The following is a 125,147-nucleotide window of genomic DNA, read 5'->3' on the forward strand; positions in this document are numbered from 1 at the left end:
ATGAGTTTGTGTCAGGCGCTCCGCTGTAAGTGTTATGGGGGAGGTATGGAATGGGGGAGGGGTATTGTTGTGACAGGAAGGTGAGATCTCGTTTTCTCGGCAGGTGAGCGCACTTCTCTGTACATTGCTGTAAATGTCGGGAATTGCTCCTCCATACAAAAGTGCTCGGTGTGCCGGGGTGAAAACCGCCCGCTGACCGCCCATTACCGGCCACAGAACAATGCGTCGCACGGCCGGGTACGTGGCGGCTCCGGACTTGCCGGCTTTCGATTTTCCGTGCAATTACTTCTATTTCCATTAATAGGAGCGCTGGAGTTGGGTTGTTTGTCCGGCAGTAGGGGGCAGAATGGCGGTTGTTGGCGCACCTGAAGCCGCTTGGTGAACAAAAGCGACAAGGTCAGCGACTGAACCCAACAATGTCGAGCATGGCTGCCTCCATAGACACGGCGGAGGAGGGAATGTAGGACAGGAAGTGTGGTGTTGGCAGGATCACCGGGTTGAAGTCAAAAGGAACAAAATGAACGCGGTCTCCACATTTAAAGGAACTGCAGTCTGCTCACATCATTTGTAATAAAGACATCTTTGCCATTCTGAAGCTTCCCTCCAACCACTTTGCATATTGTTTTATATATATACTGTCATTCTGTACTTGCCAAATATGCTGCAGAAATCTCCCTCCACTGAGTCCGGCTGCAGCCATTTTAAAGCGGAGCTCCACCCAAAAATGGAACTTCTGCTGATCGGATCCCCCCTCCCCCTCCGGTGTCACTTTTTGCCACATTTCAGGGGGGAGGGGTTAGCAGATACCTGTCTATTTTCTCCCACCTCCGGGCATAGATCACCGCAGGCTCCGCGGTGATCTATGCCATGTCCAGCCCCCCCTCCCCCTGTCTTCTGGGAGACGCACAGGTCCCAGAAGACAGCAGGGACCGGTGAGGTCTCGCAGAGCGTCTCACGCATTGCGCAGCAGGGAAACGGGCTGTGACGCCGCAAGGCTTCACTTTCTGATCCCCTTACTGAAGGTGGCGGCGCCTCCAGCCGAGGGACAGATGGGGTGAGGACATCGCGGGGCGCCCTGGACAGGTAAGTGTCAATGGTTTCAAAACGGGAAGTGTCCCCCAAATACGGGGTTTTCTAGGCAGCAAAAAATGTAATATTATTAAAAAATGACTTTGATGACGACCATAACATAATGACGGTGACAGTTTAAAATATGAGCTCCGGTACAAAGATATAAAAAATCAATACAAAAGATGCAAATACAATGCTACACAGTCAATAATGCTGATTAGTACACGAAGGCTGACGCGTTTCGACCCAGCAGAGGTGTGCAGCATCTTTCTTTCCTCCCTGTAGGTGTTTTTCCCCTTTTACAGTGTCCGTGTTTTAAAAATCAACAGCTGCAGTATTTGTAACTTCACGTCACTTCCTGGATATACACACACACCCACTTCCAGCTCTGCAGCTCTCATTGGCCCTCTTATGACTTCCCCCCCCCCCTCTTCCTTCCTGGCAAAAGCTGTGCGTGATGTCATAAGCCTCGGCTAATGACCAGACAGGAAGTGGGCTGTATAAGGGATTTACTGAGAGAGAGCTGTGCATGATCCAACAACAAGGGCAGAAGATTTCATTAAAGGGCCGGTAAACTGCAAGACATTGTTTTGTTTTTGTGTTTATTTTTTTTACAAAAACAAAACACTTATTTAATGTAAAATATATATAAGTTGAAAATAGTGTGTGCACAAGTGTGTGTGTGTGGGGGGGGGGGGGTGGTGCATGGCAAACCAATCACCATCTGTCTTCTTATTGTTCCATTAGACTTTAAAAGTAAATGCTAGAAGCTGATTGGCTGATAAATCCCCCTCTGCGTTCTCATTGGTTTTCTCAGCAGTCGCAGTGGTGGGGTTCTCGTTGACCTGTCGCTTTGGTCTCTGCTGGCGGCACAGCTCGGAGCTCCCAGTCTTTTCACCCCTTCTCTGTATAATGGGTGGAGCCAATCACTGCGCACAGCAGACACTCCTCCCACCTTCTCATTTGGTTGACAGTTGCTCTGTTCAGGGGCTCATTTATATGTGCGGGGGGGGGGGGTTGGTTATCAGTTTTGCTGCACCCCATCCCACCCCCCGCTTTTGGGTAGGTGTTGCGGCATTTTAAGGGTTAATTGAGGCTGTGAAAAGGCAACAGATTTCCTCCTCACCGCCTCACAAACACTGAAAAGCTACCAGAGTGTGGATCCCTTTTTCATAGGAGCGACAGTCCTTGCCATGCGTCTGAGCAAGCCCTTAAAGTGGAGTTCCACCCCCAAAAAATTTGTTCATGAATGTGCATGAAGAATAAAAAAATAAAAAAAAACTGTCGGAACACAATAGTCTCTTCTATGTATTGAATCAACTTCCTGTTACATCACTTCCTTCAGACGGCGGCGGCACCACTTTAGTACCTTCCCCCAATGCAGAGGGGAGATAATGGATTGGACTCTGCAAGGCAGGATAGATAAAAAATCCAAAAAATTGCGTGTGTTTTTTTTTTTTTTTTTTTTTTTTTATATTATTTAAATCAGATTTTTATTTATTTTTTTTATACCTTTTTTTAATAAAATGGTTTTGGAGTAAATATCTATCTAAAGTTTTCTATTTTAGGATACATTAATAATTTAGTTTATTCAGCGTGAAATGGAGCTTAGTTATGTAGCATGAGGCTGTATATTCTGCAGTATTTGCATATTTTGGTAAACTTATTCAATGAATCCAAGCTGAGATGACATGCACCGCATTGATGTCACAGTAAACATGAGATAAAACAGGAAAAGTTCAGGAATATTCCTCTCTGTACACTACAAACTGTATGATTGAATCGGTTCCGATATCGCTGTTTTACCAACCTGACAGCTTTATTATTCTAAATAGGAAACCTTCACTTTGTTTCCAAATATTAAAGATTCCAATAAGTCCCTTACATTTAAAGATCACCTGTCTCATCAGATCCATCATGGCAGCGCCCTCTTAGCGGGCATCCACATAGATATAACGTAATAACAGCCAGATACAGTCTACCCCAATGTGGCGGCCCCTCCGGCTGTTGTGAAAACTACAAGTCCCATGAGGCATTGCAAGGCTGACAGTTACAAGGCTTGACTCCCTCAGGCAGAGGCATGATGGGACTTGTAGTTTGACACCCCCCTGATCTAAGGTCAGCCGGGTGCCAGGCAGTCCTCATCCGCCTAAGCCAGTTGGGTGTTCAAACTTTTTCCAGTCAAGGCCCCCCTATAGGAGTGTGCACAGTGCCGAGGCACCCCAGTCTGAGGTCTGTCACACCAGGAGGTGCGTCCGGGCATGCACACTTTTTTTATTTTTTCCTTTTTTTTTTTTTTCCTTTTTTCCTTTTTTTTTTTGCATGCTCCCCCATATTGCGTTTTTTAACATACACACACAGTTGCTGGATGCACGGGGGGGTTTTCACCATGAATGGCACCCACACACAGGACTGCAAAAAGCAACACGTTTTTTACCCCGATGCTCCTCCCTGCCGGCAAAACGGAAAGCTTTTGCGGGACACCCGACGTGTCCTTAGCAACCAGTGACGTCATCGGTTGGTAGGATGTGGGCGGGCAGCTCTCACAGCTTTCTGTTTGGCTGGCAATATTACACATAGAAGCAGTGTTAATTTATTCGAATAAAACGACTAAAACATTTTAGTCGACTAAATTAATACTATTTTAGTTGACTAAAATACAACTAAAACAGGGCCCTCCTCTACTTTTTTTTATTTTTTTTTGTATTGTACTGTAATTGTGTTGTCCCCCCCTATACGTTGTAAAGCGCTGCGTAAACTGACGCTATATAAATCGTGTATAATAATAATAAAACAATTGAAATGGCTAAAATACAACTAAAACTAAAAGCCATTTTAGTCAAGACTATGACTACAACTAAATTACAATTGCTGAAATGTACTGGAGATTTTAGTTGATTAAAACAAAAACGCATTGAAAATGCATCAAAAACGCACCCATGTTGTGTTTTGTGATGCGGTTTTTGAGTCACCTGATCCTATGAAAAAACAAGCCGTAAACACGGCAAAATTGCGGTAAAATCTATCATGTTTATCAGCAGCCCGTTATCGGTGCCTTTTTCTTTTTTTATTGCCATAACCGCGTCTTTTTTTTTTTTTTTATGCCAATACTTCAATACTTTTTTCCGGCCGATAGATCTGTGCAGCCCTTATGTCGGAGCTTAGACAGGCGGATGGTGTAATGAGCCCACCCACATGACAGTGTTTGGGTTCAGTGATTGGCTGCTGAGTGCTGTCCCATCCTCTGTACCCAGAAGCCCTGTTGTGGTTGGTTTGGCCTCCAGCATTGCGGGGCGGGGGGGGGGGGGGGGCTCAGGAGATGTGAGTGTGTCGGGGTAAGTACTGATTGACAAGTGACCCCCCCCCCCCCCCCCAAACCTCCCTTAGAACACCGGTCGTCCATCACATCGCTGTATGGACTGCACGCCACCCTCCCCCATATGCCCTCCATGTTCGTCGTCCACCTTTTTCAGCGCCTGTTGCCATGTAATTGAATTTCTTTTTTTGCCCCCGTCTGGTTGCAGGTTTCCATGGCAACAGTGAGCTCACTAATTCGATGCGGCAGTGATCTCCAGCGTGCTTTCTCCCGCTCCGTGACGTTGGGGAGAAGGTCATTTAAGTAGCGGCCACAGAACTAAGCCGCTAATGTGGGATTGGTCGTTAAATTGCCAGTGGAAAGTTCAGGGGGATAAAAGTTGGAAGGATCAAGTTAATTAAAAAATAAAAATGGAATTCCGATGCAACCAATCACATGCTTTTCTGGCCTTTGCGTAATGTTTTTATTTTTTATTACAAATATTAAATATCAGTTTGATCTAAAACAGACGCAGACTCCAGTAATTATAATAATTCATGTATTTAGGCGTCACTCACACGGGTGCACCGCTCTGTGCTAATGGGCATCTCCAGCCACCCGCCGTACACAGGTAACCTCCGCAAATCCACGAGCGGCGACACAGATCTCCACACCCGTCCTGGAGTGACATTCATCAGGATCCGGTATACAGATCAGTTCCCAGTCTACATCCTGATCCGCGCATCGGGTGTATACTGCGGGGTGCACAGGGAGATCCGCCCATCGGGTGTATACTCCGGGGTGCACAGGGAGATCCGTGCATCGGGTGTATACTGCGGGGTGCACAGGGAGATCCGCCCATCGGGTGTATACTCCGGGGTGCACAGGGAGATCCGTGCATCGGGTGTATACTCCGGGGTGCACAGGGAGATCCGCCCATCGGGTGTATACTCCGGGGTGCACAGGGAGATCCGGGCATCGGGTGTATACTCCGGGGTGCACAGGGAGATCCGAGCATCGGGTGTATACTCCGGGGTGCACAGGGAGATCCGTGCATCGGGTGTATACTCCGGGGTGCACAGGGAGATCCTTGCATCGGGTGTATACTCCGGGGTGCACAGGGAGATCCTTGCATCGGGTGTATACTCCGGGGTGCACAGGGAGATCCGGGCATCGGGTGTATACTGCGGGGTGCACAGGGAGATCCGCCCATCGGGTGTATCTCCGGGGTGCACAGGGAGATCCGTGCATCGGGTGTATACTCCGGGGGGTGCACAGGGAGATCCTTGCATCGGGTGTATACTCCGGGGTGCACAGGGAGATCCGTGCATCGGGTGTATACTGCGGGGTGCACAGGGAGATCCGCCCATCGGGTGTATACTCCGGGGTGCACAGGGAGATCCGTGCATCGGGTGTATACTCCGGGGTGCACAGGGAGATCCTTGCATCGGGTGTATACTCCGGGGTGCACAGGGAGATCCTTGCATCGGGTGTATACTCCGGGGTGCACAGGGAGATCCGGGCATCGGGTGTATACTGCGGGGTGCACAGGGAGATCCGCCCATCGGGTGTATACTCCGGGGTGCACAGGGAGATCCGTGCATCGGGTGTATACTCCGGGGTGCACAGGGAGATCCTTGCATCGGGTGTATACTCCGGGGTGCACAGGGAGATCCTTGCATCGGGTGTATACTCCGGGGTGCACAGGGAGATCCGGGCATCGGGTGTATACTCCGGGGTGCACAGGGAGATCCGGGCATCGGGTGTATACTCCGGGGTGCACAGGGAGATCCGGGCATCGGGTGTATACTCCGGGGGGTGCACAGGGAGATCCTTGCATCGGGTGTATACTCCGGGGTGCACAGGGAGATCCTTGCATCGGGTGTATACTCCGGGGTGCACAGGGAGATCCGGGCATCGGGTGTATACTCCGGGGTGCACAGGGAGATCCGTGCATCGGGTGTATACTGCGGGGTGCACAGGGAGATCCGCCCATCGGGTGTATACTCCGGGGTGCACAGGGAGATCCGTGCATCGGGTGTATACTCCGGGGTGCACAGGGAGATCCGTGCATCGGGTGTATACTCCGGGGTGCACAGGGAGATCCTTGCATCGGGTGTATACTCCATGCATCTGGTGTATACTCCAGGGTGCACAGGGAGATCCTTGCATCGGGTGTATAATCCGGGGTGCACAGGGAGATCCGCCCATCGGGTGTATACTCCGGGGTGCACAGGGAGATCCTTGCATCGGGTGTATACTCCGGGGTGCACAGGGAGATCCGTGCATCGGGTGTATAATCCGGGGTGCACAGGGAGATCCGTGCATCGGGTGTATACTCCGGGGGGTGCACAGAGAGATCCGCCCATCGGGTGTATACTCCGGGGTGCACAGGGAGAGCCGAGCATCGGGTGTATACTCCGGGGTGCACAGGGAGATCCGTGCATAGGGTGTATACTCCGGGGGGTGCACAGGGAGATCCGCCCATTGGGTGTATACTCCGGGGTGCACAGGGAGATCCGCCCATCGGGTGTATACTCCGGGGTGCACAGGGAGATCCGTGCATCGGGTGTATACTCCGGGGTGCACAGGGAGATCCGTGCATCGGGTGTATACTCCGGGGTGCACAGGGAGATCCGTGCATCGGGTGTATAATCCGGGGTGCACAGGGAGATCCGTGCATCGGGTGTATACTCCGGGGGGTGCACAGGGAGATCCGCCCATCGGGTGTATACTCCGGGGTGCACAGGGAGATCCTTGCATCGGGTGTATACTCCGGGGTGCACAGGGAGATCCGGGCATCGGGTGTATACTCCGGGGTGCACAGGGAGATCCGTGCATCGGGTGTATACTCCGGGGTGCACAGGGAGATCCTTGCATCGGGTGTATACTCCGGGGTGCACAGGGAGATCCGCGCATCGGGTGTATACTCCGGGGGGTGCACAGGGAGATCCGCCCATCGGGTGTATACTCCGGGGTGCACAGGGAGAGCCGAGCATCGGGTGTATACTCCGGGGTGCACAGGGAGATCCGTGCATCGGGTGTATACTCCGGGGGGTGCACAGGGAGATCCGGGCATCGGGTGTATACTCCGGGGTGCACAGGGAGATCCGTGCATCGGGTGTATACTCCGGGGGGTGCACAGGGAGATCCGTGCATCGGGTGTATACTCCGGGGGGTGCACAGGGAGATCCGTGCATCGGATGTATACTCCGGGGTGCACAGGGAGATCCGTGCATCGGGTGTATACTCCGGGGTGCACAGGGAGATCCGTGCATCGGGTGTATACTCCGGGTGCACAGGGAGATCCGTGCATCGGGTGTATACTCCGGGGTGCACAGGGAGATCCGTGCATCGGGTGTATACTCCGGGGTGCACAGGGAGATCCGCCCATCGGGTGTATACTCCGGGGTGCACAGGGAGATCCGCCCATCGGGTGTATACTCCGGGGTGCACAGGGAGATCCGCCCATCGGGTGTATACTCCGGGGTGCACAGGGAGATCCGAGCATCGGGTGTATACTCCGGGGTGCACAGGGAGATCAGAGCATCGGGTGTATACTCCGGGGAGCACAGGGAGATCCGCGCATCGGGTGTATAATCCGGGGTGCACAGGGAGATCCGGGCATCGGGTGTATACTCCGGGGGGGTGCACAGGGAGATCCGTGCATCGGATGTATACTCCGGGGGGTGCACAGGGAGATCCGAGCATCGGGTGTATACTCCGGGGTGCACAGGGAGATCCGGGCATCGGGTGTATACTCCGGGGGGTGCACAGGGAGATCCGGGCATCGGGTGTATACTCCGGGGGGGTGCACAGGGAGATCCGTGCATCGGATGTATACTCCGGGGGGTGCACAGGGAGATCCGAGCATCGGGTGTATACTCCGGGGGGTGCACAGGGAGATCCTTGCATCGGGTGTATACTCCGGGGTGCACAGGGAGATCCGTGCATCGGGTGTATACTCCGGGGGGTGCACAGGGAGATCCGCCCATCGGGTGTATACTCCGGGGGGTGCACAGGGAGATCCGAGCATCGGGTGTATACTCCGGGGTGCACAGGGAGATCCGTGCATCGGGTGTATACTTCGGGGGGTGCACAGGGAGATCCGCGCATCGGGTGTATACTCCGGGGGGTGCACAGGGAGATCCGTGCATCGGGTGTATACTCCGGGGGGTGCACAGGGAGATCCGCGCATCGGGTGTATACTCCGGGGGGTGCACAGGGAGATCCGAGCATCGGGTGTATACTCCGGGGTGCACAGGGAGATCCGCCCATCGGGTGTATACTCCGGGGTGCACAGGGAGATCCGCCCATCGGGTGTATACTCCGGGGTGCACAGGGAGATCCGCGCATCGGGTGTATAATCCGGGGTGCACAGGGAGATCCGTGCATCGGGTGTATACTCCGGGGGGTGCACAGGGAGATCCGAGCATCGGGTGTATACTCCGGGGTGCACAGGGAGATCCGAGCATCGGGTGTATACTCCGGGGTGCACAGGGAGATCCGCGCATCGGGTGTATACTCCGGGGTGCACAGGGAGATCCGCGCATCGGGTGTATACTCCGGGGTGCACAGGGAGATCCGCCCATCGGGCGTATACTCCGGGGTGCACAGGGAGATCCGAGCATCGGGTGTATACTCCGGGGTGCACAGGGAGATCAGAGCATCGGGTGTATACTCCGGGGGGGGGAACAGGGAGATCTGAGCATCGGGTGTATAATCCGGGGTGCACAGGGAGATCCATGCATCGGGTGTATACTCCGGGGTGCACAGGGAGATCCGAGCATGGGGTGTATACTCCGGGGGGTGCACAGGGAGATCCGAGCATCGGGTGTATACTCCGGGGGGTGCACAGGGAGATCCGAGCATCGGGTGTATACTCCGGGGGGTGCACAGGGAGATCCTTGCATCGGGTGTATACTCCGGGGTGCACAGGGAGATCCGTGCATCGGGTGTATACTCCGGGGGGTGCACAGGGAGATCCGAGCATCGGGTGTATACTCCGGGGGGTGCACAGGGAGATCCGCGCATCGGGTGTATACTCCGGGGGGTGCACAGGGAGATCCGAGCATCGGGTGTATACTCCGGGGGGTGCACAGGGAGATCCGAGCATCGGGTGTATACTCCGGGGGGTGCACAGGGAGATCCGAGCATCGGGTGTATACTCCGGGGTGCACAGGGAGATCCGTGCATCGGGTGTATACTCCGGGGTACACAGGGAGATCCGTGCATCGGGTGTATACTCCGGGGGGTGCACAGGGAGATCCTTGCATCGGGTGTATACTCCGGGGTGCACAGGGAGATCCGTGCATCGGGTGTATACTCCGGGGTGCACAGGGAGATCCGAGCATCGGGTGTATACTCCGGGGTACACAGGGAGATCCGTGCATCGGGTGTATACTCCGGGGTGCACAGGGAGATCCGCGCATCGGGTGTATACTCCGGGGTGCACAGGGAGATCCGCGCATCGGGTGTATAATCCGGGGGGTGCACAGGGAGCTGTGTTGGTCCGTACAGCCCGTCTCCTGTCATTGATTTGAACTGCCTGTGTGAACACCTGGGCAGCTGAAGTCGGCCCTTTGCACGGGAGTCCCGGTATAGATCGGTATTCCTGAGTGAATGGGGCCTAGATGTATTTTTACAGGCAACTGCCTAAAATACTTAAATGTGTTTTGGATATTGGCCTCCTGTAGAGCAGAACTCAGACTGGGAGAGGGAGGGTCAGGCCTGTATATTATGGTCCGTCTCCTTCTCGGAGTTGCTTACAGAAGATGAGAATAGAAGGAGGCACCCTTGTCAGTGTTATTCCTCTTTACCCTCCTCATTCAGCAGGCTGTGATTGGCTGGTGACCAAGCTGTATTGCTTAGCTGCATTAGTGAAAAGTGAGGTGGGCTGGCGGGAATGTCCCGCTCACAAGTACAGAACTGAACAGTATTTGGTGTAGGAAAAAAATTGTGTTTTTAAAATAATAAACGTCCTTCTTACTTGCTTTTTGTAATGGTTCTGGTCTCCCCCAATCGGCGCTGGGAGAACTGAGCAATCCGCTTTATCAGCTAAGGATGGGCTCAGCGGTGTTCGCAATTCCACATGCCCGCCAGGAAGCTGACACTGCGCAGCGCTAATCGCAGGCAGTGAGACATTTCCCGATCCGCGGCTTCACAGATATGGAATTATCTCACTACCTGCGACTGGCGCTGCGCAGTGTCAGCTTCCTGGCGGGCATGTGGAGTTGCGAACACTCCTGAGCCCATCCTTGTTCTCAGCCTTAGGCTGACTAGAGGCAGAAGGATTTCTCAGCCAACCTGATAAAGATCTAGTTAACCAACAAGGTGTGGATGACAGTAACATTTTTTGCTGAAAATGGTAACAGCTGTCAAAAAAAACCTAAAACATTCCCCAGAAAATCGCCTGACGTTCCAGTTGTTAATGATATGCGACATTGAAGATCTGATACAGATGTCACAGTCCTCTATCCAACACATCTGTGCAACCACGCCCTCCATTACTACGACCCATAATATCCCCGCTTACCAACCCCCTGCAGAGAATAATCTTCCATCGGCGGGTCTAAATAAAAGCATGTGAACCCTTTCCATCCTCTCTGTACATTTATCATTTCCATCATTCTATGAAGAGAGCAACAGACACGGCAGAAAACCCCCAAAAAGCCAAAGGAGGAACCCATCATACCTCTAGAAACTCTCGAAAGACATAGAAGATGGCGATTCCAGTAGAAGATGGTCATCTCCAAACTTTATAAACAAAGGGCCAGTTTACTGTCCCTTAGACTTAAAGGGGGGGGGCCAGAGTGTGGCCAATGGGAGTAGAAATTTACCTGGCGTCGGTGGGAGGAACGGTGACCCCACCGCTGGCTTCGGTGGGAGGAACGGCGACCCCACCGCTGGCTTCGGTGGGAGGAACGGCGACCCCACCGCTGGCTTCGGTGGGAGGAACGGCGACCCCACCGCTGGCTTCGGTGGGAGGAACGGCGACCCCACCGCTGGCTTCGGTGGGAGGAACGGCGACCCCACCGCTGGCTTCGGTGGGAGGAACGGCGACCCCACCGCTGGCTTCGGTGGGAGGAACGGCGACCCCACCGCTGGCTTCAGTGGGAGGAACGGCGACCCCACCACTGGTTTCAGTGGGAGGAACGGCGACCCCACCACTGGTTTCAGTGGGAGGAACGGCGACCCCACCACTGGTTTCAGTGGGAGGAACGGCGACCCCACCACTGGTTTCAGTGGGAGGAACGGCGACCCCACCACTGATTTCAGTGGGAGGAACGGCGACCCCACCACTGGTTTCAGTGGGAGGAACGGCGACCCCACCACTGGTTTCAGTGGGAGGAACGGCGACCCCACCACTGGTTTCAGTGGGAGGAACGGCGACCCCACCACTGGATTCAGTGTGAGGAATAGTTTGCCATCACCGTTGTCAATTGGAACAGTAGTGCCCCATTGTTGGTGTCACTTGCAGGAAATATGCCCCATAGCTGGTATCAGTGGGAGGAGTGATGCCCCAAGGGCCAAATGAAAAGCAAGCAAAAGGGCCAGTCTGGAGACCACTGCAGGGGACAAACAATTGAAGTGTGATTTTTATCCGTATTTGTTGTGTAACCTGTTAAGAGAGAAGTAGTAAAGGGATTTTCAGAGCTCCCTGAGCAGAGAGCTGTAGACTGTCAGACTGCTCTGCTCCCTTCTGGCTCATTGGCGCGTTGGGCTGTGAAGAGGGTGGGGGGTGGCCAGCTCAGCCTCTCAGTGGCTCACTGAGAGCCCGAGTTGGGTGTCAGTCCAGGTACCTGGCCGATCCAGACTCCGTGGTCGGGATGACGCGGTGCCTGGACTGACATTGGTGGCGTTAGCAGAGAGCGAACCTCAGCCGGCTTTCTGTTGAAAACGGGTCACAGGAGTGCAAAATGAACTGCGATCCATAGAAGTCCCAGCCAAACCAGCTTTCCCCCGTACTTCTCCTTTAAACCCAAAATTTAAATCACACATTTAATCTCTGCGTATCTCTGGGGATGTTTTCAAAACATATCTCTGTGTACACGGCGACTATGCAACATTTCTGTGAATGTTGTCACAACACGTTTCAGGCTCCATTCACACAGAGGAAGAAGAGTTCCCGCTCGCCACTTGTGCGTTTGTCACTCGAAAAGAAGCGAATGCTCTGTCCATGATCGTGCTGCTCAATTATTGAGGCTGAATCGCATCACATTTGGGGTGCCATTAAAGAATGATGGCAGCCAAAAGCATGTTGCAAGTTTTGCAGTGACTGAGAACACGGGCAGAATTGCAGAAGTTCTGCCCCGATCACAAACATTGAAATGTGAACAGAGCCTAATGCCGCGTACACACGACCGGACTTTTCGAGGGACTAGGTCCGACGGTCTTTCTGACGGACTTTCGGCGGAGTTCCGACGGACTTTCCAAATGAACAGACTTGGCCACACACAATCACACCAAAGTCCCACAGATTAGAACGTGATGACGTACAACCGGACTAGAATAAGGAAAGTTCATAGCCAGTAGCCAATAGCTGCCCTAGCGTCGGTTTTTGTCCATCGGACCAGCATTCAATGCGAGCGGATTTCTTGGTCCAGTGGAAAAATTTAAAACGTGTTCTATTTCTAAAGTCCGGCGGATTTTTGGCAAGCAAAGGTCCGATGGAGGCGACACAAGATCGAATTGTCCGACGGACGCGTTTCGTCGGACCTTTGCTGTCAAAAAGTCCAGTCGTGTGTGCGCGGCATTAGGGTTATCTTTGCTTTCTTAATAAAATATGTTCTACAAGATTATGAAGGGTGTCTGTGGGGATTTGTGAGGTTAGGCACTGATGTGTGATCGTGGTCTTATGTCGGGGGGCCTCGCGCTGGGCACCAAATAAATGCCAGTTAATCCCAAATGTGATCAGTAGGGATGAGGTCAGGGCTCTGTGCAGAACACTCAAGTTCTTCCATGCCACACCTTGTCTTTATGGCGTTACCATCCTCCTTACATAGTCATTAATATGAAGTTGTCCCTTCTGCATCCTCCACTCATCTGTGAAGGATTTACACAAGCTTTTGGAGGGTGCCTGTGGGAATTTAGGGAATGAGGTCAGGCACTGATTTTGGATAAAAAGACCTGGTTCACATGCGCCAAGTAAAAACATGGATTAAAGTCAACATTCCAATTCATCCCAAAGGTGTTCATAGGGTTGAGGTCAGGGCCCTGTGCAGGGCACTCAAGCTCCTCCACACCATGTCTGTATGGAGTGGACCCACGTTGTATCTATAACATCCTCCACTCCCCGGGAAGACTTTCCACCAGATTTTGGAGGGTGTCGGTGGGAATTTGTGCCATGTGTGAGGTCAGGTACTGATGGATGAGAAGACCTGGCTCACCGAACAACATTCCAATTAATCTCAAAGATGTTCAGTAGGAATGAGGTCAGGGCTCTGTACAGGACACTGAAGTTCCTCCACACCAAACTGGTCACATCGTGTCTTTATGGAGCTGGCCTTGCTCTTCTGTAAAGGCTTCCCACAAAATTGAAGATTATGGGAAAATTTGTGTCCAATAAGAAAAAGGAACATTTGTAAGGTCAGGTCCTGATGTTGGACTAGAAGACCTGGCTTTACAAACCATCCAAAAAGGTGATCAGTGGGATTGAGGTCAGGGCTCTGTACAGTTCATCCACACCAAACTGGTTACACCATGTCTTTAAGGAGCTGGCTTTGTATATGGGGGGGAGGGGGGTCACGATCTCACAATCATGCTGGAACAGAAAAGTGTCTTCAGTTTAGATAATCAAGCACCCAGTTACCTATACATAATCTTTACTGGATTACAAATACTGCAGTTTAAAGGCTAGCTGAAGAAAGAAGACCAAAGACTTTACTATTCACCATAAAGCACTTCTTACTTTCACTTGTGCACTCTGAAGACTGCAGTGCAACCTAGGGGGAGCCCTTGAGCATATGACATCGTGTCTTTATGGAGCTGGCCCTGCACTTCTGTAAAGGCTTCCCACAAAATTGCAGATTATGGGAAAATTTTATGTCCAATAAGAAAAAGGAACATTTGTAAGGTCAGGTCCTGATGTTGGACTAGAAGACCTGGCTTTACAAACCATCCAAAAGGTGATCAGTAGGGTTGAGGTCAGGGCTCTGTACAGTTCATCCACACCAAACTGGTTACACCATGTCTTTAAGGAGCTGGCTTTGTATATTGGGGGGGGGGGGGGGGGGAGGGGGTCACAATCTCACAATCATGCTGGAACAGAAAAGTGTCTTCACTAAATGGTTACCACAAGGTCGGAGGAGCACAATTGTCTACATTGTCTTTGTATAATGAAGGATTACCATTACCTCTTCACTGGAGACACCTGGACTCTGTTTGAATGGGTGCCTATATACTTATGCCCATGGACGGGTATATACAATACATTTCCATCACATACAGATTTGTTTTTGCAGCACACGGGTTTCTTAGAAGATCATATCGGCGTGTTCTCCCGGCACAGCTTAGCATTTTTCTTCTCTCTGCCGTGATGGAGAAGGCAGAGGAATGACAAGTCCAGGCTGCGTTTGGTAGGAGTGAGAGAAATCGCAGAGGGACAAGCACACACTTGCAGGAATAGAGACACCGTCAGCCTCCCACCCTGCAGCAGATCTGTGTTGGAGCCGCGCTTGGTCGTCAATCACGTGCGCTCGGTATGCCGTCAGATTTCCATAGTCGTGATCGCAGGCTGATACAAAGTCAAGCCTGAACTTGGAAGTAAAATGTGAAATATTTGCATTTCAGAGGGAAATGGGGGGTGGGGGTGGGAAGAGCCGGGTCACGTTTGTGGATAATTAAAGGGCTCAGCGATAAGACGCATTCACTTTGTTTAGGAACATCAGTGGTGAGTCCAGAGGGGATCGTCCGCATGAAAGGACAGCCGTTCCCTCAGAATAGATGACATGGAGGAAGAACAAGGAGCAGAATGCCCAATAAAATGTCAAACAAGTCAGACAATTTCATCTCACTGCATCATATACAACTAAATATCTGGGAGCCCGGAAGTCCAACTTGTGGCTCTTTGGCACTTTGTTCAGCCCATGGGGGTCCTGCAGACACTAATCTGTGTTTCCCCATTTCTCTGTAATAGTCATGACTTCTAGTACGCAACAAGTCCCCAGCCCCCTACAACTCCTGCACCGGGTCGGCAGTCTCCGACCGTCTCCTGCACCGGGTCGGCAGTCTCCGACCGTCTCCTGCACCGGGTCGGCAGTCTCCGACCGTCTCCTGCACCGGGTCGGCAGTCTCCGACCGTCTCCTGCACCGGGTCGGCAGTCTCCGACCGTCTCCTGCACCGGGTCGGCAGTCTCCGACCGTCTCCTGCACCGGGTCGGCAGTCTCCGGCAGTCTCCGACCGTCTCCTGCACCGGGTCGGCAGTCTCCGGCAGTCTCCGACCGTCTCCTGCACCGGGCCGGCAGTCTCCGACCGTCTCCTGCACCGGGCCGGCAGTCTCCGACCGTCTCCTGCACCGGGCCGGCAGTCTCCGACCGTCTCCTGCACCGGGCCGGCAGTCTCCGACCGTCTCCTGCACCGGGCCGGCAGTCTCCGACCGTCTCCTGCACCGGGCCGGCAGTCTCCGACCGTCTCCTGCACCGGGCCGGCAGTCTCCGACCGTCTCCTGCACCGGGCCGGCAGTCTCCGACCGTCTCCTGCACCGGGCCGGCAGTCTCCGACCGTCTCCTGCACCGGGCCGGCAGTCTCCGACCGTCTCCTGCACCGGGCCGGCAGTCTCCGACCGTCTCCTGCACCGGGCCGGCAGTCTCCGACCGTCTCCTGCACCGGGCCGGCAGTCTCCGACCGTCTCCTGCACCGGGTCGGCAGTCTCCGACCGTCTCCTGCACCGGGTCGGCAGTCTCCGACCGTCTCCTGCACCGGGTCGGCAGTCTCCGACCGTCTCCTGCACCGGGTCGGCAGTCTCCGACCGTCTCCTGCACCGGGTAGGCAGTCTCCGACCGTCTCCTGCACCGTGTAGGCAGTCTCCGACCGTCTCCTGCACCGGGTAGGTAGTCTCCGACCGTCTCCTGCACCGGGTAGGTAGTCTGCGACCGTCTCCTGCGCTGGGTAGGTAGTCTCTGACCGTTTCCTGTAGCATGACCATAGGCCAACTATCTCCTGTTGTACGACGGTCATCTCTGACATTGAATATTCCCTGAAGTGTATGTTCAGCCCTTTGGTGATGTCGAGGAATGTACCCGAGGACCCCAATATCAAGAAGGTTGACCACCACTAATCTGCAGCGATCTTAAAAGAAAAGAAAAACCCGCAACACTTGTAGTCTGAACTAGTATAAAATCCGAACATTCTGCCGGTTCTGAAGTTGGTTCACAGCTTTTCTTTATAGCACAAGGCCAGGCCATGTATAGAGACTGCAAGTTCCAGACTTCAGGGATCCGACTCTCAGGCGGGAAGGTTCCTTCACATCAACAAAGCCAACACTCACCATTCAAAGTTCATGGTCTCCACCAAGAACCTACAGCGTGCGACAGCCCTTCTTTATAGCCAAACGCACAGGCTCTGTGCCCGGCAATAAAATCTGGCAGGACCCATTTCTCTGCGTGTTAACACCCCATATAAAACAAATGGCCCTCTAAAGCAATGCACCTCAATGCACATAAAAACTCCATCACTAGTGATCCGTGACACCGGCCTGACATCAGAATGGGGTAGAAAGGGGATTGACCGTGGCATGGTTGTTGGTGGCAGATGGGGTGATCTGAGAATTTCTGGGATTTTCACACACAACTATCTCTCAGGATTACAGAGAATGGTGGGAAAATATCCAGTGAGCGGCAATTGTGTGGAGGAAAATGCCTTGTTGAGATCGGAGGAGAATGGGCAGACTGGTTCCAGATGATAGAAAGACAACAGGAACTCAAATCAAACCCCTTGTTACACCCAAGGTATGCAGAATACCATCTCTGAACACACAACACATCCAACCTTGAAGACCACACCGGGGGCCACTCCTGTCCGCTAAGAACAGGAAACGGAGGCTACAATTGGCACAGGATCACCAATATTGGACAACAGAAAATTAAAAAAAACATTGCCTGGTCTGGCGAGTCTGGATTTCAGCTCCAACATTCAGATGGTGGGGTCAGAATTTGGCGCATGGATCCATCCTGCCTTGTGTCACCGGTTCAGGCTGGTGGTGGGGGTGTTAGTACCAATTAAGGCATGGTTTAATTGCCACGGCCTACCTGAGTATTGTTGCTGACCATGTCCATCCCTTTATGACTACAGTGTCCCCATCTTCTGATGGCTCCTTTCAGTAGGATAATGCACCATGTCACAAAGCTCCAATCATCTCACCACTGGACAATGAGGTCCCTGTCCTCTAATGGCCTCCACACTCACCACATCTCATCCAATAGAGCAACTTTGGGATATGCTGGAACGGGAGATTGGCATCATGGATGTGCAGCCGACAAATCTGCAGCAACTGTGTGATGTCATCATGTCACTATGGAGAAAAATCTGAGGAATGTTTACTACACCTTGTTGTATCTACACCACCAAGAATGAAAGTCTTTTCATGTGACAACACTGAAGAAATGACACTTGTCTACAATGTAAAGTAGTGAGTGTACAGCTTGTATAACAGTGTAAATTTCCTGTCCCCTCAAAATAACTCAACACACAGCCATTAATGTCTAAACCGCTGGCCACAAAAGTCAGTACACCCCTAAGGGGAAAATGTCCAAATTGGGACCAAAGTGTCAATATTTTGTGTGGCCGCCATTATTTTCCAGCACTGCCTTCACTCTTTTGGGCATGGAGGTCACCAGAGCTTCACAGGTCACCACTGGAGTCCTCTTCCCCTCCCCCATGATGACATCACAGAGCTGGTGGATGTTGGAGACCTTCCCCTCCTCCACCTTCCCTCTGAGGATGTCCCACAGATGATCAATAGGGTTTAGGTCTGGAGACATGCTTGGCCAGTCCATCACCTTTACCCTCAGCTTCTTTAGCAAGGCAGTGGTGGTGTTGGAGGTGTGTTTGGGGTGGTTATCATGTTGGAATACTGCCCTGCGGCCCAGTCTCTGAAGGGAGGGGATCATGCTCTGCTTCAGTATGTCACAGTACATGTTGGCATTCATGGTCCCCTCAATGATCTGTAGCCTCCCCAGTGCTGGCAGCACTCATGCAGCCCCAGACCATGACACCCCCACCACCATGCCTGACTGTAGACAAGACACAATCCATCAGAGATAGCAGCAACATTAGAAGTGGCCAAATCAACAGTTTGGTACATTCTGAGGAAAGAACAACGTACTGGTGAGCTCAGCAACATAAAAGGCCTGGATGTCCACGGAAAACAGTGGTGGATAATCGCAGGATCCTCTCTGTGGTAAAGAAAAACACATTCACAACATCCAGACAAGCGAAGGACACTCTCCAGGAGGTGGGCGTGTCATTGTCAAAGTCTGCAAATCCAGAGACAACTTAATGAGAGCAAATACAGAGGGTTCACCACAAGGTGCAAACCATTCATAAGCCTGAAGAATAAAAAAGCCAGATTAGACTTTGCCACAAAAAACATCTAGCAAAACAAAAAAGCCAGACCAGCTCCGGAAAAGCATTCTTTGGATGGACGGATGAAACTAAGATTAATCTGTAGCAAAATGATGGGAAGAAAAAGAAAAGTTGGGAAGGATTGGAACAGCTCAAGATCCAAAGCACAAAACATCATCTGTGGTCACATGGTGGAGCTTGCATTGTGATGGCATGGGCATGCATGGCTCCCAGTGGCACTTGGTCATTGGTGGTTGTTGATGATGTGGCAGAAGCAGCCGGATGAATTCTGCCGTGTTTACAGATATACTGTCAGCCCAGATTCAGCCAATGATTGGACGGCGCTTCACACTATAGATGGACAATGATCCAAAGCACACTGCAAAAGCAACTCAGGAGCTTCTGAAGGAAAAGAAGTGGAATATTCTGCAATGGCCGAGTCAATCACCTGATCTCAACCCAACTGAGCATTTCACTTGCTGAAGGCAAAACTAAAAAGGCAGAAAGAGCCACAAGGAAAGAACAACAACTGAAGACATCTGCAGGTAGAGCCTCGAAAAGCATCAGAAAGGAGGAAAGCCAGTCTTTGGTGATGTCCATGGGCACCAGACTTTGTCATTGCCAGTAAATATTTAAAATTAACATTTTATCATTATTATTATATTAAATTTGTCCAATTACATTTGAGCCCCTGTGGGTTGCAGTTCCTAACATTTGGACTTGGTATTTATGTTCAACCCCTTGAATAAAAGCTAAAAGTCGGCACTTCAAATTCATTTGGATTGTTTTGTTTTCATTTTATTCTGGTGGCACACAGAGCCAAAACTATGAAAATTGTGCCAAATATAGATGGACCCAACTGTATATACATTTGTTACATGCACCATTCTTCTACAGGCAGGTGGTCACAATAGAGGAGGCCACCTCGGTGCTCTGTACTTATATTGTCTGGCTAGTGGAAGGAAGAGCCATGCAGGAAGCTCTCAGGAATGCCGATGGCCACAGAGTTCTTTTTTCTGAGCAGCTTCCAGGCTTTGGGCGAAGAGCCAAGATCTCAGAATATTCCGCTTTCAGGCAAAATATAAAAACCGTCCGTAAGATTGTGCAACTTGCTGGACAAGGCCAAAAATAGCCACGATTTGCTGAAATAAAACTGAGCCCTCAGCTTTGGGGGGTTTGTAGTTCTGAATTTTCCTTCCGACAGCTTTCAGGATTGGTGCTCCCATCTGATAAAGATGGACAGTTTCTCAGATTGTGGCTATAAAGTCATCCCTACCGAGGGCCAGCAGATGAACACTGACATGAAATCCCGAGAGGAGGAGAGGAGGAGAGGACGGGGCCTGCAGCTCTCCTGATCTGAGGGAAGGATCCGTCCGCTTTGCTCAGGGGCAACAGACTGAGCCGCTCATCTAAGGGAGGTCTAGAACCCCCTCTCAGAGAGACTCCCGATTCAGGGCCAGGTGGCAATGTCTCCTGTAAGCTCCCTACTGTACCCCTCATCACCAGAGCCCGGAGGTACACACCGTGTAAGCTCTGCTTTGAATCAGGATTGGCCATTCAGACCTGAGCATTGCACCCTGGGAGGAGGTCAAATGTTCCCTCATACCCAGAAACATAAGTGTGTCGGGGCATTCAAGGGAAACGTTCACGCCAAATGTGAGATTCTCTTTAAAGGTTAATTCCCGGAATCGGCACGTTACACAGACAGCACACACAAAAGCGAGAACACAAAAAAGTGCACAGGGTGTACACATTAGGGGTGCAACGGATCAAAAAACTCAGATCGTTCCTCGGATCAGAGTCACGGATCGGATCATTTTTTGGATCAGCAAATAATTGAATTTGCAAAAACCTGTGAAAATGCCACCATCATATAGTCCCCACTGTAATATACATCTTCCCCCACTGCAATATCCACGTCATCTCCCCCAATGTAATATTGGCAGGGTATTGGCAGGGTAAGTATTGTAGAGTATTGGCAGGGTAAGTATTGCAGAGTATTGGCAGGGTAAGTATTGTAGAGTATTGGCAGGGTAAGTATTGTAGAGTATTGGCAGGGTAAGTATTGCAGAGTATTGGCAGGGTAAGTATTGCAGAGTATTGGCAGGGTATGTATTGCAGAGTATTGGCCGGGTATGTATTGCAGAGTATTGGCCGGGTATGTATTGCAGAGTATTGGCCGGGTATGTATTGCAGAGTATTGGCCGGGTATGTATTGCAGAGTATTGGCCGGGTATGTATTGCAGAGTATTGGCCGGGTATGTATTGCAGAGTATTGGCCGGGTATGTATTGCAGAGTATTGGCCGGGTATGTATTGCAGAGTATTGGCCGGGTATGTATTGCAGAGTATTGGCAGGGTATTGCTGGGATGGCTGTGGCTGCCATCTGATTTCTCCCCTCCACTGTACAGATCAGTGGGGAGAGAGGGGAGAGAGAAGTCGGCATCATCATGACGCCGGTTTGTTTACAGGTGATCGCTCCGTCACGGAGCGATCACATTGTAAATGCCGATGGGTGTACCAAGATGGCAGCCGTTCCGGAACTAGGCCGAAGCTGCAGCCTTTCCTAAGGCTGAGACCGTGGAGTGCTCCGCCTGCCGATCCGAGCGGGGTGACCCTTTCGGATCGCGGATCGGTGCCGACCCGTTGCACTCCTAGTACACATGGACCTCCTCTGAAGAGAAATGACCCTTGCCCTGATCCCCTGGGGTTACAAGGCTTCTGACAGGGACTGGGGTACTCACTGGCCCACCTAGCTGAAACCTGGCAGACCCCCATTTTCTGGGAGAACTGCTGAAACAGCCCAACCCCAAGTACTGGGTGGGGCTCCTCTGAAGACCCCATAAGAAAGGGCGAACTAGACCAGAAGACCAAGACTTTCAAAAAACAGGAGACATTTTTAGGTGAGGCTGCGGCTTCGGCCTAGTCTGCGGTGTCGGCGATGGTCCTGGTGAAAGAAAATCAAAAAAATTGATTTGATGTAAATTTGAATTGATGAAAATTTGAATTGATTTGACCTCTCAACTCGATTCAAATCGATTTTTTTCCCCAGCCCTAGTACATGGTGCAGTGCCCTTGGTGCCAGAAAAAACTCAAAGTGAACGTCTCCACCGTGAGAATTTACTGCCACTCCAGGGGCACATACACCACGGGCTTCTTTTCAGGTTGTGTTAGGTGGAAGGCATGATTGTGAACACACAAGGTTGGATGATTAGTGGGCCACCATGCAGATAATGCTTTGCTTTCCATTAAGGACCATCATTACAGGCAATACCCCCCCACAGAGACCACGATACAATATTTCCCCTTAATATACATGTGTTTGGGGGCCCCTGGGACACAAAGGAGCATGCTTAGTCACACGTGGGGACACTCTCCTCTGAATGTCCCATCTGACCGGTGGAGGAACCGGTCTGTATAGAATGTCATCTTATTATAGGACGGTGACACAACCTCCTATAGGAAACATCGGATTATCATAGCCGACAGATTACCGGACTGAATGTTTGCCGGATGGCGCCGTCTACATAAAAGAATCAATACATAATCAATAATAAATGAAAACATAGAGCGATCAGCCATAACATTCTGACCACTGACACGTCAAGAGAGAACATGGATTATCTGGGTACAATGACATCTGAATGTGGGATATATTAGGCAGTAAGTGAACATGCGGCCCCTGAAGTTGTGTGTTGAAAGCAGAAAGAAAAAAAATAAAAAAAATGGACAAGTGTAAGGAATGAAGGGACTTTGACAAGGACCAAAATGTCTAGATGACTGGGAATAGGCAGGTTGATGGTAGTGTGGGGGGAGGGGGATAATGGGGAGGCTCATCGATGAAGGTGGGGGGGGGGGGGCGGTACTCCTCAATGGAGGTGGGGAAGGGGAAGCTCTGATTGGGTAGGTCCTCTTTGATCGGGGAGGGGGGGGGGGGGGGCGGCTTTCTCAGCTAACCACACCCTCCTACCTGCATGCCTGAGCTAAAGGTAAGATGGATTCCAGAAAGTAAATACTACATGAATAGTCTGCCCTTACTCAAAATGGCCGCAGCTAGAAATGCAAGGGGGTGTTTCTCAGCAGAATAGAGCATGGATGGATGGGGGTTTGCTTTGGATCTTACTGACTATCACCATTACAGGCAATACTCCCATACAGTGAGCCCTATACAATATTTCTCACTATAGTGGCCCTTTAATATACATGTGTTTGGGGGGCCCCTGGGACACAAAGGAGCATACTTAGTCACATGCGGGGTCGCTCTCCTCTGGATTTGCTGTCTGTAGAATGTCACATCTGACAGGTTGGAGGATCTCATTTCTATCTGGAGGAACCGGTCTGTATAGAATGTCATCTTATAATAGGACGGTGACACAACCTCCTATAGGAAACATCGGATTATCATAGCAGAGATTACTAAACTATATTAGTGCCGGATGGAGGTTCAGCTTCAAATATGAAGAACCAATACACATTGATTGCAGGTAAGTGACCCTATTCCTAAAAATTCATATGTAAACGTATATCTGACCAGTTTAGGAAAGATTCTATAAACCAGTCACAGATCCATGCAATTCACAAAAAAGGTACCGACCCCCCCCCCCCCCCCCCCCCGCATATTACCTTCACTAAACAATGTATGGCAGAAATCTCCCTAGATCCAGAGATGGAGGCCGAGGACCTTCTATAAAACGTGGACTTTTCCTGTATACATCAAGTCTGACCCGCTCCAGCCCCATAAGTCTAGGCACTGCCACTTACTGGAAGACCACAGATCGTGTCACAGAACCAAAAACTCCAAGAGAGAAGATCCAAGCTTGACTTTACATGAAAAGGGAAGTCTCACCCTGCCCCCCTCCAGCCTCCTGAGTCCAGGTACTGTCACATAATGAAGGACCATGTCAAAGAACCAACAAGCCCATCTTTACATGACAATGAAAGTCGGACTCGGCCATGTTCCCACCACTTGAGTCTAGGCACTGCTATGGATCATGTCAAAAGGACGAAGAGGAACCCCAGGAGAGGAGCGCCAACTCGACTTTACATGAAAAGGAAAGCCTGACCTTGCCTCAGCTCCAGCCTCCCGAGTCTAGGCGCTACCACTCAACGGAGGACCATGGATCATGTCACAGGACTAAGGAGGACCATGGATCATGTCACAGGACTAAGGAGGACCATGGATCGTGTCACAGGACTAAGGAGGACCATGGATCGTGTCACAGGACTAAGGAGGACCATGGATCATGTCACAGGACTAAGGAGGACCATGGATCGTGTCACGGGACTAAGGAGGACCATGGATCATGTCACAGGACTAAGGAGGACCATGGATCATGTCACAGGACTAAGGAGGACCATGGATCATGTCACAGGACTAAGGAGGACCATGGATCATGTCACAGGACTAAGGAGGACCATGGATCATGTCACAGGACTAAGGAGGACCATGGATCATGTCACAGGACTAAGGAGGACCATGGATCATGTCACAGGACTAAGGAGGACCATGGATCGTGTCACGGGACTAAGGAGGACCATGGATCATGTCACAGGACTAAGGAGGACCATGGATCATGTCACAGGACTAAGGAGGACCATGGATCATGTCACAGGACTAAGGAGGACTCCAGAAGAGAAGAACCAAGATCAACTTTACATGAAAAGAAAAGTCTACCCCTGTCCGCTTCCACCTCCGGAGTCTAGGCGCTGCTACTTAATGGAGGACCATGGATCATGTCAAGGAACCCAGAAGAACTCCAGAAGAGAAGAACCAAGCTGAACGTTTTCATGAACAGGACACACAGAACAAGCTCAGACTGCAGGTCGCCCAGAAGATGAAGCTACCAGCAGATAGTCATTGTTGTCATTGGTGCAGAACATGAAAATGACAGCCATGCAGGAGGAAAACCAAGTTCCATACAGCCACAATTCTTCAAATGAATATCTCCCCCTGCCCTCCAATTGCCTAAAGGGCATCTCCAAACATCCCCCCCCAATGTAACCTCAAACCTGCCCCTTTACAGCATCGCTGTATACCTCCTGTTATTCCTCTGACATCACCAGCCATGGAACATTCATACAGGGAGGTCACTTTCCACTGAAGGCATTTTCTGCAGAGAGAACATGGAGACAAAAAAAATACCGGTGGCTGCCATTTATATTTTATATTCGTGTCAGTTTACCACCTAGAGAACCTACGATTAAAAAAAAAATAATAATAATAATAAAATGGGGTGTGGGCCGAAAGTACGGGAATCAGTTTTTTTTGTAGAATTATACTTGGGAGGATACAGCTTGTCTCCTACTGGCTCTAACAGCCCGTTCACACCTGAACGTTTTGTAGCCCTACGCCTGAAGCTACAAAACGCTGGAGGGGAAAAAATACATTATTCTCAATGGAGATCGTTCACATCTCCACTCCATGTCGCCTGAAGCCGAACGCCTGAAGCTCAAACAAGTTCTGGACCCTTTTTTGTCGCGCGAATCGGGCTGATTTGGACGTTTTCATTCCCATAGAAACTAATGGAAACGCTCGATTCGAGCGACAACGCGCGACAACGAGCGTTTCTACGGGCGTTTTGACGCTGTATCTGCTCAAGAAAAAATAAGCAGATGAAAAATATTTTTCCTATTGGCTGAAAAAAAACGCCCAAGTTAAAAAACGCTCGTTGTCGCGCGTTGTAGTGTGACAAAACGCTCGTTGTAGTGTGACAAAACGCTCGTTGTCGCGCGTTGTAGTGTGACAAAACGCTCGTTGTAGTGTGACAAAACGCTCGTTGTCGCGCGTTGTAGTGTGACAAAACGCTCGTTGTCGCGCGACAAAACGCCGGTAAAAACGTTCAAACACGCTACGCTCAGGTGTGAATGCAGTAAGGCTCCACGCACTTTGGCATAAATCGTTTCTTCTACAGTTTTGTTTTCTGCCTGTAGAAGCTGCTCAATGTTACCCTAGGTGTCCATGCTCGATTACAGACGTATTTTGAGCTCAACATTTGAAGGCAAGAAAAAAAAAAACCTTCTGGTTCGCTTTTCTGATTGGAGCATACCGGCAGAAAAAGAAAACGAGAAACTCGTCTAAACTTTGTAGAAAAAATGCTCTATATGTGCGTTTTTTACTGCCAAGAGAACAGACGTGTTTTTAAGCCCAGTGTGCATGGAGACTTAAATAGATAGTTGGCCGTAGACTGATTTTCTTTCCTGCAACCACGGGTTCCATTCCCCCATCAATGCCGTTTGTGTTGATGGGGGTGTTGGTGGGGGAAGCCCTCCTGTGGGTATTGTATTCTCCCCCGTTGGGGGTGGATTCCCTCCAGCAAGGAGAGAACAGCGATAGCTGCTGTAATAGCCACTAACAATGATCACATGTAAAATATGGCAAGCTGGTTGTACACAAGTTGATTGATCAATCAACTTTGGTACATTCAGCCAACCCGTACACTGTTCAAATCCCGGCTGAACCGCTCGAGATTTGAACTGTCTATGGCTGCCTTGAGAAGTCCACTTGATAGCCGGTCTCCTGCAGGTGGAAGCATGTAACCCAAGCGTAACCTTGAAGTCACCCCTCCATTGGTTCCGATGACCACCTTCTTGGGGAGAGGGAGTAGTTGGATTATTAAGGTGTCATCAAAACGGGAATATAAAGCAAATCTTCCAATGTGGACACTTGGCTGACAACTATCTAAGAAGGAATTTCCCCTCAGTCTGGAGAGAGCCTCTAGGGGTCTACACGCATTGGGTTGAGCATGTTTGACCCCCACAGTCCTATTGTGTTTGACTAGTGTAATTGCTCTGTGCTGCCCCTTGGCCTGCTGCAAGAGGTTGTCTGGGGGGCATTGTTCAGTTGGACTTATGGCCTGGTATGGATTTGTGTGAATATGAACTGTGCCCAAGATTTGGACTCTGAAGCAGAATGGAGCCATTTGTTTCCTTTCATGTAGTAATGACTTAAGTGCTCTCTATCCCAACACAGTGAGTGTGCAGAAAGTGGGCTTGGACATGGTACAGCGTTGGGGCACAAATTGGTCTCTGTTCGGTGTTCACACAGCTTGCTCGGCACCATGTGAGTGTTGCCCATTGGGCAAGGGGAGTCCGGGGGGCGCTGTCCACCGGGCAAGGGGAGTCCGGGGGGGCGCTGTCCACCGGGCAAGGGGAGTCCGGGGGGGCGCTGTCCACCGGGCAAGGGGAGTCCGGGGGGGCGCTGTCCACCGGGCAAGGGGAGTCCGGGGGGGCGCTGTCCACCGGGCAAGGGGAGTCCGGGGGCTCTGTCCACCGGGCAAGGGGAGACCATTGTTCCTGGGCACGGTACAAGAGACAGGAAGTGATCTCCCTGATGGGACGCAGACGGCAATAAAAAAAATTATCTGGCCGGAGTCTAACCATTCCCTTCTCTATCCTAAACTAAAATAAAAATGAGGGACTACATACAAATGTTGCACTGTCCCTGTTTTCAGTGTTGCACATGAAGGGGTCGGAGATGTGCGCACCTCTACTGTATATTAGAGCGTTTGATTTCTCTGAAAGGAATAATTTCCAGATTGCAGGTTAAAGGGGAACGCGATGAATTGGTACACTTTAATTATTCGGAGGAAGTAGGGTTTGCCGCCTGAATACATATTAAAGGTTTATTTTTTCAGTTTTCACTGGAATGTTCTGGTTTGTGGAGCGAAGGAAACCCGACAACGTGACCACTTCCAGCGCGAAGGCTTTTGGGAGAATTCCAGAACCCGGCCAGCTGAAGTGTGCCCATCGAGGACATATCCACTTCAGTACACTTCTATCTAGCTGCGGTTGGTTCTGGCTCTCCTGCATACCGGGTAAATTATTTAACAAAGAGAGCCAACTGTATCGTCAATAACTGGAACCTAATGCCACATCCCTAAATAGAGAGAGAAAAACAAAGGCGATGCCACCTGAGCCTCATAGGTTGGAAACCAGAAAGATGCGTAGAGAAGTATAATAAAAAGTACAATTTTTTTTTTTTTTTTTTTTTTTTTTTTAAGCCTGCATACCCGATGGTTGTCAGAGAGGACGAGGCCACTCCCACAGCTCTACACATGCTATATACAGCCCAGTGATGATGTCACTGCTGCATTTAAAGTGGTTGTAAACCCTTACAAACCACTTTGACCTACAGGTAAGCCTAGATTAAGGCTTACCTGTAGGTCCAAGAAATATCTCCTAAACCTATACGGTTTAGGAGATATTTTCCCGAAGACAGGCACCGCTGTCTACGGCGCATGTGCCGTAGACAGCGGCGCGCAGGCGCACTGAGCGCGGAATTTCCAACAACGGAGCTGCCGCGCGCGTCGGCTCCCGTGCGCATGCGCGGGAGTGACGTCATCGCGGCTCCGCCGAATGACAGCGGCGGAGCTGCGAGACCCCACCGAAAAGATGGATGCGTCGGACTACAGGGGACAGCGGTGACTTCGCTGGCTCCTGTGTCAGGTAAGTGACACATAATGGACTACTATGCGATGCGATGCGATGCGATGCATAGTAGTCCATTATGCTTTACCTTTGCAGGGAATGAAAGAGGAAGTAACACCCATCAGGGTTTACTTCCTCTTTAATATCTACATTTGCTAAGGCATTTTGGTGCACACAGATTGGAGTTCTGGCCTTTTGTTGCAGACGAGGAATATATTTAATGAATTCTGATCGGCTTTAAAGAGAAGATTGCCAGAATTCCGCAACGCAGTGGCTTGCTTTTCCATAGACTCAGATTTATGGTCATTTAGCGGGAACTATAGACGTATAGGGGGCTGGGAATCTCCCAGATGGGGGTGAATGGCGGGTGAAGTCCAAGACGCTTCGCGGTCAGGCTGCGGCTCCTCCCTCGTTTCATGTTCGGATGCGCTGGACTTTTTATTATTCTTTTGGAGGTCACAAAACAACCCGAATCATCCGATTTATAATAGAGAAATTGTTGGTGAATTGTGGTCGATATTTTTTTTTGTCCCCCCTCCCCCTTTTATGTCAAGCGGTCATATTTTTAGCCCTCAGAAGCCGAGTTGGTGAGCTGCTGTCATTTAGCACCTTTCCAGATACAGAGCGCTCCGCCATCAATGGTTTCCCAGCAACAATGACGAAGGCTGTAATTGAGTTTGACTTGCATTGTGTGTTATTTACTGTCATCAGCCGGCTGCTTCCCCCTCCTTTCTTCCTCGGTGTCGGTTGCGGCTCGCGCACACAGTAGTCAGGGGAGTGATATCCAGAGTTGGTTCTCATCCAGACAGCAGGAAGCTGCAATAAAACCGGCGTGTTACCAAGCAAAAAAATAAATAAATAAAGATGGCGGCTGAGCGGCCGTGTTCATATGTGGTGCTACGTGGCTGAGCATTCTCTGGAGAAAACCTTCACCTGTGTCTCATTTCTGAAGCTCCCCTCATACGGGAATGATATTTTATCCCAAATACTTGGCCGAGATGTTGGCCAAAATGAAGTCTGTACACGTGAGGCAGCAGGACGCTTGTTCTGGGTTACGGAGTAAAGCAGGGATCACTAAATGGTGGACTACGACCCGCAAACTCAGTCACAGTCCTACCTAGACCCCACACCACTGGCTGCCCCCTCCCCCACCCCCCAAATCTTCACAGCAGCGCAGGAGGTCCCACATATCTGGATGGAGGACAGGAGCTGCCCCACTTTTTAGGAAAGGCGGGTGATTGGTTGCCAGGACCGCCCCGTGTCCTAGCAACCAATCACCCACTGGTTAACAGAAAAAAGTTGAAAAGTTTCCGTCCTCCATCCAGACCCACCACCTTGCTATGTAAAGTAAGACTGGAAGGGGGGGACTGATGGAAAGAAAGGGACGGTGTGATGGGCTGTATTGTAAAAAGACAGACTGTGATACAAAGGGGGCTTTGATGTAAAAGAGGAGGAGGAGTTTACATTGCTGGTCAGGATGGCTCCTCCTACAAACAGCTAAAAAAAGAGAATTTGGTGTCGTGCTGCTGGCTCTGCCATGTGGGTTCTGGAACTATGATGTCACCATCAAATGGGAGGTCATCTACCATGGCTCCAGGAACCTCTATCATCCTCTGGAGGAACCCCGGTTGGGAATGGCTTGCTGTATGGAGGCTTCTGGGAATTATAGTTTTTTTGCTTGAATTCAAAAATGTTGTGATGTAACAGGACAAGGAAAATAGGCAGAGTCTTCCAATAAGGGGACACTGGATCCATCGGCCACTAAGAGGTTATTTGCTCAAGCTGGCGGGATCTCCTCTCTGTTCATGTTGTGTCTCAAGATAGGAAAATTTCCCCAATGAGGCAAAGACAAAAATATACTTCTCAGAGGTTCTAACCATTCCCTACACCATCCCAAAAAAAACATTTTGGCTTTAGATAGAGACCTCCAGCCTGATTATTGTAATAGGTGGGACCGCGCTGTGATTGGCCGTCGCCTTCTCCATTCTGTGAATAGGGATTCCCGTTAGCGGTGTACCGTTTTATTTTTGTTATAAACAAATGTCTTCGATCTTTCCGCTCGCTGTCGGTGACTCTCTGCAATGCGATATTTTGAATGTGATTTGCAAGAAAAAAAGAAATAGAACCTCTTGTGCTCAGAGAGTAAACGCCTTATCACCAGCAGAAATACGCACATCACACCTTGCCTAACCCGAGGAGCTAAAAATACCCGACAGATAAGACTCCTCTCCGATAAACGCCATCCTCCACCCTTGTGGCTGATTTCTTATGCTTACTTTAGAGATGTCAGTAACACTGGGTGTGTGGTGGGGGTGTTATGGTTGATTGGCGAAACCCCCCCCCCCCCTCCCAAAAACTGTGGTCACTTTTTACCACATGCCTTTATTTTATTCTTCTAAGAATTGTAAGAATGAACATCAGCTAAAGCCTGGAACTCCAACTCTCTCCCTTGTTACACTTTCCCCTTATTTTACACTGAGGCTTTTTTTGTTTTTATTAATTACATTTTAAGAAGAAGAATGTCCCTTACATTGGTGATCAGTGAGAAGAATGTTCCTTACATTGGTGATCAGTGAGAAGAATGTTCCTTACATTGGTGATCAGTGGGAAGAATGTTCCTTACATTGGTGATCAGTGGGGAAGAATGTTCCTTACATTGGTGATCAGTGAGAAGAATGTTCCTTACATTGGTGATCAGTGAGAAGAATGTTCCTTACATTGGTGATCAGTGAGAAGAATGTTCCTTACATTGGTGATCAGTGAGAAGAATGTTCCTTACATTGGTGATCAGTGAGAAGAATGTCCCTTACTTGGTGATCAGTGAGAAGAATGTTCCTTACATTGGTGATCAGTGAGAAGAATGTTCCTTACATTGGTGATCAGTGAGAAGAATGTTCCTTACATTGGTGATCAGTGGGAAGAATGTTCCTTACATTGGTGATCAGTGAGAAGAATGTTCCTTACATTGGTGATCAGTAAGAAGAATGTTCCTTACATTGGTGATCAGTGGGAAGAATGTTCCTTACATTGGTGATCAGTGAGAAGAATGTTCCTTACATTGGTGATCAGTGAGAAGAATGTTCCTTACATTGGTGATCAGTGAGAAGAATGTTCCTTACATTGGTGATCAGTGGGAAGAATGTTCCTTACATTGGTGATCGGTGAGAAGAATGATCCTTACATTGGTGATCAGGTGAGAAGAATGTTCCTTACATTGGGGATCAGTGAGAAGAATGTTCCTTACATTGGTGATCAGTGAGAAGAATGTCCCTTACATTGGTGATCAGTGAGAAGAATGTTCCTTACATTGGTGATCAGTGAGAAGAATGTCCCTTACATTGGTGATCAGTGAGAAGAATGTTCCTTACATTGGTGATCAGTGAGAAGAATGTTCCTTACATTGGTGATCAGTGAGAAGAATGTTCCTTACATTGGGGATCAGTGGGAAGAATGTTCCTTACATTGGTGATCAGTGAGAAGAATGTTCCTTACATTGGTGATCGGTGAGAAGAATGTTCCTTACATTGGTGATCGGTGAGAAGAATGTTCCTTACATTGGTGATCGGTGAGAAGAATGTTCCTTACATTGGTGATCGGTGAGAAGAATGTTCCTTACATTGGTGATCGGTGAGAAGAATGTTCCTTACATTGGTGATCAGTGAGAAGAATGTTCCTTACATTGGTGATCAGTGAGAAGAATGTTCCTTACATTGGTGATCAGTGAGAAGAATGTTCCTTACATTGGTGATCAGTGAGAAGAATGTTCCTTACATTGGTGATCAGTGGGAAGAATGTTCCTTACATTGGTGATCAGTGGGAAGAATGTTCCTTACATTGGTGATCAGTGAGGAGAATGTTCCTTACATTGGTGATCAGGGGGAAGAATGTTCCTTACATTGGTGATCAGTGAGAAGAATGTTCCTTACATTGGTGATCAGTGAGAAGAATGTTCCTTACATTGGTGATCAGGGGGAAGAATGTTCCTTACATTGGTGATCAGTGAGAAGAATGTTCCTTACATTGGTGATCAGTGAGAAGAATGTTCCTTACATTGGTGATCAGTGGGAGGAATGTTCCTTACATTGGTGATCAGTGGGAAGAATGTTCCTTACATTGGTGATCAGTGGGAAGAATGTTCCTTACATTGGTGATCAGTGAGAAGAATGTTCCTTACATTGGTGATCAGTGGGAAGAAAATACCTTTTAACTCGAGCCACACCAGACAGGCAAAGGGAGATCCAAGGGTCCCTATGGAACTCGGTCAAGTAATTGCCAGACCATTGTTCCTAATTTTTACTGACAGTCTACTGACTGGAATGGTACCAGGTGATTGGAGAAAAGCCAATGTAGCACCAATATTTAAAAAAAGTCAAGATACATCCCTGGGAATTACAGACCAGTCAGCCTAACATCAATAGTATGTAAACTCTTGGAGGGGATGATAAGGGACTATATACAAGATTTTAGTCATGAAAATGGTATCATTAGCAGTAATCAGCATGGATTCATGAAGAATCGTTCTTGCCGTAGATGTGGTGTATCTAGATAAAGGAAGGCCCATAGACGTGGTGTATCTGGATAAAGGAAGGCCCGTAGATGTGGTGTATCTAGATAAAGGAAGGCCCGTAGACGTGGTGTATCTAGATAAAGGAAGGTCCGTAGACGTGGTGTATCTGGATAAAGGAAGGCCCGTAGATGTGGTGTATCTAGATAAAGGAAGGCCCGTAGACGTGGTGTATCTAGATAAAGGAAGGCCCGTAGATGTGATGTATCTAGATAAAGGAAGGCCCGTAGACGTGGTGTATCTGGATAAAGGAAGGCCCGTAGACGTGGTGTATCTGGATAAAGGAAGGCCCGTAGACGTGATGTATCTGGATAAAGAAAGGTCCATAGACGTGGTGTATCTGGATAAAGGAAGGCCCGTAGACGTGGTGTATCTAGATAAAGGAAGGCCCGTAGATGTGGTGTATCTAGATAAAGGAAGGCCCGTAGACGTGGTGTATCTAGATAAAGGAAGGCCCGTAGACGTGGTGTATCTAGATAAAGGAAGGCCCGTAGACGTGGTGTATCTAGATAAAGGAAGGCCCGTAGACGTGGTGTATCTAGATAAAGGAAGGCCCATAGACGTGGTGTATCTGGATAAAGGAAGGCCCGTAGACGTGGTGTATCTAGATAAAGGAAGGCCCATAGACGTGGTGTATCTAGATAAAGGAAGGCCCGTAGACGTGGTGTATCTGGATAAAGGAAGGCCCGTAGACGTGGTGTATCTAGATAAAGGAAGGCCCGTAGACGTGGTGTATCTGGATAAAGGAAGGCCCGTAGACGTGGTGTATCTAGATAAAGGAAGGCCCGTAGACGTGGTGTATCTAGATAAAGGAAGGCCCGTAGACGTGGTGTATCTGGATTTTGCAAAGGGACTTGACACTGTTCCACATAAACATTTACTGTATAAAGTAAGGTTGGTTGGCATGGACCATAGGGGTGAGTACATGGATTGAAAACTGTTTACAAGGGCGAGTTCAGAGTGTGGTGATAAATGGGGAGTACTCGGAATGGTCGGGGGTGGGTAGTGGGGTCCCCCAGGGTTCTGTGCTGGGACCAATCCTATTTGATTTGTACATAAAGGATCTGGAGGAGGGGGATGGGGGAAAGAGTTCAATCTCTGTATTTGCGGATGATAATAAGCTAAGCAGGGCAATAACTTCTCCGCAGGATGTGGAAACCTTCCAAGAAGATCTGAACAAATGAATGGGGGGAGGGGCAACTACATGGCAAATGAGGTTCAATGTAGAAAATGTAAAATAATGCATTTGGGTGGGAAAAATCTGAATGCAATCTATAGACTGGGGGAGGGGAACCTCTGGGGGGATGTAGGATGGAGAAGGACCTGGGGGGAGGGGAACCTCTGGGGGGATCTAGGATGGAGAAGGACCTGGGGGTCCTAGTAGATGATGGGCTCAGCAATGCCAAGCTGCTGCTAACAAAGCAAACAGAATATTGGCATTAAAAAGGGATCAACTCCAGAGATAAAAGGATAATTCTCCCCTCTACAAGACTCTGGTCCGGCTGCACCTGGAGTATACTGTCCAGTTCTGGGCTCCAGTCCTCAGGAAGGATGTACTGGAAATGGGGCGACTACAAAGAAGGGCAACAAAGCTAATAAAGGGTCTGGAGGATATTAGATATGAGGAAAGGTTGTGAGCTCTGAACTTATTCTCTCTGGAGAAGAGACGCCTGAGAGGGGATATGATTTCATTATATAAATACCGGACTGGTGATCCCACAATATACAAATACCGGACTGGTGACCCCACGATATATAAATCCCGGACTGGTGACCCCACAATATATAAATCCCGGACTGGTGACCCCACAATATATAAATCCCGGACTGGTGACCCCACAATATATAAATCCCGGACTGGTGACCCCACAATATATAAATCCCGGACTGGTGACCCCACAATATATAAATCCCGGACTGGTGACCCCACAATATATAAATCCCGGACTGGTGACCCCACAATATATAAATCCCGGACTGGTGACCCCACAATAGATAAATACCAGACTGGAGACCCCACAATAGACAAATACCGGACTGGAGACCCCACAATAGACAAATACCGGACTGGAGACCCCACAATAGAGAAATACCGGACTGGAGACCCCACAATAGACAAATACCGGACTGGAGACCCCACAATAGACAAATACCGGACTGGTGACCCCACACTATATAAATACCGGACTGGTGACCCCACAATATATAAATACCGGACTGGTGACCCCACAATATACAAATACCGGACTGGTGACCCCACAATATACAAATACCGGACTGGTGACCCCACAATATATAAATACCGGACTGGTGACCCCACAATATACAAATACCGGACTGGAGACCCCACAATATACAAATACCGGACTGGAGACCCCACAATATACAAATACCGGACTGGAGACCCCACAATATACAAATACCGGACTGGTGACCCCACAATAGACAAATACCGGACTGGTGACCCCACACTATATAAATACCGGACTGGTGACCCCACAATATATAAATACCGGACTGGTGACCCCACAATATACAAATACCGGACTGGTGACCCCACAATATACAAATACCGGACTGGAGACCCCACAATATACAAATACCGGACTGGAGACCCCACAATATACAAATACCGGACTGGTGACCCCACAATATACAAATATCGGACTGGTGACCCCACAATATATAAATATCGGACTGGTGACCCCCCAATATATAAATACTGGACTGGTGACCCCACAATAGGGAGAAAACTTTTTTTGTGGAAGGGAGTTTAATAAGACTCGTGGCCACTCATTAAAATTAGAAGAAAAGAGGTTTAACCTTAAACTACATAGAGGGTTCTTTACTGTAAGAGTGGTTAGAATGCGGAATTCCCTTCCACAGGCCGTGGTCTCAGCACGGAGCATCGATTTTAAAAAACTATATTAGATAAGCACCTGAACGACCACAACATACAGGGATATACAATGGAATGCTGACAAAATCACACACATAGGCTGGACTTGTCTTTTTTCATCCTTGCCTACTATGTCACATTGGTGGTCAGGGGGAAGAATGCTCTTTACAATGGTGGTCGGTGGGAAGTGATGCTGTTCCTTGTAATATGTAGGAACCATCAAATGGGAGGTCAGTAGGCCATGGGTCAGGGAACCCGTGGCGCCCCCTGGAGGATCTCTGGTGTATGTTGATATGGAAGTCTCTCCAGCTCTAAAACCGTCCTCATTTCTGCCAGTCTTTATCCAGTTGATGGAGAAGCCTGAGCCCCTCCCCCACGTTCTTACAATTCGTTTTCTAATTGGGACTTTTTATTGGTCAGTTTTTCTCGATGAGAATTGGACTCGGGATTTGAGTGCTCTGCGTTTGGCCATCCTGCAGGTAAAGCTGAATCCGGACCAGAAATGATTCCTCAATACAAAGTCTTCTCTGCCGGAGATTTCTCTATTCGGCTGGCTTTGTGATTCCCCCACCAGACGGCTTGGCAAGATCTACGGCTTCACTTTTCTGTGTTCCCGTGAAATCCATATCTCTCCGTCAAGATAATTAACGTTCACAATTACAGAAACGTCATAACTCCTCCGTCTGACTCGGCCAATAGGAAATGGGATTGATCCTCGATCGGTATTATACGGCTTCTAATGCCTCCCACCTATTACATTCATGCCCTGGAAAGAGGCGGAGTTTATTTTTAATGCCTTTGCTGTGGTTGGAAATTTTGTTCAGATGTCTTTTTAACCAGCAACAGCCAAGGAACCCCCCCGAAGTCCCCCAACCCCTACCCCCGCCCCTTCCCCGCCCCCCACCGGGCTGACGGGATATTTGAGCATTTCTGTGGCTTTTCAGTAGTGATTTTTGGGCACAGCAAAAGATGAAATGGTGTATTTACAGATTTGCTGGAGTAGCCGGAAAAAGAAGTAAATTAGACTCCTCAAGATTTTGGAGGGTGTCTGTGAGAAATTGTGCCCATTTGTGAGGTCCGGTTCTGATGCTGGAGGAAAAAAACCTGCCTGAAATGTTGGGCTCCAAAAAAAAAAAAAATCCCTTGTTCACAATCTGTGTTCCAGTTCATCCCGAAGCTGATCAGTAGGGATGAAAAGAAGAGTCTTCGCCAAACTATTACCAGACGATTGGAAGAGCACAATGGTCTACTGCGGGGATGAGAATTTAGCGGACCTCCAGCTGTTGCAAAACTACAACTCCCATCATGTCTCTGCCTCTCAGTGTCAGGCTTGTGGCTGTCAGAGTCTCGCTATGCCTCATGGGACTTGTAGTTGTGCAACAGCTGGAGGTCTGCTAATTGCCTTTCTATGATGTAACATTAACAGGACCCTTCAGGTACTAATGTTGGGTTAGAAGGTCCGGAACACAGATTGTGGGCCAATCCATCCCAAAGCTGTTCAGTGCGGTGCTCAAGTTCCTCCACCCATCCCACCGATATGAGTTATCTGGACATGTCCTTGCAAAACCTTGTCATTAATATGGAGTTGTCCCCTCACTCCCATCTTGGCCACTAGTATGGAATTGCGCCCCCCCCCCCCCCCAATCATGGCCATTAATATGGAGTTGTGACCCCCCCAAGCATTCCGAGTACTCCCGATTTATCACCACCCTCTGAACTCGCCCTTGTAGCCAATTTTCACTCCATGTCCTCACCCCTATGGTCCATGCCAACGGACCTTATTTTGTACAGTAAATGTTTATGGGGAACTGTGTCAAATGCTTTTGTAAAATCCAGATACACCACATCTATGGGCCTTCCTTTATCCAGATACACCACATCTACGGGCCTTCCTTTATCCAGATACACCACATCTACGGGCCTTCCTTTATCTAGATACACCACGTCTACGGGCCTTCCTTTATCTAGATACACCACATCTACAGTCCTTCCTTTATCTAGATACACCACGTCTACGGGCCTTCCTTTATCTAGATACACCACGTCTATGGGCCTTCCTTTATACAGATACACCACGTCTACGGGCCTTCCTTTATCTAGATACACCACGTCTATGGGCCTTCCTTTATCTAGATACACCACATCTACAGTCCTTCCTTTATCTAGATACACCACGTCTACGGGCCTTCCTTTATCTAGATACACCACGTCTATGGGCCTTCCTTTATCTAGATACACCACATCTACAGTCCTTCCTTTATCCAGATACACCACATCTACGGGCCTTCCTTTATCTAGATACACCACATCTACGGGCCTTCCTTTATCTAGATACACCACATCTACGGGCCTTCCTTTATACAGATACACCACGTCTACGGGCCTTCCTTTATCTAGATACACCACGTCTATGGGCCTTCCTTTATCTAGATACACCACATCTACAGTCCTTCCTTTATCCAGATACACCACATCTACGGGCCTTCCTTTATCTAGATACACCACATCTACGGGCCTTCCTTTATCTAGATACACCACATCTACGGGCCTTCCTTTATACAGATACACCACGTCTACGGGCCTTCCTTTATCTAGATACACCACATCTACAGTCCTTCCTTTATCTAGATACACCACATCTACGGACCTTCCTTTATCTAGATACACCACATCTACGGGCCTTCCTTTATCTAGATACACCACATCTACAGTCCTTCCTTTATCTAGATACACCACGTCTACGGGCCTTCCTTTATCTAGATACACCACGTCTACGGGCCTTCCTTTATCTAGATACACCACATCTACAGTCCTTCCTTTATCTAGATACACCACATCTACGGACCTTCCTTTATCTAGATACACCACATCTACGGGCCTTCCTTTATCTAGATACACCACGTCTACGGGCCTTCCTTTATCTAGATACACCACGTCTACGGGCCTTCCTTTATCTAGATACACCACATCTACAGTCCTTCCTTTATCTAGATACACCACATCTACGGGCCTTCCTTTATCTAGATACACCCCATCTACGGGCCTTCCTTTATCTAGATACACCACATCTACAGTCCTTCCTTTATCTAGATACACCACATCTACGGGCCTTCCTTTATCTAGATACACCACATCTACAGTCCTTCCTTTATCTAGATACACCACGTCTACGGGCCTTCCTTTATCTAGATACACCACGTCTACGGCCCTTCCTTTATCTAGATACACCACATCTACGGGCCTTCCTTTATCCAGATACACATCTACGGGCCTTCCTTTATCTAGATACACCACATCTACAGTCCTTCCTTTATCTAGATACACCACATCTACGGGCCTTCCTTTATCCAGATACACATCTACGGGCCTTCCTTTATCTAGATACACCACGTCTATGGGCCTTCCTTTATCTAGATACACCACGTCTACGGCCCTTCCTTTATCTAGATACACCACATCTACGGGCCTTCCTTTATCCAGATACACATCTACGGGCCTTCCTTTATCTAGATACACCACATCTACAGTCCTTCCTTTATCTAGATACACCACATCTACGGGCCTTCCTTTATCCAGATACACATCTACGGGCCTTCCTTTATCTAGATACACCACGTCTACGGGCCTTCCTTTATCTAGATACACCACGTCTACGGGCCTTCCTTTATCTAGATACACCACGTCTACGGGCCTTCCTTTATCTAGATACACCACGTCTATGGGCCTTCCTTTATCCAGATACACCACGTCTACGGGCCTTCCTTTATCTAGATACACCACGTCTACGGGCCTTCCTTTATCTACATACACCACGTCTACGGGCCTTCCTTTATCCAGATACACCACATCTATGGGCCTTCCTTTATCCAGATACACCACGTCTACGGGCCTTCCTTTATCTAGATACACCACGTCTACGGGCCTTCCTTTATCTACATACACCACGTCTACGGGCCTTCCTTTATCCAGATACACCACATCTATGGGCCTTCCTTTATCTAGATACACCACATCTACGGGCCTTCCTTTATCCAGATACACCACGTCTACGGGCCTTCCTTTATCTACATACACCACGTCTACGGGCCTTCCTTTATCCAGATACACCACATCTATGGGCCTTCCTTTATCTAGATACACCACGTCTACGGGCCTTCCTTTATCCAGATGACATCTCCCCTCCTCATAGAAGGTTAGTAGATTGGTTTGGCAAGAACGATTCTTCATGGATCCATGCTGATTACTGCTAATGATACCGTTCCCATTACTAAAATCTTGTATACAGTCCCTTATCATCCCCTCCAAGAGTTTACATACTATTGATGTTAGGCTGACTGGTCTGTAATTCCCAGGGGTGGATTTTGGGCCCTTTTTAAATATTGGTGCTACATTGGCTTTTCTCCAATCAGCTGGTACCATTCCAGCCAGTAGACAGTCAGTAAAAATCAGGAACAATGGTCTGGCAATTACTTGCATTGGTCCATAGTTAATGAAGTCATAACTGACCTCGGTTGTATCACCTTTTTGTGTGGTATATGATGTACAGTGAAATGTTTGTTTGTATACTTCTCACAATACAAGTTTAAGATGCATGATTGTGTTGTGGCTTCCAGCCCACTACCATGCAGCAGGAGTGCTAACAATTGACCAGCTACTGAAAGTGGAAGCATGGCGACCTCCATGACGTAGAACGTTTATCTTGATATTATTGATGTGACTAAATCTACACACAGACTTCCTCTAACGTGTGCTTTCTCCCCTCTTCTTTTCAGACGTGCCCCCGGCTGAGCAGGAAAAGTTGTTTGTCCAGAAGCTGCGCCAGTGTTGCGTCCTTTTCGACTTTGTCTCCGACCCCCTGAGTGATCTAAAATGGAAGGAGGTAAAGAGGGCGGCCCTGAGCGAGATGGTAGAATACATCACACACAACCGCAATGTCATCACGGAGCCCATCTACCCGGAGGTGGTGCATGTGGTAAGTCCGGGCGTTGGCCTGATGTGGTCCGGCTCTCCCTATTTCCAGTATTGATGTGATTTCCAGCCTTTCCCTGACCTCATTACATCAGTTATTCAGTCAGACCGGTAGAGGAAGATCCACTTTTCCCGGGTTATTAGCAATTTTAGGAAGCAACAGAGATGCCATATAGGGGGTCAAATAAATAAAAAAGCACCAGCCTGTGAAGAAAGTTTTTTATTACCGGTACCTGTCCTTCAGCCTTTTCCCCAAAAACTTCTCTCTGGAGCAGAACTCCTGCCACCAATCAGATTCTGGGCTTCCTGATATGTGGGAGAGTATGATGCCCCCTACTGGTCACACCTTATGTCTCCATTGTGTGAAGAAGGCCGTATTCTTATTTCTATTATATGATCTCCATAAAGAGGACCTGTCATCTCTTATTTCTATTACATGATCTCCATAAAGAGGACCCGTCATCTCTTATTTCTATTACATGAGATCCATAAAGAGGACCCGTCATCTCTTATTTCTATTACATGATCTCCATAAAGAGGACCCGTCATCTCTTATTTCTATTACATGAGATCCATAAAGAGGACCCGTCATCTCTTATTTCTATTACATGATCTCCATAAAGAGGACCTGTCATCTCTTATTTCTATTACATGATCTCCATAAAGAGGACCTGTCATCTCTTATTTCTATTACATGATCTCCATAAAGAGGACCTGTCATCTCTTATTTCTATTACATGAGACCTCCATAAAGAGGACCCGTCATCTCTTATTTCTATTACATGATCTCCATAAAGAGGACCTGTCATCTCTTATTTCTATTACATGATCTCCATAAAGAGGACCTGTCATCTCTTATTTCTATTACATGAGATCTCCATAAAGAGGACCCGTCATCTCTTATTTCTATTACATGAGATCTCCATAAAGAGGACCCGTCATCTCTTATTTCTATTACATGAGATCTCCATAAAGAGGACCCGTCATCTCTTATTTCTATTACATGAGATCTCCATAAAGAGGACCCGTCATCTCTTATTTCTATTACATGAGATCTCCATAAAAAGGACCTGTCATCTCTTATTTCTATTACATGAGATCTCCATAAAGAGGACCTGTCATCTCTTATTTCTATTACATGAGATCCATAAAGAGGACCTGTCATCTCTTATTTCTATTACATGATCTCCATAAAGAGGACCCGTCATCTCTTATTTCTATTACATGATCTCCATAAAGAGGACCTGTCATCTCTTATTTCTATTACATGAGATCTCCATAAAGAGGACCTGTCATCTCTTATTTCTATTACATGAGATCTCCATAAAGAGGACCTGTCATCTCTTATTTCTATTACATGAGATCCCCATAAAGAGGACCCGTCATCTCTTATTTCTATTACATGATCCCCATAAAGAGGACCTGTCATCTCTTATTTCTATTACATGATCTCCATAAAGAGGACCTGTCATCTCTTATTTCTATTACATGATCTCCATAAAGAGGACCCGTCATCTCTTATTTCTATTACATGATCTCCATAAAGAGGACCCGTCATCTCTTATTTCTATTACATGAGATCTCCATAAAGAGGACCTGTCATCTCTTATTTCTATTACATGATCTCCATAAAGAGGACCCGTCATCTCTTATTTCTATTACATGAGATCTCCATAAAGAGGACCTGTCATCTCTTATTTCTGTTGCATGAGATCCATAAAGAGGACCTGTCATCTCTTATTTCTATTATATGATCTCCATAAAGAGGACCTGTCATCTCTTATTTCTATTACATGAGATCCCCATAAAGAGGACCCGTCATCTCTTATTTCTATTACATGATCTCCATAAAGAGGACCTGTCATCTCTTATTTCTATTACATGATCTCCATAAAGAGGACCCATCATCTCTTATTTCTATTACATGAGATCCCCATAAAGAGGACCCGTCATCTCTTATTTCTGTTGCATGAGATCCATAAAGAGGACCTGTCATCTCTTATTTCTATTACATGATCCCCATAAAGAGGACCCGTCATCTCTTATTTCTATTACATGATCCCCATAAAGAGGACCTGTCATCTCTTATTTCTATTACATGATCTCCATAAAGAGGACCCGTCATCTCTTATTTCTATTACATGAGATCCCCATAAAGAGGACCTGTCATCTCTTATTTCTGTTGCATGAGATCCATAAAGAGGACCTGTCATCTCTTATTTCTATTACATGATCCCCATAAAGAGGACCCGTCATCTCTTATTTCTATTACATGATCCCCATAAAGAGGACCTGTCATCTCTTATTTCTATTACATGATCTCCATAAAGAGGACCCGTCATCTCTTATTTCTATTACATGAGATCCCCATAAAGAGGACCTGTCATCTCTTATTTCTGTTGCATGAGATCCATAAAGAGGACCTGTCATCTCTTATTTCTATTATATGATCTCCATAAAGAGGACCTGTCATCTCTTATTTCTATTACATGAGATCCCCATAAAGAGGACCCGTCATCTCTTATTTCTATTACATGATCCCCATAAAGAGGACCTGTCATCTCTTATTTCTATTATATGATCTCCATAAAGAGGACCTGTCATCTCTTATTTCTATTACATGAGATCCCCATAAAGAGGACCCGTCATCTCTTATTTCTATTACATGATCTCCATAAAGAGGACCTGTCATCTCTTATTTCTATTACATGATCCCCATAAAGAGGACCTGTCATCTCTTATTTCTATTACATGATCTCCATAAAGAGGACCCGTCATCTCTTATCTCTATTACATGAGATCTCCATAAAGAGGACCTGTCATCTCTTATTTCTATTACATGAGATCCCCATAAAGAGGACCTGTCATCTCTTATTTCTATTACATGATCTCCATAAAGAGGACCTGTCATCTCTTATTTCTATTACATGATCTCCATAAAGAGGACCCGTCATCTCTTATTTCTATTACATGAGATCCCCATAAAGAGGACCTGTCATCTCTTATTTCTATTACATGAGATCCCCATAAAGAGGACCTGTCATCTCTTATTTCTATTACATGATCTCCATAAAGAGGACCCGTCATCTCTTATTTCTATTACATGAGATCCCCATAAAGAGGACCTGTCATCTCTTATTTCTATTACATGAGATCCCCATAAAGAGGACCTGTCATCTCTTATTTCTATTACATGAGATCTCCATAAAGAGGACCTGTCATCTCTTATTTCTATTACATGAGATCCCCATAAAGAGGACCTGTCATCTCTTATTTCTATTACATGATCTCCATAAAGAGGACCTGTCATCTCTTATTTCTATTACATGATCTCAATAAAGAGGACCTGTCATCTCTTATTTCTATTACATGATCTCCATAAAGAGGACCCGTCATCTCTTATTTCTATTACATGAGATCTCCATAAAGAGGACCTGTCATCTCTTATTTCTATTACATGATCTCCATAAAGAGGACCTGTCATCTCTTATTTCTATTACATGATCTCCATAAAGAGGACCTGTCATCTCTTATTTCTATTACATGATCTCCATAAAGAGGACCTGTCATCTCTTATTTCTATTACATGAGATCCATAAAGAGGACCTGTCATCTCTTATTTCTATTACATGATCTCCATAAAGAGGACCCGTCATCTCTTATTTCTATTACATGAGATCCATAAAGAGGACCTGTCATCTCTTATTTCTATTACATGATCCCCATAAAGAGGACCCGTCATCTCTTATTTCTATTACATGAGATCCCCATAAAGAGGACCTGTCATCTCTTATTTCTATTACATGATCTCCATAAAGAGGACCTGTCATCTCTTATTTCTATTACATGATCTCCATAAAGAGGACCTGTCATCTCTTATTTCTATTACATGATCCCCATAAAGAGGACCCGTCATCTCTTATTTCTATTACATGAGATCCCCATAAAGAGGACCTGTCATCTCTTATTTCTATTACATGATCTCCATAAAGAGGACCTGTCATCTCTTATTTCTATTACATGATCTCCATAAAGAGGACCCGTCATCTCTTATTTCTATTACATGATCTCCATAAAGAGGACCCGTCATCTCTTATTTCTATTACATGGGATCTCCATAAAGAGGACCTGTCATCTCTTATTTCTATTACATGAGATCTCCATAAAGAGGACCCGTCATCTCTTATTTCTATTACATGATCTCCATAAAGAGGACCTGTCATCTCTTATTTCTATTACATGATCTCCATAAAGAGGACCTGTCATCTCTTATTTCTATTACATGATCTCCATAAAGAGGACCTGTCATCTCTTATTTCTATTACATGATCTCCATAAAGAGGACCCGTCATCTCTTATTTCTATTACATGATCTCCATAAAGAGGACCCGTCATCTCTTATTTCTATTACATGATCTCCATAAAGAGGACCTGTCATCTCTTATTTCTATTACATGATCTCCATAAAGAGGACCCGTCATCTCTTATTTCTATTACATGAGATCTCCATAAAGAGGACCTGTCCTCTCTTATTTCTATTACATGATCTCCATAAAGAGGACCTGTCATCTCTTATTTCTATTACATGAGATCTCCATAAAGAGGACCTGTCATCTCTTATTTCTATTACATGATCTCCATAAAGAGGACCCGTCATCTCTTATTTCTATTACATGAGATCTCCATAAAGAGGACCTGTCCTCTCTTATTTCTATTACATGATCTCCATAAAGAGGACCTGTCATCTCTTATTTCTATTACATGAGATCCCCATAAAGAGGACCTGTCATCTCTTATTTCTATTACATGATCTCCATAAAGAGGACCCGTCATCTCTTATTTCTATTACATGATCTCCATAAAGAGGACCCGTCATCTCTTATTTCTATTACATGATCTCCATAAAGAGGACCCGTCATCTCTTATTTCTATTACATGAGATCTCCATAAAGAGGACCTGTCATCTCTTATTTCTATTACATGATCTCCATAAAGAGGACCCGTCATCTCTTATTTCTATTACATGATCTCCATAAAGAGGACCCGTCATCTCTTATTTCTATTACATGATCCCCATAAAGAGGACCTGTCATCTCTTATTTCTATTACATGAGATCTCCATAAAGAAGACCTGTCATCTCTTATTTCTATTACATGAGATCCCCATAAAGAGGACCCGTCATCTCTTATTTCTATTACATGATCTCCATAAAGAGGACCTGTCATCTCTTATTTCTATTATATGATCTCCATAAAGAGGACCTGTCATCTCTTATTTCTATTACATGAGATCTCCATAAAGAGGACCTGTCATCTCTTATTTCTATTATATGATCTCCATAAAGAGGACCTGTCATCTCTTATTTCTATTACATGATCTCCATAAAGAGGACCTGTCATCTCTTATTTCTATTACATGATCTCCATAAAGAGGACCTGTCATCTCTTATTTCTATTACATGATCTCCATAAAGAGGACCTGTCATCTCTTATTTCTATTACATGAGATCCATAAAGAGGACCTGTCATCTCTTATTTCTATTACATGATCTCCATAAAGAGGACCTGTCATCTCTTATTTCTATTACCGTATATACTCGAGTATAGGCCGACCCGAATATAAGCCGAGGCCCCCAATTTACCCCCAAAAAAACTGGCAAACTTATTGACTCGTGTATAAGCCGAGGGTAAGACATGCCTGTCCATCCCTGTGTGTGTGTCCGTCCATCCCTGTGTGTCCGTCCATCCCTGTGTGTCCGTCCATCCCTGTGTGTCCGTCCATCCATCCCTGTGTGTGTGTGTCTCCATCCATCCATCCATCCCTGTGTGTGTGTGTGTGTGTGTGTGTGTGTGTGTGTGTGTGTGTGTGTGTCCAGCCTACCTGTGTCCTGAGCCTTTGTCCCGAGCCTCCGTCCCGTGCCGAGCCTCCTTGCCTCCGTGCCTCGCCGCCGTGCCTCGCCGCCATGCCTTGCCTCCGGTCCCGTCCCGTCCCGTCCTGTGCCTTGCCTCCGTCCCGTGCCCTCTTCGTTCGTCGGCGGCCATTGTAAAATTCAAAAGCTGCGCCGCCGCCTTCGCCTGTGATAGGCGGAACACTGAATTTCCCAGCAGCCTGTGTTCCGCCTATCACAGACGTCGTATCATCCTCGTCCGTAGTACGAGGATGATACGAAGTCCGTGATAGGCGGAACACAGGCTGCTGGGAAATTCAGTGTTCCGCCTATCACAGGCGAAGGGGGAGCCGGAGGCGCGGCTTTTGAATCAGAATGGCCGCTGTCTGTCTGCTCGACACGCTGATCGAGCGGGCAGACAGCGATGACTCGAGTATAAGCCGAGGGGGGCACTTTCAGCCTCAAAAAAGAGGCTGAAAATCTCGGCTTATACTCGAGTATATACGGTACATGATCCCCATAAAGAGGACCCGTCATCTCTTATTTCTATTACATGGGATCTCCATAAAGAGGACCTGTCATCTCTTATTTCTATTACATGATCTCCATAAAGAGGACCCGTCATCTCTTATTTCTATTACATGAGATCTCCATAAAGAGGACCCGTCATCTCTTATTTCTATTACATGATCTCCATAAAGAGGACCTGTCATCTCTTATTTCTATTACATGATCTCCATAAAGAGGACCTGTCATCTCTTATTTCTATTACATGATCTCCATAAAGAGGACCTGTCATCTCTTATTTCTATTACATGATCTCCATAAAGAGGACCCGTCATCTCTTATTTCTATTACATGATCTCCATAAAGAGGACCCGTCATCTCTTATTTCTATTACATGATCCCCATAAAGAGGACCTGTCATCTCTTATTTCTTTTACATGATCTCCATAAAGAGGACCCGTCATCTCTTATTTCTTTTACATGATCTCCATAAAGAGGACCTGTCATCTCTTATTTCTATTACATGATCTCCATAAAGAGGACCCGTCATCTCTTATTTCTATTACATGATCTCCATAAAGAGGACCCGTCATCTCTTATTTCTATTACATGATCCCCATAAAGAGGACCTGTCATCTCTTATTTCTTTTACATGATCTCCATAAAGAGGACCTGTCATCTCTTATTTCTTTTACATGATCTCCATAAAGAGGACCTGTCATCTCTTATTTCTATTACATGAGATCTCCATAAAGAAGACCTGTCATCTCTTATTTCTATTACATGAGATCCCCATAAAGAGGACCCGTCATCTCTTATTTCTATTACATGATCTCCATAAAGAGGACCTGTCATCTCTTATTTCTATTACATGATCTCCATAAAGAGGACCCGTCATCTCTTATTTCTATTACATGATCTCCATAAAGAGGACCTGTCATCTCTTATTTCTATTACATGATCTCCATAAAGAGGACCCGTCATCTCTTATTTCTATTACATGAGATCTCCATAAAGAGGACCTGTCCTCTCTTATTTCTATTACATGATCTCCATAAAGAGGACCTGTCATCTCTTATTTCTATTACATGATCTCCATAAAGAGGACCCGTCATCTCTTATTTCTATTACATGATCTCCATAAAGAGGACCCATCATCTCTTATTTCTATTACATGATCTCCATAAAGAGGACCTGTCATCTCTTATTTCTATTACATGATCTCCATAAAGAGGACCTGTCGTCTCTTATTTCTATTACATGATCTCCATAAAGAGGACCCGTCATCTCTTATTTCTATTACATGATCTCCATAAAGAGGACCTGTCATCTCTTATTTCTATTACATGATCTCCATAAAGAGGACCTGTCGTCTCTTATTTCTATTACATGAGATCTCCATAAAGAGGACCTGTCATCTCTTATTTCTTTTACATGATCTCCATAAAGAGGACCCGTCATCTCTTATTTCTATTACATGAGATCCATAAAGAGGACCCGTCATCTCTTATTTCTATTACATGATCCCCATAAAGAGGACCTGTCATCTCTTATTTCTTTTACATGATCTCCATAAAGAGGACCTGTCATCTCTTATTTCTATTACATGATCTCCATAAAGAGGACCCGTCATCTCTTATTTCTATTACATGATCCCCATAAAGAGGACCTGTCATCTCTTATTTCTTTTACATGATCTCCATAAAGAGGACCTGTCATCTCTTATTTCTTTTACATGATCTCCATAAAGAGGACCCGTCATCTCTTATTTCTATTACATGAGATCTCCATAAAGAAGACCTGTCATCTCTTATTTCTATTACATGAGATCCCCATAAAGAGGACCCGTCATCTCTTATTTCTATTACATGATCTCCATAAAGAGGACCTGTCATCTCTTATTTCTATTACATGAGATCCCCATAAAGAGGACCCGTCATCTCTTATTTCTATTACATGATCTCCATAAAGAGGACCCGTCATCTCTTATTTCTATTACAAGAGATCCCCATAAAGAGGACCCGTCATCTCTTATTTCTATTACATGAGATCTCCATAAAGAGGACCTGTCATCTCTTATTTCTATTACATGATCTCCATAAAGAGGACCTGTCATCTCTTATTTCTATTACATGATCCCCATAAAGAGGACCTGTCATCTCTTATTTCTATTACATGATCTCCATAAAGAGGACCCGTCATCTCTTATTTCTATTACAAGAGATCCCCATAAAGAGGACCCGTCATCTCTTATTTCTATTACATGAGATCTCCATAAAGAGGACCTGTCATCTCTTATTTCTATTACATGATCTCCATAAAGAGGACCTGTCATCTCTTATTTCTATTACATGATCCCCATAAAGAGGACCCGTCATCTCTTATTTCTATTACATGATCTCCATAAAGAGGACCCGTCATCTCTTATTTCTATTACAAGAGATCCCCATAAAGAGGACCCGTCATCTCTTATTTCTATTACATGAGATCTCCATAAAGAGGACCTGTCATCTCTTATTTCTATTACATGATCTCCATAAAGAGGACCCGTCATCTCTTATTTCTATTACATGAGATCTCCATAAAGAGGACCCGTCATCTCTTATTTCTATTACATGATCTCCATAAAGAGGACCCGTCATCTCTTATTTCTATTACATGGGATCTCCATAAAGAGGACCCGTCATCTCTTATTTCTATTACATGATCTCCATAAAGAGGACCTGTCATCTCTTATTTCTATTATATGATCTCCATAAAGAGGACCTGTCATCTCTTATTTCTATTACATGAGATCTCCATAAAGAGGACCTGTCATCTCTTATTTCTATTATATGATCTCCATAAAGAGGACCTGTCATCTCTTATTTCTATTACATGATCTCCATAAAGAGGACCTGTCATCTCTTATTTCTATTACATGATCTCCATAAAGAGGACCTGTCATCTCTTATTTCTATTACATGATCTCCATAAAGAGGACCTGTCATCTCTTATTTCTATTACATGATCTCCATAAAGAGGACCCGTCATCTCTTATTTCTATTACATGATCTCCATAAAGAGGACCCGTCATCTCTTATTTCTATTACATGATCCCCATAAAGAGGACCTGTCATCTCTTATTTCTATTACATGATCTCCATAAAGAGGACCCGTCATCTCTTATTTCTATTACATGATCCCCATAAAGAGGACCCGTCATCTCTTATTTCTATTACATGAGATCTCCATAAAGAGGACCTGTCATCTCTTATTTCTATTACATGATCTCCATAAAGAGGACCCGTCATCTCTTATTTCTATTACATGATCTCCATAAAGAGGACCCGTCATCTCTTATTTCTATTACATGAGATCCCCATAAAGAGGACCCGTCATCTCTTATTTCTATTACATGATCTCCATAAAGAGGACCCGTCATCTCTTATTTCTATTACATGATCTCCATAAAGAGGACCCGTCATCTCTTATTTCTATTACATGAGATCTCCATAAAGAGGACCCGTCATCTCTTATTTCTATTACATGAGATCTCCATAAAGAGGACCTGTCATCTCTTATTTCTATTACATGATCTCCATAAAGAGGACCCGTCATCTCTTATTTCTATTACATGAGATCTCCATAAAGAGGACCTGTCCTCTCTTATTTCTATTACATGATCTCCATAAAGAGGACCTGTCATCTCTTATTTCTATTACATGAGATCCCCATAAAGAGGACCTGTCATCTCTTATTTCTATTACATGATCTCCATAAAGAGGACCCGTCATCTCTTATTTCTATTACATGATCTCCATAAAGAGGACCCGTCATCTCTTATTTCTATTACATGAGATCTCCATAAAGAGGACCTGTCATCTCTTATTTCTATTACATGATCTCCATAAAGAGGACCCGTCATCTCTTATTTCTATTACATGATCTCCATAAAGAGGACCCGTCATCTCTTATTTCTATTACATGATCCCCATAAAGAGGACCTGTCATCTCTTATTTCTATTACATGAGATCTCCATAAAGAAGACCTGTCATCTCTTATTTCTATTACATGAGATCCCCATAAAGAGGACCCGTCATCTCTTATTTCTATTACATGATCTCCATAAAGAGGACCTGTCATCTCTTATTTCTATTACATGAGATCTCCATAAAGAGGACCCGTCATCTCTTATTTCTATTATATGATCTCCATAAAGAGGACCTGTCATCTCTTATTTCTATTACATGAGATCTCCATAAAGAGGACCTGTCATCTCTTATTTCTATTATATGATCTCCATAAAGAGGACCTGTCATCTCTTATTTCTATTACATGAGATCTCCATAAAGAGGACCCGTCATCTCTTATTTCTATTACATGATCCCCATAAAGAGGACCTGTCATCTGTTATTTCTATACATGATCTCCATAAAGAGGACCTGTCATCTCTTATTTCTATACATGATCTCCATAAAGAGGACCTGTCATCTCTTATTTCTATTACATGATCTCCATAAAGAGGACCTGTCATCTCTTATTTCTATTACATGAGATCTCCATAAAGAGGACCCGTCATCTCTTATTTCTATTACATGAGATCCATAAAGAGGACCTGTCATCTCTTATTTCTATTACATGATCTCCATAAAGAGGACCTGTCATCTCTTATTTCTATTACATGAGATCTCCATAAACAGGACCCGTCATCTTTTATTTCTATTACATGAGATCTCCATAAAGAGGACCCGTCATCTCTTATTTCTATTACATGAGATCCCCATAAAGAGGACCCGTCATCTCTTATTTCTATTACATGAGATCCCCATAAAGAGGACCCGTCATCTCTTATTTCTATTACATGATCTCCATAAAGAGGACCCGTCATCTCTTATTTCTATTACATGATCTCCATAAAGAGGACCCGTCATCTCTTATTTCTATTACATGATCTCCATAAAGAGGACCCGTCATCTCTTATTTCTATTACATGATCCCCATAAAGAGGACCTGTCATCTCTTATTTCTATTACATGATCTCCATAAAGAGGACCTGTCATCTCTTATTTCTATTACATGATCTCCATAAAGAGGACCCGTCATCTCTTATTTCTATTACATGATCTCCATAAAGAGGACCTGTCATCTCTTATTTCTATTACATGGGATCTCCATAAAGAGGACCCGTCATCTCTTATTTCTATCACAAGGGATGTTTACATTCCTTGTAATAGGTATAAAAGGGATTATTCTACAGTACAGCGGCAGGTCGGCTCTCTCCCACAATCCCTGTAGCTGTACATCAGCCCTTTAACGGCTGGAGCAGGCCTGCCCACTGCGCGGTCATGAGAACGAGAGACTGAATGGGCATTTGTGAATAGTTTGTGTAAACACACAAATCCCGCTTCTGTCAGGAGAGGAGAGACCGATTTGTCTGTCTGTTCCTTCTTTCTGGGAACAATGATCTGGCTTCTCCTCACATTCCCCCCACAGTAAGAAACACACCCAGGGAACACATTTAACCCCTTGATCGCCTAGTGTTATACCTTTCCCTGCCAGTGACCTTCATACAGTAATCAATGCATTTTTATAGCACTGATTGCTGTATAAATGTCAGTGGTCCAAAAAATGTGTCAAAAGTGTCTGATCTGTCCGCTGCAATGTCGCAGTCTCGATTTTCAAAATCACTGATCGCCACCGTTACTAGTAAAAAAAAAAATATAAATACCATAAATCTATCCCCTGTTTTGTGGACGCTATAACTTTTGCTTGAGTTGGCCCTTTGCAGCTATAAAAGCTTCACCTCTTCTGGGACGGCCGTCCACAAGGTTTAGGAGGGTGTCTATGGGGAAGTTTAACCATTTTTCCAGAAGAGCATTTGTGAGGCCAGGCACTGATGTTGGATGAAAAGGCCTGGCTCGCAGTCTCCGCTCCAATTCATCCCAAAGATGTTCAGGTTGAGGACAGGACTCTGTGCAGGCCAGTCAAGTTCCTCCTCCACACCAAGCTCGCTCATCCATGTCTTTATGGACCTTGCTTTGTGCTCTGGTGGGCAGTCATGTTGGAACAGGAAGAGGCCGTCCCCAAACTCCTCCCACAAAGTTGGGAGCATGAAATTGTCTAAAATGTCTTGGTATGCTGACACCTTAAGAGTTCCCTTCACTGGAACTAAGGGGCCAAACCAACCCCTGAAAAACAAGCCCACACCATAATTCTCCCTCCACCCCCACACCATAACCCCCCCCCTCCTCCACCCCCACACCATAATCCCCCCCCCCCCCCCCCCATCCACCAAATGGTTTGAACCAGGGCACAAAGCAAGGTCCATAAAGACATGGATGAGCGAGTTTGGGGTGGAGCCAAACCTTTTTATTTCTCTATAAATTAGGGAAGGGTTCTAAGCTCTGTCAGGTTTTTATTGGTATGGAGTGGGTATGTTGAGCTCAGGATCTCAAAGTTGGAATCCTGATATGGGGGGGAGTTTGTCTCATCTCTTGTAGGGGGGATTCTCTCATTCGGATCTCTGGAGAACTGAGGCCGATGTTCAGCTCTGGTCTCTGGAAGACTGGAGGAGGCGAATGAAGGAAAGCCGAGAAATCTGCATTGGTTCTGGAAAAGGTTAAATGAAGACACATGAAACGCGTAAAGTGGAAGACACTTGCCTGATCCAGCACTGTAGATCTCTTGGTGTCTGCACATCCTCCTGCACTTGTATTTCCACTTGTCTGTGATCCGGAGCCCTTCCTAAAAAAAAAAAAATACAAATTCAGTTGCTCTGGGTCACATGCGATTGCTGCAGCCTGATGATTGGCTGCTCATAAACCTAGCACTGCGTTCTGGGAGGAGCCTGATAGTCACATGCTCCCACGTACTTTGAAGTCCCTGAATGGCAGTCGAGTAAATGGAAGGTAAGTACAAGGACTAGTACGGTATAAAAATATTTGTTACCCCTTGGAGCTGGCGCCAGCCGGCCCTCTAAGGGGTTCAGAATGTTGGGAGGGTGGGGCTTATGGTCATGTGGTTAATCTATTTAGTGTTCTTTATTCCATCACATGATCAGACCGCAAATAGCGAGCAAGGCGCTTTCTGTTAGCCACCATTTAATGTGCCAGGGCGCTCTTGGCACAGCTGTATTTTGCGTTATCGCATTCAAATATGCGGCCGCAAGGTGCCAAGACCCGCCTGCCAAGAGGCCACGTGTTTTCCGTGCCCTCAGCGCCAAGAGGTTAGGGATTCAGCGCTGCCTATTTTCTAAAAAAAAAAAATTCAATCAATATAAACAAGATATATAGATCATATGATACAATATAACATATAGTGCAAGTGGGCGTGTCCACACACTACCAAACCGTTCAATCCATTTCACTCCAGACGTCATCCAATCAGGTTCATCAAAATAAAGTGCTCTGCGATGGAATTCCTCCAGACCCTCGTAGCCCCCCAATGTACGCCCGGCACTCACCAAGTTATTATTATACAGGATTTATATGGTGCCGGCAGTTTGTGCGGCACTTTACAACACGAGGGCAGACAGGACATTATCAATACAGGAGGGATTGGGAGGGCCCTGATCCTGAGAGCTTACAATCTAGAAGATGTGACCTCTTGTGTCACCAAGCAAGGTGAAAGTGCTCCGGTTGGATTCCTGTGAGCTCAGCCTCCAGCTTACAAAGGTCTTCTGGAATGCCTCTTATAGCCCAAGAAAAGGTGCCGCAAATGTTGCTATAAAGGGAGGGGGAGGCTTTTAAAGTGTATACTGTATTTATTGGCTTAACACTTTTTCACCATGAAAATCGGTTGTAAATAGTGTGTGCCTGTTATACGCCAATACTTCAATTTTTGCTGCCTTAGAGGGTACAGGGAGGGGGCGGGACGAGCGCTGTCAGATTACATACAGTGAGAATCTCCTGTTTACTTGGCGGCCTCTGTAATAGGAAGTTCCGTCTCCTGGGCCGCCATTGGACCACTGTTCTGTTTATCATGAAGATTCTCACTGTATGCAATCTGTCGTCGCTCATCCTGCCCCCTCCCTGTCCCCTCTAGGCTGCAGATGGGCATTGATGAGGCTGCTGCATCGATGGCATTGATGAGGCTGCTGCATTGATGAGGCTGCTGCATCGATGGCATTGATGAGGCTGCTGCATCGATGGCATTGATGAGGCTGCTGCATCGATGAGGCTGCTGCATCGATGGCATTGATGAGGCTGCTGCATCGATGGCATTGATGAGGCTGCTGCATCGATGGCATTGATGAGGCTGCTGCATCGATGGCATTGATGAGGCTGCTGCATCGATGGCATTGATGAGGCTGCTGCATCGATGGCATTGATGAGGCTGCTGCATCGATGGCATTGATGAGGCTGCTGCATCGATGGCATTGATGAGGCTGCTGCATCGATGGCATTGATGAGGCTGCTGCATCGATGGCATTGATGAGGCTGCTGCATCGATGGCATTGGGGAGGCTGCTGCATCGATGGCATTGGGGAGGCTGCTGCATCGATGGCAATGGGGAGGCTGTAGATAGGCACTGATCCTTATTTTGCTTCAAAGTTCCTTATTTAGAATTTTATTTTTTTCCTGAAACCTCCCTCTTAAAATGAATGTGTGTGTGTTATACGCTGATAAATACGGTAATAAGAGTAGATCAAGGTATTGCACTTGCATACAAACATCATAAACCATCTGTTTAAAACTGAAGTGTCGCATTCACCAATGTGCGTTCCAAGCTGTGACTTTGGCGTCACCCAGAAGTCCCTTCCTATGTGTTTCGTCATCAATCTGCAACGTCTTCTGGTGCCCTGATATGCTTGTACATTCTGGGTTGTGAGCTTGGCTTTGTGTTGGCAATGACTTCTGCCTCCCCATTTACCGCAGATGTGTATCCTGCTTCTCACAGAATGCAGAAGTGCCACGTTCAGGGAGAAGTACTATACATGTATGCGGGGGTAGAGGCCTGAGCATGACCCCCTAGTACAACCATCAACTTATATTGGTATTGCTACACAGTATGGGAGCCAGAGAATGCTGGGTATTTTATGTATCCATCACATGGGTGTTGCTAAGCGTCTGTGTACATGAGGGCCGATGGGCTCCAGAGTTGGACCTACTGCTCTCAGTAACAGAATTGCTAAGACTCCTCTCCTTCCTGCAGTGCAAATGTCACAATCTCCCACATACCTGCCCCTGTAGAGCAGTAGATTGAGCACCAGTTGCCCACTTCTCAGGTACTCTGTATGCCCTGATATGCCCATGTGTGCTGGGTGAAGAGCCTGAGCTCTCTGTGGGCATCTAGTAAGGCTATCAGTCATAATAAAGGGGCTTGGCAGGAAATCTTCCATCCAGGAAGTACTCTTAAGTTAGAGAACCCAAGTTGCCCCCGACCTGACGCAGAGCCCCCAGAAGTTGTGTGCCAACAGTCCCAGAAATCTGAAATATAGAGGCCTTCAGATTGGCAATTAGTATTTTAGGTTGGAGGGATCTGATAGAACTCCTCGGCCAATAATAAAGCAGCTCTGTAATCAGATCAGATTGTGGTTGGGATTGGACGGGTTTTATCTTTCACTCGCTTTTTATTTATTTTAATAAATCCCGTCTGTTTAGTTTGCAGTGAACATGTTCCGGACGTTACCCCCCTCCTCCAACCCCACCGGAGCCGAGTTTGATCCGGAGGAAGACGAGCCGACGTTAGAAGCCGCGTGGCCACACCTACAGGTATGTACTTCCACCTGATTTATTATCACGCTTCCGGCTGCTCTGGTTTGGATCTTTCAGACACATCATAAAGTAGAACTTTAGTCAGAAAATTCAAAGAGAAATTTGGGGTTTTCTGTGTGTTTTTTTTTTTTATTATACTTCCCTAGGTGGATGCTGCATCTGTCCCCCGGGACCTTTAGCGTGGAGAACCGAGTGATTGACCACAGCCAGTCGCTCAGTTCTCAAAGCTCCCTGAGCAGAGAGCTGACGATTGTCGGTCACAGCTCTCTGCTTTGCTGGGTTATTGGGGGGGGGGGGGGGGGGGTGGCCAGCTGAGGCTCTCATCGGCTCTCTGAGAGGCTGAGCCAGGTGTCTGATCCCAACTCCACGATGACGCCCGACCCTGGACCGACTTCTGTGACCTCAGCGGAGAGCAGACTTCAGACCACGCTCTGCTGAAAATGGGTCACATGAGTGCAAAATGAACTGCATTCCTGTGATCCATAGAAGTCGCAGCCAAACGAGCTTTCCCCCGTACTTCTCCTTTAAGTCCTGATAGATGACACCGGGGCCGGCGTTCTGTCAAAATCCTCCAATCACATCACTTCTGGTGACTCTCCAGCAGTGCCAGAAAATGAAGAGCAACTGAGCATGTGCAGAGCGGGGTGAGACAGTGTAATGCTGGAATATAAACAGTATAGGCAATTTATGTTTAATGTATTACCTCTCCAGAAGGGGCCGCTGTTCTGTCCAAAGAGCCAACTCGTCCATATCTCCGATTGTCATTTCCGGGACTCTTCAACCAGCTGTCATGGCAGATTTAGATGAGTTGCCCGTTTTCACAGAACACCGGCGCCGCATGCTCTGCGGTTCACGGCGAGCTGCCTGTCTTCCCGCAACACCGGGTAAGGAGGACAAAGTTGACATGGCCTTAGAGGCGGCCATGTTGGTTATTAGCGGGCGGACTAACAACGTTTAGTCATATTGTGTACCATGGTGTATACACTGCCGGTCTTCTCTGAAAACGGGTAACTCATTGAAATCTGCAATTAAAGCTGCTAGAGCAGTGATGGGGAACCTCGGCACCCCCAGATGTTTTGGCACAACATTTCCCATGATGCTCCACAACAATGCAGAGTGTAGGAGCATCATGGGAAATGTAGTTTCAAAACATTTGGGGTGCCGAGGTTCCCCATCACTTTGCTAGAGAGTCACCGGAAGTGATGTAATTGGAGATTTTGATGAGTTGGCTCTCTTGACAGAACAGCGGCCCCTTTTGCAGGTATAGAGATGTAACACATTAAACATAATTTTCTATACTGTTTATGATCCAGCGATACGCGGTCTCACCCCACTCTGCACCCACAGCCCGCCCTGCAATAGTGAGGCAGAGTCTGACAATTACTTTCTCCCCCAGCGCTTAGCAGATCATCAATTACAGCCTCCGATGATCTGCGCATGCGCCGTGTTGGCATCATGCCAGCTGATCAACATGTAAGCTGGAGTGATGTTGCCTACTGCACATGCACGGACCCATCGGAGGCATTTTTTGTCAGAGGGCTTTTCTCGATAGGGCACCGGCACCCACCGATGACACAGGCAGAACAATCGGCCTATGTAAACAAGGCAGATCGCCGTTCTGTCAGTAAGTAAGGCATTGATCCTGTGTTTCTGCTAAGCAGGAACGTGGCCTTCCCCTAATCAAAGCACCTCCCCTGCAGTGAGTAAGTACAACCTAGGCACCCATTTAACCATTCCAATTCCCCTAAATGTTAACCCCTTCCCGGGCCAGTGTCAGTACAGTGATAGTGTATGTTTTTGTCACTGGTCCCCACAAAGTGTCAGATTGTCCACCGCAATATTGCAGTCCTGCTGGTTTTTTTTTTTTTTTTTTTTTTTTTTTTTAATACCAAGAATATGTAGCAGAATACATATATTGGAAAAAATTCATGAAGAAATTAGATTATTAAAAAAATAAATAAAAAAAAACCACAGAGGGGATCAAATACCACCAAAAGAGAGCTCTATTTGTGGGGGAAAAAAGGACACAAATTTTATTTTATATAATTATACAACTTCACACAACCGCAAAATTGTCAGCTAAAGTAACGCGGTGCCTTATCGCAAAAATCAGCCTGGTCATGGTAAATCTTCCAGTAGTGGTAACAGCATTTAAAAAAAAAAGCGGGTGTAAACGACGAGGCCCTGGAAACGTCACTACTACTAGAAACTACAGAGAGGAAAACTCAGGGAGTTCATATCCAGATGGAATAACAGCACCACCTAGTGGCACAAACGCTGCACAGGCCAAGCTGGCCATAAACTGAGCAAACGTGCAGGAAACTGCCAGCGGAACGGCGGCTGCGTCCGGTCAGACCGCCTGTCAGAATAGGAACGGCGTCTGCGTCCGGTCAGCCCGCCTGTCAGAATAGGAACGGCATCTGCGTCCGGTCAGACCGCCTGTCAGAATAGGAACGGCGGCTGCGTCCGGTCAGACCGCCTGTCAGAATAGGAACGGCGGCTGCGTCCGGTCAGACCGCCTGTCAGAATAGGAACGGCAGCTGTGTCCGGTCAGACCGCCTGTCAGCATAGGAACAGCGTCTGCGTCCGGTCAGACCGCCTGTCGGAATAGGAACGGCGTCTGCGTCCGGTCAGACCGCCTGTCGGAATGGGAACGGCGTCTGCGTCCTGTCAGACCGCCTGTCAGCATAGGAACGGCGGCTGCGTCCGGTCAGACCGCCTGTCAGAATAGGAACGGCGGCTGCGTCCGGTCAGACCGCCTGTCAGAATAGGAACGGCGTCTGCGTCCGGTCAGACCGCCTGTCAGAATAGGAACGGCGGCTGCGTCCGGTCAGACCGCCTGTCAGAATAGGAACGGCAGCTGTGTCCGGTCAGACCGCCTGTCAGCATAGGAGCAGCGTCTGCATCCGGTCAGACCGCCTGTCGGAATAGGAACGGCGTCTGCGTCCGGTCAGACCGCCTGTCGGAATGGGAACGGCGTCTGCGTCCTGTCAGACCGCCTGTCAGCATAGGAACGGCGGCTGCGTCCGGTCAGACCGCCTGTCAGCATAGGAACGGCGGCTGCGTCCGGTCAGACCGCCTGTCAGCATAGGAACGGCGGCTGCGTCCGGTCAGACCGCCTGTCAGCATAGGAACGGCGTCTGCGTCCGGTCAGACCGCCTGTCAGCATAGGAACAGCGTCTGCGTCCGGTCAGACCGCCTGTCAGCATAGGAACAGCGTCTGCGTCCGGTCAGACCGCCTGTCAGCATAGGAACGGCGGCTGCGTCCGGTCAGACCGCCTGTCGGGCCCAACACTCACTACTTTACATTGTAGACACGTGTAATTTAGTGTTGTCGCATGAAAAGATTTACACAAATGTGAGGAGTGTACTTACTTTTGTTATCTACTGTGTGTTTTAGTGTCATGTGGCGCCCCCTGTCTGCTGTGATGAGATGTCTGGATTGTATTTCACCTCCAGCCTGTGCTGCAGTGTGATTGGAGCACACAGAAAACAATCGATATTAGTGGTGTAATCTGTAGCGTCCCTCCTGTATCTTTTCTATCTGAGGACGATGGCCCCTCCCATAGATAGGGATTCGGATGCGGCCGTCTCCTTATCGCTAGCGGTGATTGAGGTTCTTCCAGTGTAGGAAGCCGCCGGTCGGCGCACTTTGTGTGACCCGGCCCCTATGATTCTGTCATTTCGGCGTTTCCTGGACTGACGTTTTGTATTTGGTGTCTTTGCAGCTTGTATACGAGTTTTTCCTGCGATTTTTGGAGTCTCCGGATTTCCAGCCGAACGTAGCGAAGAAATACATCGATCAGAAGTTTGTTCTTCAGGTACGTCTGGGGGAGTTTTCCTCTGGTAATAGCTGGTGGTGGCGTTATGACGTGTTGTAATCCTGTGATTTTTCTCCCCTCCCCCCTCCTCAGTTGTTGGAACTCTTCGACAGTGAAGACCCCAGAGAGCGAGATTTCCTGAAGACGACTCTGCACCGAATCTACGGCAAATTTTTAGGCCTTCGCGCTTACATAAGGAAGCAAATCAATAATATATTTTATAGGTAGGTGATCGGCTGAGTGTCTGTGCTGTGTGATCACATCCATCCGGACTCCATGTCAGGAATTTTCCTCCTGGAGGACGCAGGATTGTCCCGTCGGATGTAACATTGTATCTCCTGATATAGAAGATTCCATTCAATCATTCGATCGGCTCCCTGATCCCCTTCTGATCACAGCTCCTCCTAGTTTCTGTAGCACAGATGGCGCTTGCTCTGCTCTATGGATGGCTGGGAGTATACGGACGCCGCCGGTCTGTATACACCACACTACACTCCAATCCCCCTAAATAGGGGAGGATGGGATCCCCTTCTGTATTTTTTCAGTGGATCGGATTTGGACCCGGAGGGAGGTGGGTGTAAACGGACACAAGTCATTTACTCCCACCTATCCATTGGGATGCATGGACCATCCTAACGGGTCCACCTGGAAAACCGATGGCCCGTGTGAAAGGAAAATTCCATCAATGGGATGTATGGGACTTGTGTACCCGTCCTTCCGAATTCCAGCCCTCATTCTCATCATAAGCACTGAGGAGAGGAGTCCTGGTAAGAGGAGTACAAAAGAGCTGCCATTTATTCTGCTTATATTTTACCTTCTCTCTTCACCATATATCCATGATATATGGGGCGGTAGGGGGATGATGATGTATGGGGCGGTAGGGGGATGATGTATGGGGCGGTAGGGGGATGATGTATGGGGCGGTAGGGGGATGATGTATGGGGCGGTAGGGGGATGATGTATGGGGCGGTAGGGGGATGATGTATGGGGCGGTAGGGGGATGATGATGTATGGGGCGGTAGGGGGATGATGTATGGGGTGGTAGGGGGATGATGTATGGGGTGGTAGGGGGATGATGTATGGGGTGGTAGGGGGATGATGATGATGATGATGTATTGGGTGGTAGGGGGATGATGATGTATGGGGTGGTAGGGGGATGATGTATGGGGCGGTAGGGGGATGATGATGTATGGGGCGGTAGGGGGAATGATGATGTATGGGGCGGTAGGGGGAATGATGATGTATGGGGCGGTAGGGGGATGATGATGTATGGGGCGGTAGGGGGATGATGATGTATGGGGCGGTAGGGGGAATGATGATGTATGGGGCGGTAGGGGGAATGATGATGTATGGGGCGGTAGGGGGAATGATGATGTATGGGGCGGTAGGGGGAATGATGATGTATGGGGCGGTAGGGGGATGATGATGTATGGGGCGGTAGGGGGATGATGATGTATGGGGCGGTAGGGGGATGATGATGTATGGGGCGGTAGGGGGATGATGATGTATGGGGCGGTAGGGGGATGATGACGTATGGGGCGGTAGGGGGATGATGATGTATGGGGCGGTAGGGGGATGATGATGTATGGGGCGGTAGGGGGATGATGATGTATGGGGCGGTAGGGGGATGATGATGTATGGGGCGGTAGGGGGATGATGATGTATGGGGCGGTAGGGGGATGATGATGTATGGGGCGGTAGGGGGATGATGATGTATGGGGCGGTAGGGGGAATGATGATGTATGGGGCGGTAGGGGGATGATGATGTATGGGGCGGTAGGGGGATGATGATGTATGGGGCGGTAGGGGGAATGATGATGTATGGGGCGGTAGGGGGAATGATGATGTATGGGGCGGTAGGGGGAATGATGATGTATGGGGCGGTAGGGGGAATGATGATGTATGGGGCGGTAGGGGGAATGATGATGTATGGGGCGGTAGGGGGAATGATGATGTATGGGGCGGTAGGGGGATGATGATGTATGGGGCGGTAGGGGGATGATGATGTATGGGGCGGTAGGGGGATGATGATGTATGGGGCGGTAGGGGGATGATGATGTATGGGGCGGTAGGGGGATGATGATGTATGGGGCGGTAGGGGGATGATGACGTATGGGGCGACTGCAGACATGATACAAGAGATGGTCGCAGAGTGAGAACATGATGCAATGCATTTTTCCTGACCTTTCTTGGACTAAAGGTGCCAATAACATGACATAGTACAGGAGACGGTCAGGGACTGCAGGCATGGTACAGGGGACGGTCAGGGACTGCAGGCATGGTACAGGAGACGGTCAGGGACTGCAGACATGGTACAGGGGACGGTCAGGGACTGCAGGCATGGTACAGGGGACGGTCAGGGACTGCAGGCATGGTACAGGGGACGGTCAGGGACTGCAGGCATGGTACAGGGGACGGTCAGGGACTGCAGGCATGGTACAGGGGACGGTCAGGGACTGCAGGCATGGTACAGGGGACGGTCAGGGACTGCAGGCATGGTACAGGGGACGGTCAGGGACTGCAGGCATGGTACAGGGGACGGTCAGGGACTGCAGGCATGGTACAGGGGACGGTCAGGGACTGCAGGCATGGTACAGGGGACGGTCAGGGACTGCAGGCATGGTACAGGGGACGGTCAGGGACTGCAGGCATGGTACAGGGGACGGTCAGGGACTGCAGGCATGGTACAGGGGACGGTCAGGGACTGCAGGCATGGTACAGGGGACGGTCAGGGACTGCAGGCATGGTACAGGGGACGGTCAGGGACTGCAGGCATGGTACAGGGGACGGTCAGGGACTGCAGGCATGGTACAGGAGATCAATGCAGCCTCAGCAGTGCCCATCATTCAGCCGGCCTTCGTGTGTCGGACAGGATCAGGACAGGGCAGTGTTAGCAAGGCAAAGCAGAGAATATTGCTGTATCTATGGAGGAGAGCTGTCGGCACACTGTGTTAAGGAGCGGCTTGTCGGTATGATCAGTGGGAGGAGCTTTATCGGTGTGTAGAGCCGTGGGTGTTAAGAGGGCAGAACTTGTTGTTTTGAGATGCTGTTAGAAACAGTGAGTCGCTGTAATGACATATTCGGCGACCCAGCGCAGTTTGCTATGGAAGTGACGTTCCATCGCTGCCATCTTGCTCCACCCCACACTCGTCCACAGTAATAAGGGGGAAAGCGGCCATCTTGTTACACCCAACGGAGTTTTGTATTTTACACATATTTATAACAGTAAAGTGAGTTTCTATAGTGAAATGCAGGACTTAGAATTCTGTCTGATTGGTTAGATATTGAATTTTAAAAGCAGAGAACTTCTGTCTGATTACTAAACCTGTGAGATGAGCAGAGTTGCCGCTGCTTTTAAAATTCAACATCTAACCAGTCAGACGGCGTGGTAAGTCCTGTATTTCACTATATAAACGCAGTTTACTGTTATAAATACGTGAAAAATGCAAAACTCCAGTGGGTGTAGCAAGATGTCCGCTTTCCTCCTCTGTATCCTTACTGTGGACGAGTGTGGGGTGTAGCAAGATGGTGGCGACTGAACGTCACTTCCGTAGCAAACGGGTTGGGTGATGCTGTGTGTCTGAGGACATCTTGTGGCAGATGTGGGTACTGCGGCTCACCGATACAGATTGAAGGCGACTATTAAACCTTTTTTTTATTATTTTTTTTATAACCAGACACACCACTTCTGTCTTTTTTTTTTTTTTTTTTTTTTATGTTTTTAATAAAAATGTTCAGTAAGCTCCTTCCCTCCCCCACACAGCCGAGCTTTCTGCCTGTTCTGGGAAGAATGCCGGACTTATGATCTCTCTTCTCATTTTTACCAACTTGGGCGGGGAAGTACGATGCGGGTTGTATCTCTGCACCTGGCGGGTGAGGGGCAGTACAGATTGGAGATGGAATACAGGTATGGAGGCCGTATACACTGCACTTATCCCTGGGGGGGCCCCGGCTTGGAAATATCAGAAATATCGGACAGAACGTTGGTCTGAGTGCGACACGTTCTAATAAGACGATCGTCTTCTCTGGTCATCTCTGTATTATAGGGAGGGATAAGGCTGCAATGTGCACCCTTCTGAAAATGCTGACTGCCTGGCTGCTGCGTCCAGCCTGTGTATGTATGGAGTGTGGATCACTCTTCTGTAAACTCCTCCGTGTCTCCATCTCACCGGGTACATCTACCAGACAGAAGCCAGGTGCAGTCATCAGCCCCGGTGTAATGAGGATGAAGGCGAGGGGAAATTGTATTATTAAAGGCTTTATCATAGCAAATTTCCTCATAAGAAACAATGGAAACTCAGAGGATTCGTTCCACAATCGTTTATAGGTCCTTCAGTTTATAGTCCATATAAAAAGATTCTAGCAATGTGATTGGTTGTGTAGCCATAAAATGTCCGTCCACACATGGAATCCTCCACAAGGGGATTAGAAACAAAATCCGGCAGGAGCGACAGAGTATAAAAAAGAAGAGGAGGGAGCCTCTAAGTGTAGCGATCCGCTGCTAAATGTCGTACCTTCACTAAATGTAACCATATTGCTACACTTAGAGGCGCCCTCCTCTCTTCTCTTCTATACTCAGTTGTGATGTTACTCGTATATCAAGACAACATTTATTTAAGAATTTTGCTTGATTTGCAAAACGCTCTCAAACCAAGTTACTCTCAAACCGAGGATTTACTGTATACCTATAGGAGGGGGCGAGCACCGCCAGATTAGGCAGAGCCGGGGTCTCCTGTGTACTCGGCTCGCAGTCACGCCTGGTCCCGCCTCCTGAGCGGCTCCTGGCATGTCACATGTCCCGGATTGTGAGCCGGGTACACAGGAGATGAATGGGCAAAGTTACATTGTCTCTCTAAACATTGAAGTTTGGGCTGCGCTGACGGGCACTGATCGGCCTGCGCTGACGGGCTGCATTGACGGGCACTGATTGGGCTGCATTGACGGGCACTGATTGGGCTGCATTGACGGGCACTGACCTTTTTTATTTTGATTCAAAGTCCGTTATTTAAAATTGTAGTTTTTTTTTTTCCTGGCACATCCCTCTTTAAATTTAGGGTGCGTTCTACTCCGATAAATACGGTATTTGCAGGAAACTGTGTCCCACCCATGGTCCGTGGTTGGTGGGTGCCAGACTCCTCCTCCTCCTTACATATTTTTTTTGTAAATGTCGTCATGTTGATGGGGGGGGGGGTGTAGGGAAGGTAAAATATAAGCAGATTAAACGTAAGGGATAACTAAAAGTTAGTTTTTAATAAAAAATAACAAACATATCATACTTCCCTCCTCTGCGCAGTTGGCCCCGATCCTCCTCTTCTGGGGTCCCTCAGTGGCGCTCCTGGCCCCTCCTCTTCTCGAGTGCCCCATTGGAGAGCCGCTCTCCCTCGGTGGCACTCGTGTGGGCGCGCTCCCGTGTCACAGACTTCAGGACTCGACCCCACCCCTCACGTCATTGGATTTGATTGACAGCAGCGGGGAGCCAATGGCTGCGCTGCTATCAATCTTATCCAATCAGGACCCGAGACAGCGGCTGGAACTGCTGTGGAAAGAACACGTTCATGTAAGAAAAGGGGGGGGAGGGGCTGCGCTATAGAAGGTTTATCCCTTCCATGCGTTAACCAGTTGCCACCATCGATGTCCAGCAATTATAACACTGAAAATAACGCTGAACAGCCTCCTGACCCTTTTCTTCTTCTGATAATGTTTTATTATTTTTTTTAGGTTTATTTATGAAACGGAACATCACAACGGCATAGCGGAGCTCCTGGAAATCCTGGGAAGGTTGGTACCTCCGTTATCTCCTCCGTCCTCATCCACACACAGAGCAATCCTCCGACAAAGATTCCCGCACTTTACATCTTCAAATCGTTTTCCTGTGTGACATGACGATCGGGGGAGGGGGGGGGTGAAGCTGCTTCTTTTGTACATGTGCAGAGAAATCTCCACCCGCTCCTGTGGGGAGCAATCTGTCTCTTTCTGATACACATAGTAGATCTTCTCTCCATAGGGATGAATGGAGGTTATATGTCAACTTGGCCCCCCCCCCCCCCCCCTGCACGAATCGCCGTCATTGTACGTCGGGCGCGTACACGGCGATTTGTGGGGGCGTGCGCTCATGCACGAGCGAGGGGAGCCCACCAGCGGGTCTGGTGGACTCGATGTCTGCCAGCCACCGCGCAATCGCTCCAGGGACGGGCAGATCAGTGTAAACAAGCAGATCCCCGTTCTGTCAGGGGAGGAGAGCTAGTGATTAGGAACAGCGATCTCTCTCCTCCTCCAGTCAGTCCCCCTCCCCCCATGCTGATGGCCAATCTCATTTCTTGACGCCAGGACATTACAAGTACCCCTCCCCCCTCAAATGACCCCTTTTGGAAAGTAGACAGTCCAAGGTATTTAGTAAGAGGCAGTGGTCTGGTCAGGAAGGGGGGTAAAATCTGAAGCGGTTAATATTATAGATTTTTATTTTATTTTTTTGGTGCCATTTTTCGAAGAATTCAGTGACAGGTTCCCTTTAACAAGTAAAGCCTGCAGATCCCCTTGGAGGTGTGACAGGTGATTGGTGCACATTGGTTCTGCGGGGCTCCCCCCCCCCCCCAATCAGCGGCACGTCCCGCACAATGCAGCACAGACCGAGCATTGCTCTACAGGATCCGCCCCCTCTCCGCCAGGCCATCCAATCCAATGAATGGAATAATAATAGCAGCCAATGGCAGAGGGGGCAGCGCACACTATATAAAAGCGCTGGCAGCCTCTTCTCACTCACATCCCTCCAGGTCTGGGGAGTTGCTGTTTCGGGAAAGCTGCTTAAGAGTCTTTTTCTGTTCCCTCCAGTAAAACACATCTGGTGAGTACATCACCAAAAGGGGAGCAGGGTGCACCCTCCATGTATTAGTCTGCATGGAGGGGGGAGCAGGGTGCACCCTCGATGTATTAGTCTGCATGGAGGGGGGAGCAGGGTGCACCCTCCATGTATTAATCTGCATGGAGGGGGAGGGGAGCAGGGTGCACCCTCCATGTATTAGTCTGCATGGAGGGGGAGGGTATACTGTATACAGGGGGGTGTGGACTTTTTTTTTATTTCCACTGTAATGGCACTTCAGTAGGTGATGGGTAAATTGCGCAATTCTCTTTATCATCTATGGTCTGCCCTCCCCCCGTAGTAATGATCTGGATGGGGTGAGGAGGAGAGTTTTATATATAAGACTTGGGGGGGAAGAATATTTCTATTACAAGTCTGGAGGAGGTCCTCCGATGATTCTGATCCTCTCTCTGATTTTCTGTCTTTTCAGTATAATTAATGGCTTTGCCTTACCATTAAAAGAAGAGCACAAGATCTTCCTGCTGAAGGTGTTATTACCGTTACACAAAGTCAAGTCCCTCAGTGTCTACCATCCGCAGGTAAGTACTTCCCTTCGTGTCTCTAAATGTCGGGGGAGGGGCTTCACTCACAACTTTCCCCTTTCTAGGATTCCTGTAAGAGGATCGGCCCGCCTTAAAGGGATAGTTCACATATCCGTAATTATTATACAGGATTTATATGGCGCCAACAATTTACTCAGCGCTCTACAATATAAAAAGGAGACAATACAGATATAGTACAATAAAATACAAGAGGATGAAGAGGGCCCTGCTCAGAAGAGCTTACAATCTAATAAATGACGGCAGGCCACACGCTGATTTCTTCACTCAGAATACTTTTAGGGGACGCGGGGTCCACTTCACAGCTCTCTGAGCTCCAATCAAAGCTCCTGTCACCAAATAAAATGGTTACCTTACAGTCCTGTTCACACCTTCCTTGTGCTTTGCTTCACTTCAATAATAATCCCCCCCCCCCCCCCCCACGGCGCTTTCTTGTCGCTTTATCTCCAAAGCCTCCATAGAAGTCTATAACAACGCTCACTTGAAGCACCTGCAGCTTCTGAAAAGCTTTAATTCAGCTTTATCTTAGCTTTGGAGGTATTACAGGTATGAGATCTCATCACACACGCAGTATCTGCCACGATTATTAACCACTTCAGCCCCCAGAAGGTTTTACCCCCCCCCCCCCCTTTAATGACCAGGCCATTTTTTGCAACACAGCACTGCACCACTTTAACTGACAATTGTACACAAACAAAATTGTCGTCCTTCTCTCCCCACAAACAGAGATTTCTTTTGTTGGTATTTGATCACCTCTGCGGTTTTTATTTTTTGCGCTATAAACAAAAGAAAGCGACAATTGTGATTTTATTTTTTTTTTTTCTGCTATAATACAAATCCAAAAAATAAACGGACAAATGTATTCATCGGTTTAACCTTTTCTGCACCGCCCCACACATATATATTGCTCCTGCGCAAAATCGCGTACCTGTACGTGATTTCGTACACTAGGTTTGGGGGGGGGGGGGGGGGCGCGTGCGTTCCCTGCGACCTGCTCCTGCTGTGATTGGACACAACGAGAGCGAATCGGCAGGCCCGATATTCACCCCCCACCCCGCGATCCTTCTCTGGAGAGGCAGACCGCCGTTCTGAGAGAGGGGAAAAAAATCGAGATATTGTGTTTCTGCTAAGCAGATTGCGGTCTCCTCCCCCACACTTGGTTACTCCCAGGGACACATTTAACCCTTTGATCACCCCTGTTAACCCCTTCCTTGCCAGTGTCATCAATACGGTGACTGTGCATGTTTTTAGCACTGATCACTGTATTCGTATCACTCCTCCCCAAAAAAGTGTCGGGTGTTTGATTTCTCCTCCGCAATGTCGCACTCCTGCTAAAAAATTGATGATCGCCGCCATTGATATTAAAAAAAAAAAAATGAAATTAATAAAAAAAATTCCAGTATATATCCCATAGTTGGTAGGTGCTGTAACTTTTCTGAGAATCAATATACGCTCATTGGGATTTTTTTTTTTACCCAAAATATGTAGCAGAACACATATTGGCCTAAATTGATTAGTTTTTTTTTTTTCGAACTTATTGGATGTTTTATAGCAGCAAGTAAAAAAACATTTTTATTTTTTTTTTTCAAAATTGTTGCTTTTTTTTTGTTTATAGCGCAAAAAATAAACTCCGAGGCGATCAAATGCCACCAAAAGAAAGTTCTGTTTGTGGGGAAAAAAAGAACATAAATTGTATTTGAGTACAGTGCCGTGCAATTATCAGTTAAAGTATTGCAGTGCCGTATCGCAAAAAACGACCTGGTCATGGGGGGGGGTAAATTTTCCGGGGCTGAAGTGGTTAAAAAATAACGAACTTGATACTCGCTGGCTCCTTAATGGGTTTTGAACAGCGCAGCCCAGATCCTCCTTGGTTCCCTCTGTGGCGCTTCTGCCCCCCCCCCTCCCCCCTGCCGAGTGCCGCCACAGCATGTAGCTTCCTACGGGGGCACCGGAACCTCAGCTGTGTGTGTCCATTCAGACACAGAGCCCCCGACCCCTCTGTCTCCTCATTGGCTAACTGAGAGCAGCAGGAGCTAATGGCGCCACTACTGTGTCTCAGCCAATCAGGAGGGAGAGTCCCAGATAGTCGAGGCACAAGTGCAAATTGCTGGATAGAGATGAGGCTCAGGTAAGTGTTATGGGGGAGGGGCACACAAAAGGCTTTTTATCTTAATGCATAAAATGCACCTTCTGCCAAAAACACAGATAGAAGCGGTGGGCATTTTATTGTGTGTTAACGTCAAAGCAAAGTAGAGATGAGCCCTTATTGTGCCATCGGCAGGGCACAGCCACAGTCCCCAACCTTTCTGGGACCAGTTTCTGGACAGGTTCACAAGGGGGGGGCAATATTCATATAGTCTGTACTCAGCCCCCTTTCATACCACAGTCCCCCATTTATATCAATGTCCATAGCCCCCTTTACAGTGCCGTCCCCCTTTTTTTAAAGTAGTCCCACAGTGTCCTCAGCCCCCTTTACATTACAGTGCCCCTAGCAATCAGTTTCTTCTATCAGTGTGCCCCTTGCAGTCATGCCCCCCCCCCCCCCATTCCCTTATATCGCAGGACCCCATTCCAATCTCTACCTCCCCTACACAACTCAAGTGGCCGCACAGCAGGAGGTGAGCGGAGAACGCAGTCTGTGATGGTCCTGTCCGGACCGCAATCACCCCGAGCCTCCTGCCACGCGGCTTGGTCATCAACAGGCCATGGACTGGCACTGGTCACAGCCCCCGTGGTTGGGGACCCCTGGTGTGCAGCGTGTTTCCTCTGTAAGAACCGCCCCCCTCTCTGATGCATTTCACCTCATTGTTCTCTACAACTAAGTCTATTGTGGTGGAAAGCGCCAGGAGAGCCGTTTCCCATGGCGGGAACATGATGTCCAATGTCCGTGGTACAATAAAGTTTTTGGCGCTCGTTCGCTCTTCCTGTGCTCCATGTTTGGATTGCTGAAGCGCGAAATACGAAGTATTTTGGTGTCTGCGATGGCGGAAGAGGTGAGTAGTAAGTGGGTGGGCTTTACAGATACCGCTACTCTCCCCTGAATGGGCAACGGCAGAGGGCCCCTTTATTGTGTATCTAGAGCCCATATTGTCAGTTAGTTTTATTTTCTTGAGTGTTCCTGTTCTGAAGTGACAGGAAACCCCTCAACCAGCCGTCTATAGCAGAGGAAGCCTTCCCAACGCGTTCTGGTGACACATCTTGGATTTGTCATTCCTGTCCTGATAACGATAATCCACAACTAACGGAGGGGGGAGGGGGAATCTTCCCAGCGGAGGGCGAGTCGGTGTAGGGTGACCCTATAAATGGTTTCAACTATTGGTTAAAAAAAGAGCAGAATTATTGTAAGATTGATGTGTTCTGACCACAAATGTATCTCCATTGTGATCAGATTTCTGTTCCATTGTCACTATTAATGCCGATTTGTTTGTTTTCTTCCAGCTGGCGTATTGTGTAGTTCAGTTTTTAGAGAAGGACAGCACCCTGACCGAGCCGGTAAGATGATCATAATATGTCATTCTCCCCCCTGACCACCAATGTAAGGAACATTCTCCCCCCTGACCACCAATGTAAGGAACATTCTTCTCACTGATCACCAATGTAAGGAACGTTCTTCTCACTGATCACCAATGTAAGGAACATTCTTCTCACTGATCACCAATGTAAGGAACATTCTTCTCACTGATCACCAATGTAAGGAACATTCTTCCCACTGATCACCAATGTAAGGAACATTCTTCCCACCGATCACCAATGTAAGGAACATTCTTCTCACTGATCACCAATGTAAGGAACATTCTTCCCACTGATCACCAATGTCACCAATGTAAGGAACATTCTCCCCCCTGACCCCCCAATGTATGGAACATTCTTTCCCACTGATCACCAATGTAAGGTCACCAATGTAAGGAACATTCTCCCCACTGACCCCCAATGTAAGGAACATTCTTCCCACTGATCACCAATGTAAGGAACATTCTTCTCACTGATCACCAATGTAAGGAACATTCTTCCCACTGATCACCAATGTAAGGAACATTCTTCCCACCGATCACCAATGTAAGGAACATTCTTCTCACTGATCACCAATGTAAGGAACATTCTTCCTCACTGATCACCAATGTAAGGAACATTCTTCTCACTGATCACCAATGTAAGGATCATTCTTCTCACTGATCACCAATGTAAGGAACATTCTTCTCACTGATCACCAATGTAAGGAGCATTCTTCTCCACTGATCACCAATGTAAGGAACATTCTTCCCACTGATCACCAATGTAAGGAACATTCTTCTCACTGATCACCAATGTAAGGAACATTCTTCCCACTGATCACCAATGTAAGGAACATTCTTCTCACTGATCACCAATGTAAGGAACATTCTTCTCACTGATCACCAATGTAAGGAACATTCTTCTCACTGATCACCAATGTAAGGAACATTCTTCTCACTGATCACCAATGTAAGGAACATTCTTCTCACTGATCACCAATGTAAGGAACATTCTTCTCACTGATCACCAATGTAAGGAACATTCTTCCTCCACTGATCACCAATGTAAGGAACATTCTTCTCACTGATCACCAATGTAAGGAACATTCTTCCCACTGATCACCAATGTAAGGAACATTCTTCCCACTGATCACCAATGTAAGGAACATTCTTCTCACTGATCACCAATGTAAGGATCATTCTTCTCACTGATCACCAATGTAAGGAACATTCTTCTCACTGATCACCAATGTAAGGAACATTCTTCCCACTGATCACCAATGTAAGGATCATTCTTCCCACTGATCACCAATGTAAGGAACATTCTTCTCACTGATCACCAATGTAAGGAACATTCTTCTCACTGATCACCAATGTAAGGAACATTCTTCTCACCGATCACCAATGTAAGGAACATTCTTCTCACTGATCACCAATGTAAGGAACATTCTTCCCACTGATCACCAATGTAAGGAACATTCTTCTCACTGATCACCAATGTAAGGAACATTCTTCTCACTGATCACCAATGTAAGGAACATTCTTCCCACCGATCACCAATGTAAGGAACATTCTTCCCACTGATCACCAATGTAAGGATCATTCTTCTCACTGATCACCAATGTAAGGAACATTCTTCTCACTGATCACCAATGTAAGGAACATTCTTCTCACTGATCACCAATGTAAGGAACATTCTTCTCACTGATCACCAATGTAAGGAACATTCTTCTCACTGATCACCAATGTAAGGAACATTCTTCCCACTGATCACCAATGTAAGGAACATTCTTCTCACTGATCACCAATGTAAGGAACATTCTTCTCACTGATCACCAATGTAAGGAACATTCTTCTCACTGATCACCAATGTAAGGAACATTCTTCTCACTGATCACCAATGTAAGGAACATTCTTCTCACTGATCACCAATGTAAGGAACATTCTTCCCACTGATCACCAATGTAAGGAACATTCTTCCCACTGATCACCAATGTAAGGAACATTCTTCTCACTGATCACCAATGTAAGGAACACTCTTCTCACTGATCACCAATGTAAGGAACATTCTTCTCACTGATCACCAATGTAAGGAACATTCTTCTCACTGATCACCAATGTAAGGAACATTCTTCCCACTGATCACCAATGTAAGGAACATTCTTCTCACTGATCACCAATGTAAGGAACATTCTTCTCACTGATCACCAATATAAGGAACATTCTTCTCACTGATCACCAATGTAAGGAACATTCTTCTCACTGATCACCAATGTAAGGAACATTCTTCCCACTGATCACCAATGTAAGGAACATTCTTCTCACTGATCACCAATGTAAGGAACATTCTTCTCACTGATCACCAATTCGTCTCTCTAACCACCTTAGATTGGAGGAGATCTGTTTCATAGAAAGCACAGACAGTCCTTCTTTCAGATGCTGATCATAGGGGGTTCCAGTGTTTTCCTCTCATTTGGGGTCTGTGTTCTCTCGCAGGTGGTGATGGCTCTGTTGAAGTATTGGCCGAAGACTCACAGTCCTAAGGAAGTCATGTTTTTAAATGAACTAGAGGAAATTTTAGACGTCATAGAACCTTCGGAATTTGTGAAAGTCATGGAGCCGCTCTTCCGGCAGCTCGCCAAATGTGTGTCCAGCCCGCATTTCCAGGTACGTCGCCATTCCTGATATCTTCACAGCATTTCTCCCTCCCTTGCAGTATAAGGGGTGCAGCGCGGTCTGCGTTTTGCCATGTGGATTTTTAATGTTTTAAGGTGAAAATCTCAGATCTGAGATAAACACTCACCCCCCCCCCCCCCCCCCACAAAATGTCAGCTATTTGCACTTTTGATCTCACTTATGCTAATTGACAATAACTCTGAGTTACTACCCCACACTCACCATTGTGTACCCCGAATAGTACATACCAGTGTGCCTCCTTTTTTCAAATGCAGCATCTGCTCCCATTACTCATGCAGTATTGGGGGGGGGGGGGGGGGGGTCGCTCTGCACAAAAAATAAATGCTGACTCCTTGATCTCCATCCTGCTTTTTGCAGACACTACGATTGTGTGCCCCCTAGTGGCTGCCCCGGGCCATTAAAATTGCACTCAAGAGCGGTACATTCCTTCCTCTAGGTGCACAGTTTAAAAAGCCCAGAACACTCCCCAGGGGGCCCACAGTTGTAGCATCCAGCCATTCCTGCAATTGTCAGGATGGGGGTGGGGGGGATTGGGGGGCCAGCAGTACGTTTAATTGGGAGCCGCTTCAGCATTGGAAAAGGGGGAGCTCCGGTATGTACTGCTCAGGGGATATAAAGTTCCACGGAGGGATTTTTGGATAATGTTTTCTTGTTACATTCTCTGTTTTTTAACACTGTTACAGTATCAAGAAGAAGCACAATGCCGTCTCCAGGCTGAGGGCCAACTCTTTATTTATTTTTGGATTGGTCCCCCCTCCCCCCACAGAGGAAAGAGTAAGTTTGCCCACTTACAGAGAAATGAAGGTTCTATTATTGTTATCAGAGGTGTATTTTATATGATAGAGACAGAATATCAACCAAAAACCCAGACAGAAACACACAATACAAATGGAATGGACTACAAGACCATCAGCAAGAAGCTTGGTGAGAGGAGACGAGTGCCGGAGAGATTATTCACAAATGGAGGAAATACAAAATAACCATCAATTGTCCTCAGTCTGGAGCTCCATGGAAGATTTCTCCTCATGGGGTGAGGATGGTCATGAGAAAAGTGAGGGATCCGCCCAGAACTACATGGGAGGAGCTTGTGAAGGATCTCAAGGCAGTTGGGACCACAGTCACCAAACACACCATTGGTGACACAATACACCACCATGGATTGAAATCCTGCAGCACCCGCAAGGTCCCCCTCCTCAGGAAGACACATGTACAGGTCCCCCTCCTCAGGAAGACACATGTACAGGTCCCCTCCTCAGGAAGACACATGTACAGGTCCCCCTCCTCAGGAAGACACATGTACAGGTCCCCCTCCTCAGGAAGACACATGTACAGGTCCCCCTCCTCAGGAAGACACATGTACAGGTCCCCCTCCTCAGGAAGACACATGGACAGGTCCTCCTCCTCAGGAAGACACGTGTACAGGTCCCCCTCCTCAGGAAAGACACATGTACAGGTCCCCCCTCCTCAGGAAGAGACATGTACAGGTCCCCCTCCTCAGGAAGACACATGTACAGGTCCCCCTCCTCAGGAAGACACATGTACAGGTCCCCCTCCTCAGGAAGACACATGGACAGGTCCCCCTCCTCAAGAAGACACATGTACAGGTCCCCCTCCCTCAGGAAGACACATGTACAGGTCCCCCCTCCTCAGGAAGACACATGGACAGGTCCCCCTCCTCGGGAAGACACATGTACAGGTCCCCCTCCTCAGGAAGACACATGTACAGGTCCCCCTCCTCAGGAAGACAGATGTACAGGTCCCCCTCCTCAGGAAGACACATGTACAGGTCCCCCTCCTCAGGAAGACACATGACAGGTCCCCCTCCTCAGGAAGACACATGGACAGGTCCCCCTCCTCAGGAAGACACGTGTACAGGTCCCCCTCCTCAGGAAGACACGTGTACAGGTCCCCCCTCCTCAGGAAGACACATGTACAGGTCCCCCTCCTCAGGAAGACACATGTACAGGTCCCCCTCCTCAGGAAGACACATGTACAGGTCCCCCTCCTCAGGAAGACACATGGACAGGTCCTCCTCCTCAAGAAGACACATGTACAGGTCCCCCTCCTCAGGAAGACACATGTACAGGTCCCCCTCCTCAGGAAGACACATGGACAGGTCCCCCTCCTCGGGAAGACACATGTACAGGTCCCCCTCCTCAGGAAGACACATGTACAGGTCCCCCTCCTCGGGAAGACACATGGACAGTCCCCCTCCTCGGGAAGACACATGTACAGGTCCCCCTCCTCAGGAAGACACATGTACAGGTCCTCCTCCTCAGGAAGACACATGGACAGGTCCCCCTGAATTTTGCCAATGAAAATCTAAATGATTCAGAGAAGGATTGGGGAGAAAGTTCTGTGGTCAGATGAGACCAAAATTCATCCCTTTGGTATTAACTCGACTCGCTGTGTGTGGAGGAAGAAAAATGGTGACTATGACCGTAAGAACACCATCCCTACAGTCACACACGGAGGTGGGAACATGAACACCATCCCTACAGTCACACACGGAGTTGGGAACATGAACACCATCCCTACAGTCACACACGGAGGGGGAACATGAACACCATCCCTACAGTCACACACGGAGGTGGGAACATGAACACCATCCCTACAGTCACACACGGAGGTGGGAACATGAACACCATCCCTACAGTCACACACGGAGGTGGGGACTATGAACACCATCCCTACAGTCACACACGGAGGTGGGAACATGAACACCATCCCTACAGTCACACACGGAGTTGGGAACATGAACACCATCCCTACAGTCACACACGGAGGGGGAACATGAACACCATCCCTACAGTCACACACGGAGGGGGAACATGAACACCATCCCTACAGTCACACACGGAGGTGGGAACATGAACACCATCCCTACAGTCACACACGGAGGTTGGGAACATGAACACCCATCCCTACAGTCACACACAGAGGGGGAACATGAACACCATCCCTACAGTCACACACGGAGGTGGGAACATGAACACCATCCCTACAGTCACACACGGAGGGGGGAACATGATGATTTGGGGCTGTTTCTCTGATAAAGGTCCAGGCTAACTTTGCCACATTAAGGGGCCAATGGATGGGGCCATGTATTGTAAAATCTTGGAGGAGAACCTTCTTCCCTCAGCCAGAACACTGAAGATGGGTCATGGATGGGTCTTCTAGCATGGCAATGATCCAAAACATACCACCAAGGCAACAAAGGAGTGGCTCAAGAAATACACATTACGGTCATGGAGTGTCCTAGCCAGTCTCCAGACCTTAATCCTATAGAAAATTTATGGAGGAGCTGAAATTTCGAGTTGCCAAGTGACAGCCAAGAAACCTTTAAAATATTAGTCCAACCTAAAACTAAAATTCCTGCTTCTAAAAAAAAAAAAATCCGTATACATACCTTTTTTGAAACCGATCTGACCCGATCTCCTGTGGTGGAAGCTCTGCAGAGGACACAGCCGACAACGTCTGTGAAATGAATGGGAAGTGACGTCACCCAGAGACCTACTATGGGGCTCCCTTTGTCAGACGCGTCCTCTGCACCCTCCTCTTCAGAGAAGCCGGGGCTGACAGCTCAGCGTGGGATCGGGTCAGAGCGGCTAAAGAATAGGTAGGTATTCTGATTTTTTTTTTTCTTCACAGGGCTAGGTAGGTTAATGCTCGATCGCGGGTGTCTGTAGATGCAGGGATTTTAGTTTTAGGCTGGACTTCTACTTTAAGGATTTAGAGAAGATCTGTAGAGAAGAGAAGAGAAAATCCCTCCTGAGATGTGTGGAAACCTCATCACCACCTACAAGAAACGTCTGACCTCTGTGATCACCAACAAGGGTTTCTCCACCAACTACTAAGGGGATCAAATACTTATTTTACTCACTGAACTCCATTTATAACATTTGTATTGTGTGTTTTTTCTGGATTTTTGGTTGATATTCTGTCTCCATCATATAAAATACACCTCTGATAACAATTATAGACCCTTCATTTCTATGTAATTGGGCAAAACCTACACAATCTTCAAGAGAGACGATCGTTATTTTCCCCTCTGTAGATGGTTGAGGGTTTTCACTTTCATCTAGTGTGTTACGTTTGGGACAACTCGGCACAAAAAGTTATCAGATACTATAGGTGGCCAACTTGCATTGAGCATTAAAAGTAGGGTGGTAATAGCCCCCAGAACTGTCTAGCAGTGCCTTTCACATAGCTGTTTGTCTATAGATGGGTATGGTGTATGACCTGGGGGTATAGTAGTGGGGGTGAATTGGGGTGTCGGTAGGTATGATCTGGTGGTATAGTAGTGGGCATGGATTGGGTTGTCTGTAGGTAGGTATGATGTATGACCTGGTGGTATAGTAGTGGGGGGTGGATTGGGGTGGCCTATAGGTAGGTATGGTGTATGACCCGGTGGTGTAGTATTGGTGTTTGGATTGGGGTGTCTATAGGTAGGTATGGTGTATGACCCGGTGGTATAGTAGTGGGGGTGGATTGGGGTGTCTATAGGTAGGTGTGGTATAGTAGTGGGGGTGAATTGGGTTGACTGTAGGTAGGTATGATGTATGACCTGGTGGTATAGTAATGGGGGGTGAATTGGGGTGTCTATAGGTAGGTATGGTGTATGACCTGGTGGGTATAGTATTGGGGGTGGATTGGAGTGTCTAGGTAGGTATTGTGTAGGACCCGGTGGTGTAGTATTGGTGTTTGGATTGGGGTGTCTATAGGTAGGTATGGTGTATGACTCGGTGGGTATAATATTGGGGTGTCTATAGGTAGGTATGGTGTATGACTCGGTGGGTATAATATTGGGGTGTCTATAGGTAGGTATGGTGTATGACTCGGTGGGTATAATATTGGGGTGTCTATAGGTAGGTATGGTGTATGACCTGGTGGGTATAATATTGGGGTGTCTATAGGTAGGTATGGTGTATGACCTGGTGTGTATAATATTGGGGTGTCTATAGGTAGGTATGGTGTATGACCTGGTGGGTATAATATTGGGGTGTCTATAGGTAGGTATGGTGTATGACTCGGTGGGTATAATATTGGGGTGTCTATAGGTAGGTATGGTGTATGACTCGGTGGGTATAATATTGGGGTGTCTATAGGTAGGTATGGTGTAAAGGTGATGTTGCAATAGTTGGGGGTAGATTGGGGGAGTTCCTCTGTAATGTAACCCGCACTCACCCCCTTCATGTTTGTTTTGTTATTTCCCCCCTTTTACCTGTAGAGGAAATGAAGGTGAATATTCGGGGGGTTTTAACGCTCCTGTGTTGTTTCAGGTGGCGGAACGAGCGTTATATTATTGGAATAACGAATACATCATGAGCCTCATCAGTGATAACGCAGCTAAAATCCTCCCCATTATGTTCCCGTCGTTGTACCGCAACTCCAAGACACATTGGAACAAGTAAGAGGAGCGTTTCCTGGATGAAGGTCTATGAACGTTCGGGGTCATGGTTCAGTTGGTTGGTGGTCACATTCATAGCCGGGTCCTCCAGGTGGCTTCCACAGTTCCTTGTCGGGTGACCCGCAGTGCTTTTAGAATCCTTTGTCACCTATTTCATGATTGTTTGTAGATCTAGTAAAACAAAGATACAGAAGCTCCTCCCCCTTTTCTCATCTTCATAACACAAGGGAGAGATGCTCTGCAGAGCTCGGTGATTACATTGCTTGGGATCTCAGGGCAGCATTGTCCTCACTGCAGAACGTTGGGGGCACTCTGGATTTCTGGCAGGATTGTCTGGGATTCTTCTATAATTATTGTTAAGAGACGAAATTGAAACCTTGTGAAATATCTTGCAGGTGTTTTTGTTTTTTATGTTGTGCCGTACATGCATGTATATATCAGGCCCTACAATGTGCCACGTGTCCAGGGAAGCCCCCTCTGGGCCGTCTCTGATTAGCGTGTCGGTGGGCTTTTTTTTGCACAGTATACAAGTCTATGGGGGAGCAAAGCCAGCCTGATGGTCAGATGTGCCGATCAATGAATTCTGACCCATACCATCCCCCAAATCCCACCCACACAGACCCCTATAGAGGCATAAGCCCCGCCTCTGTGAGGACAAGCCTTCCCAGTCCCCTGACAACCAGATCATAAATAATACTTTAAGGGGGAAGTTCACCTTTTCACAAAAAATGTAAAAGGAAACCAGTGCCTTGAAAAAGTATTCATACCCCCTGACATTCCCCACATTTTGTTACAACCAAAACCATAAATGTATTTTATTGGGATTTTATGTGATGGACCAACAAAGTGTCACATAATTGTGAAGTGGAAGGAAAATGATAAATGATACAAATAAATCTGTGAAAAGTGTGGGGGAGGGGCATTTGTATGGCGCCCCCCGGAGGCAATACTTTGTAGAACCCCCTTTCTCTACAAGTCTTTTTGGGGGTGTCTCTACCAGCTTTGCCCATCTAGAGAGGACATTTCTGCCCATTCTTCTTCTGTGTAAAATATCTCAAGCTCTGTCAGATTGGATGGAGAGCGTCTGTGATCAGCAATTTTCAAGTCTGGCCACAGATTCTCAATGGGATTTAGGTCTGGACTGTGACTGGGCCATTCTAACACATGAATATGCTTTGATGTAAACCATTCCATTGTAGCTCTGGCTGGATGTTTCGGGTCGTTGTCCTGCTGGGAGGTGTATATAGTGGAACCAATTGCCTCCAGAAATCACCTAATTAGTAAATAGAGTCCACCTGTGTGTCATTTAATCTCAGTATAAATACAGCTGTTCTGTGAAGCCCTCTGAGGTTTGTTAGAGAACCTTAGTGAACAAACGGCATCATGAAGGCCAAGGAACACACCAGGCAGGTCAGGGATAAAGTTGTAGAGAAGTATAAAGCAGGGTTGGGTTATAATAAAATCTCCCAAGCTTTGACCATCTCACGGAGCTCTGTTCAATCCATCATCGGAAAATGGAAAGAGTATGGGCACAACCGCAAACCTACCAAGACACGGCCGTCCACCTAAACTGACCGGGCCGGGCAAGGAGAGCATTCATCAGAGAAGAGCCAAGAGGTCCATGGTAACTCTGGAGGAGCTGCAGAGATCCACAGCTCAGGGGGGAGAATCTGTCCACAGGACAACTATTAGTCGTCTCTCCACAAATCTGCCCTTTATGGAAGAGTGACAAGAAGAAAGACATTGGAGAAAGAAAGTCATAAGAAGTCCTGTTTGTAGTTTGTGAGAAGCCATGTGGGGGAGGGGGCAGCAAACATGTGGAAGAAGGTGATCTGGTCAGAGGAGACCAAAATTCTACTTTATGGCCTAAAAACAAAACGCTATGTGTGGGGGAAACTAACACTGCCCATCCCCCGAACACACCATCCCCACCGTGAGACATGGTGGTGGCAGCATCATGTGGTGGGGATGGTTTTCTTCAGCAGGGACAGGGAAGCTGGTCAGAGTTGATGGGAAGATGGATGGAGACAAATACAGGACAATCTTAGAAGAAAACCTGTTAGAGTCGGCAGAAGACTTGAGACCGGGGTGGAGGTTCCCCTTCCAGCAGGACAACGACCCGAAACATCCAGCCAGAGCTACAATGGAATGGTTTACATCAAAGCATATTCATGTGTTAGAATGACCCAGTCACAGTCCAGACCTAAATCCCATCGAGAATCTGTGGCAAGACTTGAAAATTGCTGATCACAGACGCTCTCCATCCAATCTGACAGAGCTTGAGATATTTTACACAGAAGAAGAATGGGCAGAAATGTCCTCTCTAGATGTGCAAAGCTGGTAGAGACACCCCCAAAAAGACTTGTAGAGAAAGGGGGTTCTACAAAGTATTGACTCCGGGGGGCGCCATACAAATGCCCCTCCCCCACACTTTTCACATATTTATTTGTATAATTTTCCTTCCACTTCACAATTATGTGACACTTTGTGTTGGTCCATCACATAAAATCCCAATAAAATCCATTTATGTTTTTGGTTGTAAAAAAATGTGGGAAATTTATAGGGGTATGGATAATTTTTCAAGGCGCTGTAATTCCAAATGTGGTTGTATCTCGGCTGCTGTTCTGCTGTCTAACCTTCTAGTCCACTACATGTTCAACAATGTCATCCTTTAGGCCTCATTCACACAGATGTACTACAGAGTACACCCATGGGAGGGCCAAGCTTGCCCACATAGGGATGTACAGGTGTTTCATGCATCCCCATGCAGGCTGTCCCATTCATATCAATTGGGATGCAGCATCTGTACAGACACATGGTCCCGATTGGGTGTGTGGCCCTGAACACCGTGTGAGTTGAGGGACGCGCACCCACACGGCTCTGGGCATAGTGGATGTGTCCCAACTGACACGAATAGGACTGCCTGCATGGGGAAGCATCAAACAGCCGTACTTGTGGGGCGCCCCTGTGGAGCTCCCGTACCATACTTGTGGGACGCCCCCGTACCGTACTTGTGGGACGCCCCCGTACCGTACTTGTGGGACGCCCCCGTACCGTACTTGTGGGACGCCCCCGTACCGCACTTGTGGGACAGCCCCCGTACCGCACTTGTGGGACAGCCCCCGTACCGCACTTGTGGGACGCCCCCGTACCGCACTTGTGGGACGCCCCCGTACCGTACTTGTGGGACGCCCCCGTACCGTACTTGTGGGACAGCCCCCGTACCGTACTTGTGGGACAGCCCCCGTACCGCACTTGTGGGACAGCCCCCGTACCGCACTTGTGGGACAGCCCCCGTACCGCACTTGTGGGACAGCCCCCGTACCGCACTTGTGGGACAGCCCCCGTACCGCACTTGTGGGACAGCCCCCGTACCGCACTTGTGGGACAGCCCCCGTACCGCACTTGTGGGACGCCCCCGTACCGTACTTGTGGGACGCCCCCGTACCGTACTTGTGGGACAGCCCCCGTACCGTACTTGTGGGACAGCCCCCGTACCGCACTTGTGGGACAGCCCCCGTACCGCACTTGTGGGACAGCCCCCGTACCGCACTTGTGGGACAGCCCCCGTACCGCACTTGTGGGACAGCCCCCGTAGCGCACTTGTGGGACAGCCCCCCGTAGCGCACTTGTGGGACAGCCCCCCGTAGCGCACTTGTGGGACAGCCCCCCGTAGCGCACTTGTGGGACAGCCCCCCGTAGCGCACTTGTGGGACAGCCCCCCGTAGCGCACTTGTGGGACAGCCCCCCGTAGCGCACTTGTGGGACAGCCCCCCGTAGCGCACTTGTGGGACAGCCCCCCGTAGCGCACTTGTGGGACAGCCCCCCGTAGCGCACTTGTGGGACAGCCCCCCGTAGCGCACTTGTGGGACAGCCCCCCGTAGCGCACTTGTGGGACAGCCCCCCGTAGCGCACTTGTGGGACAGCCCCCCGTAGCGCACTTGTGGGACAGCCCCCCGTAGCGCACTTGTGGGACAGCCCCCCGTAGCGCACTTGTGGGATTCCTGTGTGAACAAGGCCTTAAAGTCTATCTAAAGGCTGTCTTTGTTTTGGATAGACCAGTGAGCGGATATAAACCCCGGTCAGGATTTTATTGCCCTCTGCCCTCACTGGGGGCGATTCACCTGAATTGTCTTGGTGAGCATTATCACTGAGACTGAAAACAAAGGAAAGTCCAAAGTTTGATCTGTCATCAGAACAAGAATGGAGAGAAATCTTCCAATTCTCCATTTATACTGGAGACAATGAAGAGGGAATGTATATGGAATGGAGGAGCACTGAAGGACGGTGTGGTCAGGACCGGAGCCGGGCTTTTCCTGCACTGAGGACCTCTAGAGATCAGCTGATGTACAACATATCCCTGCAATATGAAGGGCAGAGAGAGATTCCCTCACCGGGTTCTATTGAAAACCTTCTCAAGATTGTGATTTTTATAATCTGACATGAAAGCATTTCTTCTACTCCTCCATCATCTGTTGCAGGCCCCCCCCCCCCCCATCCTGGGGTCCCGGCTCTCCGTAGCTGGAGGGTTACTTGGCCGCTGCCGTCATCCAGGAACTCTGGTCAGGAAGAGACACTAATTGGCTGGCTCTGCCGAAACACATTTCCTGGATAATGACCGGGGGGCCACATCCTCCTCCTGCCGGGCCCAGTGCCAGAGGGAGCCTGGAGGAGTTATTAGGTCACCAAAAACAAGAAAAATCCTTTAGTGGCGGGTTGCTTTTTAGGGGAGGAGGAGGAGTGTGGTCAGAGTTTAGGTCTGTTTTTTGGGGGTCAGAGACTCGCTTAGGGATTCCTTGATCAGGATGACGGCTCCTTTAAGGACCAGTTCACCCCATGTGCCGTCCAGTGTGTTTTTCTGCTTTAAAAAATGTGCATGGATAATACAGAGCACCCGGAAAGTATTCACAGCGCTTCACTTTTTACACATTTTGTTATGTTGCAGCCTTATTACACAATGGATTAAATTCATTATTTTCCTCCAAAATTCTACAAATAATCCCCAATAATGACAAAGTGAGAGAAGTTTGTTTGAAGTCTCTGCAAATTTATTAAGAAGAAAAAAATAAATCCCCTGTATATAAGTATCACAGGCTCCCTCCCCTGTACGTAGGTGTCGCGGGCCCCTCCCCTGTACGTAGGTGTCGCGGGCCCCTCCCCTGTCCGTAGGGGTCGCGGGCCCCTCCCCTGTACGTAGGTGTCGCGGGCCCCTCCCCTGTCCGTAGGGGTCGCGGGCCCCTCCCCTGTACGTAGGTGTCGCGGGCCCCTCCCCTGTCCGTAGGGGTCGCGGGCCCCTCCCCTGTACGTAGGTGTCGCGGGCCCCTCCCCTGTACGTAGGTGTTGCGGGCCCCTCCCCTGTACGTAGGTGTCGCGGGCCCCTCCCCTGTCCGTAGGGGTCGCGGGCCCCCTCCCCTGTCCGTAGGGGTCGCGGGCCCCTCCCCTGTCCGTAGGGGTCGCGGGCCCCTCCCCTGTCCGTAGGGGTCGCGGGCCCCTCCCCTGTCCGTAGGGGTCGCGGGCCCCTCCCCTGTCCGTAGGTGTCGCGGGCCCCTCCCCTGTACGTAGGTGTCGCGGGCCCCTCCCCTGTCCGTAGGGGTCGCGGGCCCCTCCCCTGTCCGTAGGTGTCGCGGGCCCCTCCCCTGTACGTAGGTGTCGCGGGCCCCTCCCCTGTCCGTAGGGGTCGCGGGCCCCTCCCCTGTCCGTAGGGGTCGCGGGCCCCTCCCCTGTCCGTAGGGGTCGCGGGCCCCTCCCCTGTCCGTAGGTGTCGCGGGCCCCTCCCCTGTCCGTAGGTGTCGCGGGCCCCTCCCCTGTACGTAGGGGTCGCGGGCCCCTCCCTGTACGTAGGGGTCGCGGGCCCCTCCCCTGTACGTAGGGGTCGCGGGCCCCTCCCATGTTTTGTGGGGGGGAAAAGTAGAACATGCTGCATTTTTTTCTGCACTGAACAAACGCAGTAATGTCCTTAAGGTAAAAGAAGGGGAAAATGCATCGGAAAACATACAAAACGCACATGAAGACATCTGGACTGCGTTTCTCTGATGTCAATCGCCCTTAAAACAAGCAGCAATGACAGCCGCCACTTTGCCAAATTACAATTTGTACTTCCTACTTCCTCGTTTTTTTGTTTATAATAATTTTTTTTCCTTTCTGATCCTCTTTTCACTGCAAGCCTAATAGAAAGCGTCTGTCTACCTGCAACAAACTTGCTGCAGTCTGTAATAATTTGAAACGCCCACAGTGCTCTGATAGGCAGAGATCATGTGATCTGGCCTGTTTGATCTCACGCTTCTGAGAGCAGCCATTTTTGTTTGACAACAAGGACCCAAAATGTTGTGGTCCGCCTGGAGGGGCCCGGTGGAGGGCAGAGCGTCCGCCCTGGAGGGGGGCCCGGTGGAGAGCAGAGCGTCCGCCCTGGAGGGGGGCCCGGTGGAGAGCAGAGCGTCCGCCCTGGAGGGGGGCCCGGTGGAGGGCAGAGCGTACGCCCTGGAGGGGGGCCCGGTGGAGGGCAGAGCGTCCGCCCTGGAGGGGGGCCCGGTGGAGGGCAGAGCGTCCGCCCTGGAAGGGGGCCCGGTGGAGGCCAGAGCGTCCGCCCTGGAGGGGGGCCCGGTGGAGGGCAGAGCGTCCGCCCTGGAGGGGGGCCCGGTGGAGGGCAGAGCGTCCGCCCTGGAGGGGGGCCCGGTGGAGGGCAGAGCGTCCGCCCTGGAGGGGGGCCCGGTGGAGGGCAGAGCGTCCGCCCTGGAGGGGGGCCCGGTGGAGGGCAGAGCGTCCGCCCTGGAGGGGGGCCCGGTGGAGGGCAGAGCGTCCGCCCTGGAGGGGGGCCCGGTGGAGGGCAGAGCGTCCGCCCTGGAGGGGGGCCCGGTGGAGGGCAGAGCGTCCGCCCTGGAGGGGGGCCCGGTGGAGGGCAGAGCGTCCGCCCTGGAGGGGGGCCCGGTGGAGGGCAGAGCGTCCGCCCTGGAGGGGGGCCCGGTGGAGGGCAGAGCGTCCGCCCTGGAGGGGGGCCCGGTGGAGGGCAGAGCGTCCGCCCTGGAGGGGGGCCCGGTGGAGGGCAGAGCGTCCGCCCTGGAGGGGGGCCCGGTGGAGGGCAGAGCGTCCGCCCTGGAGGGGGGCCCGGTGGAGAGCAGAGCGTCCGCCCTGGAGGGGGGCCCGGTGGAGAGCAGAGCGTCCGCCCTGGAGGGGGGCCCGGTGGAGAGCAGAGCGTCCGCCCTGGAGGGGGGCCCGGTGGAGAGCAGAGCGTCCGCCCTGGAGGGGGGCCCGGTGGAGGGCAGAGCGTCCGCCCTAGAGGGGGGCCCGGTGGAGGGCAGAGCGTCCGCCCTAGAGGGGGGCCCGGTGGAGAGCAGAGCGTCCGCCCTGGAGGGGGGCCCGGTGGAGAGCAGAGCATCCGCCCTGGAGGGGGGCCCGGTGGAGAGCAGAGCGTCCGCCCTGGAGGGGGGCCCGGTGGAGAGCAGAGCGAACGCCCCTGGAGGCCTGGAGGGGGCCCGGTAAACCTACAAACCACAGCCCAAAATTATCCAAGATACATTCATCATAGAGAGGACTGATATTGTTTCCTGGATTACCTCTGGTTGTCATAACACAAGTACTAGAAATGTAATATCCATATTAAAACCCCTTTAAGGCCCCTCGCACACGGGACCACCCAGGTGCAGTGTACAGCCCCGTCTCCTGCAGCCTGTCTAGTTTATGGCGGGTTACAACTGCACTGAGCTAAAAACTGTACTGAGTAATACTCGCGTTTCGGGGCCCTATGCATTCTGGGCCACAGAGAAGACCCGCATTCCACAACACACAGGGCCCTAAACACGGGTACCCCTCAGTACAGCGCTCAGCCCCATCTAGCCGCATATATGCCATAGACTGACGGGCTGCAGGGGCCGGACACTGTACACGGCACCAATGTACAAAGGACACAGAGCGGAGCCCAGACCGGCAGATTTAAATATTAAGGTGATTGGTCGGGGCTTTTGAACTTGCGAGTTGCTTTTTGGCTGTTTTGGGGATTATTTTGCTTTGTGACATCATTAAGGATTTCCTTCCCTCTCTGATGGTCTTACGCGTGTCTCCTCCTCTCCTAGGACTATCCATGGATTGATCTACAATGCGTTGAAGCTGTTTATGGAAATGAACCAAAAACTTTTCGATGACTGCACCCAACAGTTTAAAGCAGAGAAACAAAAGTAAGTGTCGCCTGTTACCTCCCAATCCGCCTCTGTGTGCTCCGAGCACGACTTACCTCCATCGGGGGGGGGGAGACCGGGCCGAGGGATGGGCAGGAGAGGCAGCCGCCTTGGGTGCTCCGAGCACGACTTACCTCCATCGGGGGGGGGGAGAGACCGGGCCGAGGGATGGGCAGGAGAGGCAGCCGCCTTGGGTGCTCCAGCAGGAAGAGGGTGTAACCCATACTGCTGAATATGTTTACAGCTAGGGGCGGGGTTGGGGGTTGGTCTATTCACCTTGAAGCTCCCACCCCCGCACTGTGTAGAGGTTTCACCAACGAGGAGCAATGTATTCTTCACATAGTCACCGAAGTATGAGGCTTTTCCTTTATGGAATGGGGTGGGGGGGGGCGGGGGAAGGAACATTGCCGTCCTTGTCCCGTCCGTTGGGAGGGGGTCACCGTAATTCTTCAGCACACACCAGGCAGCTGTGAAGGGGACTTCTTGGTATCTTTCCTTAAAACCCAAAAATTTAGCGCTATGTTGCAATACATACAAATATGCGAGAAGCATAAATATATATAAAGGGGTTTCAATGATATGTGATGCGTGAACCAATCAAAAAATAGACAGTTCAATATAAATATTATAGTGACCAGTCCGTAAACACTCTCCAAAGTGCAAATCCGATTACAGTCCAGGTGAGAAATGGTTCCAATGAATAGGTGTCAGAACCACAATTTTAAGTGAACTCATTAACCACTTTCAGCCCCCCGGACCATTTTGCTAGCTTAAGACCAGACCACTTTTTGCGATTTGCCACTCCGTCGCTTTAATTGACAATTGCGCGGTCGTGCGACGCGGCTCCCAAACAAAATTTGACGTCCTTTTTTTCCCACAAATAGAGCTTTCTTTTGGTGGTATTTGATCACCCCTGCGGTTTTTATTTTTTGCGCTATAAACAAAAATAGAGCGACAATTTTGAAAAAATCGCATTATTTTTTACTTTTTTGCTATAATAAATATCCCCAAAAAATATATTAAAAAAAATCATTTTTCTCCCTCAGTTTAGGCCGATACGTATTCTTCTACATATTTTTGGTAAAAAAAAAATCACAATAAGCAATTATTGATTGGTTTGTGCAAAAGTTTTAGCGTTTATAAAATAGGGATAGTTTATGGCATTTTTATAAATTTTTTTTTTTTTTTTTTTTTTTACCAGTAATGGCGGCGATCAGCAATTTTTATTGTGACTGTGACATTGCGGCGGACATATCGGACATTTTTGACACATTTTTGGGACCATTATCATTTCTACAGTAATCAGTGCTATACAAATACAGTGATTCTTGTGTAAATGACACTGGCAGTGAAGGGGTTAACCAGTGGGTGGCAGTGTAGGGGTTAAGTGTTCCTAGGGGCGTGTTACTAACTGTGGGGGGGTTGGGCTTTGTTTTAGTGAACACTGATCTCTGCTCCAATCACATGGAGCAGAGATCGGCGTCACTTGTTGCTAGGCAGAACGGGGAGATGCTCTTTACAACGGTATCTCTCCGTTCAGCCGCCCCATGAGACGATCGCGGGTATGCCAGCGGCGATTGACTCCGCGGGACCCGCGACCGGACTCGCGGGAGGGTCCCAACCAGCACGTGAACGCAGGGCGGCATTTAAAACTGTACCTACCTGTACTCCAATATGCCTGCCTGTGCCATTCTGCCGACGTACATCAACGTGCGCCGGTCGGGAAGTGGTTAAGAATGGAGGAAACACCCCCAGCACCACCGGCAGTATGGAGGAGGCTTACCGGAAGATGTAGGCTTATCGGGGCTTACGCCACCAAAGTCACAATAGGCTTATATGTTTAGACCAGCCTGGTAAGGATAACAGGTCCTCTGTCTCCTCTCCAATATCAGTAGCAAGTAGTAAATAATTTCCAGAAACATCAAATGGAAGGCGGAAACTTGGTATCATGTACAGGACCGTCCAAATAAAGAACTAGCATAGCGTGATACCGGAAAAAGATTTTTTGGGGGGTTTAATATAAAAAGTAAAACACTCACATTTCAGGCGTACATGATCAACGTGTAAACATATGTAAGCGATATCTGCAAGGGAGTCCACTGACGCGTTTCGTCTAGAGTCGTCATCTGGGGTGTGGACCCCCTTGTAAAGAAATGGTGACCCCAATTTGCGCATGACGCCGGAGAACTTCCGCCTAGCGTGACTTCCGGTTGAAAATTCTTAATGCCAACAAGGGATTCTGGCGCTTGGTAATCCAATGTCAATAACATAATTGAATTTGCAATTATAAAATGAATAATTAGGTGGATGGATAACACAGAGCTCATCATAAGGTCCGTCTCCAGACAAGACAATGTATATAAAAGTACTTGAAATGTATAGCTGGTCCAATCGCAGATTCTTGCTGAATGGATGGATGGTGGATACGCAGAGTCACAGAAGGCGGCTCCTCTCCAGAGTGACGTCAACTCGCAAACGTAGGCAGAGAATATATAAAAGATAGAAGAGCGCCACTCAGTAAAAATGCTTTTACTCATAGGACAGTATAATACCACTTACATATTAGAGTACACAGGGCTATACGTAAGAGAGCGGCTGCTGTCACAAGCGAGTATCCGAAAGTCCAAGCAACTGTAGTAAGGTCCGCAAGACACTGGGGGGGGAACTCGGCTGTATCTCGCACCCAGGAGAATGCAGAGAGACTCGTGGAGACAGCGTGTGACGTCAGCAGGGGACACAACGCGTTTCAGAGCATGCGCAAAGTTTGTAGGGCACATGCATGCTCCTTTCTCAAGTCTTGGCATAGAGGGGGAGCAACTGCTGATTACTCAGTGGCGCTCTTCTATCTTTACACGAAAATTCTTAAAGCGGGAGTCCGCCGGGAGTTTCGCCATTTTTTTTTTTTTTTTTAAAGCCAGCAGCTACAAATACTGCAGCTGCTGACTTTTAAAATAGTGACACTTACCCGCCCAGCGTGCCCGCGATGTCAGCACCCGAAGCCGATCTCTCGATCGTCTGTCGGGTGCCGCCGCCACCATCTTGCATATGGGAATCAGGAAGTGGAGCCTTTCGGCTTCATTTTCCAGTTCCCTACTGCGCAATAAGGATGGTCCCCGCTGTCTCTGGGATCCGTGTGTTTCCCAGCAGACAGCGGGGGGACCTTCGGAAAGGGGGCGTAGCTTCTGCGGAAAGGGGCATAGCTTCTGCAGAATCTACGCCGGAAGTGGGTGCAGATACCTGTACTGTACAGGTACCTGCACCCCCCTCCCCCCTGAAAGGTGCCAATTGTGGCGCCGGAGGGGGGGGGAGGATTCCAAAGAGCGGAAGGTCCACTTCATTGTGGAGCTCCGCTTTAATGAGTTCACTAAAAATTGTGGTTCTGACACCTATTCCTTGGAACCATTTCTCACCTGGACTGTAATTTGGATTTGCACTTTGGAGAGTGTTTATGGACTGGTCACTATAATATTTATATTGAACTTTCTTTCTATTTTTTGTTTGGTTCACATATGATTGAAACCAGCACTATATTTATTTTTATATATATATATGTATATATTATAATGTATGTATCTGTGTGTGTTTCACGCATATTTGTATGTATTGCAACATAGCGCTACCTTTTTTTGTACTTTTATGCTTTTGTCTACAGCAGTGTTGGCTGCTAAGTTGCAAAATAATTTTTTCACAGTGCAGTATATACACATTTTTTTCTTTTGGTATCATCCCTTGCAGTACTCAGACTGGGCAGGGGTGTTGCATGCGGATGACAAGGAGAAGAGTAGAGAGATGACCTCACCTGTCTTCTGCTGTATCTACAGAGGGAGCCAAGGCTGTCACTCAGGCTGGACATCACTCTTGTCTGCTCTTCTCCATCTGCCTTGCAGTAGGGATGGGGAGATTCGTGGCTTACAGAAGGAAGAAAGCACGGTGGACAGCTGTAGCTGTTAGCATGGCCTCGGCTTTAAGAGCCAGCAAAGGGGCTTTCTGGAAAAAGTGACCCAGGTGGCTCTAGAGATGGGAGAGATCATTTTTATGGGGCTCTCAAAGTGCGCCCCCCACCAAGGATGCCCACGGGAGATACCACGTCCTCTCATACCTTTTGGGGGAGCCAGAGAAGGGCTTCTGATGGAAGTGATCCGGGTGGCTCTAGAGATGGGAGAGATCATTTTTATGGGGCTCTCAAAGTGCGCCCCCCACCAAGGATGCCCACGGGAGATACCACGTCCTCTCATACCTTTTGGGGGAGCCAGAGAAGGGCTTCTGATGGAAGTGATCCGGGTGGCTCTAGAGATGGGAGAGATCTTTTTTTATGGGGCTCTCAAAGCCCAACCAAGGATGCCCACGGGGGGTACCGGGCTATTTCATGACTCTGGGAAATTGCTCATACAGTAAGAGGAACTCCGAGAACATCCATTCCCGCCTGGGAATGGATGTTTTACTACTGATGGTGGTAATTTTTAAAATCCCTCCTGAGATGTGGAAACCTGATCACCACCTACAAGAAACGTCTGACCTCTGTGATCACCAACAAGGGTTTCTCCACCAACTACTAAGGGGGTCAAATACTTATTTTACTCACTGAACTCCATTTATAACATTTGTATTGTGTGATTTCTCTGGATTTTTGGTTGATCTTCTGTCTCTATCATATAAAATACACCTCTGATAACATTTCTATGTAAGTGGGCAAACCTACACCATCTGCAGGGGAATCGATCAGTATTTTCCCCACTGTTTGTGTCCTTCTACTATTTGTAGCTGACTTTCCATTGTTTGGGGGTAGACTGGGGGAGGGGGGGGGGCTCCACTTTAAGGACTAGTAAGCTGCAATTATATGACATTTGTGTTTTTGCATTTAGTGATCTATGTGACCCGATCCCCCTCCCCCTACGATCTCTTCCGGTCAATGGCCGTCCTTCCATCCGCTCACGTCTTGCTTTGTGTTCCAGGGAGAAGCTGAAGCTGAAGGAGAGAGAAGAAGCTTGGGTTAAAATAGAAAACCTCGCCAAATCCAACCCCCAGGTGAGGACTCCCGGACTCCCATAATGCATCTGTGGTTGCTGGACCTGATAATGAAGCCATGTTGGCCAGACTTTGCAAATGTTGGTCTCCCATTGACGATGCTTCAACCCCTCCCCCCCCCTCAGAGCTGCGTGTTTTGATTGGTTGACGGTGCTGCGCTCTCCTCTGTGCCAGCGCTGGGAGCTGCCGGGAGCTGCAGCATTGCCGCGCAGTGAACTCGGGTGTTTGCTTGGCTCCTGTGTGGGGGACAGGCTGGCGCTCTGGCGTAGTCATCGGGCGCTGGAGCCCTCACCCGTCAGACCAGCTCTGTGCCGCCACATTCCGCTCTGTGAGTGAAGCATCCATTCATGTCAGCTGCATGAGTCGGTCCCCCCGGGGGGTCGGGCGCCTAGAGGTACCACCAACGAATGCAGCCGCGTCCCGTTGTCTGTCACCTCTGTAAATAACCCGCATTTTAGTGTTTGCCTGAAAGTGATTGGTCATGTGACCTGTTTTATTTTTTAGCCCCGCCCTGTTCTCTTCATTCTGTTCTGTGACACCCAGAGATCTTTTTATTGGTGTTTGTAAAATGTACAATAAAGATGATTTGACAGTAATGATGATTTTGGTGTATAGTGCAGCCTTGTGTATGATCTGTATGATCCCCATTCCCCCGGGAGCAGACCCCCCCCATATTCATTCCCCGGGAGCAGACCCCCCACCTCACATGACCCCCATATTCATTCACTGGGAGCAGACCCCCCATATTCATTCCCCGGGAGCAGACCCCCCCACCTCACATGACCCCCATATTCATTCCCCGGGAGCAGACCCCCCACCTCACATGACCCCCATATTCATTCCCTGGGAGCAGACCCCCCCCCCCCCCCATATTCATTCCCCGGGAGCAGACAGACCCCCCACCTCACATGACCCCCATATTCATTCACTGGGAGCAGACCCCCCCCATATTCATTCCCGGGAGCAGACAGACCCCCCACCTCACATGACCCCCATATTCATTCACTGGGAGCAGACCCCCCCATATTCATTCCCTGGGAGCAGACCCCCCACCTCACATGACCCCCATATTCATTCCCCGGGAGCAGACCCCCCCACCTCACATGACCCCCATATTCATTCCCCGGGAGCAGACCCCCCACCTCACATGACCCCCATATTCATTCACTGGGAGCAGACCCCCCATATTCATTCCCCGGGAGCAGACCCCCCATATTCATTCCCCGGGAGCAGACCCCCCATATTCATTCCCCCGGGAGCAGACCCCCCATATTCATTCCTCGGGAGCAGACCCCCCACCTCACATGACCCCCATATTCATTCCCTGGGAGCAGACCCCCCCATATTCATTCCCCGGGAGCAGACAGACCCCCCACCTCACATGACCCCCATATTCATTCACTGGGAGCAGACCCCCCCATATTCATTCCCTGGGAGCAGACCCCCCACCTCACATGACCCCCATATTCATTCACCGGCAGCAGACCCCCCACCTTACATGACCCCCCCCATATTCACCGGGAGCAGACCCCCACCTTACATGACCCCCATATTCATTCACCGGGAGCAGACCCAACTCACATGACCCCCCATATTCATTCACCGGGAGCAGACCCAACTCACATGACCCCCCCATATTCATTCACCGGGAGCAGACCCCCCACCTTGCATGACCCCCCCCATATTCACCGGGAGCAGACCCCCACCTCAAATGACCCCCCCCATATTCATTCACCGGGAGCAGACCCCCCACCTTACATGACCCCCCATATTCATTTACTGGGAGCATACCCCCCAACTCACTTGCCCCCCCCCCCCCCCATATTAATTCACCGGGAGCAGACCCCCCCACCTCACATGACCCCCCATATTCATTCCCCGGGAGCTGATCTCACACGACCCCCCCATATTCATTCACCGGGAGCAGACCCCCCACCTCACACGACCCCCCCATATTCATTCACCAGGAGCAGAACCCCACCTCACATGACCCCCCCATATTCATTCCCCGGGAGCTGATCTCACACGACCCCCCCATATTCATTCACCGGGAGCAGACCCCCCACCTCACACGACCCCCCCATATTCATTCACCAGGAGCAGAACCCCACCTCACACGACCCCCCATATTCATTCCCCAGGAGCTGATCTCACACGACCCCCCCCATATTCATTCACCGAGAGCAGACCCAACTCACATGACCCCCCCCCCCATATTCATTCACCAGGAGCAGAACCCCACCTCACATGACCCACCCCCATCTCACATGACACCCCCCCCCCCATATTCACCCGGAACAGACCCCTGGCCTCGTATGACCCCGTATTAATTCACCGGGAGCAGACCCCCACCTCATATGAACCCCCCCCCAATATTCATTCACCGGGAGCAGACTCCCAACCTTGTATGACCCCCATATTCAATCACCGGGAGCAGGCCCACACCTCAGATGACCCCCCCCCCCATATTCATCGGGAGAAGACCTCACATGACCCCATATTCATTCACTGGGAGCAGACCCCCGACCCCATATTCCAGGGATATGCAATTAGCGGACCTCCAGCTGTTCCAAAACTACAAGTCCCATCATTCCTCTGGGTGTCGTGTTTGTGGCTGTCAGTCTTGCTATGCCTCATGGGACTTGTAGTTCTGCAACAGCTGGAGGTCCACTAATCGCATATCCCTGTCATATTCATTCACTGGGAGCAGATCCCCCGACCTCGTATGACCCCCATATTCATTTACCAGGGGCAGACCCCAACCAGTGTACATCTGTATGAGGGCCCCGCTTACCCTGCACAGGTGTTCTGTCCATCGCCGTGTAGACAGGCCCATTAATGTTAGTTGGGACAGACGTAGCGGCACACAGTCACTGCGCCCAATCTGTGCGTTGGTGAGGTGCGTTTGGAGCCGTCCACAGATGTCAGATTGGGAGCAGCGTCTGTGCAACTACTGCCTGCATGGGGATCCACAGAACACCAGTACATACCTGTGTAAATATGGGCCTCACATGGGTGTGCATTGTAACACAGAAAATGTGCTATAGGTGGGATTTTAAAGGCACTGAAACCGAAATCATAATTAAAATGCAAAAAAAGTTATTGTACCAACATTAAAAGCAAGGGGAAGTTGTTAAAACCAATACATTGTATTGTGTGTAGTGTGTGTGTGTGTGTGTGTGTGTGTGTGTGTGATGTGATATATATATATATATATATATATATATATATATATATATATATATATAATATTATGGAGATAGTGTACAAAATCTTGAGAATCCCCATCGGTCAGAGATCATGCGTGAAGAGATGAACCCAAACATGTTTCAACTTATGCAATCTTCTTCAGGATTTTTTTTTATAGCATGAGTAGTGTCTAAAGAAACAAAAACACCAGTCAAGGAATAGGGAGCATAATACACAATATTTATTATTTTTCTTGTGTATTATGCTCCCTATTCCTTGATTGGGGTGTTTGTTTCTTTAGAATCTGCCCATCCTATAAAAAAAAAAAGAAGACTGCGACAGTTGAAACACGCTTGGGTTCATCTCTTCAGCCATGATGTCTGACCAATGGGGATTCTCATGATTTTGTACACAGTGTGTGTGTGTGTGTATGTATGTGTATGTGTGTATATATATATATATATATATATATAGATAGATAGATAGATAGATATAGATATAGATATAGATATAGATATAGAGAGAGAGATAAATATATAGATAGAGATAGATATAGATATAGCTATATAGAGATAGAGAGAGATATAGATAGATAGAGATAGAGATAGATATAGATATATAGAGAGATATAGATATATAGAGATAGAGAGAGATATAGATATATATATATATATGAGATATTTTTTATATTTAGTATGTGTATATGTTATCTATATCTCTCAGGGCTCAAAATTTCAAGTCCTGAGCCACTAGTTAGGTCTTAAAAGCTACCCCACCCAACCTCTACCCCGTCCCGCCCCTAAGTCTACCCCTAAACACGCCCTCGTAAATTATCTCATGAAATTACACTGATTTACAGAATTTAGTTCCAAAAAGAAATATTAACAACTTTAACAATATTAACATAAAGAATATCACTACCCATCAGTGCAGCATACCAATGCTGCTTCATCAGTACCCATTAGTGCAGCTTATCAGTGCCACCTCATTAGTGCCCATCAATGCAGCATATCACTTCTGCCTTATCAGTGCAGCTTAAGAGTGCCGCCTTATCAGTGGCCATCATTGCAGCCCCATCAGTACAGCATATCAGTGCAGCCTATCAGTGCTGCTTATCAGTTTCACCCCATCAGTGGCCATCAGTGCAGCCTTATTGCCCATCAGTGCAGTATATTGCTCTCTTCTCCGCTGAGACACATCTTGTATATGAATAGCCTGTGCTGTCAAATGAAGTCCCGCCTCCTGGACCGGCCTCTCCAATAGACGGCACACTGGTCCAATGCTGGTCCCGGAGGCGAGACTTCATTTGACAACACGGCTATCCATATACAAGATGTGTCTCGGAGGTAGAACCCCGCTTTGCGCAATCCGGCAGTTTCCTGGCTGATCATTTCTGGAAGAAGCGGTGCAGCCTTTTTTACAGCACATCAGAGCGGTTTGGGGGGCCGGGAGCCCCCCACCCCCCCCCCCCCCCCCCTTTGGGGCCGCACAGCTTCTGCCAGAAGCGATCAGCCAGGAGACTGTCAGTCCAGTCTGCCCCTATTCCACACTCGTCCTCCACTAAATTCCACTCACTAAATGTGAGCAGGCAAGTGGAAATTTTGAGGGCTGAGTATATACTGTAGATATATATATTATATAACAATATGTATTGGTTTTAACAACTCCCCCTCTGCTTTTAATAATTGTACAATAAACTTTTTTGCATTTTGATTTATGATTTTGGTCTCCTGGTACCTTTTAAAATCCCATCCATAGCACATTCTCTTTGTTCGGGGATGAGGCACCGGTATTTGGGCATATATGACTCCGGCATCTATTTGGGTGTATGCTGTAGTACGCTTCGTGTGAACGAGGCCCCAAGAGCTGCATCATCTCAGGTTTAGTTAAAGCTTTTTTTCTGTATCGTACATCACGGGACACAGAGCCATATTAGTAACTATATGGGTTATATAGGCCACTTTTAGGTGATGGACACTGGCACACCCTAGACAGGAACTTTTCTCCCTATATAACCCCTCCCCTTACTGGGAGTACCTCAGTTTTTTCACCAGTGTCTAAGGTGGTGGTCACGAGTAAAGATGTGCTGAGCTCCGCTGGAGTAATCCTTGCTGGGGCAAGCAATGCAGGCGGATACATTCAAAGTGTCTCTTTAGGCCAAATTGTATGGTACCCGGGCCTCGTGTCGGAAGAAACGAGGTTTAGCCTGTAACGCTTCTCTCTTTTGAGAGCTGGACCCCGGGATCCAGTGCTTTTGTTTTTTTCAGCCATATAGCTTCCTGGTGGGGTGCTATATGTGTCCAAGGGAGTGGAACCCCCGATAAAAAGGGGCCCGGTCCTTTGAAGGTTTTTTTTAACGGAGCCCGGCGCAAGGGGTGAGGATTGGTTCTGTTTGGTTTACCACAACACCCTGTGGCAATATAAGGTAAGGGAGATTCCTAAAGAATTTTTAAGTTCTTATGGGTTTTTCCTTTAAGTAAATGTCATGCCTAAAGTCTCCACTGGGGTGGCTGGCAAGAGCACATACCTGTTCCATGCTTGTTCAGATCTCGTTCTGTGTCAGTAGAAGCTGCAGGCTTCCTCCAGTCCCCAGCCTCTGGTAAGATATTGGGGGGGGGGGGGGTTCTTCAAAATATATCCCCCCACCAGGGCTTCTCTCTCCAGGAGGCAGATGGAGATGTCAGACCCACTCTAGATCTCAAAGATCTAAACCGATTCCTGAATATCTGCTCTTTCCGCATCTAGCCAATTTGATCAGTTGTCTCCATCCTGCAAGGAGGAGAACTTTTGGCGTCAATCGACATCAAGGATGCATACCTGCATGTGGCTATTTTCCCCACTCATCAGAAGTATCTACGTTCCGTGGTAGAGAAACTCCATTTTCAGTTTGTAGCTGTGCCTTTCGGTCTGGCTACTGCCCCTCGGGTGTTTACAAAGGTTCTGACCAAGTTAAGGGCTCAAGGTATAACAATTGTGGTATACCTAGACAGCCTGCTCTTGATAGACCAGTCGGTAGCCCGCTTAGGCCGAAGCATGGTCACCACAGTCAGCTAACTGGAATACCTAGGTTGGATCCTCAACCTAGAGAAATCTTCTTTAAAAACATTAAGAAGACTAGAGTCTGATCATAGATACAGCCCAGAAAAGGGTGTTTTTACCCCAGGCAAAGATCATTTCCATAAACTAGCTGGTTCAGGTGCTCAAGGTGAAGAAGGTTCCTTCTATTCGCCTTTGCATGAGGTTGTTGGGGAAGATGGTGGCTTCATTCGAAACAATTCCCTATGCTCAGTTTTATTCGAGACTGCTGCAAAAGAGTATCTTATCTGCTTGGAACAAGAAGGTCCAAGCGCTCGATTTTCTAATGCGTCTGTCACCAAAGGTGCGCCAGAGCCTCAGTTGGTGGAGGATATCCAAGAATCTGCAGAAGGGGAAATCCTTCATGCCAGTTACCTGGAAGGTGGTAACAGCAGATGCCAGCCTTTCAGGTTGGGGAGCAGTCCTGAAAGAGGCGACTGTTCAAGGAAAATGGTCCAGTACCGAAAAGGACCTTGCCCATCAATATTCTAGAGATTTGGGCAGCGCGTTTAGCCCTAAGGGGCTGGACGTTCAGGTTGCGGAATTGTCTGGTCCGCAGCAGTGCCTTATATCAATCACCAAGGGGGCACCAGAAGTCATGCAGCCCAGTTAGAGGTAAACCATATCCAAGCCTGGGCAGAAGAGCATGTGCCATGCATATCGGCAATCTTCATTCCAGGGATAGAGAATTGGCAGGCGGACTACTTGAGTCGCCAACAGTTGTTCCCGGGGAAATGGTCCTTCACCCCGACATCTTCCTGGTCATATGCCAAAGATGGGGGGGGTCCCGGATGTGGATCTGTTTGCATCCAGGTTCAACAACAAGGTCGACAACTTTGTGTCAAGAACAAGGGATCCGCTCGTTCGCGGAACGGACGCCTTTAGTGACCCTGTGGGATCGGTTCTCCCTGATTTAGGCATTCCCTCCTATTCTGATGCTACCTCGTCTTCTTTGCAGAATCAAGCAGGAAAATAAGTCAGTGGCTCTTGTGGCCCAGAAGTTCCTGGTATGTAAAGATCGTAAGGATGGCAGTAGGGGACCCATGGACCTTACCACCATGCCCAGACCTGCTATCAGAGGGATCAGTATTCCATCCTACCTTACAAACGCTACATTTAACAGTTTGGCTGTTGAAACCCACATTCTGAAGAATCGTGGGCTTTCAGGTTCAGTGATCTCTACCTTGATTAATGCAAGAAAGCCGGCTTCCAGAATCATTTATTATAGAGTCTGGGGGGGGGGGATATGTTTCCTGGTGTGAATCCAGGGGTTGGCATCCTAGAAAATATGTTATAGGTAGAATTCTTGCCTTTCTGCAAATGGGATTAGAAATTAAGCTGGCCTTGAGTACCTTCAAAGGTCAGGTCTTGGCCTTATTGGTATTGTTCCAACGACCACTTGCTTCACATTCTCTGGTCCATAATTTCATACAGGGGGTAACATGGCTTAATCAGCCGGTTAGGTCACCCTTGAAACCTTCAGACCTGAATCTAGTTTTGTCGGCTTTACAAAAGCAGCCTTTTCAGCTAATACAGCATACTCCTTTGATCCCTTTGACCAGGAAGTTAGTTTTTCTGGTTGCCATATCTTCTGCAAGAAGGGTATCGGAGTTGGCTGCTTTTCCTTGCAAAGAGCCATATTTAATTATTTACAAGGATAGAGCAGTATTGTGTCCTCATCCTAACTTTCTACCGAAGGTAGTGTCAGGTTTTCATCTAAACCAGGATAATATTGTTCTACCTTCATTTTTTCCAGAACCCTGTTCTATGGAAGAAAAGTCGCTACATTCTCTTGATGTAGTGAGAGCAGCCAAGGTCTATTTGAAGGCGACTGCTCAGATTCGAAAAACAGATGTTTTGTTTGTGTTGCTTGAAGGTCCTAGGAAAGGACAGGCAGCATGGAAATCCATTATTTCTAAGTGGATTTGGCAAATAATTGTTCAAGCTTACGGTTTGAAAGGGAAGGTTTTAGCTTTTCAAATCAAAGTGCGCTCCACAGGGCTGTTAGTGCTTCATGGGTGGTGCATCACCAGGCCTCCGTGGCTCAAATCTACAAGGCCGCAACTTGGTCTTCAGTCCATACATTCACCAGATTCTATCAGGTGGCTTTAAAGACGTGAGGATATCGCCTTTTGGCGCAGTGTACTGCAGTATAGGTCCTCAGGTCTGATGGCGCCCTGTTTTTTGTTTGTGTCTCCCTCCCCTCAGATAGCATTGCTCTGGGACATCCCATATAGTTATTACTATGGCTCTGTGTCCCGTGATGTACGATAAAGAAAATAGGATTTTTATAACCGCTTACCTGTAAAATCCTTTTCTTGGAGTACATCACGGGACACAGCGGTCCCTCCCCTCTTTCTGTTATACACGTGTATGGCTTTGCTACAAAAACAGAGGCACTCCCGGTAAGGCGAGGGGTTATATAGGGGGCTAAACCTCCTGTCTAGGGTGTGCCAGTGTCCATCACATAAAGGTGCTATATAACCCACATAGTAATTACTATGGCCGCCCTGTGTCCCGTGATGTACTCCAAGAAAAGGATTTTACACATAAGCTGTTATAAAAATCCAATTTAATATATATATATATATATAATATAGCTTTAGTTACCCTTTAAAAAAAAACCTGTTTAGAATGGGACTTTTAATGATACAAATTAAAATGCATACAAATTTTATTCAGCGAATCTCATTAAAATCGCATAAAAACGAGAGCAGGTGTAACGGTGATCATGATGAAATTTGGGTGCAAGCTTTTCATGTCTAATGCATTTTGAGATATTCTTTTCTAAACCTGGAGCTGAATTTCAGCATGATCCCTATTCTACCCATTCTCTTGTGTTTTAGTTTTTATTAATTAATTTTTTTTTTAATTTAGTTTTGCTGAATAAAAGTTCAGCAGCAAGAAGAGGGCGGGGCAACCCTGCAGCAGGAGGAGGGCGGGGGCAACCCTGCAGGAGGACGGAAGGGGAGGAGGGCGGGGGCAACCCTGCAGGAGGAGGGCGGGGGCAACCCTGCAGGAGGAGGGCGGGGGCAACCCTGCAGGAGGAGGGCGGGGCAACCCTGCAGGAGGACGGAGGGGAGGAGGGCGGGGGCAACCCTGCAGGAGGAGGGCGGGGGCAACCCTGCAGGAGGAGGGCGGGGGCAACCCTGCAGGAGGAGGGCAGGGCAGCTGTTGATATTGTAGGGAGAATAAAAAAAAAAAAAAAAACTTCAGCTTCAAAGACCGGCTCTGGACAAAATGAAAGTATAATTGAAGGAAAAACTTTATTCGTGTTGGATGAAGTGGGGGAAGGATTAGACCCCCTGCTGGGTTCTTATTGCTGTCTGTGTCCCTATTAGGGAGATCCCTCCCTCCCCCCCTTTATTTGTCCTGGTTACCATTATCACTGAGAGTGGAAAAAATACAATTTTGGGTTGTCGCCAGAAACGTAATGGAAGGGAAATCTTCTAATGGGGACACTAGTTCTGGTGACCGGGGGGGGTCCCCAAGAAATTACCATAATTTGCAGGGATTTCCTTTCACTTACTTTTTGGCTGTGGGACAGGAAGTGAAGGGAAATCTCCCCCAATGGACACAGATAGAGAAAAAAAAATCTGGTAGGGGTTATAGTCCTTCTTTTATTCTATCCAAAATGTAAAAAAAATAATTGCCTATAGTTCGTCTTTAATTTTGGAAAGTGCCAGGAAGTGTTGAGCCTCTGTCAGTCTTTTATTGATGTAACTGTGGGAAGAGGGAGTACCAGAGCACCAAACCAGCAGGTTGGAGTCGAGATTAAAATCAAGAAAAAGCTCTACATCTATCCTACGCGTTTCAGCCACTAGAGTGTCCCTTTTATCAGGGCTTGAGGTGTTGGGGGGGAAAACTAAAGGTGGAAAATTCATGTGAGGGGTTAACTGGCACTCTGGTCAGCAGATGGTTATTGCTGGGAGTGTGCTTGGACCCCTGAAATGAGTTGGCGGCACATGCAGGTTTAGCTTTAACAGTCATAATGGAATGAGGGAGGGGAAGGAGAGGAGCAGAAAGGAGTGAACAGAAGAGGAGCTGGGAGGGAAGGAGAGGAGTGGAGCTGGGCGGGGAGGAGTGGAGCTGGGCGGGGCCTGGGTGGAGTGGAGCGGGGCCTGGGCAGAGTGGAGCGAGGCCTGGGCGGAGTGGAGCGGGGGAGCTGGGAGCGAAGGATAGGGGGCAGGGTAAGGAGAGGAGCTGGGGAGGGAAGGAAGGGGAGAAGAGGAGCTGGGAGGGAAGGAAGGGGAGAAGAGGAGCTGGGAGGGAAGGAAGGGGAGAAGAGGAGCTGGGAGGGAAGGAAGGGGAGAAGAGGAGCCGGGAGGGAAGGAAGGGGAGCTGGGAGGGGAAGGAAGGGGAGAAGAGGAGCTGGGAGGGAAGGAAGGGGAGCTGGGAGGGAAGGAAGGGGAGAAGAGGAGCTGGGAGGGAAGGAAGGGTAGAAGAGGAGCTGGGAGGGAAGGAAGGGGAGAAGAGGAGCTGGGAGGGAAGGAAGGGGAGAAGAGGAGCTGGGAGGGAAGGAAGGGGAGAAGAGGAGCTGGGAGGGAAGGAAGGGGAGAAGAGGAGCTGGGAGGGAAGGAAGGGGAGCTGGGAGGGGAAGGAAGGGGAGAAGAGGAGCTGGGAGGGAAGGAAGGGGAGAAGAGGAGCTGGGAGGGAAGGAAGGGGAGAAGAGGAGCTGGGAGGAAGGAAGGGGGAGAAGAGGAGCCGGGAGGGAAGGAAGGGGAGCTGGGAGGGGAAGCAAGGGGAGAAGAGGAGCTGGGAGGGGAAGGAAGGGGAGAAGAGGAGCTGGGAGGGAAGAAAGGGGAGCTGGGAGGGGGAGAAGAGGAGCTGGGAGGGAAGGAAGGGGAGAAGAGGAGCTGGGAGGGGAAGGAAGGGGAGAAGAGGAGCTGGGAGGGGAAGGAAGGGGAGAAGAGGAGCTGGGAGGGGAAGGAAGGGGAGAAGAGGAGCTGGGAGGGGAAGGAAGGGGAGAAGAGGAGCTGGAGGGAAGGAAGGGAGAAGAGGAGCTGGGAGGGAAGGAAGAGGAGCTGGGAGGGAAGGAAGGGGAGAAGAGGGAGCCGGGAGGGAAGGAAGGGGAGCTGGGAGGGGAAGGAAGGGGAGAAGAGGAGCTGGGAGGGGAAGGAAGGGGAGCTGGGAGGGGAAGGAAGGGGAGCTGGGAGGGGAAGGAAGGGGAGCGGGGAGGGGAAGGAAGGGGAGCGGGGAGGGGAAGGAAGGGGAGAAGAGGAGCCGGGAGGGAAGGAAGGGGAGAAGAGGAGCCGGGAGGGAAGGAAGGGGAGAAGAGGAGCCGGAGGGAAGGAAGGGGGAAGAGAGGAGCCGGGAGGGAAGGAAGGAGAGAAGAGGAGTCGGGAGGGAAGGAAGGGGAGAGGACTTTACTGGGAAGGAGAGGAGAAAAGGGGAAAGGGGTGGAGCGGGGAGGGAAGGAGAAGAACCTGGGAGGAAAGGAGTGTAGTGTTTGAGGGAGATGTGACCGCGGTCACCCTGTATTCAGCACACAGATATATTCTCTTTTCTGTTGCTGTTCTTGGAGCTCTGATGGAGAAAAGCCGTATTCCTGCTGTGGGAGATCCTCTTCGTTGGGTCTAGTTCAGGTTTTTTACCCTCTTCATGGTGTGGCGCCCTCTGCCAGCTGAAAATTTCCCCGACTTCCCAGGGTTGTCCAACTAAAATCTCATATAGAAGAGTAGAATGACTTGTGTGCTGCCTCTTCATTAGGGTAGCCGTAATCACCGAGCACCAGAGGCGATCGGCATGTCTGTGATCTCCGAATGACTGTAATATAAATATATAAATATGAACTTCAGTCTGCAAACCATAAAAAATCATTTAGACTCAAAAAAAAAAAAAAAACCTTTAACATGTTTTTGGTTACCGGAATCCGCCGCTGTCACGTGTCGCTATCTGGCGCCTCTTCTGAGAGTCGAGATCGCTGCTCCAGCATTGTAGTCCCCTCCTGGTGACGTCATCCCGCCACCGTCTCCTGTAACCTGAGAAGACACCACCACTGGACATCCAAAGAAGGACCCTCCCCTCCCCCACGAGATGACTTGGGATCACATGACCACGGATTTAGGTAAGTTGAAGAAGATCGTAGGTGGCTTTTTTTTTTCTTTTAAACCCACCTATGGGGGGGGGGGGGGGGGGGGGGCACATTTCTGGGGATCATATTTATCATGACATGTATAGTAATGGCGGGTAGATCAGAGGGGGAAATCCAAGCTTGGCTCATAAAAGCTCAAAGTTCATAAAACATACAAAGAAAATCCCAATAATTATATATGAATGTGGTTGTGTGAGCGTCCCCTCCCCCATACACCCCCCCCCCGCGATCCAGGCTGTAAGTCATATGAAGACGCCATTTTTTTATTGCTACCCTCCTCCTCCTCTTTATATATAAGCACAAGTCATCTGATATTGTAATCACATATAGATGTTTTCCTGCTTCCTTTTGCTGCGAGATATTCGGCTGAAACGCGTCAGTTTTCTCCCAGCATGTGATTATTATTACATGTCGCCTGCATTGCTTTTCATTCACTTCATTCATTTTTCTTCGGCTGACAACTGCAGGATTGTAGTACATTCTGTTTTCTTTTACAAATGCTGTAATGCACTCCTGTATATATCATGTATATACTGTGATATATAATGCATGTAGTGTGTCCTCTCATGCGGTCACGGGTTTATAATGCCCCCCCCCACCTCCTCTTCTCTGGGGTAACCCCGGGATTTTGTCTGTTTCAGTATACCATACACCCCGACACATCCCCTCTGAACAGTCCTGTTGCGATGGAGACAGACGGACCCTTACTTGAAGATGTACAGATGCTTAAAAAGACGGTGCGGGAGGAGGCATCTCAGGTAATCTTACCTTTTACTGTTTTTATGTTTTTCTTTACTTCCTGTTGTGACATTGCAGCAATTTACAAGGTAAGGCAACCATACTTATCGGTGTATAACACACACCTTCATACCAGTGCCCCATCAATGCAGCCTCCCCAGTGCCCCATCAATGCAGCCTCCCCAGTGCCCCATCAAAGCAGCCTCCCCAGTGCCCCATCAAAGCAGCCTCCCCAGTGCCCCATCAAAGCAGCCTCCCCAGTGCCCCATCAATGCAGCCTCCCAGTGCCCCATCAATGCAGCCTCCCCAGTGCCCCATCAATGCAGCCTCCCCAGTGCCCCATCAATGCAGCCTCCCCAGTGCCCCATCAATGCAGCCTCCCCAGTGCCCCATCAATGCAGCCTCGCCAGTGCCCCATCAACGCAGCCTCGCCAGTGCCCCATCAAGGCAGCCTCGCCAGTGCCCCATCAAGGCAGCCTCGCCAGTGCCCCATCAACAGCCTCGCCAGTGCCCCATCAAGGCAGCCTCGCCAGTGCCCCATCAATGCAGCCTCGCCAGTGCCCCATCAATGCAGCCTCGCCGGTGCCCATCAAGGCAGCCTTCGCCAATGCCAATCAATGCCCATCTGCAACCTCACCAATGCTCATCAATGCAGCCTAATCAATGCCCATCTGCAGCCTCACCAATGCTCATCAATGCAGCCTAATCAATGCCCATCTGCAGCCTCACCAATGCTCATCAATGCAGCCTAATCAATGCCCATCTGCAGCCTCACCAATGCTCATCAATGCAGCCTAATCAATGCCCATCTGCAACCTCACCAATGCTCATCAATGCAGCCTAATCAATGCCCATCTGCAGCCTCACCAATGCTCATCAATGCAGCCTAATCAATGCCCATCTGCAGCCTCACCAATGCTCATCAATGCAGCTAATCAATGCCCATCTGCAGCCTCACCAATGCTCATCAATGCAGCCTAATCAATGCCCATCTGCAACCTCACCAATGCTCATCAATGCAGCCTAATCAATGCCCATCTGCAGCCTCACCAATGCTCATCAATGCAGCCTAATCAATGCCCATCTGCAGCCTCACCAATGCTCATCAATGCAGCCTAATCAATGCCCATCTGCAGCCTCACCAATGCTCATCAATGCAGCCTAATCAATGCCCATCTGCAACCTCACCAATGCTCATCAATGCAGCCTAATCAATGCCCATCTGCAGCCTCACCAATGCTCATCAATGCAGCCTAATCAATGCCCATCTGCAGCCTCACCAATGCTCATCAATGCAGCCTAATCAATGCCCATCTGCAGCCTCACCAATGCTCATCAATGCAGCCTAATCAATGCCCATCTGCAACCTCACCATTGCCCATCAATGCAGCCTCAGCAGTTGCCCGTCTGCAGCCTCTCCATCGCAGCCTGATCAGTGCCCATCTACAGCCTCACCATTATACGGAGATTAGATAACACAGAGCGGGGATCTCCCGTTTACTCGGCGGCCCCTATAATATGACGCCCCGCCTCCTGGACCAGCTCCTATGATAGAACACCAGTCCAATGCCGGGACATCTGACGTCCATCATAGTAGATGGTCCAGAAGGCGGGACGTCGTATTATAGGGGGCGCCGGAATCCAGTGGTGCTTGAAAAAGTGTGTATTATACGCTGATAAACACGGTACTTACCGATGTCCTCACAAGATTCACCCGTTCTAAGGCCAAACTGATCTCCGCTCTAGAATCAGATCGTTCATCCAGAAAGGCTTCACCGCTGATCATTACATCCAAATCTATATACAGTGCCTTGCAAAAGTTTTCACCCCCTTGGCATTTTTTGTTTTGTTGCCTCACATCCTGGAATAACACGCATCATTTAATGTACAGAACACGCCCACAACATGGAAGATGTTTTTTTTATTGTGAGGCAAACAAAAACTAGGAGAAAATAACAGAAAAAGTCACTGCAAAACTATTCACCCCCCTAAAGTCAAAACTTTGTAGAGCTGCCTTTTGCGGCTATCACAGCTCCAAGTCACTTTGGATAAGTCTCATGAGTCTGACCACAGATTTTCTATTGGGTTGAGGTCAGGGCTTTGACTAGGCCATTCCAACACATTTACATGTTTCCCATTAAACCACTCAAGTGTTGCTCTAGCAATGTGTTTGGGGTCATTGTCCTGCTGGAAGGTGAACCTCCATCCTAGCCTCAAATCACACACAGAGGGGTACAGGTTTTGCTCAGGAATATCCCTGTATATAGCACCATCCATCTTTCCCTCAACTCTGACCAGTTTCCCAGTCCTGAAAAACATCCCCACAGCATAAGGCTGCCACCACCATGTTTCACGGTGGGGATGGTGTTCTTTGGGTGATGTGTTGGGTTTACGCCAGGCATAGCGTTTTCTTTGATGGCCAAAAAGTCAAATTTTAGTCTCATCAGACCAGATCACCTTCCTCCATACATCAGAGCAGATCACCTTCCTCCATAACATCAGAGCAGATCACCTTCCTCCATACATCAGAGCAGATCACCTTCCTCCATACATCAGAGCAGATCACCTTCCTCCGTACATCAGACCAGATCACCTTCCTCCATACATCAGAGCAGATCACCTTCCTCCATACATCAGAGCAGATCACCTTCCTCCATACATCAGACCAGATCACCTTCCTCCATACATCAGAGCAGATCACCTTCCTCCATACATCAGAGCAGATCACCTTCCTCCGTACATCAGACCAGATCACCTTCCTCCATACATCAGACCAGATCACCTTCTCCATACATCAGACCAGATCACCTTCCTCCATACATCAGAGCAGATCACCTTCCTCCATACATCAGAGCAGATCACCTTCCTCCGTACATCAGAGCAGATCACCTTCCTCCGTACATCAGACCAGATCACCTTCCTCCGTACATCAGACCAGATCACCTTCCTCCATACATCAGACCAGATCACCTTCCTCCATACATCAGACCAGATCACCTTCCTCCATACATCAGAGCAGATCACCTTCCTCCATACATACATCAGAGCAGATCACCTTCCTCCATACATACATCAGAGCAGATCACCTTCCTCCATACATCAGACCAGATCACCTTCCTCCATACATCAGACCAGATCACCTTCCTCCATACATCAGACCAGATCACCTTCCTCCGTACATCAGACCAGATCACCTTCCTCCATACATCAGACCAGATCACCTTCCTCCATACATCAGAGCAGATCACCTTCCTCCATACATCAGAGCAGATCACCTTCCTCCATACATCAGAGCAGATCACCTTCCTCCATACATCAGACCAGATCACCTTCCTCCATACATCAGAGCAGATCACCTTCCTCCATACATCAGAGCAGATCACCTTCCTCCGTACATCAGACCAGATCACCTTCCTCCATACATCAGACCAGATCACCTTCCTCCATACATCAGACCAGATCACCTTCCTCCATACATCAGAGCAGATCACCTTCCTCCATACATCAGAGCAGATCACCTTCCTCCGTACATCAGAGCAGATCACCTTCCTCCGTACATCAGACCAGATCACCTTCCTCCGTACATCAGACCAGATCACCTTCCTCCATACATCAGACCAGATCACCTTCCTCCATACATCAGACCAGATCACCTTCCTCCATACATCAGAGCAGATCACCTTCCTCCATACATCAGAGCAGATCACCTTCCTCCGTACATCAGACCAGATCACCTTCCTCCATACATCAGACCAGATCACCTTCCTCCATACATCAGACCAGATCACCTTCCTCCATACATCAGAGCAGATCACCTTCCTCCATACATCAGAGCAGATCACCTTCCTCCATACATCAGAGCAGATCACCTTCCTCCATACATCAGAGCAGATCACCTTCCTCCATACATCAGACCAGATCACCTTCCTCCATACATCAGACCAGATCACCTCCCTCCGTACATCAGACCAGATCACCTTCCTCCATACATCAGAGCAGATCACCTTCCTCCATACATCAGACCAGATCACCTTCCTCCGTACATCAGACCAGATCACCTTCCTCCATACATCAGAGCAGATCACCTTCCTCCATACATCAGAGCAGATCACCTTCCTCCATACATCAGACCAGATCACCTTCCTCATACATCAGACCAGATCACCTTCCTCCGTACATCAGACCAGATCACCTTCCTCCATACATCAGAGCAGATCACCTTCCTCCATACATCAGAGCAGATCACCTTCCTCCATACATCAGACCAGATCACCTTCCTCCATACATCAGACCAGATCACCTTCCTCCATACATCAGAGCAGATCACCTTCCTCCATACATCAGACCAGATCACCTTCCTCTATACATCAGAGAAGATCACCTTCCTCCATACATCAGACCGGATCACCTTCCTCCATACATCAGACCAGATCACCTTCCTCCATACATCAGACCAGATCACCTTCCTCCATACATCAGAGCAGATCACCTTCCTCCATACATCAGAGCGGATCACCTTCCTCCATACATCAGACCAGATCACCTTCCTCCATACATCAGAGCAGATCACCTTCCTCCATACATCAGACCAGATCACCTTCCTCCATACATCAGACCGGATCACCTTCCTCCATACATCAGAGCAGATCACCTTCCTCCGTACATCAGAGCAGATCACCTTCCTCCGTACATCAGAGCAGATCACCTTCCTCCATACATCAGAGCAGATCACCTTCCTCCATACATCAGACCAGATCACCTTCCTCCATACATCAGAGCAGATCACCTTCCTCCATACATCAGAGCAGATCACCTTCCTCCATACATCAGACCAGATCACCTTCCTCCATACATCAGACCAGATCACCTCCCTCCATACATCAGACCAGATCACCTTCCTCCATACATCAGACCAGATCACCTTCCTCCATACATCAGAGCAGATCACCTTCCTCCATACATCAGAGCAGATCACCTTCCTCCATACATCAGAGCAGATCACCTTCCTCCGTACATCAGAGCAGATCACCTTCCTCCATACATCAGAGCAGATCACCTTCCTCCATACATCAGAGCAGATCACCTTCCTCCATACATCAGAGCAGATCACCTTCCTCCGTACATCAGAGCAGATCACCTTCCTCCGTACATCAGACCAGATCACCTTCCTCCATACATCAGAGCAGATCACCTTCCTCCATACATCAGAGCAGATCACCTTCCTCCATACATCAGAGCAGATCACCTTCCTCCATACATCAGACCAGATCACCTTCCTCCATACATCAGACCAGATCACCTCCCTCCATACATCAGACCAGATCACCTTCCTCCATACATCAGACCAGATCACCTTCCTCCATACATCAGACCAGATCACCTTCCTCCATACATCAGAGCAGATCACCTTCCTCCATACATCAGAGCAGATCACCTTCCTCCATACATCAGAGCAGATCACCTTCCTCCATACATACATCAGAGCAGATCACCTTCCTCCATACATCCATCAGAGCAGATCACCTTCCTCCATACATCAGACCAGATCACCTTCCTCCATACATCAGACCAGATCACCTTCCTCCATACATCAGACCAGATCACCTTCCTCCATACATCAGAGCAGATCACCTTCCTCCAGTACATCAGAGCAGATCACCTTCCTCCGTACATCAGAGCAGATCACCTTCCTCCGTACATCAGAGCAGATCACCTTCCTCCATACATCAGAGCAGATCACCTTCCTCCATACATCAGAGCAGATCACCTTCCTCCATACATCAGAGCAGATCACCTTCCTCCGTACATCAGAGCAGATCACCTTCCTCCGTACATCAGACCAGATCACCTTCCTCCGTACATCAGACCAGATCACCTTCCTCCATACATCAGACCAGATCACCTTCCTCCATACATCAGAGCAGATCACCTTCCTCCATACATCAGACCAGATCACCTTCCTCCATACATCAGACCAGATCACCTCCCTCCGTACATCAGACCAGATCACCTTCCTCCATACATCAGACCAGATCACCTTCCTCCATACATCAGACCAGATCACCTTCCTCCATACATCAGAGCAGATCACCTTCCTCCGTACATCAGAGCAGATCACCTTCCTCCGTACATCAGATCAGATCACCTTCCTCCATACATCAGAGCAGATCACCTTCCTCCGTACATCAGACCAGATCACCTTCCTCCATACATACATCAGAGCAGATCACCTTCCTCCATACATACATCAGAGCAGATCACCTTCACTTTCCACAAGATTTTGGAAGGTGTCTGTGGGAATTCATGCCATTTACGTGAGGTCAGGCACTGATGCTTGGATGTAGACCTGGCTTACCAACAGTGTTCCAGTCCATCACAAAGGTGTTCAGTAGGGATGAGGTCAGGGCTCTGTGCAGGACACTCAAGTTCCTCCACATCAAACTGGCCAAACCATGTCTTTATGGAGCTGGCTCCACTTTGGATATATAACATCCTCCACTGTTCTGGGAAGGCTTTCCGCAAGATTTTTGAAGTTGTCTGCCGGTATTTGGGCCTATTTGTGAATTTAGATGAGAAGACCTGGCTTATCATTGGCTTTCCAATTCATACCAAAGGCGTTGAGTAGGGATGAGGTTAGAGCTCTGTACAGTACACTGGAGCTCCTTCACACTAAACTGCTCATACCATTTCTTTGCTGGCTCTACTCTTCTAAAAAAAAAAAAGGTTTCCGCCAAAATTTGGAGCATGTGTTTGGAAATTTGTGTGTAATCAGCCAAAGGAAAATTTGTGAGGTCAGGTTTTGATGATGGATGAGAAGACCTGGCTTGCATTCCAATTCCTCCTGATGGTGATCAGTAGGGTTGAGGTCAGGGCTCTGTGCAGGACACTTGCATTCCTCCACACCAAACTGGTCACACCATGTCTTTATGGAGCTGGCTTTGTACACGGGGGGGGGGGGGGGGCACAGTAATGTCTTTATGGAGTTGGCTTTGTACATGGGGGGGGGGGGCAGGGCAGTCATGTCTTTATGGAGCTGGCTTTGTACATGGGGGGGCAGTCATGTCTTTATGGAGCTGGCTTTGTACACGGGGGGGGGGGGGGGCACAGTCATGTCTTTATGGAGCTGGCTTTGTACACGGGGGGGGCACAGTCATGTCTTTATGGAGTTGGCTTTGTACACGGGGGGCAGTCATGTCTTTAGGGAGCTGGCTTTGTACACGTGGGGAGGGGGGGGGGGGCAGTCATGTCTTTATGGAGCTGGCTTTGTACACGGGGGGGGGGGGGGCACAGTCATGTCTTTATGGAGCTGGCTTTGTACACGTGGGGGGAGCAGTCATGTCTTTATGGAGCTGGCTTTGTACATGGGGGGGGGCACAGTCATGCTGGAACAGAAAAGGGTCTTCACCAAACTGTTGCCACACGGTTGGAAGAGTCTCTTTGTATGATGGAAGGACTACCAGGACCCTTCACTGGAGGCACCAAAATGGCATCATTGGAAGGGAGGTTCACATACTTTTGGCCATATAATGTATTCACCTAACTTGACTAATCCAACACCGTACTTTCATGAATTATTATCCAAGATAAATCCGCATTAAAGAATGTTTTACCAAAGTGGAGGCCACTTCCAGAGTAATGACCATATTTGGAAAGGCGTTGTCCCGCAGGCCAATGTTATATTGTATGTTTGCTCTAACCTCTTGCTGATCATACAGTGGTGTGAAAAAGTGTTTGCCCCCTTCCTCATTTCCTGTTCCTTTGCATGTTTGTCACACTTAAGTGTTTCGGAACATCAAACCAATTTAAACAATAGTCAAGGACAACACAAGTAAACACAAAATGCAATTTGTAAATGAAGGTGTTTATTATTAAAGGTGAAAAAAAATCCAAACCATCATGGCCCTGTGTGAAAAAGTGATTGCCCCCCTTGTTAAAACATACTATAACTGTGGTTATCCACACCTGAGTTCAATTTCTCTAGCCACACCCAGGCCTGATTATTGCCACACCTGTTCACAATCAAGGCATCACTTAAATAGGAGCTGCTTGACACAGTAAGGTCCACCAGAAGATCCTTAAAAGCTATACATCATGCCGAGACCCAAAGAAATTCAGGAACAATTGAGAAAGAAAGTAATTGAGATCTATCAGTCTGGAAAGGGTTATAAAGCCATTTCCAAAGCTTTGGGAATCCAGCGAACCACAGTGAGAGCCATTATCCACAAATGGCGAAGACATGGAACAGTGGTGAACCTTCCCAGGAGTGGCCGGCCGCCCAAAATTACCCCAAGAGCGCAGCGACGACTCATCCAAGAGGTCACAAAAGACCCCACAACAACGTCCAAGGAACTGCAGGCCTCACTTGCCTCAGTTAAGGTCAGCGTTCATGCCTCCACCATCAGGAAAAGACTGGGCAAAAATGGCCTGCATGGCAGAGTTCCAAGGAGAAAACCACTGCTGAGCAAAAAGAACATCAAAGCTCGTCTCAATTTCTCCACAACACATCTTGATGATCCCCAAGACTTTTGGGACAACATTCTGTGGACCGATGAGACAAAAGTGGAACTCTTTGGAAGGTGTGTGTCCAAGTATATCTGGCGTAGAAGGAACACTGCATTTCATAAAAAGAACATTATACCAACAGTAAAATATGGTGGTGGTAGTGTGATGGTCTGGGGCTGTTTTGCTGCTTCAGGACCTGGAAGACTTGCCGTGATAAAAGGAACTATGAATTCTGCTGTCTACCAAGAGATCCTGAAGGAGAATGTCCGACCATCTGTTCGTGTACTCAAGCTGAAACCAACTTGGGTTCTGCAGCAGGACAATGATCCTAAACACACCAGCAAGTCCACCACCGAATGGCTGAAGAAAAACAAAATGAAGACTTTGGAGTGGCCTAGCCAAAGTCCTGACCTGAATCCTATTGAGATGTTGTGGTATGACCTTAAAAAGGCCGTTCATGCTCGAAAACCCTCTAATGTAACTGAATTAGGACAATTCTGCAAAGATGAGTGGGCCAAAATTCCTCCAGGACGCTGTAAAAGCCTCATTGCACGTTATCGCAAACGCTTGGTTGCAGTTGTTGCTGCTAAGGGTGGCCCAACCAGTTATTAGGTTTAGGGGGCAATCACTTTTTCACACAGGGCCATGATGGTTTGGATTTTTTTTCACCTTTAATAATAAACGCCTTCATTTACAAATTGCATTTTGTGTTTACTTGTGTTGTCCTTGACTATTGTTTAAATTGGTTTGATGTTCCGAAACACTTAAGTGTGACAAACGTGCAAAGGAACAGGAAATGAGGAAGGGGGCAAACACTTTTTCACACCACTGTATATGTACAGCAGACGTGGCGGTGGGGCCTAATAGCCACTTACTACACGTGTCCGTTGTCCTTCACTGCTCTGTGTGGAGAGCGCGCTCACTACGCACTCCCCAACGTCCCCATTTATGATCAGGAACTGGTGGGAGGGGCTCCCAGTCATGTGACATGATCGGGAACGCCACCTTCTTTTGCTCTGCCAGCCCTTTAAGGGAGTTCTGGAGACGGTGGCGAAGGGTATTTGTATTGAAGGGAAGGCCAATAAAACATTTTCTTCATTTCTCTCGCCTGACATTTTTGTGTTTTTCATTTCCAGGCTCTAAAAGATTTAAAGAAGGACCGACCTCTTGTACGACGCAAGTCAGAACTGCCTCAGGACATCTATACCATGAAAGCCTTGGAATCTCATTGCCGAGCTGACGAATTAATAACCCACGACGGCCATTAGACTTTGACAATTCAATCATACTTTGTGGATTTTTTTTCCTCCCTCTTCCCCTCTCCAGAAGCAACGAGTAGAAAGAGGAAAAATAACTTTTTTTTTTTTTTTTTGGTGCCATACCGATCTCTTCAATCGCAGTCCAAGCTTTTCTCACCCCTGTTCTGTAGGCAATAAGTCCCGGCGTTCAGCCTGAGATCTGACGTTCAAACAATGGTAACGAGTCTTCTGCAATCTGTGCAGAGCGATGGGCGACGTCTCACCAAAAATTCACACAGAGCCATGCAAAGGACACTGGTGCTTCGCAACGATCGTTACTTCAATTTACTAACGCGTTTCTTTACTTTGCTCTTTTATATTGTTGACTAGGGGGAACAATTAGAGGCTTTAATTGCATGTGTTGCGTAGACTTTGTTGGTTAATCTTTCCTCCGACAATCCCTGTCTCACTTTTCGTTTATTATTATTACTCCTCAGGTTTTTTTGGGGGGTTTGTTTTGGGCGGGGAAGAGTTCTTGTTCTGTATCTCTTCTTTGTGTATTGAAAAGCCATATTCTTGTTGGTCTTCATCACATCATCCTTTAAGTATTACAAAACCATTTCTAAAAGTGCACTAAAGGACCATTCTACCGCCGTCTGCTGACGCCAGAGCCCCTCTCCCCCGCCGTCTGGTGACGCCAGAGCCGCTCTCCCACCGTCTGCAGAGGCGAGAGCCGCTCTCCCGCCGTCTGGTGACGCCAGAGCCGCTCTCCCGCCGTCTGGTGACGCCAGAGCCCCTCTCCCCCGCCGTCTGGTGACGCCAGAGCCGCTCTCCCGCCGTCTGGTGACGTGAGAGCCGCTCTCCCGCCGTCTGGTGACGCCAGAGCCGCTCTCCCGCCGTCTGGTGACGCCAGAGCCGCTCTCCCGCCGTCTGGTGACGCCAGAGCCCCTCTCCCCGCCGTCTGGTGACGTGAGAGCCGCTCTCCCGCCGTCTGGTGACGCCAGAGCCGCTCTCCCGCCGTCTGGTGACGCCAGAGCCGCTCTCCCGCCGTCTGGTGACGCAAGAGCCGCTCTCTCCCGCCCTCTGGTGAGGCAAGAGCCGCTCTCTCCCGCCCTCTGGTGAGGCAAGAGCCGCTCTCTCCCGCCCTCTGGTGAGGCAAGAGCCGCTCTCTCCCGCCCTCTGGTGAGGCAAGAGCCGCTCTCTCCCGCCCTCTGGTGAGGCAAGAGCCGCTCTCTCCCGCCCTCTGGTGAGGCAAGAGCCGCTCTCTCCCGCCCTCTGGTGAGGCAAGAGCCGCTCTCTCCCGCCCTCTGGTGAGGCAAGAGCCGCTCTCTCCCGCCCTCTGGTGAGGCAAGAGCCGCTCTCTCCCGCCCTCTGGTGATGCAAGAGCCGCTCTCTCCCGCCCTCTGGTGAGGCAAGAGCCGCTCTCTCCCGCCCTCTGGTGAGGCAAGAGCCGCTCTCTCCCGCCCTCTGGTGAGGCAAGAGCCGCTCTCTCCCGCCCTCCGGTGACGCGAGGGGCGCTCTCCCGCCATGTGGTGACGCGAGGGGCGCTCTCTCCCGCCCTCCGGTGACACGAGGGGCGCTCTAATAAAAGAGAATAAAAAAAAAAAAAGAAAATCAAGTTAATATAACAAAAAACTTGTGTTGAAAAATGGAAAAAAAAAAAAAGTTCTGATAAGATTTTGTTTGCTGTTCCTCACCTTTTCCTCACGCTTTGGTTGGAGGGGGCTTTAGATTGTTTTGTTTTTTTCCTTTTCATTTGCTGGTAGTAACCGTAATAAGTATATATACTGTATAAGCTGTCGGCTCTTTATAAATGTGTATATTTTTGGAGGAAGGCTGATTATTTGTGAGGTTTTTTTTTTATATAAAGGGGTTTGCAGAAATAGGCCTCAGAAAATGAGACGTCGATGGCGGCCGTGCGAGGCGGAGTGTTTCCCTACGTTCTAAAGTTCTATTTTAGATTGCGCATTCTCCGATGATCCTGTAAATACGTCTGTTGCTGTTTGATTCTAGATGCCGCTACGATGTCCCCTTTAGGGGGGATTACATGGCGTGTGTAGTCTGGGTTCAAACAGACTGATTTTTTTTTTTTTTTTATTATTATTTTTTTGTAATCTCAGGGCGGCCAGTATTCAAGTTTTTGCAACTATTTCGTTCTCCTGCACAAGAGAGACGCGTTCAACCAGCTCAGATTAGTATTAGTCGACTTGTCAAGGAGGCTTCAATTATCACAAAAATAATCACTTCTTTGTGGTAATGTGTTACAGTTCCTGCAAAAGGCGTTTTTTTTTTTTTTTTTTTTTGTGAAAATGCATTTTATTTTTTTTCGTACTCAAATTTGTTCCCCCTGTAAAAAAACAAAACAAAAAAAAAACAACTCTTTAAAAATTGGAACGACGACGCTTCAAACGAAGAGCAGAGCTAAAGGGCGGCGCTTGTATGTTGTGTATTTGGTGTACCATTGTTTGAACCTCCATCTTTCGCTGTTTAATTTATTTTTATTTTATTTTTTTTATTTTTTTTTCCTTTGTGTACATGGGCAAAACATGACTTGGAAAACAAGAACGCTTCAACACTTTTTTTCTCATTTTACCCGACTCACAAGGCTGTATATCGATGTTTGGTTGACTGTGCAAAACTCATCTATTTTCGTTAAAAAAAAAAAAAGAATAATTTTGTGTTTTTGTTTTTCTTGGTCTTTATTGCAGAAAAACATTCACCAAATAAAGGGAAAAAAAAAACACCATGGGGATTTTTTTTTTTTTTTTTTTTTAATTATTATGTAGTATGTTTTCTCCTGCTAGGCTGTGGTTTATCATATTCCATAACCCCCAATCCTCCATTTATTTTTATTTTTTCTTCAATTGAAATAAAACGTTCTACGGTGTAGATAATACCAAACAAATACGTCAGCAGACTGAAAGAAACCCATGGTGGTGGTGTTTTTTTTTTTTGGTGATTTGTTTTTCCTCAGTAAAGTCGATTGTTCTCACCTTTTCTCAGAAATGTTACCTGTACATCAGGAATGTCATCAGTACTATGACAAGTGTCTTTTTAGCGTGGCTGTAGTATGGCTTCATTTTAATATTGTACATACATTGTACTTTGTTTTATGGTAATAAGTAATAAAACTTTAGACTTCATATTTTGTACAAAATGGTCCTGTGTAACGAATTGCAGTTTTGCGCAGAACGAATAGGCTTCTTTTCTTTTTGAACACGCCGTGCGGTTTAAAGAAAAAACAAAAAAAAATAACCCCCCCCCCAAGTCACCGGTGCTGTGCGTTTTCACACCTCTGGTATCGCCGCGCAACAACTGGATCGTCCCGACCGCCTCTACCGCTCAAGACTTTTTTTTTTTTTTTTTTTTCCTTGTTCATTCTGTATAAAACCAGTTTAAGCACTTAATATTTAATGTGCTGTTGGATAGTTTTCAAAACTATTGGTGTATTATTTGGACTCAATAAAGGACATGACTTTCAATAATGGCCGCTGTGTTCCTGAGAACTGGTAATGTGAGAAATGCGATCATTGTATGTTTTTGTATTGGTGGTGGTTGAGGGGTTATATATATATATATATATGTACGTGTGTGTGTGTGTGTGTGTGTGTATATATATATATATATATATATATATATATATATATATATATATATATACACATATATATACACACACTATATTACCAAAAGTATTGGGACACCTGCCTTTACACATTTGGGATGAATAAGAGTGGAGACTGTGAGCCAGGCCTTCTCATCCAACATCAGTGCCTGACCTCACAAATGCTCTTCTGGAAGAATGGTCAGACATTCCCATAGACACCCTCCTAAACCTTGTGGACGGCCTTCCCAGAAGAGGTGAAGCTGTTATATCTGCAAAGGGCCAACTCAATATTGAACCCTCCGGACTAAGACTGGGATGCCTGTAAAGTTCATGTGTGTGTAAAGGCAGGAGTCCCAATACTTTTGGTAATATAGCATGTGCGTGTATATATATATGTATGTATATGTGTGTGTATATATGTATGTGTGTGTGTATATGTGTGTGTGTGTATGTATATATATAAAGTAGTGAGTGTACAGCTTGTATAACATTGTAAATTTCCTGTCCCCTCAAAATAACTCAACACACAGCCATTAATGTCTAAACCGCTGGCAACAAAAGTCAGTACACCCCTAAGAGAAAATCTCCAAATTGGGCCCAAAGTGTCAATATTTTGTGTGGCCGCCATTATTTTCCAGCACTGCCTTCACCCTCTTGGGCATGGAGGTCAGCAGAGCTTCACAGGTCACCACTGGAGTCCTCTTCCCCTCCCCCATGATGACATCACAGAGCTGGTGGATGTTGGAGACCTTCCCCTCCTCCACCTTCCCTCTGAGGATCCCCCACAGATGACCAATAGGGTTTAGGTCTGGAGACATGCTTGGCCAGTCCATCACCTTCACCCTCAGCTTCTTTAGCAAGGCAGTGGTGGTGTTGGAGGTGTTTGGGGTGGTTATCATGTTGGAATACTGCCCTGCGGTCCAGTCTCTGAAGGGAGGGGATCATGCTCTGCTTCAGTATGTCACAGTACATGTTGGCATTCATGGTCCCTCAATGATCTGTAGCCCCCCAGTGCCGGCAGCACTCATGCAGCCCCAGACCATGACACTCCCCCACCACCATGCCTGACTGTAGACAAGACACACTTGTCTTTGTCCTCCTCACCTGGTTGCCCCCACACACGCCTGACACCATCTGACACCAAATACCTTTATCTTGGTCTCATCAGACCACAGGACATGGTTCCAGTAATCCATCTCCTTAGTCTGCTTGTCTTCAGCAAACTGTTTGTGGTCTTTCTTGTGCATCATCTTTAGAAGAGGCTTCCTTCTGGGATGACAGCCATGCAGACCAATGTGATGCGGTGTGCGGCGTATGGTCTGAGCACTGACAGGCTGACCCCCCCACCCCTACAACCTCTGCAGCAATGCTGGCAGCACTCATACGTCTATTTCCCAAAGACAACCTCTGGATATGACGCTGATCACGTGACCTCAACTTCTCTGGTGGACCATGGCGAGGCCTGTTCTGAGGGGAACCTGTCCTGTTATACCGCTGTATGGTCTTGGCCACCGTGCTGCAGCTCAGTTTCAGGGTCTTGGCAATCTTAAGCCCCATACACACTATCAGTTTTTCTGCTGAGTTTTTCCTTCAGAATTACCAAAACCATATAATATGAGGTCAAACCTTAGGAGTTTCAATTTGTATGCAATCAGGCCGGCCCTTCTACTACATGGTTTTTGGTAAACCTGAAGGAAAAACTCAGCAGAAAAACTGATAGTGTGTATGGGGCTTTATAGCCTAGGCCAGTGATGGTGAACCTTGGCACCCCAGGTGTTTTGGAACTACATTTCCCATGATGCTCGGCTACACTGCAGAGTGCATGAGCATCATGGGAAATGTAGTTCCAAAACATCTGGGGTGCCAAGGTTCACCATCACTGGCCTAGGCCATCTTTATGTAGAGCAACAATTCTTATCTTCAGATCCTCAGAGAGTTCTTTGCCATGAGGCGCCATGTTGTACTTCCAGTGACCAGTATGAGAGAGTGAGAGCGATAACACCAAATTTAACACACCTGCTCCCCATTCACACCTGAGACCTTGTAACACTAACTAGTCACATGACACCGTGGAGGGAAAATGGCTAAATGGCTCTACACAGCGGGGGGGGAAATCGGGCGGGCTCTACACAGCGGGGGGGAAATCGGGCAGGCTCTACACAGCGGGGGGAAATTGGGCGGGCTCTACACAGCGGGGGGGGGAAATTGGGCGGGCTCTACACAGCGGGGGGGAAATTGGGCGGGCTCTACACAGCGGGGGGAAATTGGGCGGGCTCTACACAGCGGGGGGAAATTGGGCGGGCTCTACACAGCGGGGGGAAATTGGGCGGGCTCTACACAGTGGGGGGAAATCGGGCGGGCTCTACACAGCGGGGGGGAAATCGGGCGGGTTCTACACAGAGGGGGAGGAATCGGGTGGGTTCTACACAGAGGGGGAGGAATCGGGTGGGTTCTACACAGCGGGGGGGGGGGGGGGAATGGGCGGGCTCTACGCATTTTTTTTTAATAAAATGCTTTTGGAGTAAAAATCTAACTTTTTTTTTTTTTTTTATAAATTCACCCTGCAGAATAGTAGTATATGAACTTTAGGCACTTGAATTGCATATATTTAAATTAAAAATTCTCAACTTTATTTAACGACTTGCCGCCCGCGTTATGGCCGAAAGACTGCTACAGCGCAGGCCTTAATTGGCGTCCTCCCAAATGAGCGCTGTCTGTGGCTCAGCTGATCACAGATCCAAGTAAAGGGTCGATCCCGGCCCCTTACCATGTGATCAGCTGTCAGCCAATGACGGCTGATCACGTGATGTAAACGGAAGATCGGTAATCTGTTTTTTTTTTTTTTTCCTTACGCTGTCAGCGGGAGGTGGGAGCCGATCACCGGATTCTCAGAGGGACATTGGTCCCTCATACAGAAAGCTGCGGCTGTATTTTCTGTGCCCACCAGTGCCACCAATCCAGTGTCGCCTATCGGCATACATCAGTGCAGGAGAATAAAATTACCTGTTTTCAAAATGTTGTAACAAACTATGAAACGGTTTTGTTTTTTTTTTAAATTTCGGTTTAGCAAAAAATGAAAAGCCCGGCAGCAATTAAATGCCACCAAAAGAAAGCTCTGCGTGAAAAAAATAATAAAAATTTGAGTACACAGTGTAGCACGACCGCGCAACTGTTCAAAGAGTGACAGCGCTGAAAATTGGTCTGGGCAGGAAGGGGGGTTAAGTGGTTAATATCAAAGGGAAAAATAAAACATTAAAGTGGTGTGGTCACCCAAAAAGGAAAAAAAAAAGTTAAAATTAAAAAAAAAAAAAAATCACGGATCGCGCATGCACAGTGGATGCCTGGCCGTGAAGCCACAGCCGGGTGCCCACAGTAAGAATGCCAGCGCTGCGAGCGAGGGGCGGGCTTCATTCCCCCGCATCGCTAGACCCTGACAGGCAAGTGTCCGATTATTAAAAGCCAGCAGCTGCAGTATTTGTAGCTGCTGACTTAATTTTTTTTTTTGTTAGGGGGCACCCAACTTTAAAAACGCCTCCTACAATGCGCCATCAAAAACATGAAACCGGGCAAGGCACCGGTACCAGATGGGTTCACCCTTCAATATTACCAAACCTTTCTACCAATTCTGGGCCTGCACATGCTAAAACTCTTTAACAATCTCACAGACGGTGGCCGACTCCAGAGAGACCCGCTAAGTGCCCACATCTCCCTCATACCCAAAGAAGGAAAAGATCCATCTGCATGCGGCAGCTATGGGCCCGTATCGCTCCTAAACATAGATCTCACACTCCTTACTAAGGTACCAGCCGACAGACTATCCCCACATATGACAGACTTGATACATTTGGACCAGGTGGGTTTTGTCCCCATGAGAGGCTAAAGACAACACCACTAAGGTGCTTCACCTAATACACAGGGCCTCAGTGACTAGGGATGAGCCGAACACCCCCCGGTTCGGTTCGCACCAGAACTTTCGAACGGACCCCAAATTCGTTACGAACGTTAGAACCCCATTGAAGTCTATGGGACTCGAACGTTCAAAATGAAAAGTGCTCATTTTAACGGCTAATATGCAAGATACTGTCCTAAAAAGGGTTTGGGACCCGGCTCCTGCCCCAGGGGACATGGGTCACTGCCTAAAATGTTTTAAAAACGGCCGTTTTGGCGGGAGCACTGATTTTAATGACGATTAAAGTGAAAAAAAAGGTGAAATATTCCTTTAAATATGGTGCCTGGGGGGTGTCTGTAGTATGCCTGTGAAGTGCCACGTGTTTCCCATGTTTAGAACAGTCCCTGCACAAAATGACATTTAATGGAAATAACGTCATTTAAAACTGCTTGCGGTTTTAATGTTATATCTGGTTCCTGCAATATGGTTGAAAATCATTGAGAAAAATGGCATGGGTAGCCCTCCCTGCCCATTACCAGCCCCTTTGGGTCTTGTACGCATATTAAGGGGAACCCGTACCCATATTAAAAAAAGGAAATGCGTGTGGCCCCCAGGCCCTATATACTCAGAACAGCAGTATACAGGCGGTGCAAACAAGACAGGGACTGTGTAGGTTTGTTGTGTTAAGTTGAATCTGTTTGTCATTTTCAACCGGTACATTTTTAAAGTGTAGCTCCAGCCAAAAAAAACGATTTTTAAGCTTTTTGGAAAACATAGGGAAGGGTTATCACCCCTGTATAATTTGTTTTGTCGTCCATCTTTTTTCATCTCACTTGCTGTTGTCTCCTTCCGTTTGCAAGTAGGAGATGTTTGTAAGTTGGATGTGTGAAAGTAGGGGCCTGCCCTATATGCTCTGCAGAAATGGCGGAACAAGGTGTTGGTTTTGCAACAACATTGTAAGCCCTCAAAGTGACTCTTGGTGGGCGCTGGAGCGCCCTGCTGTGAACGATTATATCAAGAATTGTAATTACATGCCATTGTTGAACAGTGGTAGAAAAATTGACCTTTGGTGGTTGTGGTGCTGGTGCCACAACACTATAAGTCCTCACAGTTACTCTGGGTGGGCACAGGAAGGGGCCCTCCTGTGAAATATTATATCAAGAATTGTAATTACATGTCCCTGTTAAACAGGGGTAGAAAAATTGGGCCTTAGGCACTGGTTGCTGGTGCCACCACACTGCAACCTCTTCCATATACTCTAGTTGTAGTGCAGGAATGAGCCCTGCTGCAAAGCATTGCATCAAAAATTGTAATTACCCACCCCTGTTAAACAGGGGCTGAAAAAATTGGGCTGATGGCATCACCCAGAACCAAAAATGTTCTTCCAACATATCAGCGGAGGAGGAAGAGGATAGACAATCAACATAACAGGAAAATAAAAAATCTGCGCTTAGTAAAATAAAATAAGATAAGATAAAATAAAAAAATAAAAAAAAAATAAAAAATCAGCAGCTGAACACTATAACCAGGATACTGGGCACAACGAGAACAGAAGAAATAAAAGTGCAGCGCTTAACCTCTAAATATGAATGTGACTTAATAGAAAAAATATATAAATGTTGTGAAAAACCTAAATAATGTGAAAGTCATTAATGAAAAATACTTTCAAAGCTCAAATGTCCAATGTAATCAAAAGACGTTTATCTATAACTCAAGTGTCCAATAGAGTGAAAAACAAACTACAAAACCAAATAATCATAAAAAATGATGCAGCACAATATAAATAATGTCCCAAGTGAATGTGAAACAAAAAGTGATTAATCTTGTTTGTTCAAACAACAATAATAATGCTTCACCACGTGGACCCTTCACCTCATCAATAATGAATGGAGGCTCACCAGATCACC

General features: G+C 48.2%; 1 protein-coding gene across 1 annotated transcript; it reads left to right on the plus strand.

Moving 5' to 3' along the window:
- Window positions 1-40,593: 40,593 nt before the first annotated feature.
- On the plus strand, window positions 40,594-118,887 carry PPP2R5C (protein phosphatase 2 regulatory subunit B'gamma). Its single transcript, XM_077466646.1, has 13 exons — window positions 40,594-40,790; window positions 56,767-56,877; window positions 60,609-60,701; window positions 60,795-60,925; window positions 66,420-66,479; window positions 67,988-68,096; window positions 71,556-71,609; window positions 74,105-74,275; window positions 79,588-79,715; window positions 87,782-87,883; window positions 92,836-92,908; window positions 105,908-106,024; window positions 115,643-118,887. The coding sequence occupies exons 1-13, from the start codon at window positions 40,722-40,724 to the stop codon at window positions 115,772-115,774; spliced, it is 1,350 nt and encodes a 449-aa protein (XP_077322772.1). The 5' UTR covers window positions 40,594-40,721; the 3' UTR covers window positions 115,775-118,887.
- Window positions 118,888-125,147: the final 6,260 nt, after the last annotated feature.

This window comes from Lithobates pipiens, unplaced genomic scaffold (assembly GCF_037356315.1).
Source record: "Lithobates pipiens isolate NorthernLeopardFrog02 unplaced genomic scaffold, aLitPip1_a1.2 Scaffold_37, whole genome shotgun sequence".
In the NCBI taxonomy this organism is placed as follows: domain Eukaryota; kingdom Metazoa; phylum Chordata; class Amphibia; order Anura; family Ranidae; genus Lithobates; species Lithobates pipiens.

What these genes read in the sequence shown, in the direction of transcription:
- PPP2R5C (XM_077466646.1), top strand. Translation starts at nt 40,722, where the DNA reads ATGGTAGAATACATCACACACAACCGCAATGTCATCACGGAGCCCATC. An exon ending in ACAGCACCCTGACCGAGCCG is followed by an intron (nt 71,610 to 74,104) that starts GTAAGATGATCA and finishes GTTCTCTCGCAG; the next exon opens with GTGGTGATGGCTCTGTTGAA. An exon ending in TCCAAGACACATTGGAACAA is followed by an intron (nt 79,716 to 87,781) that starts GTAAGAGGAGCG and finishes CTCCTCTCCTAG; the next exon opens with GACTATCCATGGATTGATCT.